Source organism: Quercus lobata, chromosome 5 (genome assembly GCF_001633185.2).
Source record: "Quercus lobata isolate SW786 chromosome 5, ValleyOak3.0 Primary Assembly, whole genome shotgun sequence".
Lineage (NCBI taxonomy): Eukaryota > Viridiplantae > Streptophyta > Magnoliopsida > Fagales > Fagaceae > Quercus > Quercus lobata.
Genome location: NC_044908.1, coordinates 9,231,277 through 9,350,397, shown reverse-complemented (window position 1 = coordinate 9,350,397; position 119,121 = coordinate 9,231,277). Strand labels below are relative to the sequence as shown.

Genomic DNA, 119,121 nt, shown 5'->3' with positions numbered 1-119,121 from the left:
AATGCTTATCTTATCTTGTTATTTGGGAAATTGATAGAAAATCTTTTTGACAAGAATGAAGTTGAAAACCTTACAAACTTTGAGGAAGTTAGATTTTTTGAGGTTTTTCTGAAATTACCTAGATATAAACTATGTATTTGAAAGTACATGCATATCTGTGAGTTTTATGTTGTTTTACCCTTATGTCATGTGTGATTTCCCAGTGATCACCCATTTTGGTTTCCATAATCTTTGTGATAATGAAATCAAATCTAGGTCAGTGCCCTCTCACTTTGGATGACGCGTTCTTCCTTGTTAATCGTTGGAGAGGGGGGCGGGGGGGAAGAAGTTTCTTGATTGTCTATGGATGAGGTTGCTGCCCATGGGGCCAAAAGATCACATGCAAAAGAGGTCCTATTGATGCTTTCTCCCTACTGCCCATGGGGGGAGGGAAATTCCTTAAGGGTATGAGTGAGGCTGCTACCTATAGGGCTAAGAGATTGCATACCAGAGAGGACAATATCATGCCAATTATGAATGGATGGATCTCTTGATCGGTCTATGTGGTAGTGTGGCATATTTGTGATAAATTATCTTATGTTAGATTTTATGGCTTTGAAAGTATATTAGTAATGCTTACAGATTATAGTATATAGCTTCATGGTATTTATTTTGAAAAACTTTGTGTTTCATTATTAAATCATTCTTGTTATATTATTATTGAAAATGATCTGGTAGTTTTCAACTAGAAATTTCCCAAATTAAAACATGCTTTGCAAACTGTTCATCATCATAAAACCTGCATTTTCCTCACCTCCATTAATTATGCTACTTACTGAGCTTTAGCTCATTCCAAACTCAATGTTAAGGTTCTTTATTCTTTGTAAGATTGTGACTTTGTATAATCCAATTGTAGTTTTGTAATATATTCATGTATTATGGGGAGGCACATGATTTTTAGTTATTGTTCATAAATGTGCTATAGAGTTCTAACTTGTAATGTGAAGATTTTAGTATGGCTATATATTCTTATCTTGTTGAAAATAAAGGAAAAGAAATATCTCATATAGTTTAATTTGTCAAAAAGGAAAAACTACAGGTACCTTTGGGATATATTGCTCATGCTTTAGACCGTTTTGGGTTTGGGGCATGACAAAGATTCTTTCTTATTTTCTCTTAATTATAATATGGTAAAATTAATGCTTCATCCTTCTGGTCTACTTTTCTTTCATTTAGAGTCTATTTTGGAACAATTTATTTAGTTGAAACTGAAAGCTTTTGCTGAAACTAAAAGCTTTTGCTGAAACTATTATAGATAAAGCTAGAAACTAGTTGAAATACTACAGTGAGACTCATGAATAGTACCAAAAAGTACAATAAGACCAATGAATATTAGCAAAAAAAAACTAAATAGTAAAAAAAATTGTCTTTTTTAACTAACGCCAAACACAACCTTAATATCTCATATTTTACAACTCTTCTAGGTATCAGAGTCAGGTTTTAGGTATTCACTTTAGGTGCACCAAGATAGTTCAGAGAAACTATAACTTGTTCCTTTAAACTTTACCAATCAATTGAAAGAAAAGGAGGACAGTTAAAAAAGAAATTCACTCTGTTCTTTGGAAGGTCAAACAAGAATTTACTGAAAAGTTGACCTTCCCTTGAGCATAACCATATACAAAACTCTATGTTCTGGCATATTGTCCCTCATTTCTTACTTGTGCGTACAATCATGTCATGGTGAATATTAATCTATGTACTGACAAGATTGAGGAACATAAAATTTAAAAACTCCTCACTAGCAAAATCTCATTATTAAGTTTCTATATAATAATAATAATAATAATAATAATAATAATACAATTACAAACACGAAAATAAGTCACTCATCCAGTTATTTTTGTTTGACTAAACTTTGCTTTTACCTAAATAAGTGACACTATAGAATACTTCTAATAAAACCATTAAGAGTTTTTTCTTTTCAAAAACTACAATTTTGCCTACCCAAAAGGATAAAAAAAATAAATAAAACATAATAAAGTCTCATAGTTTAACATCTAAATGAATCACTAAAAAAAGTCAAATTCGATCTTGCAAAACAACTAATTGTTAACCTAAATCAATTTAAACCAATAGGATAAAGAAAAAAAAAAAATGATCAGGAATTGGAATATCAAAATACCTAATAAATATGGACAAAAGTTGACACAAATTTGCCAAAAAAGGAAACAAATGTGACGTGACAATTAAACGAACAATAACAAAAAAAACCAGTGACCAAAAAAAAAAAAAAAAGTAGTTGAAACAATCAAAAAATTCACCCCCCAAAAAAAAAAATTTGGAGAGAGAGAGAGGGAGGGAGGGAGGGAGTATTGACCTTTTTACCATGAACAACTTGGAAAGAATATGAGAGAGGTGGGAATGAGGTAAAAAGAAATCTATAAGAAAATTAAGAAGAAAGAGTTAGGATAAAAGTATGTGAAAGGTTGAAAAAAGTGAAATAGTAGAATTTAAAAAGTTATAAAGGAGAAATTTAAAAATATATAAAGGAAATCAAATAAAAAATTTAAGAAGATAATGATTGGAGGAGATGATTAATTGAACTAAAAAGACAATGGTTAAAGAAGACGAAAGGTTGAACAAAGTAAAAATTGCAAAAACTAAAAAATAAGAAAGGATGCTAATGATGTGGCACAAAAAGAGCTATATATATACATATATATGTATGTATGTATGTATGTATAGATATTGTTTGTGGTTTTAGATTATTCATTGATTTTATTGTTTATGTATAAATATCTAAATTAATGTAGGCAAATATGTAAATGTAGGGTTTATTTGGGATCTCCTTATTTTGCTGAAATTGAAATTTTTTGTTGAAAGTACTGTAGATGAGACCCATAAATGGTACCAAAAAGTGCAGTAGGGTCCGTAAATAGTAAAAATAAACTGAATAGTAAAATAAGCTGACTTTTAAATCTGAAACCAAATGTACACGCAAAGTTATATATAAAGTTAAATGTGTAAAGTCAATAAATATATATATATATATATATATATATATATGTGTGTGTGTGTGTGTGTGTGTGTGTGTGTGTGTGTGTGTGTGTGTGTTGTCAACAAAATTTAGGAATAAAAAATAAATAAGAAAAAATGATTATGTAACTAATGACATGACGGATGAGGTGGTACAATATAAGCGTAGTAACAATCAATGTTATGCCTCAACTCTTATATATATATATATATATAAAAGCTTGATATTTTCACTGTGCTTTTCATAAGAAATTGGCGTATTAGACAATGCTGTCAACTCTAATGTCAAACTGGCACGTGTATTGGGATCTTAAAGTTAGCCGGTAAAGAATGCATTAGTAATGTCTGAGCAGTAAATTAAAACAAAAAAATGAAGTTGCAAGCAATGCAAGGTAAGTTAGACCGCATAAGAACAGTATTATTTAACTCTAAAAATCAGATATTTGTAGCCCCTTACACCTGTTTTACATTAACATTGACTAACCAAAACAAAAATACAAGCATATCCTGTTGCTTATTTGCTTCTTTTAAAGTTTTCACAAAATCAAATATGTAGTAATTGTTGATACCATATTTTGTCTGTCTTCGATTTGCGTGTCGGACCCTGAAAAATCCAAAAATGTTATTTTCTCTCCATGGGGCCGTGAGAACATCCAGAATGACGTGGCGCAACCCATTCGGACACTGGAGCACCCAAAGTGCATTTTTCAGCTAAATAACCAAAATGCCCTTAGTTAACCTAGGGTTGACCAAAGGTCAAACGAGGTCAAAATCCTCACAAAACAACATTTTTCATAGTTTTATACCAAACCCGAGCTTTTCGGAGATTTTTGACAACTTTGACCAAGTTTGACCTAGTTGACCTGGAATGGACTATTAGCGAGCCCTTGAAACCCTAATTTTGATCCGGCTATTAGAACGGGTTGAAACCAATGTCATTGCGAAGATTATCATATTCTCAGTTCAATGACTATTCATGGGTCGAAATCGGAGTTAGAACGGCCGAGATATCACAAAAACCGGGATAACACATCGATCAATGCACCGCTAACTTCCGAGAGTCATAACTTTTGATCCAATTGTTGGATTTTCATGTTCCATACCTTTTTAGAAAATAGAAGTCAAGATATTTCCAGAAGTTTCAAGGTCAAACCCATCCAAGGAAGTTTGAAGGTGGCGGCCCTTGAAGGGTTGCCGGCAGCCCTAAAAGGACCAACGCCTTGTAAAGCATGCTGGGGCTATAAAAGGCCCCAGGCACCCTCTAGACCCAAAAAAAGGAACTTTTTGGCTGCTTGCTCTTTGCTTGGACTCTTTCTACACATTTCTCCTCTCTTCCAAACACAAAAAACACATCAAAACCTCTTGATTCTTCTCTCTACACCAAAAAATACAAGGTTTTGTTCTTATACCCAATCTTTTTCTCCTTGGTTCTAGATCTTGGATTTGGGGTTTAGGGGTGTGGATGTAGCTTTCTAGCTACTATCCACACCCTTAACTTTCTAAATCTTTTTTCTATCATTTATCTTACTCTTTTTGCTTGGATAACATGATTTATTACTTTTTTAGCATGTTTATAGATTTATTTGTGTTTCTAGCCTAAATCTCTTTGCTTTTTATGCCTTATTCCATGTTTCATGCTTAGATCTACATCCTTACATGCTTATATGTTTAGATCTACATGCTTTATGCTATATGCCATGTTTTCCTATGCTTTGTTCCTCTTTTTGTTCTAGGTTGATGTTAGGGTTACATGCTCACATGCTTGTATGATGTTGTTGGCTATGCCTTGCTTGGATCTATGTGTCTGTGTTTATTTCCATGCTATATGGTTAGATCCTTGTCTTCACATGCTTATAAGCTTGGATCTATGTTCTTCCATGTCTATGTGCTAGGCTTCTACATGTTTACATGCAAGTTTCTATGCTTATATGTCTAAATTTATGTTTTCACGTGCCTATGTGCTTGGATCTATGTTCTCTACATGCTTTATGCCATCTCTCATGTGCTTGCGTGCTTTACGCCTTTTTTATGTGCTTGGGCCTAGACTTTGTTTGTCATGCCATGTGCTATTGTAGCCTTTTGTTCCTTTCATCATATTTTCTTGTGTTTTAGCCTATTGGTTCGGACCCGATCTAGACCTTATGGTCTTTGTCATCGTCCATGTACTATGGCCCATATCAAAAGGGTTTGGATCATTCCTATTTGCATGTCTATGCTTACTTGCTTCTATGCTTTATGCTTGTGTTAGCCTTTCTAGTTTTAGGCTTTGCCATGTCTGGCGCCTCCGCAAGCTTGACCTTGTGTAGTTACATCCGATACCCATGAGGCCTTGTTCGGATGTAACCGTTTGGGAGGCATCTCTAGATGCTGGGTTGCTCCATGCATACCCTTCCCTTTTCCGCTCCGCACAATGCTATGCTTCCCATGTTTGTTTATGCCACCCATCGGCTTTCCATGTATCTTTGCACGCTTGCTTACATGTCTATGCATGAGTCTTGCTTTCTAGTGTGTCGTCCATGCTTCAACACAATGAAGTTATGGACATCCGATCCAAATCTATATTTGTCCCTCGCGGAAACCACCTTTTGTTTGCTTTCTTGCTTGCTTGCTTGCTTCACTTGTACGCTTGTTTGCTTTATACCCATTGCGCATTATCTATGCATCTCTTTCTTTCCATTGCTTATCTACTGTTTTCTTGTCTTTGTCTTTGCATGTACATGCACAGGGCGAGGACGCATGGAGCTAGGGCACGGTCTCCCAGGCGCAAGCAAAAAGGGCAAAGATACAAGCATGTAAATATGAGCCAAGTGGCTATGTTCAGCAGGTTTAGGGGTCTAGCCTCTCCTGTTTGGTTATGTACTCTTTAAACCCCCCCCCCTTCCTCCCTCCCTCCTTTCTCTCTTAGATAGGTTGTATTAGGTATATCATGTTGTGTACTATTCGTCCTCATCTCTAGAGTATGGCGACCCCTGTTTATTTTCCTACACCTATATTTTGGGCCATGCTTTAGGGATGTAGGCATTTATTTTCTTACTCTATGTGCTTGCATTGTGCATGATGTATATATATATATATATATATATATATATACCAGCTCCCCCCTTTCGGTGTGATTTTCAAAGTCCATGTCACCTAAGGCAAAGTGATGCCTAATTTTCCACCACGAAAGTAAGGCGACACATCGCCGGATTTTCGCCGTGGAAATCTGGTACTTTACCCGAATGCCTTTGGAAAGTATAGATTAGGACCATACCCATTCAAAAAGCCAAGCCTCAAAGCCCCGTATGCATGCAAAGTCCCAAAAGCCAATGCCAAAATCATGTTTTTTACTGCCAATCTCCGAAAATTAAGGTTTTATCAAAACAAAGGATTGTCCTTGGGCAGGCATTGTAGGGTGCCTAACACCTTCCTCACATATAACCAAACTTCCAGACTCAAGAATCAAGATTTTTTTGCCATCCATGTTAGATTAAGAAAAATGCCATTTTTCTTATCCTAGGGTTGATAATAAAATCAACTAGAAACAAGTGACTAATCACCCCTTAGAAAAACACAATGATTGGTGGCGACTTCACTTACCTTTGGTAATCCCTTAAAATTTTCCCAAAATTCCTGCCACACCTCCAAAGGTAGACAAATACTTTCCTCCACCGAGAGAGAGAGCACCCGAAGTTTCACACGAACAACTACACTATGCGCAATTACCGAGAAAGGCCTCCAACGGGCCTTGTGTGCGTGGGAGTGTCGTCACAATGGGTGGTCGAATGAAGGCCCATGATGGCAGTTTTTCACCCTGTGTAAAAATGTGCTCCCCCCTAGATCGAGGGTTTTACATGGAGTCGCCACTTATTTAATTTAAAAGGAAAAACAAGAAAACCTTTAATGAAAAATACTTCTGTTGTATTAATGTATATGACAATTTATATCGAATTTTGTAACAAAAATTTACAATGCTTTTTGTCCTAGATACAATCTAAGAAAAGTAAATTACATTGCTTTATTTCCTAGTTACATTCTAAAAAAAAAAGTAAAATTGTAAATACAAGAGCATTGTCTAGAACCCTTAATCTTGGTTCGGAGGCTAATTTACGAGATGGGAAGGGATTAAGCACCCATCTCGCCCGGTAAAACCGGTCTCCTAGGTTAAGGTGGCCAATGTCATGTCATGTCAAACAAATACAAAGAATATGTCATATAAACATGTGATTTGCAGGAAGTGTAAATAAACATATGTTAGGGGAATTTGACATAAAGAGAAAAAATAAAAAATAAAATAAAACTTGTTAGATAACAAAAATGAAGGTAATGGCATGTTCATCCAAGAGATCAATATAAATAAAGAATTCCTAGCCTAGACATGTTCATCTAAGCATGTGAGGGAAAAACAAAATTGTCATGTTATTTGTCATCAACATAATTGCAAAGAGAAGCAAATAAAAATAAAACCTTTAAGCATATTTGATCATCCAAGCAATTATGAAGAGAAGTAAAAGAAAAACCCTAGACATGTTTATCTAGGCAAAATCAAAATACTTTGACATGTTTGTTCAAGCATTTAAAAATGTAAAACAATTACCTAGACATGTTCATCTAAGTATTAAAGAGAAAGTTGTGTTTTAGCCTAGAAGTGCTCATCTAAGCATTCAAAAGAAAATTGTGTATTGGCCTAGAAGTGTTCATCTAAGCATGTAAGAGAAAACCAATAAGACATAGGCATGTTCATCCAAGCATAGCATAAAAGAAGTGAATAATGATTTGTAAGCATTTATTCTAGCATGTATAAAGAATTAAAAAAAGTTAACTACTTACTAGCATAAATTAAAAGGGGAAATGATCACCTAAAGGGCTAGGGAGAAAGCAAGGAAGTACTCAACTACAACCAAAGTAAGAACAATGGTTGCTCAATAGCTTTTTTTTCTGCTTTCTCACTAGCTCTCTAGAGGGAATTCGGGGTCCAGAGAATGGAAGAGGTCTTCTCTATTTATAGGGGAAGGGATGGCTTAGCTTTAAAGCTAAGTTCTTAGCTTTCTTCTGAAGCTAAGGGAAGAGATAACCTGTTTAAATGAGCTGGGGACGGATTTGGGGCTGATCCCCATTCAAATTTTGAAATGATGCTGCACCTGCTTCGTATTTTGGCTCCAATTTTCCGCTCAAAATTCCAATTGATTCAAGATGGGTGTTTTTTGAAAGAAAATTCAATTATCTACAACTTTTTCAGAAATAGAGAAAGCCAAATTTCAACGTTATCCATGCCAAAAATGTGTTTCAAATTGCTGCTGAAAATAGTAACGTATTTTGAGCATTTTTGAATTTTTTCATAGGCTGTATCTGTTTCTTTACCCAATTTATTTTTCAAAAATATTTTTTCTGAAGCAAAGGGAAAGGATAAGTCTATTAGATAGGCTTGAACAGATTTGACGTTGAACTCATTTGGAATTTTGAGAGAAAATTGAAGATAATGCTGAATTTATGTTGTCTTCTGCACCTGTTTCGTATTTTGGCCATAACTTGCTGCTCAAAATTCCAATTGATTCGGGATTGATGTTTTTTGAAAGGAAATTTAATTCTCTACAACTTTTATAGAAATAGAGAAATCCAAATTTCAACGTTTTTCTGACCAAAAATGTGATTCAAGTTACAGCTGAAGATAATGACGTTTTTTTTAGAATTTTTTCTTTTCTTTTTTTTTTTTGAATTTTTCATGGATCATATCTCTGGAATTTTTTCAAAAGAGCAGATAAGATGCCATAAAGAAAAACATTTTTTTATTATTTTCTTTAAAAAAAATGAAATAAAAATGAAATCCAATCAAAAATCACACTTGATTAATTTTAAATTAATTCTTGTGAGAACCAATCAAAATTAAGTGTTTAGAATAGGACGCGATCAGGCCCATCGTGTAGGCAGGCCATGATCATTGAAAATTGCTTGTATGATAACTTTTGATCAGGTGGTCCGATCAAAACCCATGACATACCATTATGATGTTAGAACATCAAGATTTGTTTTGTATCACAAATCTGAAGATCTACCGGTTGGTTAAATGCAAGTTGTAAAATGGAGTGTCTACACCCTGATCGAGGCCGGGCGTCAACATTAATGTCTTTTATATTATGTTTACATGATTGGAAGTTCTATGCTACATTCTTACCTGTTGTTTCAAAGAAGCATGTAAAAGTCACTACTTTTGAACAAGAGGGTGGGACAGATAAGAAAAAAAAAAAAGATATATATATATATATATTTATATATATATATATATGATAAATGGAATTACCACCTTGACAAAGCAACGCCAGCACCTTTCCTTTATTGTTATTATTATTACTATTATATTTGTTTATTTGGTTGGTTGAGGTGTATAGGCGAAGTCAGTATGTCTGACATAAGTGATTTTTTTTTTTGAGAAGCTGACATAAGTGATTAAGTATATATATATTTGATGTATATCAACTCACGAATAGAAGGTTAGGTGATGTACTTTTGACCCTTTATGCCTATAGGTATGGTGTAACTACGGACTTGATTCCTCGGAACTATTAGTGGCAGAAAATAAAGAGAACAAAAATATTGTAATTATATGGGATTTTGGTGTGAGTTGATAGTGGGCAATTATTGGTTATTTTTAATAGGCTCTCTTGTGGTTAGGTACCATCATAAGTTTTTCTTAAATTATTTAATTATTGAGTATAGTATTTGAAAATTATTTAGGTGATATCTAAGGATTTTAGAAAAAGTATTTGGGAGAAGTTTTTTGTGGTGAGTTAGCTGAGGTAAGTAACCTTATTCTAATTGGATTTTATTTTGCTTATATTAATCTATTTTTAACTACTGAAAATTATTTATAATTGTTAGAATTTTTATTTCTATAGTATTACTGATTTTAAGTAAACGATTATTACAAATATATTTTAATACTCAACATATGATTTTTATATACATGCTTGAATAAGATATATTTTTTAGAAATTATGATTTCATATATATGATTATGGACAATCTGATTATGAATTGATTTTGATACCCAGCCAATGAGAGTTATTCATTGGTACTTTGATACTCAAACCAATGGGGGTTATTCATTGGTACTCTGATACCCAGCCAATGGGGGTTATTCATTGGTACTCTGATACCCAATCACGGGAATATAGCGTGACCATAGTCATAAGATTGTTAAGATTATGAATTACAATTGAATATTTGAACTATTTTTGAGTCCTTAAAACTACATATGTGATTTTGGAAATGTTTGAGTATTTGAACTATATATTTTGAGTCATTAAAACTGCTTATAAATTTTTGGAACTTATTGTAAGTTATAGTTTTGATATATGGAAAACTAACTACTTTCTAAACCATTTATGATATATTTGAAAGATTAAAGTATGTGATCTATTTGCAACTTATTATTTAAGACTATGAAACTTCTTTAGTTATTTTTGAAAACCCATAGCATATTATAACTTTTGAAGACTCATATTACATCTCATTACTTTACAAATCTATTGCTTGATAGAACTTATTAGGATTTTGGTTACTTATTGAGTTGTCAGCTCATCCCTTTTTTCCCCTCCAGTTTTAGGTTGTGAAGAATAGCAAGTTTTGGGAATTTTGATGTTATTTTGTGAGCAAGAAAAAAACCTTAGTGATTTTGGGATTGGATGGCCTTCTGATATTCTTATATCTTTTGGCTAATTGGCATTATGTACATGAGATTTGGATTTTGTTCCTTCTAAATTATTGGAGATCTATTCATAAAGAATAAAGAAATTGTTGAGGTATTTTGAATTTAATTGTTGTAAATTTTGAGGATAAATTTTAGTTGCTAAGAAGGCCTAACACACTTGTAGGGTGCTTACTTTATAAGCGTGCGGCGATTGTCACGTGCCTATCTTTATAGTTGGGTTCAGGGCGTGACATATACAATGCAATACATTTACCGATATGTTGTCTAGACACTTTGTAGGAATCGACAACACCAAATTTAAAGAGATGGGCCTTCAATATATATAGCATTGAGAAAATGGCCTTTAGCCAATACCCAAACCTTTGAACTTATAGTTATAGATGGGCGTAGTTTCCGTTGCTTTAATTTCTTATTTCTTTTTCTTTTCTTTTTTTCTCTTTTTTTTTTCTTTTTTTTTCTTTTTTCTTTTTAAAAAAAATATAACGATTAGTATTGTAAGAGAATTGTTACCAGTAACTACTATTTGGCTCTCTATAAGAATTGATCGTTTTACCTTTTTCCCAAGTCCCCCCATTCCAACATTTTATGTACACCTAAGATTGACAATAGAACAAACCACACAACTTAGTTACCAAAAATAAAAGAAAAATTCTCATGCTAAAAACCAAAAATAAATAATAATAAAAATCCGAATTCATTTCTACCATTTTGCTTAGACTTCCATTCCAAGTGATTAGGTTGTATGTGGATTGACTCCAAAAAAGGGATCAGTGGTTTAGGCGAACATAGTAATCATTTCAAGTGAAAAGAAAAATTGAAATGGATGTTGAGAAGTACAAAAACGGAATTTCGGATTTATAGGGTTTTCAAATGCCTTTCCATCCAAGATGGTGATCGGTGATAATTATGTGTTTATTCTCACTCAAAAGGGAAGGGTGAGAGATTTTTGGCTTTTATCACATTATTTTTGCATATATCGTGCCACAAGTTTTATCACAATGTTAATGTGGTTAAAGGTGAGTGGTTGCCTATTATTTTTAGGGCAAGATTTGGGTACAGTATTTAGGTGTTGTTCTTAGGTTCCCCTCTTAAGATTCTGCAATGTGGATTTTTTTCATAGAATGAAAGTGTATTTTTTAATTAAGTAGTCACATGGCTGAATCTTAAGAGAAAAACCTAAATAACAACACCTAAGGTATTGTACCTAAGTTTTGTCCTTATTTCTATATGGACCTAACTTTTTCTCCATCACTCACTTATAGTCAGCCATATTACAGTTCTAAAATTTATAGCACAAAAGTTGTGTTTCTCATTCATTAATATGAATTTGGATTGCACAATGAAATTCCCATCAGGTCGTAAAATGTAAAAATTAAGATTGTAAAAAAAAAAAAAAATTAATCTTTTACTTTTTTATTATTGTTTTTGGGTGCCTTTTCGCGTTATTGGGTTAAGGCTTTCTACAGAGGGTTATTTATGTATATGGTAACAATAGAATAACTATTAGTAGCAAAAATAAATAGTAATAAAAGCAAACATAATAACAAAAAGTAAAAGTGTTCTCCGCAGTATATATACTAAAAAGAGTCCAAATTCCAACTTACTTAACTTTATTACCCTACAAGACCATAAAGTTATGTAGTTTAGAATGGATCAAAATAGCTATCCTCTTAATTGAGATGACAGAGAGTATGGTTTTGTACGAGGAAGGGAAAAGGTTGCCTAGTGATGCATGTTAGGTCTGCCGTGTATACTGTACTTTCTCAACTCTCTATTCTCTTTTACATTTCTCTTTCTTTTCCTCTTTCTCTCTTCTTTCACTTTCAACTCCCTATTCTAATTCTCTTGGGTACTGTGTTCTTCACACCATTTTTTATGTTTCTCTCCATTGTCTAATGATTGATGTAGTGTCCTCTGATTCTTGTTTCTATTCCTCCCTTGCTCATGGGTACTATTCCTTTTATACCCAAGATCAATCCTAGGTGATTTCCCTTCTTTACCCTTGCTTTCCACCAAATATTTTGTTTGCTGCAGGCATTCGGCCAATACCCACAACATACCATTTTGGCCATGTGTAGGTGGGTTCAATTCCACTACCTTTTGATTGCCACAAGTGGGTTTAATCTCACTACTTGCTTAACAACAAACTTCTTTCCACTTTTGGGCAAAAGCCAATCTAGCCACAATACCATTGTCTCTATCTTTCTTCTAATGGCAAACCCTCATTAATCTCTGTTGTCCTCACTCCTTAACATGCATCAGATGGTTCCCACCAATTTCCTACTCGTTTTGGCAAGTATGCTTTCCCAGCAAAGCATCTCCCAAGAGGGGTCTTGCAGGATACCAAAACTAAGTTTTTATCCTCCACCACCAAACCACACCCTCTATTCCTCTCCAGCTATGGGCCTTGCCTCCCTTGCATTGGCTAGGTTGTAGGTCGACGGGGCTCCAGCTCCTCCACTTCTTGTTCTTTGGCTTCTTCTTCTTCATGAGTTTTCTGCAGCTTTTGATTTTGTCTTATTCCCTCTTCACGCGTTTTTTGTCACTTTTAATTTTGTCTTGTTTCTTCATGTGTTTCTTGCCGCTATGGCTTTGCATGGTTTCAACTTGCATTACTTTTTCAAAATCAGATTTCATCTTTATCGCCTTACATGAGGATGTTATGAGCTTTTTGCCATATATTGGGTTGGGCCTGCCGAACCCATTTGCTTTCTTTTCTCTTCATTTATTCACCACATTGGGTTGGGCTTGCTGACCCTTTTGCCTTCTTTTCTCTTTATTTTTTCACCACATTGGGTTGGGTCCGCTAACCCTTTTCCTTCTTTTTTTCTCTTCATTTATTCTGTTTTGCCTCACTTATTGGGCTAATACCCATTTTACTCATCAAGAAGGGCCTCCTATTACTCATCTTTATTCTCAACACTACTCTTCTCCCAAAAGGGACCTATGATCCTACTTTGGGCTTTATTTTTCATTCTCAAAATACTCTTCTTTTTTAGGCCATCACTTGGACCTTGTTTGTGCACTCTCTTCTCTTTGGGCCTTTAGAATATAGCCCAATTACTATTTCTTTGCTCATGCTCTAACTCATTTCTTGGGCATTTCTCCTCATGGGCTATTTGGATGCAAATTTACAAAAATAGGTATCAACATTGTTCTAGCCTTTTACTCATTTGTCATCTAAAACTTTTTGGCCTGATTTGGGAGCCAAGACAATATCTCATAGGACTGGCTTATTCAGCTCTATTATTTGTTGTTACAAATCAATGGATAGTTGACATGTTTGCAAATAGCGACATTAGTAGATTTTATCAATTTGAATCAAAAGCATTTTCTAACGAGCAATGCTACAATACAAAATTTTTTATAACATTTTTTATAATAGTTGTGATATCAAACATTTACCGGTCCTCATCTGGGCCATTACTACATTACTTTTTTTTATCTATAAATAACTTGCACCAAGGCAATTGTAAATTTTTGGGAAAGTATGTGCGTTTCATTTCCCTATTTAGAGTTGCTTATTAATACTGCATATTGTATTATGTTTGCAATTTGCTTTATGCAGATGGGTCAAATCCAAATATAGTAAAAGTAGAGTTAAGTTAACGGATGGAGAATCGGTTTTGGAATATTTTTAGAAACTTTTTATAAGAAAAAAAAATAACTAATTTTTTTCTACAATTTTTTATATTTCTCATAAAAATGAAAATAAATTTGTCTATTATCAAATGTTCTAAGAGAACCTATTACCAAGACTCATAAAAGTATTGGCTGTTAATTAATTTGGAATTGTGAATTTGAAAATGAATGGTAGGCTTTGATTAGGTTGAGCTTGCATGACTAAATGTGCTTGATGACCAAATTAAGAAGTTAATTATTTATTTGGTTTCTTTCACTTTTTTTTTTCTTTCTCTATAGGTTTTTTTTCTTGATTTTCATAAACACTTTCTTCCAATCTTCTTTGCTGTTTTTAATATACGCAATGTCTATACGCCTTTCATTTTGGTAAATTCTGGGTTTGATCTGATGCATCATGCAACTGGTGATTGCAAAGCAATTCAAAGGTGAATAATGGTCAGTGGACACAAAAACCTGTTGTATGCTCATTAATGTCAGATCTAGAATTAGAAATTCTGTTTAAAATAATGCTTTGGGCCTACCAAATTGCTTAATTCCCTTTTATATGAGAAATTTATGAAAATGTGATAATCTCTCTCTCTCTCTCTCTCTCTCTCTCTCTCTCTCTCTCTCTCTATATATATATATATATATATATATATAAGCAAAGACCACATGTGGATGAGTATGAGGTTCTACCATGTGACACGTTGTATGAGTAATATTATATTTAGCCTTTCACCTCACCCCATCTTCTTATCAATGACTAGTTTAAGCCATAAATGTAGAAGACTAAAAGATTTGATTCTACTCCATTTTCCAATTTCTTGAACTCTTTCACTTTAAATTTCATTAATTTGAAAATGAAAGGTTTTCTCCATTTAGTTTTTCATGTTATAACACCTGTAATTTTATATATTCCAATTTCGCAAGTATTGAAGGGCAGAGAGAGAGAGAGAGAGAGAGAGAGGGTATGAAATTGGCTTTGATTTACATGTATATGATCTAAACCTCTCAACAACACTGTTAAAGCTTGATACAATGCTTCGACGACATTTGGGGTTTCTAAAAGGTATGTTTAGGAAAGACATAGAGCCTTTATGTGTTATTTGTGTATATTTATATTTTTGGGAAGTGCTTAATCTTTGTAAGTGATTGAGGTACTCAGATGTATGTAAAATCAAGCTTAAGACATGAAATAGTATAATTTTGATTCTCAAAAAAAAAAAAAAAAGTATAATTTTATATTTCTCTATTCAATTGTTGTTATATTTTTAATCTCCATAGTTTTGCAAATTAAAAATTATAAACTTTAAATCTTAGATGTTCAGCCTTCAAAAGTTCATGTGTTTTCTTTATTAAAAAAAAATACTCCTAAAAAACTAATAGGAGTTTTTATATTGAAAATGTCAAATTTAAGAACCAAATACACATGTATACTTGATTAAAAAAGAAAAAAAACTTAATAGGTATGTAGTGGTATTTTTTAGGGTCTAATTAATTATGGTTACTTATATATGGATATATTGTATATACTACAATTTTTTCTTAATTATTTTAGTGACACAAACATTATAACACATATGAGTATTAAGAAATAACAAATAATGAATATGCGCATCTCGCGAGACATCTGCTAGTTTATATAATAAATTATGATGAAGAGTTAAATAAGGTTTCCTTTGTGTCTACTGTCTAACACTACTATTAATGCATTTTGTATGTGCCATATAGCAAGATATATCAGACAATTTTTTCAAATACTGTTGCCAATGTGCTAATTATTATTTATTAATGCACACGAATGTATAAATTGTCATATACACTCCAGTTGAAATTGTGTTTCAAAAATTTTAGTTATTATTGTCGCACACTGTAGGGGCTAGGGCCCAAAATAATGTATTGGGCCTTGGGCCTTGTCCGAGGATACTAACAAGTCCGAGGAGGAGGAAATAACTATCAAATGATCCCCAGTAAAGATCTGATAAGCGGGTGATGAAGGGAAGGAGATTCGAGGAGGAATTACTCCTCGGACACGGTGAATATAATCCAAGCATGCACTCTAGAAATTGAAGCGTGCCCCATGAACATGTGAGAGGGAAGAAGACACAAAATATCTAAAGAAAAGCTACAACTACCGCATTAAATACACTGCAGCTATTTTCCTGGCCGCATTAAATACACTGCAGCTATTTTCCTGGCCACATTAATGTGGAGAAGACCTTTGAACAGTGCTGCCTTGGCTATCATAACTCACAAAAGGCTGAAAGGGGTGTCTGATGGGACGGGTACTCAAGTGGGAATTCAGATGATCAACAAGTGTAGGGTCAAGATGACCAGAAAGGAGCTATATAACGTGCAAGAACCCCCATGAGAAGAAAACGAAAAAAGGAGAGAGAAAATACTGTAGCAATATAATCTATCTTTGTATTCAACCGCGATCAATACACAACAAATGTGATCTCCTCGGATTGAAAGTCCATTGACGTCAATATCTCTTATTCATGCTTGATTGTCCTATAATCCAATACTAGTCGTTGCCCAATTCATTAAGATCGCATTCTTTGACTCATTTTTTACAAATTCATTGTATAGGGTTAATTGGACTAAGACTCCATACAATTTGGGCTAGGGCCCCAAATTTTTAATCCCTACACACACGATTTCAATAGATTTTAGTTGTGTCCATACACAGTGATGGAGTTATACTTGGACAGCCCCCCACACCCCCCCCCCCCACCCCAAAAAAAAATTCAAATTTTTTTTAGTATATATGTGTTAATTTTAGCAATTTGTTTCAATAAATTTGCAATTTTCCCCCTCAACAATATTATTGATCTTTTTAAAAGTTATAAAAAAAAAATTATTGATCTAAAATCTGAAATAATTTAACAAGCTTAACAACAAAATTTACCAATAGCAAACTTAAGCCCAAACAACACCCCAAAGCAAACACACACAAGACAAAACAAAAACAAAATAAAATAAAAAACTCCTAAGTCGATTCTAACTAGTCTAAGTGAACACCCACACACATCTGACAACATGCTAGACACCCAAGAGAGAGAGAGAGAGAAATGGTCTAAGTGGCTAAAGAGCAAGACACTCAAAAATAAATTTTTTTTTTTTTAAAAAAAAGCGTAACTTTCTAAATGAATGCTTATTTGGAGTTTCAAAAAAAAAAAAAAAAAGACTATATTTTTACCCCCAATAACTCTAAGTCTTAGTTCCGTCCCTATCCGTACACCGTGTATGACTATCACCATTCTGACCCAATAAGTTGTTATAGACGCCTCTTTAATTCTTAGTTCCATCCCTATCCGTGCACCGTGTATGACTATCACCACTCTGACCCAATAAGTTGTTATAGACGCCTCTTTAATTTGTTAGGATAACTGAGAATCTATTAGGCAATGCCCATCATTCTTCTAGTTTCATCCCTATATCTGCGCCCCACATTCCATTTGTATAGCAAGCGTTCAAACCTCTTATCTACTCGTTCCTAGGGGCATTCATTTTGTTTTCTTTCTGTTTTGCTTCTACTTTTCTTCTCTTCTAGAAAAAGATGGATGAAGATTTCGTGAAGTTGGCATTTCACACTGTTCTGAGGATGAAATTTTGTTGAAGAAAAAAGGTGTGGCCTGTATATTAAACAAATATCACATCTAGGGATCCAGCTTTTTGTATCAAGTGTAATAAGACATGCAAGATTTGAAAATGTTAAACTAACATTTTTAGGAGCTTCCCCATCGGAAAACTCCTCCAAAAATTGGCGTATGCCACTATTTGCGGCGTGCACACGGTATTCTTTAGTAAAAGGCGAAAGAATAGTTCGCTCTGTGCTCACCGCGTGGCTGCGTGGATTGGAAATGAAATGACTTGCCATTTTAATAACAGCTATCTTACACAACTTTATTGTGTCTGTTCGATATGGGACGCATCTACACGGATTTGAAAGCACTTTTTCATACATGCGTAAAATAAGACTATGGCCGTGGAGAGAGAGACTTTGGTCTTCTTGAGACAAAAGTGGCAGGCTAATGGGAGCGGAGAATAACAATTTCTTCCTTTAGCTCATGTAACGTGATGATGTATAAAATCGAGTGGAAGGTTCTAACTAACTGGATGAAAACGAAGCTGAGATATGTCCAAGCATGACTCTAAAGCTGAATTCGAGTAAGGCTAATGATGAAGTGTGGAATGCGGAATTTACAAGCAATAATGCTAAAGATGGGCTACGTTAGACCGGGACAAGGAATTAGGCAAGGAAATCCTGTCTCCCTACCCGTTTCTAGCAAAATTGGTAAAATACTCTGTTGTAATCAGAGGTTTATGATATGGGAGTCTTATGCCTTACTCAAGTCTTATATGTGTGTATATATATATATGTAAGTTTGTGTAATAGACATTGCCCAAATAAAATAATCTGCTAAAATCTAGGAAGTTGTTCATGTGGCTAATTATAGTAATTTTTCCCACTTGTAACCTTATTGTTTTGGTTCTTTTTGGGAAACTGCTCACTATAGGAAATTGTAATAAATCTAGTACCATACATTTTTTACACATATTTTGTAACAATAGTCTTAAGTGATAAATTGCGAGTGATTGAGAAAATAACTAAGTTTTTGTGATAGTGATAAAGATAAGTGGATTGAGATGAAGGTATTGCACCTAATACAATTGCTCTCGATGGTTGAGATTGAGAGTTAAAAAAAAAACAACTTTCAATCTCAATTATTGAATAAAATAAGTTTAAAAAAAGAATAAAAAGTGATAATGGTAAAAAGAAAAAAAAAATTGTGAAAGAGATGCGGGGGTAATTCCCCGGATCCAAATCCAACATAAGTATGCATGAACTGATGAAAGTGAGTACTAAAGTAGTAAATCCTAAACCTAAACCAACCATGCCTATCACTCTTCCATTTTCTCAAATGAATACACAGACCACTTGTTGCCTCCCCACCTTAACGATGGTGTTGTTATATCTTTGTTCCTCATATCCATCTTCTTAATCTTGATGGTCATGCCTTCAACTATCTCTTTCACCTCACAATTATCTAGAAACTTGTAGCGGAGAAAGGCTTGCAAACCCTCAGTGTCCTTGCTCTTTTAATCAGTATATACTATGGTTTCATCAGCAAAGAGGACGTTGACAGTGACAACAACAACAATAATAATGAAAACACAAGCTCCTACTATAATGAATATTCAAGTACTCCTAGTAGCATTTCATACTTAGATTGATGTTGCAAAAGTCTGAAGAAAGCACACACAATACTCTCTTAATGGAACAGAAACTAAACTATTAGCTTCTGGTAGTAAACCTTGAATGCACGAGGGGTTTCCCTGAATCCACAAGGAGATAAACTAGAATCCATCAAAGAAATAATTTGAAAAAAGCCTGTATTTTTATGGATCATAATCTGATATGCCTTTGACAGTTACAAAACATATAAATACTGAGAAAGTAAAACCCTAAGGCTGCATTTTTTTTGCCTTCAAATAATTTTAGAAATCATTTTACACCGGCCTTTGTGTTTGGTAGCTGCCGAAAATTGGGTCAAATGGAATTCATTTTTCGCGTTGACTGTAAAATACCCTACCTCACCCGTAATTCATTTTCAGGTTTTATTTTACCTTCAAATGATTTCCACCTCAGGAAAATAGAAGAGAGAGAGAGAAACAGCAAGGAGATCGCACTAGAAGCACCGGTCTTGTCACACCCGCACCGACCCCAACCCTAAATTGCACCGGTCTCATCGCACCTCAACACCAGCGAGATTGCGCCGCCTGAATCATCGTCGAGATCACATCCCAGCACCGACAAGATCGCACCCATAGTCGCCGCTGGAAGCTCATCGGCGCCACCATATAGATCGTCACCACCCAAAACCAATCTCGTCCTCGACCCAAAGCTCATCGGCGCCACCGTTCTTGTTCTCACTCTTGCCATCGTTCTCATTCTCAACCGTCATCTAGATCCGCCCAAAGCTCATCGGTGCCGCCGTCCTCCATCCCCTCTAATCTCTCTCTTTCTCCCGATCTATCTCTCTTTCCCTCAATCTGTCACTCTTTCTCCCTCCGATCTCACCATTTCTTCCTCTTGCTCAATGTTTTTATTTTGATTTTTGGTTGTGTTAAGTGTATATATTGAAATTTTCTGTAATAAAATTTGTTTGGATGCTAAGAAAATGTGTGAGAAAATGTGAAAAATATGTAAGAAAAGTGCATTTTTAGAATGTTACCAAACATCGAAAATCATTTTCCAGACTATTTTCCATTGCACAACCAAACACCTGGATTTTATTTTCTTTACGAGAATTCACATTCCCCTACATTCATTTTACACTCAGAATTCGATTTACATTGAACCAAATGCACCCTAAGATGATTAGGAAATGTCTGAAATTCTAATTTGTACTAATTACGAGATTAGGTGGCAAAATACTGAATTTTACCAAATTAAAATAGTAAAATTGAGTTAAATGTAAAATCTTAAACTGTTGACCTCAAGGGTTGTCCCAAAACAGACAGACCCTTATTCTAACTTTTAAACTAAAAAATATTAAGGAAAAACAAATATTACTATAAATAACAAAAACACTATTTTCGGGACCTTAACAAAGGAATTGCCTAAATTTAGGCAACGCTTGAGATCTAGAGTTTGGATTAGAATACCATTTCCCTTCAACCTACCAAATTTCATGCAATTTCAACACTATTGCCCTAATGGCCTCTACTAGCACCCCCTTGATCTTGCGTTGTGACTTCCAGCACCATTACTGCTCCAGGAAGGCATATGATGTCTGTTCTATATCACAAATCTACCTAGATACTCTTCGTGTAGATTATTTAATGACCCCCATGATCGGGTTCAGGTCTCAAATCAACTTCAAGAAAAAAGAAAAGAAGATAACTTGCAGCCCATAAAGAACATGTCCAAGATAAGGTGAAGTTGGGTTAAGGGATTTGTTTTTTTTTTTTTAGTAATTGTATTTTAAACTTTATTGTTTTCCATTTGAACGTTTAGCTTTCTTTCTGTGTTATTCTACCTGTGAGAAAGAGTAGTCAAGGGGATGTGTCCTAATTGGCATGCTACAGAAAGTAGTCATGCAAAATGTTACTTTGGTATTTTGGGTCAATATTGTCATAACATGAGTAATTTGAGGGTGATTACGTTGCCTATGAGATTGTTAGAAACATAATTTGATATTCAGAGCAACTACTCTGACAACATAAAATTCAAAAAACTTAAGAACTATATATATTTTGGGTCTGGACAATATGTTAATGAAATGGATCCTTAGAGAAAAACTGAAGTTCAGATTTTTAGGGTTTTCAATTGCCTTCCATCCAAGATGGTGATTGGTGATCATTACTAGTGTTTCTTCTCACTCAAAAGGAAAGGGTGAGGAATTTTTTTGGCTTGTATCACATTAATTTTGCATACATTGTATCACAAGTTTTCCTGCCATTTTGATGTGCGATGTGCTAGATGGAGAGTGATTGTCTGTCATTTTTATATGGACCTAACTATTTCATCACACTCACTCAGAGTCTACACATTAAAATTTGTAAAATTTATAGCAAAAAGGTTGTTTTTCTCGTTCATTAATAATATAGGATTTGGATTCCACCATGCAATTCCCACTTGGTTGTGAAATGTACATACTAAGAAGAAAAAAAAACATTTCATTTTTATTATTAACGTTTTTAGCCTTTTACTTTTTTACCATCTTAACTTTTTTTGGCCTAGGTTTAATTAGGAGCCGAGACAATGTCTCATAGGATTGGCATTAATAATATAGGATTTGGATTCCACCATGCAATTCCTAGTTGGTTGTGAAATGTACATACTAAGAAGAAAAAAAAAAACCTTTCATTTTTATTATTATTGTTTTTAGCCTTTTACTTTTTTACCATCTTAACTTTTTTTGGCCTAGGTTTAATTAGGAGCCAAGACAATGTCTCATAGGATTGGCTTACCATGTCAGCTTTATTATCTGTTGTTACAAATCAATGGATAGTTGACATGTTTGCAAAATAGCCATATTAGCAGATTTTATCAATTTGAATCAAAACAATTTTCTAATGAGCAGTGCTACAAGACAAAATTTTTCATAACATTTTTCATAGTTGAGTTAACAAACTTTTAGTGGTTCTCATATAGGCAATTGTAAAATTCTTGGGAAATTCCTTGTGTTTCCTAGATTAGAGTCGCATATTACTACTGCCTATTGTATGCTGCTTGCAATCTGCATTATAAAACTATAATGCATATGGGTCAAATCCAATTTATATATATCTAAAAGTTCAAGCGTAGTATATACTCTTATTAAACTTTTGTTGCACCACCTCACTCTTCACGTCATTGGCCACATAATTATTATTTTTCTTATTTATTTTTTATTCCTAATTTCTTTTACAAAAAACATATATATATATATATATATATATATAGATTACTAACTTTACACATTTATCTTGGGCGGTTTTAACTTTACATATAATTTTGCATTTACATATTCATCTAATTTAATTTAGATGTTTATAACTAAACAATGAAATCAGTGAAGAATCAAAAACCAAAAAAAAAAAAAAAAAGTTTATACATATCTATACTATATAAATAATGAAAGCTTTATAATAAATTTTACAAAACTCTCTTTACACCACATCTTTAGCATCCTTTCTTATTTTTTATTTTTCAAAATTTTTACTTTGTTCAACTTAATTTTCATTTTCTTCAACCATTGTTTTCTTAGTTCAATATTTAATCTCCTCCAATCATTGTCTTTTAAAAATTTTCATTTGATTCTTTTTATATATTTTTAGATTTTCTCATTTATATCTTCTTAAATTCTATAGTTTCACTTTGTTCAACCTTTCATCTATTTCCACCTTTCCTCTTCCATCTTAATTTTTATATAAATTTCTTCTTACTTCATTTCCACCCCTCTCCACTATTCCTTCTAAATTGTCCACAACAAAAAAGGTCAATCTCTCTCTCTCTCTCTCTTTTGGTGGATTTTTTAATTATTTCAACCAATTTTTTTCCACTAATAGTTCTTTTTGTTATTATTGATTTAATTGTCACATCACATTTGTTTATCCTTTTGGTAAATTTGTATTAACTTTTATGCATATTTACATATTTGGCTATTCCAATTCCCAATCACAAGTTCTTTTTCTTTAGCCTATTGGTTTAATTTGATTTGGGTTAATAATTAGTTGTTTTGCAAGTTAGAATTTGATTTATTTTTAGTGATTCATTTAGATAACTATGATGCTTTACTAAGTTTTGCTTCTTCTTTTTTAATCCTTTTGGGTGGACAAATTTGTAGTTTTTGTAAAGAAAGTACTCTTAATAGTTATTAGAAGTACTCTATAATGTCACTTATTCAGAGAAAAGCAAGGTTAGTCAAATGAAAATAAAATCGGATGAATGACATATTTTAGATTTTGCAATTGTATTTTCAACTTTTTTTTTATTTTTTTTATTTTTATAATGATGCATATATAGAAACTTAATTTTGAGATTTTGCTAATAGTTGTTCATTTGATAATCTTTGTGGGTGGACAAATTTGTAATAATTTCTACAAAGAAAATAACCTCATTAGATTATCAACAACAAATTGTTTTCTTAAGTGATCCAATTAATCATTGTTAAGTTTTATTAAACTTTTAGATTAGTTATTTGTTGTTTTGGATTGTAGAGTAGAAAAAATAGGGATGGAGAATATTTGTTTAAAACTTTAGAATAATTTTCAAATTTTATATACTTTTTAATAGTACACAAAATGTTATAAATAATTTTTACTAAAAAATTAATATTTTCATTAAAAAATTAATATTTTCGCTAACTTGCCTTTTGAATTCCTTAAAAAAAATTGTATTGTTTCCATTTTTGTATGATATATATATATATATATATATATATATAACATTTGTGATTGTTCCTATAATAGGATGTATTGAGATGTTATTAGGTGTAGTAAGATGTATTGAGTTTTAAGTAAAAATATAATGTAATAATCTCTTATTGGATGGTGTAAACCATGATTTACACCTTATCTTTACCAAATTCAGACTCTAATTATTTTATAAATTTGTATCCAAAATTTATTGACATATATCACATATAAGTTTAGTATGATTAAGATAAGAATAAGCATAATAGAATTGCTTAATTCACTACTGACAAAATTGGCATAACATGAAACCCATAAGATTTTAATTTATTAAATAAGGAGAAAAACTGTAAGCATAATAAATAAACAAGCTATTAAAATTGACATTTCTTAGGAGGAATTTACAGTGAGTTATAGTCTCATAAAAATAACCTTTAATATTTCAAGGAAGAATGAGGACAACTTCTTTTTTAGAATTTGACTAGAGCTTTGTGCTCATAACACGTTGTAAAATAAAGAAAATATAAAGACAATAAATGAAATATGAGAATAAAATTATATCTAAATTCCCTTTGTACATTACAATAAAAGCTTACTGCTACATTATATAGAGGAAGAGGGAATACTGAAAGGGACAAAGCCAAATATGAAATGGCTGAATATTCAGACATTAATGTCTACCCCTAATGTGTAGGGTGGGTGGCTTGTCAATTCGCCAATGTGTACAAGCAGCCCATGTTAAATATATATTTAACATGGTCAAAATAGTGGGCTGTGGAAAAAGTATGAAACTTCATAAAAAATAAAATAAATAAATAAAAAAGTTTGAAATATTGTTGTATTCTCAATTTTTAATGAAAAACTGAAAACGCATACCGTCACAAGTCATATTACGTTTTGTCATTAAAGTCATTTTGTTTCTCATCTCATCGCATCTTTCTTCTCTCCATATTTGCTCAAGCTTTTACTCATAGATTCCTAGCTATGGCTCTCCAGATCAACGGAGCCTCCTCTTCTTTCACTCCCCAATTTGTCTATGATGTTTTCTTAAGTTTTAGAGGTAAAGATACCCGCTATAATTTTACAAGTCATTTATATCAAGCTTTATGTGATAAGGGTTTTAACACCTTTATCGATAATGACCTTCAGAGAGGAGAAGAAATTTCAATGGAACTTTTTAAAGCTATTGAATTATCAATGATTTCGATTGTTGTGTTCTTTGAAAATTATGCATCTTACAGTTGGTTCTTAAATGAACTTGTAAAGATTCTTGAGTGTAGGAATAATGGACAATTGGTCCTACTTGTATTTTACAAATTGGATCCATCAGAAATACGTAAACAAAAGGGAAAGTTTGGAATAGCGCTAACTCAACACGAAGAAAATTTAAATGATAATATGGAGAAGGTTCAGAGGTGGAGAATAGCTTTGACTAAAGCAACTAGCTTGTCTGTGTTTCATTACAAGGAGGGATATGTAACTATTCACTGTTCTTCTATGAGTTATAGAGTTCTGTAGTTTTGTTATGCTATTAAATGCTTTCACTAAATTAATCATGAAAGAATCGTGCTTTTTAGGAGAAATTATTAGGTCCACCAGGAGAATTGCTGACGTGGTCCTCCCTGACCTCTCAACCAATAAAATATAGTTATTTATGCAAATGTGACATCGCTTGGTATTTTTTATTTTTTATTCCTTATGCTGATTAGGAAGCTCACTCACGCATTTGTATAGATGGCATTGTCTCGTTGGTTGGGAGGACCACGTCAGTAGTCCTCTTAGTGAACCTAATAATTTCTCATTTTTCAGAGTCTTCTACTACTGAGGTAGTTAAGTTATAAAAGTCGATTGTAGAAATTTAATAAAAAATTAAAAAAAAATTAACGCCATATAATTTTACCAATTACGACTATTAATATTCTTTTGTGCTTTTGAGTTACGAAGAGTCAAAAAAGAGTTACGAACTTTAATTAGGATTCATCTTTGGCAAGCCCCAGTCATGAATAAAACAAGGGACAAAATTTAACTACAAACTTAGTTGTGGTCTAAAGCTACCACTTTTATTAAAAAAAAATTAATATGGCTCAGGGGCGGAGCTACATCTTTTGTGCTTTTAATATTTTAATAATTAGCCCCCCAAAAATGGCCCTTGCCCCCTCAAATATTTGAGTTAGTCTAACAATGTTCTTAAATAAATTATCAATTAGTCTAGTAGTTATAGAGAATGTGCTGTTACTCAAATTCTTTTTTTTTTTTTTTTTTATTGTAAAATGTGTACTTGTTTCTCTTAAAGTTTTGGATCATTCATGTCTTTGAAAACTTCATTAATTCAATTGAAATTTTTTTACTCGCAATAGTAGACAATTTGGTAACTTATATTGGAAATAAAAATTTTAAGGATTTCACTATAGAAGATTGTGAAATATGAATTTAATTCTATGAAACATTTTAACATTAAGGATTTCACTATATTAACTTATGTGTGTGTATAGATGTCTGTGTTTGCATATTTGTATAGACATTTGTATAGTAACACAAATGCCCCCCCCCCCCCCCCCCCCCCCCCAAACAAAAATGTATGGCTCCACCCCTGATATGGTTACATGTTTTCAAAATCTAATTATTGGATTGCATGATATTCATGCTCTTAACACACATATCAAATTTTGTGTCAATCAGATGTTATTTAATATATAATTCATAAACTTATTTTTATGCATAATTTTATATTAAAAAAACTTACAATTTAAACAATTAACTGATGAAATAGTTGTTGATCTTTAATCTTCTTGAAATTTTGTAAGCATGGAAGATATATGAAGAAAATGTAATCTAATGGTGGATTTGTCAAAATTCACATCCAATAAAATGATATTGTCTAAACTTGTCAAGGTACTTTCTTAAGTAAGAAACTTGAGAAGTGATATTTTTGGAAAGATAATCTTAATTTTTCATGTTACATTGAAGTCAAATTTTAAAGTTATCATAATACAATTTATAAGTTATCATAGGCAAAAATCCAAAACTGACCTTCTAAGTTTCAACTTTTGTCATTTCAGTCCTTTATATTTCAATTTTTGTCAATTCAGTATTCCGTTAGACTTCAATTAAGTGGTGCCGATAAGTGAACCAAAACGATGTTGTTTAGGCTCTTTTTTTTTCAATTTCATAATTAAAACGAAATAAAAATTTGTTATTAAAAAAAAGGAAAAAAGGGAACAATTAAGGGGAATGAAAAAAATTGGGGGAAAAAGAGAGGGGAAAGAGAGAGAGTTAGAGATCTGCAGGGGGAGAGACGAGATTATAAATTTCAAGTAAACCCCATCTTTTCTAAGCTCCCAGTCGATAAAATTATTCTGATACTGGCATAGCTTGTAACGCTTTGTTCCCTGTCATCCCTAGTAAAAAGGGTTTGTCTGAGGCCTTGAGGTATTTGCCATGGCAGCTTTTCAAACAAATAAGGTTGTTGTTTTCTTCTACATGCTTGATGGTCCAAAACACTCTATTTGAGGCATCGTTGTCCTTATATTGTACTTTTTCTTCGTCGTCTTCAGCTACTAGGTACTTGTTGAAGTGACTTCTCAGTCTTACGGTGGCGCTCTTGAAAAACTCCACGGTAATTGGGACTTTCTTGAAAGTTGAAAGACAAATGAAAGATGGTACAAGGAAGTGAAAGTGAATTTGATTGCTATTTTCAAAGGTTGAGGAAAGGTTTGAAAAAAAAAAAAAGTTTTACTTGGTGGTTAAGTCTGAAATTAGCACACGAAGCTTGAATTGGTCTCCATACATATGCATACATCTAATTTTTTTTTTTTTTTTTAATTTTTTGTTTATCCTTGTTAATCAATGTGAAATGAGAACAAAACTTCAATACTTTCCTCTTTTCCCTCTCTCTTTTTCCCCCAATTTTCTCAGTTAGGGCATACAAATTCATCATTCATCAAGGTTTTTTGTTTTATTTTCAAGGGAAAGGGAACAACATTGTTCCCCTTAATTGTTTTCTTTTGTATTTTCTTTTAATAATATTTTTTGATTTTGTTTTAATTACGAATTTTTTTTTTTTTTAAAAAGAGACCCTAAACAACATTGTTTTGGTTCACTTAATGGCACCACTTAACTAAAACCTAACGGAATACTAAATTGACAAAAATTGAAACTTAAGAGGACTGAAATGACAAAACTGAAACTTAGAAGAATTGAAATGACAAAAGTTGAAACTTAGAGGGTCAATTTTGGATTTTTGCATCATAATACAATTTATTCAAAAAACTGATGGTGATTTTGGTTTATGTATTGCCGATTAAATCAAGGTAAAGGAGGAAATTAAGTAACAAGGTGGCTGAGAACAAGTAAAAAGGTGGTTAACTATCAAGCTTGATATTTCAAGTTTAATGTATCCAAAGTACTATTTGGGGAGGCCAAACTACATTTATTGACAAATAATTGATGGAAATAACAAACTGGGTGGAGTTTCTTTTATCTAGCCTACCACTGTATCATAGCAACTGTATATTTGGGATAAAAGACTCAAGATACACACATGTAACATTTGCTATTTAAAAAGGCCGAATTGATTACCAGAGGGAGAATCTTAGTAATGCAATAGTAGGTTAACATCGCACCATATTTGGCAAAGATCAAGTCCCAATTCTCCTGCATTTATCACCGAATATATAAGTCTCCAAAAATTTTAATTCAAGAAGAAAACTTCAAAATAGATGAAAACATTCAAAGTAATTAATTGCTTCTTTATTCCCAATGATAATACTTTCTAGACTATATACACAATTAGACATAATCCCAATTATTTCCTGAATCCCAAAATGATGGTAATAGTCAAAAGTAAAACTCATCATGAAGATGTTGACGATGAACTGCATACCTTCAACCATCTCCATGCTACCTCACGGCCTTCTGAACTTATCATGAAAAGCACATAAATACTATCTTGATCTCGAACCTAAAAGGATATTTAGATGAGCAACAATTAGACCCGCAAGGAAGACAAGGCCGTTAGAAACCATGATTTAATTGGCACAACCAATACCTCATCAGACAACATAAAATTTAGAACCTCAAGCAATATATTTGGGTCTGGACAAGATGCAAGACAACCTGTGGATGAAAGAATGACATTAAATTTAAGTAGCTTTAACCCAAAAAGTGAAAACAGGATATTATTTCAAATGTTACTAAATCTTACGTAAAACCAATTCCTTCTCTTGCACAGTATCCGCTTCTCTATAGAGCTTCAGTAGGGACTCAATTCCATTCCTATCTGTGGTACTAGCATTTAACATTACAACAATGAAAGCAGCCTGAAAGCGCTGGATTGCTTCCTTGTGAGTTTTATTATGGCCAAAAGTGGCCAAAGCCAGAGAGAATTCTCCTCTCAACAGGGCATTTAAATGACTCTCTCCAGATATTGATTCCCAACCTGATTTTCTGCACAAAGAAAAAAAATGATATTGAAGTGTATGAAGAAGTTTACTTCACTCTATTAACTAAAACCAGTACTAATATAACAGTAATTTGAAGATAATGCCAAGGAGGCTGCAAACATTATAAAGATGAAGATATTCATTTAGAAAGATAGGTAACCATATGTTTGAAAAACAATGTAATGCACAATTGCTAGATACTAAAGGATATCCTTGTGTGTGTTTTTTTTTTTTTGTTTTTTTTTTTTTTTTTTTTGCCTATACCTCAGCCCCAACTGAGAAAACAACTGATCCAGCTCATCTCCAAAATTGTGAAGAAGAGGTTCCAATCAATATCCAGCAACCAGTGAGTTGGAATGCAGTCATTGACATAATAATATGCATGGTGATTGTTCTTACTCCGCAGAAAAGAGGAGAAGATCAATGAAAAATTGTTTCAGCTCATTCACTACAGCTGGGATGGCATCACTAGCTATCTCCATAACTTTATAACACACCTGTTGTGTATATCACTTAAAAAAGTCAAGTTCTAGTAAATATTTGGGGTTGATAGTAACATTATCAAGATATAGAAGTTTTCCTTACATTAATGAGTTTCAATAACACAATGAAATCAAGCTCTTTATTATGAGTGCGGAACTTATAATGGCAGAAATCAAGAAAAACCCCTAATGTAAGGAATTTATTATACAGAGAGGATAGGCTATTTGGTATTTATAAGGAACTAACATATAGAAACCAAATATGCAGTCTTAATTTTGCCAATTCATTTGCCAAACTCTAGTCACAACAATGCTTCCCTGCTGTGACACCTACCCTTGGAACTAAGCACCAAAGTCAGAAATCTAGCATACTTCACACCATGTGATCAGTTTCCTATGAATACAGCCAGCCTAATACAACAACATATGATCAGTTATTAATTTATTGTTGGATACGGCACACACCAAATTTATCCGGTGCTGACAAGCAATTACTCTCTATGGCTTTCTTAAGTCGAGCTGCAAGCTTATCTTCATAATTTGCCCTGTAGAAACCACTCTGCTCTGTATTAACTTTGACTCAGAAATGGTCATCACATTTCTCTTTATTCTTTTCATTAACTGAGCTTGAGTTTTCATGGGGAGAATGAACCAGTTCAGATATATCCACTTTTCCAGATTTAGTTTCCAAAAGGAAAGTCTTGCATTTGTTATATGAACCAATTGATAAGGTTATTGGAACAGTCCATAGTCCATCACCACCCAAACCAGATGATAGGAATTGTGACTGCAAATCTTAAAACTGTATCAGATTTCCACAATAACAAAGATGGTCATAGATAAAGATGAAAAACTTGACCTCTAAGATTTTAAGAAATGCCTATTTTCTTATTAATTAATAATAATACCTGTTCAAATTCCAAAATATTATCATTGGATTTTACAGAGATAACTGGAAATAATTTCTTCTTTGACCAAGCATCCATCATCGAATTGAGTTCAACACCAGAGTTCTCTGGAAGAACTCCCCATAAATCATCTGTCTTCGCATTTTTTCCAGCATATCTTTTTATGTACGAACTTAAGGATATCTGGTTCAAATAAGATGTCACAGAGTCATATATGCAATTTAGTCAAAGGTAATTTTCTATCCACTCATTACATAGTGAAATTTTGATCACGTTCAAGAAGTGCGAATTAAATGTCTACAGAAATATAATTCAGGCCTTTCCCTTCAGTCATTTTTGTTCATAAATTTGTGTACATAACATCTTTACAAAATAAAAAAAATAAAAAATAAAAAGATGTTCATGCTAAAATTTTTGTTACCAAGAACCTTATTTTCCGTGAGAATGTGATATTAAGGTCTACTGCACTGAGAAATGATACATTGTAGTGACCACGATTAGTGGAATAGGTGATCAAAGAAAGCTTCCAGTTTGACAAATGTAAGTGACACAGAAAATATGTAGATTCTAAAAGAAGAACAGACATTGGAGCAAGAATTTCTGCCTAAGAAAATACCTAGAAGGTGTTACTATGAAAATACACACTTAATTTTTGAGCCCATATGGTATCAATATATATTATTTTAGCCCATTGAATAATTGAAGACTATAATGGCATTGTTAACCTAGAATATTATCAGAAATGAACATAAATTACATAACAGCTTAATAAATAAGAGAGCCATAAGCCATTAAAGCTCTATAAACAAATGATATTAACTAGTAATTGCCAAGCATTAGTTCTGTAATGATTTTCCAAGAAATGGTTATGAAATATTGCATAGAATGTTTTACTATGAAAATACAGAATCAATATTTGGTGCTCCATATAAAAATAACTTAACTATTTTAAGTCAAGCACGAACTATCCCACCCGAAATGTGCCATCACCAAGATAACCCTGCAACATCTAATCTAATACTATATATAATAGCAGAAGCCTTTAACCAGGTGCTGCCACGTTAGGAAAAAAGACCCCTTAAAATGCTGCCATGTATAGATTAAAAAGCGATCAATTATGTTGGTTGGAAATCTACACGCCGTTTAAAACCTCTCATTACAAATAACAAAAAAATAACCGGTTAAAATTAAAGTACACATGGAAATAGATAGAAATAGAGATGCGATGAAAGAGAGGCAGAGAGGCAACGAAAGAGATAAAGAGAAGCAGAGAAAGAGAGAGAGAAATACGATATACACGGAGAGAGATACGATATACGATAGAAATAGAGGGGGGCAATGAGGCCTGGGACACGGAGAGAGAAACAGAGAAGAGAAAGAGGCAGAACGGTAAAGAGTACATCGATTGGGCATAAGAAATCAAAACAGGATTACTGTCAGTTTTTCCGCCGCCATCCGTTCCCTCGCCAGACTCAGAACACCGAAACCGTAGGCAAACACAGGAATTGATATTGAGGGAGAGAAATCTAAGTGCCATTAACTCCGTCGATCAGATCGCCGAAATTGCCACCGGTTATTTTTGTCCCCTTTCTTATATCTGGGTATTTAATATGACTTATTGTTTGGGTATTTTGGTTGGATAGGTATAGATTTAGATATTTGCTTTGATGTTTTGGGATTTTTCTGTTATGGTTTGTAGATATCAGATTTTGATGTTGTTTGTTTGGTTCTTTCCTTCTTGCCCTAACTCACTTTTTCTCTCTTGCTTTCCATCTCTGTTTCTTTCCCAAGAAAGTTGTGATTATATATGCTTTGTTATTTATTATTTTTCTTTAAAGAGTATGACTCAATGGATTATTCAGTTTGCGTAAATGAACATTTGCTGTCTCTCAAAACACAAATCTTTAATAATCAAAACCACACCAAAGTTTTAAATTATTCAAAGTTTTTAAATTCTTGCTAATTCATGTTGACAATGACACTTATTTTGGATTTTTTCTCAATTAATTAGATGTCTAATATGATCCTATCTTAGCAGCACGATTCATGATTCTTATGGTCTTAAAAATAGAAAAATGACTTATTTAATTCTGTTTATGCTCCCTAGACAGGGTCAAAACTTTTTAGAATTATGGTTAATGAATGGTGGTGTGTTGGTGATGAAGATGCCTATGTGAGTCAGTAAGGAGTTCAATAGGCCCATTTGATTGGCGAGACTATTTTGTTTTATGGCCATGACAGTGAAATCTAATACCGTAATTTATCTATACTGACTCAACTTTTAAGGTATCCTGCAATGAGTTATAGAATGAGCAATGGGTTATAGGGTTAATGAGATTTCATTCATTAGTATCTTTATGAGACAGTGTTTTGAGGAAGATCAAATTTAACAATTGTGGATGGTATTTGTTACTTTTTGAGGAAGTTAATAAGAATGCTTCATATCTTCCTTATTCTCCTGAAAGGATGACACCCTTGGTCATGGACATATATAGAGTTTGAAATTGTGAGACTAAGATTCAAGGCCAGATTGTTGGATGAACTGATCATCCTAATTTAAATGTACATGGTATTAGATAGAGAAATTTGCTCTAATGAATTCAATTTTCTCTATACTCTCAGACTTCTAAAGCTAAAGCTTGATGAATAATAAGAGGACAGTGAAGTTCTAAGATTGTAATTATTGTAATTCATTTTTTGCCATTGTGTTTGTTGTGGAAGACTTGAAGCCATCTGATACGATTATATATGTATGGTTAGGATAGTCCTTATCCATAAGGCACTACAATCCTATGGCTAATATACTCCAAATTAGGTTACAGACTATCACTAATGTACATTTGCAGAAATTGTTGTAATGTATAAACATGTTCCTTTTTTAATATTATTTTATTCATATTTATGCCTCAAAGTTGGATGCTGATATTACTTATATATAAAAAAATATGTTGTATGCTGATACTGATTTTGCTACTTCATACAGGTACTAGAAACAGAGTTAATTGTGTTGATGGCTCTATAGTTAAAGACATCGAATGCTCTAATTTAGCTGGTGTTACTCTTGAAAGGTCTTTTGATGGTTCACAAGATAATAAATCTTCTAAGTGCTTCAAATGTCCTTCAGAGAAGGCAATTCTTTCATTCCTTTGGCTTAGAGCGTCTATAAAGATGTGCATTGTTGTGGTTTCTAGCAACTCAAGTATGTAAATGATCTTAAAACTTTCAGTAGTATCAAGTTTTCAACATAGTGGTTCACCAAGTAATATTGCTACAATAATTTGATGCTTTTTAGCTATTAATTTTTAGATTCTAAAGGATACGACTAACCAAATTTTCTAAAAATATCATTATTACTCTTTCACATATTGGTTCTTTTTATTTTATTTTAGTAACTATGACAGCCAAAACCGGATCAGTATTTGACCTTGGCAAACATAGATCAAATGTTATTACTTTATTACCACTGAAAGGTCTAAATTGTTTGTTAATATACTTTCAGGTTTTTAATTTTGGCCTTCACAATGACTTCCACTCATGATTTGCATGTTCTAAAATCTAAATTGCAGGGGATGATGAAGTCTTTGATGTATACTGTGTTACTTTTGAAATGGTGTGCTTAATGGTGCTATGCATGCTTCTTACATGGAGTTTAATGTACAATCTCTGTTAGAGTCTAAAGTTGCACCACTACTATGTTCCTGTTATTGTATTTAGTTATAAAATATTCATTGACGTACTTTTAATTAATAAGCAGTTGTTAGCAAATATTAAGGTAGTTAGCATTGTACTGGGATTACTGTATGTGTAGTCTTAGGTTGTCTTAAGACGATTCGCGGTCACATTCTAATTAAATGAAATCATACTGAGTTCAAGCTTGAGGCTGAGCTGATATTGTATGAAATTGAGGAAGAAAAATAGAAGATTGTGTGTGACTGAAATAATCTTCTAACTCATAAATTCTCAATAAATACCATTATCGTTTTGTTAAAAAAAAAAAATGTTTTGCAAAAGACTAATGTTTAAAAATTTTAGGGGATGTTGGATACTATATGCTTAAATATACTAAATTATGTAGGTTTGAATGAATGTAGTATAAGTATGAGAACTAAGTTTATGTTGGATGCAAAGATCATTAATATATAAAATGATCCCGCGCATTGCGCGGGTTAAACACTAGTTTGAATAATAGCAGATCCCTTTTTGTAGCTGATAGAATCAAATATTTCCTCTATTGAACAAGCGTGGTGTACCTCCACCTGCAAATATGCCAAATATCATGTGATGGACAGTGTTCAATCTTTGGAGTTGGATTATAGGATCTTTCCCTGCACTGTCACCTCCCTCCTACTACGCAGTGCTCCACACACTCTGATAACAGATGCACATGCATGTGAACACACACACACACACTAAGTTGACTTTGTGTCAATACATTTACATTGATGATGTTCATTGCGGTCCTTGAAATCCCGAAAAACATGCCATTTTAGGAAGTAGTTTGCCAATTAAAAATATTGTTGATTTTATCACTTGAATCACTAACAAGATAAATAATATAACAATCGTAGGTGATGTGCTATTTGCAACTTTTAACACAAGCATTCACTTCCTTACCTCAATAAAATGCGATTGTTCCAATGCATCCATACGCGCAGGCCATCATTTGTTTTTAGAAGAAATTTGAGTCCATATTTTCCACTCAGGAAACATGATGTCAGTGGCCATACTTACCTGGAAATTTAAGATCAAATAGAGATTTAAAAAGAAATGAATGTATTGAAATATCCAGCATGTGGAAGCAGTAATGTAAGATGACTCAATTTTACCCATGTTACAACTCCTTCATTAAGCCATAAATGACTCCACCATTCCATTGTTACCAGATTGCCAAACCATTGATGGGCTACTTCTTGTGATACAGCAAATGTGAGCTGACACAACCAGAATATGATTTAAAGAATTATACAACTATTTAGGATAGAAGAATACTTATTTCAAAGTAATTATGATCTCCACTGAAATTGATCTGTTATTTACTTCCAGATTTTTCTTATTAATAGCACTATATCATAAACCATTTAATGAATTGACTGCATCAAGTAATTATCAATGGTTGTCAGTTATTCTATAATAAGGCTTTTTGCGGAAATAAAAAAGAATACTACACTTCCCTATTGCTTGTTTTGAATTATGAAAAGGGAATGTAAAAAGTAAAACAAGAAGTGTCTTGAAATTCCATTTCATGACAAGCAGGAGCTGCTAGGCCTCAAAGTAGATTGATTATTTTTGGGGAGCATCATGATGCAAAAGAGAAAAATGAAATGAAAATTCTGTTAGATATGTAACTTACAAACTGCTTCCTGTCTGCTGGAGAAAGCAAATCATAGTAAAGTAGCACATTTTCAGGGATGCGATCAAACCATAATTCTCCATAGCCGCATCAGAAAATTCAGGGACAGCAACCATATCAAGTTTTAGAAGTGGGTAAGGAGTTGAGAAGTACCTGGAGGAAGTTGTTGCAGTTACTTCCAGCTATTAGCATGTTATTTTTTTGATGAACAATTAGCATGTTATTTTATATTAGCGAAAAGGTATTCTTGTAATCATGGCATAAACTCTAACATAAATATGTGCTTAGACCTTCCCTCAATCCTCTCTCTCTCTCCATCCTTCTTTTCTCCTCTTCTCTCTTTTAACCCTGACTGTAGCATCCTAAGTTTTTCTTTAATTTATGTGTATGTTTTTTAGTGAGGGGATTTTTGTAAAATTAGCCAACAAGATATTTGTTGTGTCCATGAGTTCCCATCTATCACCACAACTAAACCCCCACCCCCCCCCCCCCCCCCCGCTTTCTCTTTTCATTCTCACCGCTACTCTCTCCTTCCTATCTGTTATTCATTCTTTTTCTTCCCCAATGATGACTCTAGTATAGCCAAAACTCCATGAGATTTTGAAGTACAAGAGATCCAAGGTAAAAATCTAATTTTTCTCTCAATTACTTCTATGAAATCCTTTGGGTTTTGTTAGTTTATGATGTTTATGATATATACTTGATGGGTTTGGTGAGTTATGGAAGATTAGAGGGTTATGAGGATTTGGGTAGCAAGTATTTTGTTTAAATCCAAAAATTTCAGTTCATTGGTGGGTTTTTGCTTTAATGGGATGATTTGGTTTTTACTATGGGTATTTATCCTATTTTGTTTGTATTGCTCTTTGATGTTGTGGGTTTTGTTTTGGGGGTTGTTTTATTGAGTTGTTGGGACATTTAAGACTTTATTTGGAGGCTATTAATTTAATAAGGTGAATTGGATGTTTTGTTTGACAACCATGTGAGTTGAGTTTTTTGAGAAATCATATAGTTTTTTATTTATGTTGAGAATTGGGATTTATTTTTAAAGTGAATTCCTTGCATTTTGGGAAAGATTTTGACATGTGATAGTTGATGGTATTGACTATGAAATTGTTTAATTGATATGTACATTATGCTTGTTGCGTGCCAAGTGTTTGATAAATTGTCTATATGAGTTATGAGATTGAAATTCTTGACTTGTGTTGTGATAATTGTTATATGAGGTCATGAGTTGTAATTCTAGTTGTTTATATGTGCTAACACATGTAGTTTTAAGGTTTAACCAAGTCTCGAAGCTTTTGGCATAGTGTTAAAATTATATTATTTTTCTTTTGGGACTCTAAATCTATCCTTGACAGATTTGAGTAAGCGGCACTACATGATTTTTTTTTTATAAATTATAGAAAAATTATTTTGAGCTGAATTTTTGGAGGTACATGCTAGACATATAAAGTCTTCTCCTTATTTAATTTCAAGCTTTTTGGATAAAACTAAGTGGACCAAACGAATTTTATAAAAATGGCTGACCTGTTGGAAGTTATCTGAAGTGTGATTAGGATGCTAAGACTTTAAGGAATTTACTCCAAGATTTTATTGTGTGGTTTAGCTTGTAAGTTCATATGTGCATTCTTTGACAAGTGTTTTACTTTGGCTAATTTTATCATGGTTTGGTAGCGATATACTTTGTATCAAGTTGGTAAACGCACGTTGTTTGCAGTAGGGAAATCAAAAGCTTTGGTTGTGTTATAGTCCTATGAGTTTCTTGTATGCTTGTTTGGTTCCCATTTGGGTAGGGGTACTTGTCTTGAGATGGTCAAGCTAGGCTTTAGGGCCTTAAGTTTGATTTTTGAGGGAATCCTTTCCGATTTATAGAGACAAATTTGATAGCGTAATTTTGTAGTCGGCCATGTTATTAATAGGCTTGAGACTTGTGTTTCTAGGTTCCAAGGTACTTGATGATGGACCTAGTGATGAGATTGGTTGATTTCATGGTGCTCGGTTGAAGTAAAATTGGTTGGCATCTAGAGGTAAGTAGCTTTTTAATGGGATTTTTTTGAAAAATAACCATGTTGAATAAACATTGTTTTTGGATTAAACACATTTTGGAAAATTATTTGTGGAATTATATATTTTTAAAAACTATTATATTGTAACCTTAATGTATATGACTATTTATGAAAAGTGCATCATGTTTAATATTGCATATGGGGAAATGCATGAATATTTGGCATAGGAAAGAAAAACATCTTTGATTAAATTTTTGAGAATGGATTTTATGGATTTATTGCATTATTCGCAAAATTTAAAGATGCTTTGATAATTGGGAGAGTTAATATAAAATCTTTTTAACAAGAAATGAGTTTAAAGGCTTTGAGAAGCTTGTGAATATCTTTGGATATTAAAAGGTTTTGTGAAACTACTTGGAAATTAATTGTGTTCTAAATTCATGTAATTTGTGAGCTCTTTATGTTTTACCCTTATGCCATGACGTGTGATTACCCGATGATTACCAAGCTAGATACTATAGTCTGTGTGACATTGGTATCTTAGCATCCGTCTTTGTGACGGATATGAGTTCCGTCTTTGTGACGGTGTTGAGTTCTGTCTTTATGACGACATATTAGTTTCGGTTGTGTGTCGACGATGAGTTCTGTCTTTGTGATGGCGTTGTCACGTGGCCTTAGGTTGGATTTTCAGGTTTTGGAATGGTGTTTTGATAGCTCACAATATGTAGTATGTAGTTTCATGATTGAGATATTTTAAGCAAGCTTTGTGCTACAGAGTTTTAAAGCATTATTGTCATTTTACCAATGAAAATGAATTTGCTGGATTTTCATTGAAATTCCCAAAGTATAATATGTTTTGTAGAATGCCCATTATCATGAGACTTGCATTTCCCCCACCTCCATTAATTATGCTACTTACTGTGCTTTAGCTCATTCCACTCTCCAACAGTTTCACAGATAAATTAGCTATACGTCAGGCACGAAGCTTAGTTATTGGTGGTGATTGGAGTACTATGCTAAGTGGGAGATTTGTGCTATAAATTGTTGGTGCTCAATTTACTAAATTATTCGAGGTCATAGCTAATTCTACTAGAAGTTGGGCTCTTGAGGTTTGTTAGCCTTGGGCATGATAGGCCTAGATTTTCTATTGAGGTTATGTATCTTAGAGAGGATCGTGATTTTGTGTTTATTTATTTGGAGTTTTAGATTTTCATGAATATTTTAAGACACATGATTTGTAGTTTGTATTGTTTGTAGGTGTGTCATAGAGCTCCGACTTATATTGTGGAGAGTTCACAATACATTTATTTACTTTATCAAGTGGAAAGGAAAAAAAAAAAAAATCACTTCAATACAAGGCTGTCTTTCATGCTTTGGACCCTTTTGGGTTTGGGCATGACACTGATACCTCACCTCCTATTTTACAACTCAACTAGGTTTTAGAGTCAGGTTTCGGGTATTCACTTTAGGTGTACTAATATATATTCTGGCTTAGTGTCCCTCATTTCTTTCTTGGGTATAAAATCATGTCATGGAGGATAAATTTAAATTTATTGATCCATGTATTGACAGGATTAAGGAACATGAAATTTAAAAACTCCCCATGACCAAGAAAAAAGAACGTGGAAATTACGTAGTAGATATGTCAAGCGCCTTAACAGCAACATTTCAACCAAACTTCCCTTTATCACACTTTCCAACAGGACAATAAGCATGAATCTTGATCAGTTGATCCCCGGATTTACATTGCAATAATCTGCATAAACCCGAAAAGGAAAAAGAGAAAGAAAGTAAATGAAGGAGCGTCTGCCTTAAATGCATACCATCAGCTGTGGTTTCTTCAATATGATCAAATACACCAACAACAACAGCCACCAAATAAGTCGGACATAATTGGAGATTCCTCAAAATAAATTAAACAGTCTAAATATTTTTATTGGGCTTTTCATTTGTAATTGGCATATTAGAAAATACTGTCAACTCTGATGGCACGTCTATTGTGATCTTGAAGGTGGCCTGTAAAGAATGTATAAGCAATGCCTGAGCAGTAAATTAAAGAGAACAAAGGAAGTTTCAAGGTAATTTAAACCACATATAGTATTATTTAACTCTAATCAGATATTTGCGGCCACTTACGCCTGATATTCATTAACAATGACTAAACAAAAACAAAAATACAAGTATATTCTGTTATTTACAAAAACAAATCTCTGGTAATGTCTTTTTTATCTGTTTACATGATTAACAGTTCTATCTTACCTGTTGTTTCAAATAAGCATGTAAAAGTCACTGCTTTAAAATAAAAAGGGGAGTGCAATTAAATGTCACTTAAGGTGAATTGATTCAAGGCTCTAATAAGTGAAAAAGTGATTTATTTAAGGGTAAAGGGAAATTCTCAGTTATGCATACCTTAAGAGCAGGTTCGTCCCAGCAAGAAAAGCACCGCCTTGCATCCACTGCTTGAAACTGAGTAACTGCCATGTTCTTCTCCACTCCTCCATCCACATAAGTACAGTTTAAACAAAAGGATTAATGCCCATGACAAATACTTGTCTGTTACATATTTGTTTCTAGTTCTGCCTAATTAGTGGGATTATTATGTACTTGTTCATTTTCAATGCTAGCTACTAGCTAGCAATACTAAAAGTGTACTATCCAAGTACTTTCCTAGATGCACAAGTGGAATCGTCTCCATCACCTACATGGAGAAGTGTCATGGAAGCTAAGAAGGTGATGGAAATGGGCAGCCTATGGAGATTGGAGGATGGGACTCTGATCAAGATTTGGAAAGACTTACATATGGCTTCCTACTCCAATAACCCACAAAGTCATTTTACCAAAGATTTATCCCTTGAACCTGAAGTGGAATAAAGGACTTCATTGAAGCTCAGTTTCTGCCTTTTGAAACTACTGTCATGCATACAGAACAACCCATTAAGCTCAACTCCTTGCCCAGACAAATCCAAAAGGCAGATTTTCAGTTAACAGTGCTTACAAGCTTATTAAATCACATGAAGACTTGGAGGAAGGATCCTGCTCAAGTGAAATTTCCAGCTCCTATAGTTGGAAGAAGTGGATGCAGCAAAGACAGAATTTTTAGCAAATGAACCTGATTTCCCTTGTGAAATTATGAGAAAAGACAGAGCAACTTGTACAAGTTGATTATCATTTATCAAATAAATAAACAAAAAAAGAGAGTAACTATAAATATTTAGGCCCGTTTGGTAGAGGAGTTTGAGTAATATTGTTTGGATGTTTTTGATATATCTGTGAGTGAAAAAGTTTGTAAAAATATGTGTAATATTGTTTAAAATGTGATAATGTGGGTTAAAACTTGCTTGCCAAACAGGCCTTAAACTTTTATTTCTTCTTTTTTTTCAGTGACTTTCTCCGAAACCAAACAGAGTGATGTGCTGTGTTCCACTTATTTTGATGCATTTTTGTATTTTATTATCAAGAAGCCTGGTGAAAATCACAAACCAGTAAAAAATAAAAAAATAAAAAACATTTTCCATGAAATCATAAACTAACAGACTAGTCTACCCAATATAACAAAAAACAAATCAGTGCACGATAACGTTTTATATATACTTTTTGTATTACACACTCAACGCAAATGACTTTTTTGATCAAATACATTTTTAGCAAAATTTTCGAATTTGGTGGGAACTGTCTTTTTTCTTCCATGTCAAAGACCTTAGAGTCCGTTTGGTTGGAGAAGTGAAAAAGTGGGAGGATAGAAAATTAGTGGGAAGATAGAAAAGATTTGGTTTTTTCTCATGTGTGTTTGGTTGGGGGTGGAAAAGTGGGAGGGTGGAAAACTTTTTTGTTTGGTTAGAGAAAAAAAATGAGAGGATGGAAAATGTAGTTTATATAAATTGACTATTATGTCCTTGTTATATAATGGTGGGAAAGTGAAAGGGGTATGTGAGTGTAATAAAATGAGGGTATTTTTGTAAAATGTATTTTTTTATCACTTTTCCCTCCTCATTTTTCTCTCAATTTGGGAGGATAAAAAAAGTGAGCTCAAGAGAGAAAACTTTTTCCCCTATTTTCTATCTCTCCTATTTTGTTTCATCAACCAAATAATGAAAAACAACATTTTTCACCTTATTTTCCTCTCCCTATTTTCCATTATTCCTGTTTTCACCCTAACCAAACATACCCTCAAGGTTGACTTGTAAAAAGTGCATGCCCGTGAGATCAGTTTGAGATAAACATTCTTATCAAGAAAAAAAAAAGTTTGAGATAAATATTATATTTATTAATTTTTCCTTAAATATTTAAAAAAAAAAAAAAAAGACAGTTGAAATAACTTTTTGTGCTGGGACGCTGAGTAACACTGAAACACACATGTTTTATTGAAGGAAAAAAAAAAAAAAAAAAACCTGTCGTACATGGGTAAGCTGTACGTGGGCCTGGCACCATCTCTTACTACAGCCCATGCAGCTAGAAAAACTTACCCCCCCCCCCCCTCACATATGAAGATTAGATCTCAGTACTCATAAGTCCTTATATGAGAGGAGGGAGTATTATTGCCGAAACATATGAGGACTGGGTCTGCAAGAATTACTCCATGCAGCTGGACCTACTAACAAAAGTGAGAGGTAAAAAAGAAAAAAAAAAAAAAATCCAGTCCACCGTCCAAATCCAAAACAAAACAAAACGAGAAAAAAACATTCTTCTATATACAATCCAGGAAGAAATTGTCAACGTGGCTAATTATGAACCATAACCTATGAATTTTTTCTACGCGCAGCCTTTAATTATGTTTTTTTTTTTGGTGAAAACCCGGCGCCTTTCTATTGCTTGAGAGGGAGGAGCACTATGAGTGTCACAACATCTTTATAATAAAAGCGGTTCTCAATTATAACTTGAACTCATTATTAAAATTACACTTTTTTATACACTAATAGAAATCGAGGACAATCCATCCTACAATCTATCCCTTAAAAACTTTTTTGCGTTATATGCTTAACATTTCTTGTGCAATAAACCCAGCACTTACCCACTAAGAATTCCAAAAAGTTCACACCACATGGCATAGGAAAGAAAAGCATCTTTGATTAAATTTTTGAGAATGGATTTTATGGATTTATTGCATTATTCACAAAATTTAAAGATGCTTTGATAATTGGGAGAGTTAATATAAAATCTTTTTAACAAGAAATGAGTTTGAAGGCTTTGAGAAGCTTGTGAATATCTTTGGATATTAAAAGGTTTTGTGAAACTACTTGGAAATGAATTGTGTTCTAAATTCATGTAATTTGTGAGCTCTTTATGTTTTACCCTTATGCTATGACGTGTGATTACCCGATAATTACCAAGCTAGATACTGTAGTCTGTGTGACATTGGTATCTTAGCACCCGTCTTTGTGACGGATATGAGTTCCGTCTTTGTGACGTTGTTGAGTTCTGTCTTTATGACGGCAAATTAGTTTCGGTTGTGTGTCAGCGATGAGTTCTGTCTTCTTGATGGCGTTGTCACGTGGCCTTAGGTTGGATTTTCAGGTTTTGGAATGGTGTTTTGATAGCTCACAATATATAGTATGTAGTTTCATGATTGAGATATTTTAAGCAAGCTTTGTGCTACAGAGTTTTAAAGCATTATTGTCATTTTACCAATGAAAATGAATTTGTTGGATTTTCATTGAAATTCCCAAAGTATAATATGTTTTGTAGAATGCCCATTATCATGAGACTTGTATTTCCCCCACCTTCATTAATTATGCTACTTACTGGGCTTTAGCTCATTCCACTCTCCAACAGTTTCACAAATTTTCATGAATATTTTAAGACACATGATTTGTAGTTTGTATTGTTTGTAAGTGTGTCATAGAGCTCAGACTTATATTGTGGAGAGTTCACAATACATTTATTTACTTTATCAAGTGGAAAGGAAAAAAAAAAAAAAAAAATCACTACAATACAAGGCTGTCTTTCATGCTTTGGACCTTTTTGGGTTTCGGGCATGACACTGATACCTCACCTCCTATTTTACAACTCAACTAGGTTTTAGAGTCAGGTTTCAGGTATTCACTTTAGGTGCACTAATATATATTCTGGCTTAGTGTCCCTCATTTCTTTCTTGGGTATAAAATCATGTCATGGAGGATAAATTTAAATTTATTGATCCATGTATTGACAGGATTAAGGAACATGAAATTTAAACTCCCCATGACGAAGAAAAAAGAACGTGGAAATTACGTAGTAGATATGTCAAGCGCCTTAACAGCAACATTTCAACCAAATTTCCCTTTATCACACTTTCCAACAGGACAATAAGCATGAACCTTGATCAGTTGATCCCTGGATTTACATTGCAATAATCTGCATAAACCCGAAAAGGAAAAAGAGAAAGAAAGTAAATGAAGGAGCGTCCAGGGACGGACCTACACTATGCAAGAGGGGGGCCATTGCCCCCCTCCCTCCCCCCCACCCACACACAATTAAAAAAAAAAAAAAAAACTAGTATAAAAAAAATTAAGATTTGCCCTTTTATATATATATATATATATATATATATTTGTCTCTCCTCCTCTAAAATATTTAGATATTGACCTACAAGAAAATAAATAAATAAATAAAATTTATGCCCCTTTAACTACAAAACCAAAATAAAATAAAAAAATATGGACTAAACAAAAATTGCACACAAAATAAGAAACACTTATTTTGTATGTTATACTTGTTGATGTGTTTTATAATATGAAATGTTTAAGAAATACTTATTTTGTAGGTAGTATTTTGTTGAATATAAAATAAATGTTAGTTTTTATTTTCATAATTTTTTTTTTGGTTTTAAGCTTTGGCCCCCCAGGTATGAATCCTGGTACCGTCCCTGGGAGCGTCTGCCTTAAATGCATACCATCAGCTGTGGTTTCTTCAATATGATCAAATACACCAACAACAACAGCCACCAAATAATTCGGACATAATTGGAGATTCCTCAAAATAAATTAAACAGTCTAAATATTTTTATTGGGCTTTTCATTTGTAATTGGCATATTAGAAAATACTGTCAACTCTGATGGCACGTCTATTGTGATCTTGAAGGTGGCATGTAAAGAATGTATAAGCAATGCCTGAGCAGTAAATTAAAGAGAACAAATGAAGTTTCAAGGTAATTTAAACCACATATAGTATTATTTAACTCTAATCAGATATTTGCGGCCACTTACGCCTGATATTCATTAACAATGACTAAACAAAACAAAAATACAGGTATATTCTGTTATTTACAAAAACAAATCTCTGGTAATGTCTTTTTTATCTGTTTACATGATTAACAGTTCTATCTTACCTGTTGTTTCAAATAAGCATGTAAAAGTCACTGCTTTAAAATAAAAAGGGGAGTGCAATTAAATGTCACTTAAGGTGAATTGATTCAAGGCTCTAATAAGTGAAAAAGTGATTTATTTAAGGGTAAAGGGAAATTCTCAGTTATGCATACCTTAAGAGCAGGTTCGTCCCAGCAAGAAAAGCACCGCCTTGCATCCACTGCTTGAAACTAAGTAACTGCCATGTTCTTCTCCACTCCTCCATCCACATAAGTACAGTTTAAACAAAAGGATTAATGCCCATGACAAATACTTGTCTGTTACATATTTGTTTCTAGTTCTGCCTAATTAGTGGGATTATTATGTACTTGTTCATTTTCAATGCTAGCTACTAGCTAGCAATACTAAAAGTGTACTATCCAAGTACTTTCCTAGATGCACAAGTGGAATCGTCTCCATCACCTACATGGAGAAGTGTCATGGAAGCTAAGAAGGTGATTGAAATGGGCAGCCTATGGAGATTGGAGGATGGGACTCTGATCAAGATTTGGAAAGACTTACAAATGGCTTCCTACTCCAATAACCCACAAAGTCATTTTACCAAAGATTTATCCCTTGAACCTGAAGTGGAATAGAGGACTCCATTGAAGCTCAGTTTCTGCCTTTTGAAACTACTGTCATGCATACAGAACAACCCATTAAGCTCAACTCCTTGCCCAGACAAATCCAAAAGGCAGATTTTCAGTTAACAGTTACAAGCTTATTAAATCACATGAAGACTTGGAGGAAGGATCCTGCTCAAGTGAAATTTCCAGCTCCTATAGTTGGAAGAAGTGGATGCAGCAAAGACAGAATTATTAGCAAATGAACCTGATTTCCCTTATGAAATTATGAGAAAAGACAGAGCAACTTGTACAAGTTGATTATCATTTATCAAATAAATAAACAAAAAAAGAGAGTAACTATAAATATTTAGGCCCATTTGGTAGAAGAGTTTGAGTAATATTGTTTGGATATTTTTGATATACATGTGAATGAAAAAGTTTGTAAAAATATGTGTAATGTTGTTTAAAATGTGATAATGTGGATTAGAACTTGCTTGCCAAACAGGCCTTAAACTTTTATTTTATTTTTTTTGTTTTCAGTGACTTTCTCCGAAACCAAACAGGGTGATGTGTTGTGTTCCACTTATTTTGATGCATTTTTGTATTTTATTATCAAGAAGCCTGGTGAAAATCACAAACCAATAAAATAAAAATAATAATAATCATAGGAAAAAAAAACATTTTCCATGAAATCATAAACTAACAGACTAGTCTACCCAATATAACAAAAAACAAATCAGTGCACGATATCGTTTTATATATACTTTTTGTATTACACACTCAACGCAAATGACTTTTTTGATCAAATACATTTTTAGCAAAATTTTCGAATTTGGTGGAAATTGTCTTTTTTCTTCCATGTTAAGGACTTTAGAGTCCGTTTGGTTAGAGGAGTGGAAAAGTGTGAGGATAGAAAATTAGTGGGAAGATAAAAAAGATTTGGTTTTTCCTCATGTGTGTTTGGTTGGGGGTGGAAAAGTGGGAGGGTGGAAAACTTTTTTGTTTGGTTAGAGAAAAAAATGAGAGGATGGAAAATGTAGTTTATATAAATTGACTATTATGTCCTTATTATATAATAGTGGGAAAGTGAGAGGGGTAGGTGAATGTAATAAAATGAGTATATTTTTGTAAAATGCATTTCTCTTCACTTTTTCCTTCTCATTTTCCTCTCAATTTGGGAGGATAAAAAAAGTGGGCTCAGGAGGGAAAACTTTTTCCCCTATTTTCTGTCTCTCCTATTTTGTTTCATCAACCAAATAATGAAAAACAACATTTTCCACCTTATTTTCCTCTCCCTATTTTCCATCATCCCTACTTTCACCCTAACCAAACATACCTTAAGGTTGACTTGTAAAAAGTGCATGCCCGTGAGATCAGTTTGAGATAACATTCTTATCAAGAAAAAAAAAAGTTTGAGATAAATATTATATTTATTAATTTTTCCTTAAAAAAAAAAAAAAAAAAGACGCCAGTTGAAATAACTTTTTGTGCTGGGACGCTGAGTAACACTGAAACACTCATGTTTTATTGAAAAAAAAAAAAAACCTGTCGTACATGGGTAAAGCTGTACGCGGGCCTGGCACCATCTCTCACTACAGCCCATACAGCTAGAAAAAATTTAAGAGTTTCGGGAATAATACTTCCTCCTCTGATATGAGGATTGGGTCTCAGTCCTCATAAGCCCTTATATGAGAGGAGAGAGTGTTATTGCCAAAACATATGAGGACTGGGTCTGCAAGAATTACTCCATGCAGCTGGACCTACTAACAAAAGTGAGAGGTAAAAAAAGAAAAAAAAAAAAATCCAGTCCACCGTCCAAATTCAAAACAAAACAAAACGAGAAAAAAACATTCTTCTACAATCCAGGAAGAAATTGTCAACGTGGCTAATTATGAACCATAACCTATGAATTTTTTTCTACGCGCAGCCTTTAATTATGTTTTTTTTTTTGGTGAAAACCCGGCGCCTTTCTATTGCTTGAGAGGGAGGAGCACAATGACTGTCACAACATCTTTATAATAAAAGCGGTTCTCAATTATAACTTGAACTCATTATTAAAATTACACTTTTTTATACACTAATAGAAATCGAGGACAATCCATCCTACAATCTATCCCTTAAAACTTTTTTGCGTTATATGCTTAACATTTCTTGTGCAATAAACCCAGTACTTACCCACTAAGAATTCCAAAAAGTTCACACCACATGGCCCCGCCGTTTCAGCAAACCACCGTCCACCGTCACAGCCACTCGTCGCCTCCCAGCCACAAAGCTTCTATTTATCTATCTTTGTTAGTCGTAGCCATGTTCTTGGCCTGCATAGGAATCCCTTGGATTTTCTCTTACATCTCACAAATGTTTTGGACACTTTTCCTGAAGAAACGCATGGAAATCTTCATTGCAGTGGTTACTGTTTTTCTCGTGTACTGTGCTTCCCTCAGCGGAGACGACGACAATAATAATGAAAACACAAAGTCATGCTATAATGAACTCCAGGCTAGCAATGATTGGGTTCCGATCTTATATCGGCTTCAAGAAGAAAGAGAAGAAGATAACTTGCAGCTCATATATAAACCTACAATAAAGAAGCCTAGAAGAATGATTTCACGAGTCAGGAATCTTCAACTTCCACACTCATCACCACCTCCTCAGCTGCCAGTGATCCAACAAAGAAACCAAGAAAGTGATGGCAACAAAGAGAAAAAGAAGAAAATACAAAAAAGAGTCAAAAATTTGGATACCATTCGAAACCCTCAAACGCCATCGACTCTAAAACCTCCGTTGCCCAATAAGGCAAACAGATCCAATAGAAGGTTTTACAACGTGAGCTTAGGTAGTCCAATATCTTCACCATCGCCACAACAAGCTACTGCCCAGAAACCTGTGTCGCCGGTTAATAGCAGCAGTTTCAGTAGTGAGTATGAGAAAATGAGCTCAAGTAGCACTAGCAACTCATCACCGTTTAATCTACCACCACCAATACCACCTTTCAAAATTTCTCAGTGGAAGTGGAAGATGCTGGGAGACGTGGCTATTCTGAGAAGTAATAGTAGTTCGAGTGGTGATTCACCAATTACAAAGTTATATTTCAGCTCTGATGTTGACGCCAAGGCTGAACGCTTCATTGAAAATTTTAATGCTGATTTGGAGAAGCAAAGGAGAGGGAGATCTAATCGAGCTAGGCTAAGAACTGAGCGCAAGAAAGAGAAGGGGCGTGTCCAAGATAAGCAGAAGTAGGGGGTTTTTTTGAACTCTATTGTTTTCCATTTGAACTTTAGCTATCTTTCTGTGTCCTTCTGCATGTATGTGTGTGTTAGTTGACATGATACAGAAAGTAGTAATGCAGAAATAATGTTGCTTTGGTATCAATATTGAGAAGGAATCAAGGAACCAGTAATGTATGTATCGGTCTTAACATAGTTATCACATTATGGTTTTGAAATAATAGTGAAGGCTATCACTGACAAAATTCAAGGAGTGAGCAATCTGTTCTTAGGATCACAAATGGATAGCTTTGCCAAATATTTTAATCTGCCATGCTATGATTGCTTTATATTAAGTGAAAGAGATTCATGATCTTATATAAATGTGTTCAAATATTCACACAAACATTGGTTTGGCAGTAAGTACTCAATTTCATTGTTCAATTGAGGACTACTGTCAAAATTCAACAGCCTAATTCACTTGTCATGCTAAATGTGCAAAAGCTATCAAAAATCAATGGACTGAACAAAGCCAATTCCAAAATATAAGTTTCTTGGGCATAACATAAGTAATAATTTGAGGGTGATTTCGTTGCCTATGATGAATTTTATTATACTAATACAATCCAACTTGTGAATTGGTCATTCCATTATTAAGGAACATGCCCTTGAGTAGTGAAATATTCACAAAAAATCATCTTAGTTTGCTTGCTATGTTGGAATCACCCTGTAAAGTTATTATAAAACAATTTTCTCAAAAAACTGACAGCAAATTTGGTCCATGCCATACTGATCAAGTGTATAGGTGGACGGTACGCAACAAGGTGGCTGTCCCCTAAGCTCGATATGTCCAACTGCTATGTATCTAAAGTACTATTTATGAGGCCAACTGCTATGTATCTAAAGTACTATTTATGAGGCCTAACTTTATTTATCAGTACATAACAGTTGTGACAAATCAAGTTGCATGGAGTTTCTACTGAAACACTCAACCAATGAATCATAGCAAACCACATATGCATCACATGTAACATTGCTTACTAGAATGAGAATGTTGGTAATGGAATGATGGAGTAGAATCACACTATATTTGCTAAAGATCGTACCCCAATTCTCCTGCATTCATCACCAAAAAAGGAAATTAAGCCTCCACAATTGAAAAATTCAAGAAGAAACTTTCATCATTGATAGATGACATTCAAAGTTAATAGTTTCTTCCTAACACCCAATCATAATAGTTTCTTGACTATATCCATATCTGAAGACGCTCCAAATTATTTTCTTATTACTAATATGATAGTAATAGTCAAAAGTAAAACTCATAATGAAGATGTTCACAATGAAATGCATACCTTCTAACATTTCCAAGGCCCTAGAGCTTATTTTGGAAAGCAACATAAATAAGATCTTGATCTCGAACCTAAAAGGATATATTGAGAAAAGGAAACGTTTAGATAGGCAAGGAAGATGAGGCTGTTAGAAACCATAATTTGATATGCAATGCCAATACCTAATTAGACAACATAAAATTTAGGAACTTGAGAACTATATTTGGGTCTGGACATTATGCAATACAACCTGTATAAGGATCAAAGGAATGGCATTAAATCTAAGTAGCATTCAACCACAAAAGAGACACGGGATATTAGTTCAAATATTACTAATTCTTACATAAAGATGGTTCCTTCTCTTGCATTATTTCTGCTTATCTATAGAGATTCAGTAGGGACTCAAACCCTTTCCTATTTAAGGTGCTAGTGTTCAGAATTACAGCAATGTAAGCAACATGCAAAGCATATAGCACATCTGTATATCAACCTTAAAAACGCCCCTAGGAATGCGGAAGTGATTCAGATATACAGGTAAAACTATTACTTTTCTAATGTCAACTGACAGGGGAGGAGTATTCTATCATTCAGTAACGCACTGAAAGCGCTAGATTGCTTCTTTGTGAGTTTTATCATGGTCAAAGTAGCCAAGGCCAGAAAGACTTCCCCTCTCAATAGTTCACTTAAATGACTCTCTCCAAATATTGATTCCCAACCAAATTTTCTGCACAAAGAAAAAAAAAAAATGATATTTAGGTGTATGAAGAAGGCTACATCACTCTATAACCAAAATCCAGTACTATACGACAGCAATTTGAACATGATGCCCAGGTGGCTGCAAAACATCTTACAGAGGAAGATATTCATTTTGATAGATGGGTACTCATATATTTGGAAAAAATTTGATATACGATAGTAAGATACCAAAGAATATTTAGGAAAATTACACTTTACCCCATCTAAATTATACTTCAATTTATACTTGCTCCCCTACACTATTACCCGCGTAACACTTTCCCACTAAACTATAAGAGTGCACACTTATCCCCCTAAACTATTATTTATGTAATACTTTGCACTCTATCCCATGGGTAATAGTTTAGGGATGTAAGTGTGGATTCTCATAGTCTAAGACGATAAATGTAAAATGGATATAATTTAAGGGGGTAAAGTTTATATCCTCATAGTTTAGGAAAGGTAAATGTAAAAGTGGTTGCTCACAAGCCTCACACAGAGCATGTGTCATCCAAAACACCTGAATAATTTAGACCGCCGTTTGATAGAGAGCACCAAGCTAAATCAAGAGAAATCATCAAAGAAGCTAATATGCAATCTTAAGTCAACTTGTTCCTTTGTTGAATTCTAGTCACTAGAATTCTGACTGCTGTGATACCCACCTAATGAACCAAGCACAAAAATCAGAAATTTATTATACATCCTTTTTGTTAGGGTCATATTTTTATGTAACTAGCATATCATTTGACAAACACATTTTACTTGTAATTTGATCTTAGTTCTAGTGTGTTCAGGAATATCATGAAGTACTTTTACAAGTGGTATTATTAAAGACAAGAAGAATACTAAAAAAAAAAAACAATGCAAGAAAACCTAGAACAGAAGATCTCGACACATATCTCAATCTATTGAAATTAAATGAACCTTGATAGATATCTCGATACATCTCAAACTATTAGGATTCATGCGCGGATTTTGAAATTCCAAACCTGTTTACAGCCTATGATGACAAGGCTTTTCAAGGGTTTCATGCACTGGGTTTCAAGAGCAAATAAAAGATGTATTTTACTTCCGTCATCATTGATATATAGAAACCTAGAAAGACTCATATTGAGATACACACTTTACAGGAGTTGCTGCGACTTCTTGTGCGCGTTAGGGTTATGTACAAAGCTGCTTCCAAATCTACAAATGTGGATTGAAGAACTCTACATCAAACAACAAAAATCAAGTTACTATGTTGTTAGTCACGTATTGGGATTCACGAAATGAAAAGTCTCTACAAGAATAAGTCAAATTGGTTATTGGAGCTAATACTGGTATAGGTCAGTAGGTTCAACTGTCTGTTGGTATTTTGAAATAGGCAAGTTGGGTAAGATTCCTTATACTTGTAACTTCTTGTTTCTTGATTAGTTGATTATTCGAAAGTGGTGACCTAAAAGTTATCGGAAGGGTTTTTGTCTGCAAAGATTTTCCCAATCATGATCAAATTGCCATGTGAAATTTAATTTTCACTACATCTAATTTAGTTTGATAATTTGATTGTGCCTCCACGATATTTGCATGTAATTTGAATAATTAATCAACTTTGGTAATTTAATTAACTAGTCGCTAACCCGTGCGATACATGGGAAAACTATTGATTATGAAAAAAATTCCAATAATGAATGAAGAATTTAAGCTATTACATAAATAATTAAAAAAAAAAAAAAAAAAAAAAAAAAAAAAACAACGAATGAAGTGTTTAAGCTATCACCTATCTATGCAAATTTTTTTTTTTGTGCATTTCAATTAGACTTTAGACAATAATAATATGGTTATTTACTGTTATTATTAAGCTAAAATATTTAAAAATGATTATCTGATTATTTATTTAAAAGAAATATTTTTATAAAATGTTGTAATGGCAGTTTTGTGAATAATAAGGCATGTGATGGTGTCATAAATGTCATCTCCCTCTCACTATTTCTCTTTCACTCTGTTCTGCGTTCTCTCTACCTTCTCTCTTCCTCTCACTTTAGACTCCTCTGACCTCTCTCTTCTATTTTCTTCTTTTTTCTCATCTCTTTCTCTCACCCTCTCTACTCTCTTCCTCTCACGGCTCACGGCTCACGGTGAAGCCTCTCTCTTTTTTTTTTTCTTTTTTTTTTTCTCATCTCTTTCTCTCACACTCTCTACTCTCTTCCGCTCATGACTCATGGTGAAGCCTCTCTCTTCTGAAGATCGGCTTTGGGTGGGTGGGATTCAAATCGACTTTAGGTGGGTGGGCTTCAGATCGGCGAGGGTGGCTCCAGATTGGCATGGGTGGCTTCAGATTGACGTGGGTGGCTTCAGACCGGCGTGGGGTTGTGGGTGGCCGTGGGTAGCCATGGGGTCGTGGGTAGCCATGGATTGCCATGGGTTTTGCTGTTAGTGGGCGTTTTTGGGTGGTTGGAATTTCAAAGGTGTTTTAATAGAGTTTTTGGGTCGTTGGAATTTCAGAGGTGTTTTAATGGAGTTTCTGGGTGGATGGAATAAGGAGGAAGATGACGAAGAGGGAGATGGGTTTATTTTGGGGTTTTTTTTTTTTTTTTTTGGAGAAACTTTTGGTTTGGGTCTGTGCTTACGTTTACTGTTTTGATTTGGTTTTGGACTGTGCTGCACTTGTGGGAGCTTCTACGGCTTCGGTTTTATATATATATATATATATATATAGATTAACCGGGGTCAATCTATAACTCAACACTTTTTTTTTAGCTGATGACATCAAATATTTCCTCAATTAAATGAGAATGGTGTACCTCCACCTGAAAATATGCCAAACAGAGGTGAATGCCTCTTTTTCTCCTAAAGTTGTTAGGACGTACGCTGACAGAAATAATCGATTAGTCCTTCTACTGTCTATTGTAAGCATTATTTTTTTTTTTCCAAAAAAAAAAAAATTAAGAAATACTCATGATAACCATTCTAGCGGATGAAATTAGTAATATTATTCAGGAACGTATTGAGCAGGTGAAGGACATAATTGAATTACATGTTGAAGTTGTGCCTTATATATCGAAGTGCCAAACAATTTTATCTCTTTTGAAGTTATAATTGAGACATAATTAAGAAATAATAAATATTGGAGCTGCAATCTTTGAAGTTGAGTTATAAAAACTTCCCTACACCATCACCTCCCTCCTACTGGGTAGAACCCCACACAAACAGGTAACAGATGCACATGTATGTGCATTGTTAGGTTCTAAATGTTTAAGAATAAATGTTTAGGATCTAATTTTATGTATGTTGGCAAACCAAGTACAAAAACATGTCTAGTATAAGATATTTAATTCTTAAGTCTTAGAACAGTTTTAGACATTGATCAAGTGGATTCAAGTCAAGATTTAAAAATAGTCAAGTTGCAGAAAGAAGAATTCAAAAACTGCAAGGCTCAACTGATCGAGAGAAAGGTTCGACTAATCGAAACTCGTTTTCTATAGATTTTAAATAAGGCTGCGAAATGTTTTGGGTTTGAGTCCAACACTACTAGGTACAAAAGGAAAACCCTAATTCACGTTTCAGAAGGCTTGTGAAGTCCTGTGATTTACTCCTGTGAGATCTAAGAGGTTCTGTAACCTTCTAACTCAACAAGCATCTACCAGAGATTTGATTGACATTACATGAATCAGTGGAGATAAGTTGCTGCAAACAAGATCAACTGCTATTGATGAACTAAAGTTTTGAGTGTGATCTCAAAGTCACAAACGGGGATGTTTGTGTTCAACAAATTTAGATAGAAGAGTCTGTACATTCAGAGTTGCGTGTGGTCATGTGAGTAAATACTATAGGAGGTAGCATTAGATTTAGGGAAAAATCTATTGTAAACATTTCCATTCTATTTAGTGAATTTGTTGCCTCGTGGATTGTTTAGGTTAAATCCTCCCCAGGTTTTTTACCTTAAAACTGGACAATTTCGTTGGTTTTCTTGGGTCATCACATCCCTTGTCTTCTTTACTTTTCCGCTTTTAGTGATATGATTGGTTGTGTTTAAGCTAGATCTGCATAATAAACCTAAGTAACAACTTTATTAATTAATTAGGTTAAAAAAATTGAGTGTTCAAGGGTCTAAATAAACAAACAAGTGGTATCAAAGTAAGTTAGCTATTGATTAGGTAGTTTTACCTAAAGTTGATCCTTGACCCCAACTGTCATGGAACGTGGTCACTCACTAGTGATCCCTCCCCACTTTGATGAGAATAACTATGCCTACTGGAAGGTAAGGATGAAAGCCTTCCTGAAATCTTTGGATGAGAGAGTTTGGATGTCTGTGGAAACTGGTTGGGAAAGACCTGCCACTCCTATGGCTCAATGGTTTGATGCTAAAAAAGAAGTAGCTAGCTTTAATAGTAAGGCTATGAATGCAATATTCAATGTTGTTTCAATCGAATAATTCAAAAGGATTTCTAATATAGAGATAGCACACACTATTTGGAATATCCTACAAACTGTGCATGCATGAACAAAAGCTATAAAAATTAATAAATTGCAATAGTTGACTTCTAGGTTTGAAAGCATTAGAATGGCAGAAGATGATACTCTTGATGAGTTTTATGCCAAACTCAATGACATAGTAAGCTCTACATTTAATTTGGGTGAAGTTTATGAGGAACGTAAGATAGTTAGGAAAATCTTAAGATTCTTGACTGAAGACCTTAGACCCAAAGTCACTGTCATAACTCAGAGTAAGGATGTGGACACTATTTTTGTAGATGAACTTGTAGGATCCCTTTAATCTTATGAGTTTGACCTACCTAAGACTAACAAGTCCAAATCTATGGCCTTGAAATCTATAGATGGTATTGATGAAAGTGTGTTTGATGATGAGATGACATCTACAGAGATTGCTAACCTTGTCAAATATTTTTGAAACTTTTTGAAAAACAATAATAGAAGGGTAAGAAATAGAAATGTTGTTGACCCTAAGAATGTGAAGAAGAATGAACAATCCAAAAATAATTCTTCAAAAAAATCTAAAGATAAGGTTGTTCAATCCTCTAACAATTCTTTTGTAACGTCTTAGTCACAAAATAATAAATAAATAAAGGAATTAAGATTTTTTAGGCCACACATGCTCCCACCTACCCCACTTAATCCCTACCACAGATCTTACAAATATCTCACTCTCTCCCTCTTGGCCGGCCATGTCACTTCTCTTTTCTTTTCCTCTTTTTCTTTTTCTCTCAAACACTCTTCTCACTCCCTCACACTCTCCCACCGGTGTCACTCCATACCACCATCACCACCATCATTTTTCCAACAAGATCACCTAAAAATCCTTAGGAACTTCTAAGCAACTTCATTGTTGGGTTCTAAGACTTTAGGTTTAAATGTATTAGAACTTCAATTTGTAATGTTGGCAAACCATGGTCAAAACATTTAGTCTTGTTTTAGACTTGCTCAAAGTAAGTTTAAGTGTAAAGTTGGAATCGAGTGTACTGCAGGATCTACCGTGTAAATCTGCCTAGCTCGATCGATCGAAAATTAGACTTGATTGATCAAAACTCATGTAGATTGTTTTTCTGCAGAATTTTCCAACTTAGCCCAAGCCTATTTGATGTGTAGAGTTTTATGTTTTGCCTTAAGTATAAAAGAAAAAACCCTAGCCACGTTTTGAGGTTGCTCTATATGCTGCGTGTGTCAATCTTTTGTGAGATTTAGAGGTGTTTACCTTCATACACACTTAGGGTTTCCAAACTCAAGATTGATGTTGAAAGCTTGGTGATCAATTCAGTTGCTGTTTCAAGAGCTGAAAGATACACAAGCGGGAGTGTTTGTACTTGCGATGAATCCAAGAAAGAAGTAGTCCATGGATTCGGAGCTGTCACGTGGTCATGGTAGTAAGTTTCCTACTCGAAGTAGCAATAGGATGTTAGTGGTCTAAGTCACTATTATGTAAACTTCAATTCTTTCATAGTGAATTTGTTTTACCTTGAGGATAGCTCAGTTAAATCCTCCCCAGGTTTTTTATCGGTTTGGTTTTCTTGGATTATCATATCGTTGTGTTTTTTATTTTCTGCACTTTACAATGATATGGTATATTTGTGTTAACCTAAATCTGATAATTTGACTAAATAATCACTTGGCTAATTAACTAGGTTAATCTGATTGTATTTTAAGAAGTCTAAAAACATACATTCACATATTTTATTTGAGGTAAAAATTTCTAATATTTTTGGTGGGTTTTATACTTTTGCTTGAGATTATTTTTATCTAAGCTTTGATAATGATACCCATGTGATTTGTGAGCTTTGGAAGTGATATTCATGTGTTTATATGTATGAGTTTTGTATTGGTGGAATTATTTGATGAGTGGGTTTATAGTTTTTTCAATGGTGGCTATCTAACTAATGAAGATTTGGGGGTTTGGGTTTTTTAATGTGAAATAGATGGTGAATATAATTTTTATTGATTATTTGGAGTTAGTTGAATTTCTAAATTGCTTGTCTTGTACAATATAATGATTTTGGTGTCATGGGTCTCTTGTTGATATTACATAAATCTTATGGTAACTACGTATAAATTGTTGAGGTTTTGATATTAGAGATAATACCTTAAATGATTCATAAGTATAATGGGAGTCTATGCCTTATAAATTAATTTGTTGAGAAATTTTGGAAGTGGAATCCATTATTGATGAGGTTAAATACTAGGATTGTCTAATCAATTGCTTATTTGGCAATTCTTAATTTGTAGCTAGATACAATTTCAAGCTTTATGCTTATTGTGATAGGTTTGTTTGATATTGTTTAGGTTCTAGTTAATCTCCTTTGGAGTTTAGAGAATTAGGCTTTTTGCGAGTTGCAATGTAAGTAGTTTTTTAATGGGATTTTTGGAAAATAACCATGCTGCATAAACGATGTTTTTTTTGGGTCAAACACACTTTGGAAAATTAATTATAGAACTATGTTTTCTTAAAAAATATTGTATTGTGACCCTACTATATATAATTATATATGAAAATGCATCATATTTGGTATTGCATTTGGGGAAATCCATATTTTGTTAGCGTGGAAGATACGAGCATCTTCGATTTAATCTTTGACAATGAATTCATGGATTTTATGGGTTACTAGCTTGTTATTTGGGAAATTGATAGAAAATATTTTTGGACAAAGAATGAAGTTGAAAACCTTACAAACTTTATGGAAGCTTTGATTGTTTAAGGTTTTTCTGAAACTACCTAGATATAAACTATGTATTTGAAAGTAAATGTAACCTGTGAGCTTTATGTGATTTTAATCCTATGCCATGTGTGATTTCTTGATGATCACCCGATCTGGTTTCCGTAATCTTTGTGACAACGGAATCAAATTCAAGTTAGTGCCCTTTCACTTTGGATGACGCGTTCTTCCCTGTTGCCTATGGGGGGAAAAGGTTCCTTGATTGTGTGTGGGTGAAATTGCTACCCATGGGGCCAAAAGACCACATGCAAAAGAGGTCCTATTTGACGCGTTCTCTTTGCTACCCATGGGGGAAGAGACAAAACCTTAAGGGTATAGGTGAGGCTGCTGCCCATGGGGCCAAGAGACTGCATACCAGAGAGGACAATATCATGCAAGTTGTGAATAAGTGGATCCCCTAACCGATCTATGTGATTATGTGGTATATTTGTGATAAATTATCTTATGTTAAATTTTATGGCTTTCGAATTATATTGTTAGTGCTCACAGATTATAGTATATAGTTACATAGTATTATTTTGAGAAACTTTTTGTTCATTATTTATCATTCTTGTCATATTATTATTGAAAAGAATCTTGCAGTATTTAGTTAGAAATTTCTCAAATTAAAACATGTTTTGTAAACTGTTTATCATCATAAAACTTGCATTTCCCCACCCCCATTAATTATGTTACTTACTGAGTTTTAGCTCATCCCACCCTCTAACAGTTTTTCAGATCAATTAGCTATACCTTGAGTATTGAGCTTACTTCTTTGGTGATGATTAGAGTACTATGTTAAATTTGGAGACTTATGCTGTAAATGGTTGGTGACTCAATCTTGCTATGTTCAACGAGGCCATGATTAATTCTATAATCCAGTAGGAGTTTTGTAATATATTCATGTATTATGTGGAGGCACATGATTTGGAATATATTTCTCATACTTTGGATAATTTTGGGTATGGGGCGTGACATCTTTAGGCCAACAATGTTTTGGATGTCAAGGGCATGGACATGTAAGGTCTAAATGTCCAACATACTTGAGGTCAAAGGGTAAAGCTATGGATGTTACTCTTAGTGATGATGAAGAATTTGGTCACAAGTCTAAAAGTGATCAAGAATGAAATTTCATAGCTTTCACTGCTACTATTGTAGTTGGTGAATCTGAAATTGTTGATGAGAACTCTTCTGATGGGGAACTCTCTGAGAATGCTAACTTGCAAGAGACTTACAACAAGCTATGCAAGATTGTAGCAAAAGATGCTATGAATGTTGACCTAGGTTTGAAAAAGAAACTCTTGAACATGAAAAGAAAAATCTTTTGGTCAAACTGTTTGATGCTAATGAACTCATTAATGCTATTAAGATTGAGAACATGTCTTTGGTTGAAAAGGTAAAAGTTTAGAAACTAAATTGCATGTTTCTAGAGAACAAATTGATAGGACTTCTAGTTCTAAACTTGATAACATGTTGAGTGCTCAAAAATCTTCATCTAATAAGATTGAGTTAGGTTATGTTGAGAATGGTTTGTCTTCTATGATGACTCCCACCAAGTTTGTTCCTCCTATATCTATGCTTAAACCAAAAGTTAGGATTCATAAAGAAGAAGTCCTAGCCATGAGGAGAATAAGAGTAGATCCAAGTGACACCAAACCCAAGCAGCCTACTCATCTTGTAGGTAAGAAACAACACAAACCTCAATGGTTTTGTCAATTCTGTGGTGGAGCTAGGCACACTTGCCCAAACTACTTTCAAGTTGCATGCTATCAAGCAAGAAATTAAAAGAAAAGTGTCTATGCCAAAAGCACAAGATGCCATGATAATTACTCATGAATTGGTAAAGGCTCTCAGCCTCTATGCCAATACTGGAGTAGATCAACAATCTCATGTGTCTAGAAACTCCAACTTCAGGTCTGCATTTAAGAAAGTGTGGATGCAAAAGACTCATCATAAATAAGTCTGTTTGACATGGTCCTCGTACTTAATCTCTTGATTCTTTAGACAAAATGTTTTGCTTAGGATTTTATTTTCTACATTTCATTCTAGGGTTGTTTAGGATGTTTTTATGTTTTTTTTTTTTTTTTTAAATAAAAATAAAAATCCAAAAAAAGTAAAAAGGGTTTTGTATTGTACACCATTGAGTGTGTACTTAAGGTTGGCCAATAAAATTTACATTTCATAACTATGTACCTTACTTAGCTTTGATGAGCTACTTTTTGCACTTTACTAGTTTGTGCTATTTAGTGCTTAATTGTGTGAATTTTTTATAATCTTTGAACAAACAATCTTGATTTTGATGTCACATTCTTTTGATCATTAGGACTAGAAAATCCTAGGAGAAAGGCTTAAATAACCATCTCACCACTATTACTCGTCAATCACGAACACCTGTGTGCAAATCATAAAGGCTGTAATTGGTAAGATGTAGCACTTATACAGCAAGATAAAACGAGGTGTTAAAAAATATGATGAATAAAAAAAATTTATATAACAAGTGTATTTTCTTTTCTATCTCCTATATGCCCATGCATGATATCTTTGACTGTGCTCAAAAAGAAAAAGAAAAAGAAAAGGCAAAAAGCAAAAGAGCCAAAATGGTTTTACATGATTGCAAGTGTGTTTTCTAGAAGATGTGAGAGTTATATAATGTAACTCTTTAGGTACTAGTCACTTTCAAACCTTTGTAATTGATAATATAAAAAATTTGTTTGATTACTATCTACATATCACCTTTTCTGCACTTTGTACACATACTAGTTGCACACACTACATGAAAATCAAGCTAAATTTTGTACATATGATTGTGTGTTGACAAATCTGGCCATCTTTGATTACTCATGAAGTGATGTTTGATACATTTTCTTGATTTGAGTTGAATTTAAAGAAAAGTGTTTAGAAGTTTTTAAATCGATAGATTTTTACTTCTAATTTGTGAAAAGTTGAAAATTTGAGAGCAAAATGTTTTTAAAATCTTCTAGAAGTGTGTTAAGGGTCATTTTTGAGAATCCAAGTAGAAAAAAGAAAGCCCAACGACAAGGGCAACAAAGAATTGGCAAACAGATGGCAAAACTATTAGGTCCAAGCGGTAGGAATAATGGATCACAGGCCCATGAAATAAATAGATGGGCCTTGAAGAGGCAAGTGGGTTTAAAGAAGCCCGGAACGAGAGAAATAGCATACCCATGGGCAGTATGTGATGTAGAAAAGTGAGAAAGGGTCACCATAGGCCCAAAGTAATGCAAACGAAGAAAGTAAGGGGTTAATGGTAGGCCCATGAACTCCAAGGATGAGAATAAGGTAATTGGGCCAGGAAAACCCAATGAAGTTAATAAAAGCCAATGAGAATGCAAAGTTAGTAAAAGGGCCAAGGAAGCCCAAAGAAAGCAAGTGGGCCAAGGATGCCCAAGAGGAAGACAAAAGGGACACAGGAGCCCATAAGTAGGAAAACCAATTGTCATACCAAGCCACTAGAGGAAAGAGTAAACTGCTGGCCTAAAGAGGTCCAGCAGGATTGAGTCATTGCAGCAGGAATGACAGAGTAATATGGCAAGAAATGAGGGTAATTAAGAAATGGGCCGAAAGAACGGTAAGGCCCAGTATCAAATAAGGCCCAGCACCTCAAGGGAGTGGGAAATCAAAAAACAGCTCAAATAAGAGGTCAAAAGGAATGGATGGCAGACTATGCAGGCAAGCCTCCAGACTACGGCAAGCAAACGACCAACAGGTAGATTTTGGACACACATGGAAGGGAGGCACGCGCAAGGTCCATGCACCACCAGCTTGTACCCAGTCAATACAGGGTATAGTGAGGTTGTGGGTCAGAGGTAAGAAGGCATGGTTTAGTGGTGGGAAGAGGGAAAAATTCTATTTTTGAGATTCTGGCTTAGGCTCTTTTAGGGGAAGTGTCCTGCTGGGATGACATACTACCCAAAAGAAGCAAGCTGAGTTGGAAACACTAGGTGCATGCCATGAGAGATAGGGAAAGAGAAAAAACCCAGATCGTAGCAGGAAAGGATGCCGGCAGACAAACAAACAAAATACCCTTCTTTGTCTGGTGATGGGGGGTGGCATACAAACGGACCAGTGGTGGTCGGTCAATACACCCAGACCAAACAAAGGAAGTTAAGGGCTAAAACAGTAAAATCCGATCACGACAGGCACTATAAAAAGAGAACCTTGCTGTGAACAAAAAACAGAGCAACAACGGGAACCATAACTAAGAAATAGGAATTCGAAAAGAGATACCAAGAAATAAAAAAAGAAACGAGTGGGAGGGAAAGAAAGAAAACAACCAGAAAGAAAATAGTGGGAGAGTTAGAACAGCGGGCATGCACCGGTAGATTGATTCTCTTTCTCCCTCACAAAATCCTGCTCTCTGTCAAAACCAAAAGGAGCCCTTGTGCATCAACCATTCAAATCCATTTCCCTCAAGGTAGTTAATCTCCACGGCAGGACTTTCCTGGGAGATTAATTGCGTTGAGAAGGAGCGTTCTTTCCTCTTTGGTTTTGCTCCTACAGACCAGATTTAAACTGATTTCTTTATCTCCTGATTAACTCATATATATTACTATTTGCTCCCTTTTTTTCTTTCTTTTTCGTAAAAGTGATTGTTATTACTGTGATTGTGCTTGGGATCATTTGGTTATTTCCTACTAAGTAGCCATATATATTTTTTTTTTTGTTATTATGTCTATCTGCCACAACTTATCTGAAACAGCTCTGCCTGCCACAAGCACGTTTCTAACAAACCAGGCATAGTTTGCGCACAATCCGAACTAAATTGAGTTGCAGTTGGACCGGTTTCAACTCCCTTATTTAGAAAACTTGGGCCTAGTGCAGTAGGAAGTAGCCCAACACTATTAGCACAGCCCACCACCTTACAAAGTGTTCATGTGGATTTCATATCATAAAAACAGCTTTTCAATTTTTTTTTTTTCTACAAAATTTCCAAGGTTTTTCAAAATTTCAAATTAATTTATTGGTTCTATTAATTGAAGCTAAATCTCAACCAATTGAAAATATCTAGCTCTTAGGCCAAAATTTTTTGTCTGGCTCAATTCCTGTTGAATTGATCTTTGATCGATCGAAATTTTAAAACTTTCACTCTCGATCACTGCTTGATTCCTCTCGACCGATCGAAATTCGAATTTTTCAATATTTTAAGGGTTTGATAGATCAATTTTTGTCCTTTTCTCACTTTTTCTTCGATTCCTCTCAATCCTTCTTTGAATACAAATTTTTTTGTCTTTTCTGAGTCAAAACTTCAAGGGTTTTCTTCTACACATTATTTATGACTATTTTACCCTCTCCTTTTGTTCAAATTACATACATTTCAAGCATTAATCATTCATTTTTCTGAAATTTTCAGACTTAAGAAATTTTGGGGATTTTGATGATTTTGGGTGTTTTGTGTTAAAATGATCAATGGGTTTTTGTGTATGCATGCTATTAACATGATTCCTCTATTTTAATTTCAAAGATATCATGGATTGTGAAAATTTTCGAAATTAGGGTTCATGTGTTCTGAGTAATTTGGAGATTTTGTTCAATTGAGTAAAATTAGGTAAAATTTATCTTTGTTATTGATTAGTTGATTGTTTCTAACATGTTTTACACCTTTTGTGATAGTCAATTACTCAATTTGTGTGTTTTTGAAAAATTAGGGTTTATGTTCAACATGAATTGGGGATTTTCATAAAACTTGATCTTCTTGGTCAATTTTTCAAAATTGTGAGGTTTTGAAAACCTCAATGCATTAGTCCATGCATCATTTGAGTCAATGCATCATGCATCATGTAGATTTTGAAGATTGCACATATATATATTTTGTTTATCTTTCTAATGTAGTTTGCCTTGGTTTTTGTGCTTCTTTTCTGTTTTCTCCCTTTTTGGATCTTAGAAATGGGTCTTAAGAAAACTAAAACCAATTTCAAAACCAAAGCCAAAAGAGTAGCTGAGTCCTCTTTTACCTCTACTGAGGATTTTGATCAAATTAGGTTTCATACTTTTCCAAATGCTCAAAAGTTTGATAATTTGGTTAAGTATAGGTCCATTTGGAGTGAAAGGCAGATTAATCTAAATAAGTTAGACCCTTTTGTCAAAAAAAATCTAGAGTCTAGGAGTTGGTTACCTATCTGTTCTAGTTTAAAGTCTCCTGCTGCTGCCTTGATTAGAGAATTCTACTCAAATCTCTTTATACACTCTGCTGCATTCGATGGTCACTTCTTGACTACTTGGATTCAAGGTGAAGAGTTTCAAATCACTAAGAAAATAGTGTCTGCTACTCTTTCTGTGCCTCTTATTCAATGTCCTACCTATCCATACACTGAGTCTCCTCCATTAGATGATGTTATGTCTCTTCTTTGTGGTAGACCTATCACATGGGGTTCTGAGCCTAGACTCCATTCTCATGAGTTAACTGAGTTTAACTACTTGATGTTTAGGACTGCATGCCATAACATATTTTCTAACACTCATGTGCATACAATTTCTATTGATAGGTGTACCTTTCTACATGCTCTTATCACTGATGTAACTACCTTGAGAGTTGATTTTAGTGAGTATAGGAGCTCTTTTCCACCACCTCCACCCTCGAATGATTGATGGTTGCCTTTGGCAATACGTAACAAAAAGGGGGAGTAGTTGTGAGAGCTTTTGTACTTAGGGGGAGCAATTTTTTTTGGAGATGTATGTATTTAGTTTGAGTTTGAGTTTTCGAGTTTTTATACTTTGATGGTTTAGTTTTTGCTTTTGTTTATTTTGTTTAGCATGTTCCTGTTTCAAAAACTTGATGATTATGGATACATTGATTATTCTCTTTGGAAATCTTGTTATAGTTTGACTATTTTGTGAAACTAAGCTATGCTTTATACTATATTTTCCACATATGCGTTTATGGTTTGTTTTAGTATTTCAGGAATTTACAGGTTAATTCTTTTATGATGCTACTATTTAATGTTGCAACTTGTAGATAGTAGATTATGACTGAATTGTAGTAGGGCAACAACTTGTATTGGGTTAGTTCTTGAATGTAAGCAATTGATATGTGTACATATGTTTTGTCACTTATTGCCAAATGGGGAGATTGCTAGGTTCTAAATATTTAGAAATAAATGTTTAGGTTTTAATTTTATGTATATTGGCAAACCAAGTATAAAAACATCTCTAGTATAAGATATTTAAGTCCTAGAATAATTTTAGACACTGCTCAAGTTGATTCAAGTCAAGATCTAAGAACAATCAAGCTGTAGATAGAAGAATTCAAAAACTACAAGACTCGACTGATCGACAGAAAGATTTGACCAATCGAAACTCGTTTTCTGCGGATTTTAAATAAGGCCCAAAAGCCCGCAAAATGTTTAGGGTTTAAGTCAAACTCTGCTAGGTATAAAAGGAAAATACCCTAATTCACGTTTTAGAAGGCTTGTGAAGTCTTGTGAGTTACTCCTGTGAGATTTGAGAGGTTTTGGAACTTTCTAACTCAACAAGAATCTACTAGAGATTTGATTGACATTGCATGAACCGATGGAGATAAGTTGCTACATACAAGATCAACTGCTACTGATGATCTAAAACTTTGAGTGGGATCTCAAAGTCACAAATAGAGGTGTTTGTGTGCAATAAGTTCAAATAGAAGAGTCCGTGGATTTGGAGCTACGTGTGGTCACATGAGTAAGTACTACAAGAGGTAGCATTAGATTTAGGGAAAAATCTATTGTAAACACTTACATTATATTTAGTGAATTTGTTGCTTTGTGGATTGTTTAGGTTAAATCTTCCTCAGGTTTTTTACCTTGAAATTTGACAATTTCATTAGTTTTTCTAAGTCATCATATCGTTTGTCTTATTTACTTTTCCACTTTTAGTGATATAATTGATTGTGTTTAACCTAGATCTACATAATAAACCTAAGTAACAACTTGGTTGATTAATTAAATTAAATAATCTAAGTGTTCGAGGGTCTAAATAAAAAAACATGCACAGGCATATTAAGTAAACTGCGTGTCAATACATTTACTTTGATGATGTTCATTGCATTGCTTGAAAATTCAGTACGCCAGGCCATTAATTTAAGGAAGCAGTTTGCTTTTCATTGCTATTTCTCATCATTGGTTATATCACTGCATTCGCTAACAAGCTAGATAATTTAACATGCATAAGTGATGTGTTGCCAATTACCAGAAAATTATAGCACAAGATTTCACTTACCTCAATAAAATGTGATTCCAGAGCATCCATACTTAGGCCATCAGCTGTTGTTGAAGAAACTGAGTCCATATTTTCCACTCAGGAAACATGCAGTTAGTGGCCATATAGCTTTCCTGGAAATTTAACATCAAGTTGAGATACCGGTATCAGAAATTGAATGCAGTGCACTGGCCAGGAAAGTAGAGGCAGAAATGTAAGACGACTCAATTTTACCCATGTTGCAAATCCCTCATTAGGCCATAAATGACTCCACCATTCCATTGTTACCAGATTGACAAACCATTGATGAGCTGACAAAACAAGAATATGGTTTAAAGATTACGTATAAGTATTTAGGAAATAAATGAAGTATCATATTTCGATGTTACTGTGATTTTTTAAAGAAAAAAATTGATCTGTTATTTGCTTCCAGATTTTTCTTATTGATATCAATATATAAACCCTTAATGGGTTGGTTGTAGTCATAGGCAATTATCAATAGTTGTCAGTTATTCTATAATAACCTTTTTTGGGGTTAAGAATAAATAATACTGTTCTTCCTCTTAATATGTCATGATTTATGAAAGGAGAAATAATGTAAAAGTAAAATAAAAAGTCTTGAAATTATAATTTTTGATAAGCAGGAGCTGCTAGGAGCCAACAAAAAAAAGCTAACAGGGCCATTAGATATGTAACTTACAATCTGCTTCTTGACAACTGGAGAAAGCAAACCATCATAATGTAGCCTGTTTTCAAGTATGTGATCGCCATGATCTCCATAGCCCCACCAGAAAAATCAGGGACTGCGACTATATCCAATTTTGAAAGTGGTAAGGAGTTGAGAAGTACCTAAATGATATCATAAGCAGGGATGACTAGCATTATCACCGCAAGGAACTTGAAACTGTCTTCAACCAAGAAAAAAAAAATGTGTTTAGTCACTTTTGATTACTTGTCACCTACGCTATACACTGGTTAAGTTTTGGGTAGGTGACTATGTTGACATCCATGGATAGAGGACGGCAGGTTATCCGAAGCAGTCTTTGTATTATTATGAAGTTTTTTGAGCAAGAGACTCAATAAGGGAAAAAGTCAAGTGTTTCAGGTATTGGCTGCGGAAATCATATAGTTCAGAGAAGGGGACAGTGCAAGTGATTGTCACTCAAGATAAATTGATTCAAGGCTCTAAATAATTAAGTGAAAGGTGAGTTATTTCAAGGGTAAAGAGAAATTCTCAATTATGCACATCATAAGAGCAGCTTCATCCTAGCAAGGAAAGCACTGCATTGCATCCACAGCTTCAAACTGAGTAACTGCAATATTCTTCTTCACTCCTCCATCCCCAAAAGTACTGTATACAGGAACAAACCAGGATTTCAACTTTAGGGCAGCCGAAGCATGAACTTTCACCATTCAAAAATGAGAAATATATTAAGTTTCAAGACTAAATTATTACATTAAAATTAAAACTAGCCACTACTGTAGTTAGTTTTCCCATAATCTACAAAACAAATAGAAGTCATATTTATTGTCTCATTGTATTTCTAATATTCTTTTAACTAAAAAACCAATTAGTGTTGCCAAGTCAAAAATGGAAAAAAAAAAATGTAATCATAGATTAACACAATCGTAGCTAAGAATGTAAGATAACAAAAAAAAATAGAAATGAATCATCAATAATAGAAGTACCATAGATGAAACATTGATTCAAACAAGTGTTAAAGTTTAAAATAATTTACTAGAGCACTAAAATTCATCCCAGAATGAAAGTCAGATGAATAGCAAATGATTGCGAATACTCAATGTAAATTTACACCATGTGAATCCCAAGATGGAATAACAAAGGGAAAAACAGTACCTTCATCCAAGTCAGCATCTTTAATTCTCAATGGGGAAGTTTTTTTTTTTTACCTTTTTTCGGCTGGACCAATGGAATTCTTGCCTTCATGGGATGTAATTTTTAAGGACCTAAGATTTTTAAACACATATAACCTATTAACGTTATATAATTCAAAATCGTTTCTTCCTGCTTTTCATTTATTTTCTCAGTAACCAAATAGATGAACATGCCCCATTTATATATATATATATATATATATATATAATAAAAGGAATTAGCCGTTGCCTTATCCTTGGTACAAACTATGGAGTACAATTCAACTTCTACCTACCGCTCCACAAACCTTGGCAACAGGTCAGCAACTTCATTTCTAACAATCTCACAAATCTTGGCAACAATAATAAGTAATAACTGACATTTTCTCCACACAAAATAATAATAATAATAATAATAATAACAGACCAAATATTGCTTCATATGCCAATACGACAGATTGTGTCCAAATTCAAATCATAGCTGACATTGTATTAATCAACTCCCTTGCAGACAGTCCTCTACCATGTAGAACAAATATCATGTATAAACACTTCGGCTCTCTCTCTCTCTCTCTCAAAAAGTGTGAGAGAATATTCTTTCATTAGTTCTATTTTCCTACCAACTCGGTTTTTATTAACTTAAACTTCTATTTTTATCAACAAGCTAGCTGAAAACTAACATTTTATTTCAAATCACTAACCAAGACAAAAAAAAAAAATATATATATATATATATATATATATACATGAAAACAGAAACAAACTCACTCTAACAGTGAGAACCCAAGAAATGAAAAGTACCATTTATAGAGCCAGGCAATCACTGGTTAAGGACCCAAAAACTCAATCCCCAAAACCCCATCACCAATACTAAGCACTCCATCAAACCCCAGCAACAGTATCTCATCTTCATCGTCCTAAACAAAATCACACAGCTTATATGTCTGCAAAAATCAACAAAATATCATTTTTTTTTTAACCATTAAAACTTAAACCACAATCAAACCAGTTGTTCAAGAGAGAGAGAGTTAGTTACCTGGTGATTGGAGTTGGTGAACCAGAGACTTAATGTACATCGAATTCGAGAACATTAGGACAAGGAAGCGTATTCGAGGATGTTAAGGTTGAATTTATCTACTGTGCCAGAAACATTATGAATTAAATATCATAACTTGTTGGAATTGCAAATTTTGGTAGCCTGGTGTTGGCCTTTCAATTGTTCTTTGTTTTGTTTTTGTCTCCACCTCTCTCTGAATTTCGTGAAGTGCATGCATTACTGAGGCTTCTTTCTATATCGTTAGTGTTTTGACCTTTTTTACATTTCTTGTTACATGAGCATTGCCTCAGCTGTGTCAAATGCTAAATTTTAGCATTTAGCATGCCAAACACCAAATACTTTAAGTTTATTTTCTCGCTACTTTTTCCATTTTTTTAAAGTTTTTTATAATCAACTTTCTCTCTCTCTCCTCAACTAAAAGTGGTAAAAAGAGAGAATATTTAATGTAAGGTGTATTTCTTTTTTTATACAAAATAGAAATTTCATTCTAACCTAATCTACAAGATAGAAATTATATTCTAACCTAATCTAAGTATACATGTGTGTAAAGCTTCTTCCTGGAAACTTAAACTCCGTCCCTTACCCCCTACACCCCACAAGTACTTATACTTGTAAAATTATTAAAAAGAATATTTAAATAAAGTGGTAAAATAATAGAATATGTAACATAGGATATATTGTAAAATAGTGTGTTAAAATAGAAAAAAATAGTTTTTTAATTGCACATGACTTATTGCATATCGTCTGTACACACCGTGACATGTGAACGCAGGTAAAAATCATATTTTTTTAAAAAAAAATTATAATTTCACAACTTTTAATTAAAACTGTATTTTTTTTTTTTTTAACATGATAGTGTGTGATAAATTGTGAGCAACAAGATTTACGAAGGTCCCACACTCCATGTACTATCTTTTTTGGGGGCGGGGTCACTAAAAATAATAGGCATAAATTCCATGATGTTGATATGGATACCGATGCTTCTCAGCTCCATGCTTGAGAGAGTTTTAGAGACTCAATCGACAAAGTATATAATGGAGACATTCATGTCGACTAAGACGGGCATGGACAGTTATTAGATGAACATATCACAAATGTAACTGCCTTGAACTTGATGGTTGCCTTTGGCATTGCATAACAAAAAGGAGAGTAGATGTGAGAGCTCTTGTAGTTAGGGGGAGAGTTGTCTTTGTTTTGTTTTTTTGTTACGTTTAGTTTGTACTTGTTTCACAAACTTGATTCTTATTGATTCTATGATTATTCTCTTGGATAATTTGTTTTAATTTGCTTTATGAAAAAAAGTTCAAGTTTTGTTTATACTGTATTTTCTACACATGCATTTATGATTTGTTTTTGGTGTTTCATCAATTTACAGGTTAATTCTTTCATGATGCTGCTGTTTACCGTTGCAACTTGTAGATAGTAGATTTTGATTAAATTGTAGCAGGGCAATAACTTGTATTGAGTTATTTCTTGAATTGAGCAATTAATATTTATGTACGTTTTGTCACAAATTGCCAAAGGGGGAGATTGTTAGATTCTAAATATTTAGGAATAAATGTTTAGGTTCTAATTTTATGTAGGTTGGCAAACCGAGTACAAAAATATGTCTAGTTTAAGTGTTAGACATTGCTCATGATGGTTCAAGTCAAAATTCAAGAATAGTCAAGCTGCGAAAAAAAGAATTCAAAATCTACAAGGCTTGACCGGTCGAGAGATAGACTTGATCGATCGAAAATCGTGTTCTACAGAATTTTAATCAGGCCCAAAGTCCACGAAAACATTTAGAGTTTGTATCCAAAACTACCTAATATAAAAGGAAAACCCTAAATACATTTCTAATTTTCTTAAAAGTCTTGTGAGTTACTCCTATGAGAATTGTGAGGTTTTGTAACCTTCTAATTCAACAAGCATCTACTGGAAAGAAGATCTATATTCAAGAACTAGTGGAATAAGTTGTTGCATACAAGATCAACAATTACCTATGATCAAAACCTTTAAGTGGTATCTCTAAGTCACAAACATGGGTGCCTGTGTGCAACAAATTTATATAGAAGAGTCTGTGGATTCAGAACTGCATGCAATCACGTAAGTAAGTACTATAAGAGGTAACTTTAGATTTAGGAGAAAATATATTGTAAAACTTCCATTCTATCGTATTGAATTTGTTGCCTTGAGGATAGTTTAGATTAAATCCTCCCCAAGTTTTTATTTTGAAACTAGAAGGTTTCATTGGTTTTCCTGGTCATCATACTGCTTATCTTCTTTACTTTTTTGCATTAAGTAATATGATTGTATGTGTTTACTTCATATGTAACTCTATACATATAGAACACAAGTTTCCAAGCCTGCAGTGTATGTAGTTCATTGTTCTTAACATAATTACATTTACGATATAGTTTTGGAATTTTTTTGGAATCAAAGTGAAAGAATAACATTTCTTGTGAGCTAAATGTTTGACTAGGTCATGTAAAGATTGCTCCCACCTTTACAGTGGTGGAGCCAGAAATTCATCTTTGAGGGGGCCAAATAAAAAATGTGGGAGTATTTTTTATTTTATTTTAGCTATATATGCCACATTAATAACATATACAAAGCTCTAAATTATTATTAGAACCAAAAATATATTATATTCTAAATTATCATATTCCTTTCTTTTGAAAAATGAATTAATAGTTTTTTAATTTATCTCTAGATTTTCAATTTAAATTATAATCCATCAAGTAACGACAGAGATTAAAAAAAATTACTAGTAGGTTAAAGATTGTTAATAAATAGACTAATGATCATTGAATAAAAAAAAATCTTATTTATTAATTTAATTAAAAAAATAAAGAAGAGAAGAAAAGTCATTCCAGGAGAGTAGAATTTTACTTTTGCTTTTGAAGACAATATATGTGGTACCTTGAGCAAACCATTACATGCAAAGAAACAACTATTTGACACACCATACTATCTTAAACTGTCCGTTTGAATTGAACTTATTGTTGCTGAAACTGAAAACTGAAAACACTGTAGCAAAATAATTTTTAAATGTGTAAATAGTATCGTGAGACCCATTTTTAATATTTTTTAATGTATAAACAATGCTGCTACAGTGATGAACAGTGTGTGAACAGTAAAAATTGTCTCCTGAACAGTAAAATCATTGTTCATGCGCAGAAAAAAAAAAAAAAAAAAGGGACTAAAAACGTGTTGCAAAACGTAGACATAGGATTAAGTTGAATCCAAATGCCCTCTAAGAAGTAAAGAAGAAAAGTCATGAGTGACTAGAGTGGGACGAAGAAGTAAAAAAGTGGGAAAAAAAAATAGAAGAAACTAACTAGTGAGTCTAACACCGGAATGAGAAATCAAAGATAGAGATTGAGAACAGAGAGAAAGATTCACTTGTGTGGGTGTTCTGCTCAGATTCAGATTAGTTGCGGCTTGCAGATTTTTGGGGGGGGGGGGGGAGTCTCATATCTTGTCTTTTGAACAGTAAAATTGCTTGGATTTAGGCCAAAATGGCCAAATATCACTGTTTTTGAAAATATTTTGCAATCTACCACTGTTTCTGAAATATGTAGAGATCTACCATTAATTGGAAATTCAAGTTTTTCATGGTACTCAAGTTCTATGGAAAAATTTTGAAAATTTTTTATGTAACTCAAGTTCCAAGAACTCGAGTTCCATAAAAAATAACATGGCAAATTTGAAGCCTATTTTTTCAAAGAACTCGAGTTTTTGGAACTCAAGTTACACAGCAATCTCTAGTTTCAAAACGGCGGTAGATTGCTAATTATTTCGCCAATAGTGGTAAATCTATACATATTTTCCCAAACAGTGGTATATGATGATTTTGGCCCTTGGATTTACTCATATTCATAGTCTATCTACTAAAATTTTTTAAAAGAAATTTGGGCGGCCCTAGCGCCCTTCAGTCTCAATATGGCTCCACCATTGCACTTATATGTTCTAAACCCACCTCTCTCTCTCTCTCTCTCTCTCTCTCTCTCTCTCTCTCTCTCTCTCTCTCTCTCTCTCTCTCTCTCTCTCTCTCTCTCTCTCTCTCTCTCCATATATATATATATATATATATATAGGCCTCATGTGGGCAGGGCTGACTCAAGGCCCCACTTGTACCCAAAAAAAAAAAAAAAAATTAAAGGTATTAAGGCCCCAATTGCATAAGCAAAACACCTCCAAAATTGTATAAAATGATAATTTTTTTCCCTCACCTCCAAGAAGGCCCCAAGTATTTAGCTAATAAAAATCAAACTCAATTGAAACTATAAACTATTTCACACAAAAAAAAAAAAAAAAATTATGACTATGCCAAATAACCATCAACAAAATTTTCCTAACAACTCGTGAAAGAAATGTAAATAAAACTTAATTACAGAAACTTAATTAGCAATTTTACATCTCAAAAAACAAGAACAGTTTTAATACAAAAAAAAAAAAATGTATATAAAATAATAAGTCAAATAAATGGAAAATCCCACTAAACTTTTTCTCCTTAGGCATCATAATGAATTGAGCGTCCTGTACGTGGGATAATATAAGGTTCTACTAGACACCCATTCTATGGCATTCTTTTCATATGCAAAAATACGATTTACACCCTATACGATGCATTCTTTAAAAAATAATAATAATAATAATAATAAACAAAATCCAACAACAAAAAAATTAGCACATAATCAATCATTTTTTATAAGAGCACATAATCAATAATATAAAAAGAATAATTATGTTCTTAATAAGTTAGAATGGTAATTAAATATTTGCCTATTTATGCATAAAAACAATATTACTCCCTCTGTCCCACTTTGTTTGTCCTATTTGAAAAGTCAATTTTTTTAAGGGAACATCATTTATTGTCTTGTCTACCTTTTAAAAATGTATAAGTTTCCAGAACTACCCTTAAATAAATTTATCAAAAAATTGAATTAGTAAATTAATAAGGGTATAATAGGAATATTAGTAAATTAATAACTTTTATTTTTAGAAATAGGACAATATTTTGGGACATCTCAAAATAGAATAGAGGACAAACAAAGTGGGATGGAAGGAGTACAATATTATTTTTTTGAGAGAATATTACAATATGTTAATCTTTAAATTTTACATTTTCTTTTTTTTCTAATGATATGTAAATAATTGAAACTTATTTTTCAAATATTATAATACTTAATGACTACTATAAATTATGGGTCATGCTAATGAGTGCCCTAAGGACACTTGTTAACAATCTATTTTACGAAAGTTTTGACATCACTTTTATGGGAAATGAAAAAAGCTATCAAAACATTAATTTTTTTTTTCTCATAAAAACATTTTTTAACTGGATTCTTAATCAGTACCGTAAGGACACTTATTAGCATTTCCCATAAATTATTTGTTAAAGTTTGTTATATAATTAATTTGATGCTTATAGTGTGCAGTGTACACGCAAATCGCGAAAGAAGGATAGTGCCAGCAACAAATGCTTCTATCTCATGAATATAAATAGACACATGAATCAAAAGATTCCATAAAATAATGAAAGAAGGAAACATCCCTATAATTTAGTCATACTATTATACTAACTTAGGCATTCCCCAATGTCTCGTTATTCAAGACATCTCAATTTCAAAGAGGTTTGGTATAGTGGAAAAGTTTCCACAATCCACAGACGAAGTGGAAAATAATGGTGGGAGGGCCCGTGGCAGTTAGCTCTTAAAGTGACCAAATGAGATGACCTTATCCTTTCACAATTGGCTTAGGGATTAAAGATCTATATATCTCCTTTTGTTTATATTAATTTTTATATTTAGGGAAAAGGGAAATAAAGATGGGGATGCCGCAATTAATGGAGAATAATTAACAGATCTAAATGGAAGAAGAGTTACATTGACAACAACAAAATCTTTTGTGACTAATAAATTGTAATGATCGTATTGACAATAACTCCAAACGTAGATAAATCAAAGAGCTCCATGGTAAGCTTGTAAGCTCAATTGAGCGTCTGTTTGGGATCTGTTTATTTTACTGAAATTGAAAATTTTTTGCTGAGAGTATTGTAGATAAAGGTAAATGCTAGTTGAAATAGTACAGTAAAACCCATGAATAGTACCAAAAAGTGTAGTGGGACCCATGAATAGTAGCAAAAATAAGCTGAATAGTAAAATAAGTTGGCAAAAAATAAGCTAGCCAAACAAACACTAATTAGGGTGTTTTTAATGAGTTTGGCTTTACCTCTAGGTCATGTTTGATAAACTGTAATAGACGCTGTAATGTAATAGCTATTCATATGGTTTAGTTATTCTTTAGTTTGGTTATATTTTTATTACAAGAAATAATCATTTCTTATGAATAGCTATTTTTCAAAATGAGAAATAACTATTCATCTTTAAAAGGTTGTATTAGCTATTCCTTAGGAAGAGCAATAATTTCAGAACTTAATATATTTCCAAATAAACAAATTTTCCATATACATCTAACAATTATAAAAATAAAAAATCATAAAAAATAACACATATCTCTCTTAAATTTAAAAATAACAATTTTTAAGGAGATATAATTGTATGAGTAAGAAATTTCCTAAAATAAATGTTAAGTTTCATTCTAATGTTATAACTCACAACCAAACTAATGAATAGATTTAGTTATTACATTACAATACATTTTATTCCTAGTAATAAATATTACAATTCCTATCGTAATCCTCATTCAGTGTACCAAACGTATCCCTAGTATTTTTTTGATTGAAGGCCTCTTTTTATTTTAAATACACAATGACAATTGGTAGTGGGTTCTAATCTCTACATTTTATTTAGTTTGGGGGTGATGTGACGGTTTCTCATTAAAACAAAAGGAGATTCCAGTTAAAAAAGTACTACAAGTAAATCATACCCATTTTTAATAAAGATGTCTAGGTCTTAATTCCCCTAATTATCGAATTATTAAAAATAAAATAAAATAAAAAATTTGTTGTAACTCAACTAACATCTCTTAGTGATTCTAAAAAAAAAAAAAACCTTCTAGATTCAGTATGTGTTTGGCTTCAGATTAAAAAGCCAACTTATTTTACTATTCAGTTTATTTTTGCTACTATTCATAGATACCACTATACTTTTTGGTACTATTCATGAGTCTCATTATACTATATTAGCTAACTTTTACCTTTATCTACAACACTTTTAGCAAAAAAAATTTCAGTTTCAACAAAATAAATAGATCCCAAATAGACCCAAAGTTCAAATTTCTCCTCGTCCTTGCGTAACTATGAAATTTAAATAAAGAAAAGGTTAATGAAAAATTATATCATGTACGCAACTATCAAATGAACTTCAAAAGATGTAGTCAATGGAGAGACTGGAGGGGCTGTTTGGTTGGTGAGTTTAAACAACAGTTTTCAGTATTTAAACAACTTTACATGTATTTTCACATATTTTCTCACTCACACATATTTTTAAAAAGGGAAATGCTAATGAGTGCCCTTAGAACACTAGTTAATAATCCATTTAAAGAAAGTTTTTATGGGAAATGAAAAAAAAAATGATTAATATTTTGACAACTTTTTTCATTTCTCATAAAAATGGCATCAAAACTTTCTTTAAATTGATTATTAATGAGTGCCCTAAGGGCACTCGTTAGGACACTCATTAACATAACCCTTTTAAAAAATACAAATAACATTACCAAAAAGATCTCAGATATCTACCACCATGTCACTTACCACTATAAGGAAAGTACCTACGTTGTAGGGTCAAGTGAAGAAGGACAACAGGAAGCATAGAAGATGCGGACACATTTTTAATGGCTTTAGACGTAGACCTTAAGTCTACGAACTTGGACCTGTACTAGTTGCAGCTGAACGGGGTAAAAAGACCATTTTGCAATAGTGTCGGGCTTGACTTTCCCCCGCAAGAAATTCAGCCCATAGAAATACGCCAGTATCAAAGTGACAAGAAAGGAGAAAAATACAGTCTTTCTAATCAATCAAATTAAAACTAGCACCGTCTTTCTAATTAATCATCTTTCTATTCCATCAAATAAAAACTAGTTATGGCACATGTATAATGTGATCCATTTGTTGGTCTGCCTTCAGGGCAATAATGACATGTTTGAACCTTTTTTTTTTTTTTTTGGTTTCCCAGTATTCTTAAAGCTCTCAACCAGAAATTAATCAATGTTTGTGATGGGTGGACCTTAGTGGGGTAAATCACTGGCAAAAGAGTTTTTTTTTAAAAGTGCAAGTACCTAGATTCGAACTAGGAAGCACACCCAGTCAAACCTGAGACAAGTATTTTGAGATCAAGTACCCAACCACTTGGCCAACCCACCTGGGATACGTTTGAACCTTTTAATGCTATATTAAATTGACTTGTTCATATTTGACACCACATGTAGAACACAATTTGTCAAATATGAACAAAGCGAAAATCATACGTATAGAACACAATTTGTCCAACATCCAATATATGTGAAAGCCACACACAAAGCCAAAGCCTAAATGAAACTCTCTACTGTACCCCTTGAAAACTGGTTTACAAGGGGTACCTAAGAATTTAGATACACATGTTTAAATTTGCACTTAATTCATATGGAACACTTGAATTACAAGTTCGTAACATACCACCATACTTTGCAATTGACATCCACGACAACTAACTCTATCGACACTAACCTAATGATAGCCATTTTTCTTTTTTGGTAGCTTAACTCACCTATTAGTTATTTAATGATTTAGCAAGACATTTTAATTTAGCCTCTAGGCTGCCCGCTTCAAGATTCAAGCACAAAACCGTAATTCATTTGATCTCATACTCAACGAATTACATTCGGTTACTCGATGTGGTGGTTAACTCTAAAACTAACCCAAGGTCTAGGACTAAGGCCCCCACCAAAAAAAAAAAAAATCCACATTGTAAAAGGCTTAAAATTTTATTAAATAATTGGGCTCTTTTTTATATTTTATAAGTGATGCTAAGGATGCCACAAATTTTATTATAGGCTTACAAATTGACATGTCACTAATCACAAATAAAAAAATAATTCAAACACTCATTAATTAGGTTATTGAAGTTCATCAATTACAATCATTATCACATCATATTATGACTATTTTGTAGTATCTTTAGTATTTTTTTTTTCTTTTGCATTTCTAACGAGGCTTCTAAAATAGGAGACCAATAGAAATTTAACCCAATTGAAACCCTAAAATGTTTCAAAAAATTATGTTGCAAATGTGTTAGATTATAACTAAATAATATTCATCTATCTTTTCTCTTAAAATGAAGATATAAAAGTAAAATTTAGATTATAACTTAGACAAAATTTAGTTACAAAATTAGTCCTAACCTAAGACTACAACTTTACTCAATATCATTAACATTACTAGATATTTTGAAAATCTAACAATTGGATTGTGTGTTCTTTACACTCTTAATACACATATCAAATATTATTTCAATGGAATATTATTTACTATATGATTTATAAAATTATATTTTATGCATAATTTTAAACTACAAAAACTTACAGTTTTAGCAATTTATTGATGACATATCTATTAATCTTTAATTTTTTAGAAATTTTGCAAGCATGGAGGATATAAAAAGAAAATGTAATTCATTGGTAGATTTGTCAAAATTCACCTCCAATAAAAAGATATAGAGTAAAGTGTGAGGAGACAAATTCATGAGTAGAACCAAAGGCAGAGCCAAGGAAGTGTGAGGAGACAAATTCCCTAAAAAGTCTTTAAGTAACTTGCCTTTGTCTCAAGGTCTGCAACTTACCGAAGGTCGTAGCCTCCTCTTGCATAAGAAAATAAACAAAGAAGCAATCCCCAAGTTCCACTTTAAACAAACCATAGAACCAGCCCGACATAAAAAGAAAAAAAAAAAATCCCGTTTTGAAAAAATTAATCTAACATCTAAAAAAAAACCCACTAAACTATAACAATTTAACCAAAAATATATATATATATATATATATATCCCATTTTAAATAACAAACTACTACTAGCCTAGCTTGCACTGGAAAGAGAGCACAACTTCACTTTTTTCTTAGCTAAATCAGTAAATTTATTACTCACTTCCACCACTGTTCACAACACTCTTTTTCCCTTCACTTGAATTTTTTACTTTTCTCGTGGCATCTAAAGCTGTGACTCCCATATTTTATAGTATTCAAGGCTAGGTGGAAGGGTCCAATTATGCTCCTACTTAGAGAACCATAAGTTATTTCATCAACTTCAAGAGATAGAGATGATAAAACTCTCAACAAAGGTTTTCTTTTCTTTTCTTTTCTTTTTGTATAAAATATTACAAGCAAGTGGTTTTCCTAATTATCTCCTTAAAGAGAATTTTATGTGGCCCACATTTGAGTGAAGATGAAACTCATGTCTTAAGTTTCCTATTTGTGAAAGTTACATGTTAGATGTAACATCCTTTAGTAACTCTCAAATGGTGTAACCCATTTGGTTAATAAACACCATAAAGTTACAACTTTTAAGCTCCTTGATGGAAGGAGAGTTATGGAAATCTTCATTTAAAAGGGTCCCTAGTCTAGCCTATGTAAATAGCCTCTCTCCATCAAAAGGATATATGTAAAGTAAAGGTCATAGACTAGAAGACACCTTTTATAAACACTATTATCATATAGTGAGTCTTCTTTTTCTCTAAACACTTAAACAACTATGGCTGAAGGTATGTCTATGTTATTTTGTTTCCGCTGCACTCTGAATTTTGTCTTACATTTGGTATCAGAGCCATCCTTCATGCTATGTTGTTTAGTGATTTTAGTTTGAGAAATTTCTATTATTTCCAATCATGGTATATTTTTGTACCATCTATGGTTAAAGTTTGTATGCACTAATTTAATTTTGGGATGAAATTTAAGTTGTGCTGGATGCAAATATAGAGCATGTATACTTTAAATCCTATAGAACAAGTTTTGTTTTGCATCTTTCTTGGTATTTTCGTAACGAATTACCATTGAGTTTTGAGATTGGAAGAATCAATTTGAAATCCATAAGATTATTAACTATATAGAACTACATAGGTTCAAAGGTAGATATGTTATATCAATTTGTTTTTTCATTACATTTGGACTCAAGGACATTGTTTTCTCTAAAATTGTCCACGTATTGTATATTACAAAATGCTAATGTGCACCAATGGTTAATTCAACTATTTGGAATGGTTAATATTAAAGTGTTCATAAATTTGATTTTGATTTTGATATTCATCAAGTGCTCATCCAAGTATTTAAGTTTGTTTCCTGGATATAAAATCTTAATTATTTGGAAAATAATTTGTGACAGTATAGTGGCTCATATGACAAACATGCCTCAATAATTTGTACAATTTTCAATTGTAAATTGCTTTAGAGACTATTTTTTGTGGATCAATATATTTGGCATGATAACACAAATGATCCTTATATTTTGGAAACCATAACTTTTTACAATAAATTATGGGGATAAATGTGTTGCATGTAAGTTTGAACTTATTTCATAAAGTTTATTGTTACACTTACATATGAGATTTGGATCATTCAAGTGAGTAATTTATTTAAGTGCATTTTAGGTTTCTTTGCACTTATCATGTATTTAAGTATTATTTCATGTCATTTTGGAGTGCATACTGTCATGATCAATATTAGGATTGGTTGATCTTTATGATGCTATTTGAAGTGGTGAATATCAAAATGACATGGGAGTGGCCATAGCATCCTAAGCCATGATGATAATCACATCAAGAAATTTTTACAAGACTTCATTAGGTACAAAGGCATCTAAGTGGCAATTAATTCATGAAGATAATGACTTGGCCCCATAGGGAGGTTATTATTTTTATGATTTAATTGGAATAAAATGGTGAATGTAGCATTAAGATGAGATTTTTCCTAGGCCCATAGGTATGGAAAATTTGATTCTTAGTGTTTATATTTACTAGTTTTATGAATAAAGTTTTATAGTAAATTCATGCATGATGCGCCTCTGCCCATAGGAAGGTCGAATTTACTACTAAATTGACATTGGTTAATTTAGAATTAAAGTTTAAGTTTCATAGCATTAAAGTTTATATTCTTTGGGTTTGTGGATCTATGTTTTGGTACTCACGTGGATGAATCACCCATCTTATTGAATAAAATATGTCAAATAAGAAACTAAGTACGAGGGTGGGAGTGATTTGATTGCTTGAGAGTAAGAACTTGGAAATTTATTCCTATAAGGTTAAAGGTTTTGTGAAAGCTATTTATATTAGTTTACAAGATCCATTAAGGTTTGACTCCTAATAAAAGTTTTATATTGCAAAATTTAGGCATATAGGCACCCTACTAATGGTATATAAAAGTACACCAACTTTGTTGTGCCATTTGGTTTTACTGGGTGCATTGTTAATCAGTGTGTATACCTTAAGATCAGTGGGAGTAAATGCATTGTTTTTACGCCTAAATATGTGACATACTACTTGGAAGTAGTGATTTTATTTTGTCATGTAAGACATCCTACATGCTATGAAGCTATAAGACAGGCATTATGGATAGGTCTTAAGGTTGTCGATTTTATGATGAGACCTTTAAAGATTTTTTCAAAAATAACTCGGCTATAATTTTCTTCTCTAAGGACAATGAATGTGAAAGCCGAAATAAACATATCGACATAAAGTAACTCAGACTAAGAGAGAGTTTTAAGAAATTGAAAGTGTCCATTGTGTTAAAATTATTGAGCTAATATATATTAATTCCATAACTAAAGGTTTGCCGGCAAAGCAGTATAAAAGTCTTTTGGACAGAAGGAACCTGTTAGCTCATTTAATGTTTAATTTCTCTCTAATTATTCTATGTTTTGGACACATATTTGGTTATTTTTGGAGAAGAAAATATATGATTTTTATTTTGTGCACATAAAGTATATATATATATATATATATATATAAAGTTTATTTAATCCATGGGGATAAATAAAGAACAGTATATCCGTGGGGATGTTTAGAGGAGGACCCGAATGGCTAATAGGTAGTCCATTCATAAAGAATTAATGGCCCATAAAGTACTCACGTAAGGATTACCATACATTGTAATACATGGAAGGAAGTATTCATTATAATTAAGGGTATTACTGCCATGATTCATGTATTGGATTCTTTATTTGAGTGGGAGCATTTCACAACTAGTGACATGGATAATATCATGGCTATAGCATAATGATAATCACTTATTGAGTTATTTAAATTTCATGTGGGCCAAGTGGGAGAATGTAGGATTATATCTCCTTAAAGAGAATTTTATGTGGCCCACATTTGAGTGAAGATGAAACTCATGTCTTAAGTTTCCTATTTGTGAAAGTTACATGTTAGATGTAACATCCTTTAGTAACTCTCAAATGGTGTAACCCATTTGGTTAATAAACACCATAAAGTTACAACTTTTAAGCTCCTTGATGGAAGGAGAGTTATGGAAATCTTCATTTAAAAGGGTCCCTAGTCTAGCCTATGTAAATAGCCTGTCTCCATCAAAAGGATATATGTAAAGTAAAGGTCATAGACTAGAAGACACCTTTTATAAACACTATTATCATATAGTGAGTCTTCTTTTTCTCTAAACACTTAAAAAACTATGGCTGAAGGTATGTCTATGTTTTTTTTTTCCGCTGCACTCTGAATTTTGTCTTACACTAATATGTATTTTTGTTGTGTACCAACTTTCTCTACATGGTATTAAATTTAACTTGAATAAAACCTTCAACAGGCAAATACAATCAAAGACAAATGCATAATAACTCAGTGGCAAAAACACCATTTTAATTTAGTCCCTATATTTTGGAGTCATAGTCAAATATTAATGCGATAACAAGTGGTGTAATATTAATGTGATAACAAATCCAATTGATGTTACTTCAACAACAAACCAATTCCATCATATCGAAATACATTAATTATCATAGATTATGGTTTTACATCACTTTATTATTATAGTTATTATTAATTTCTTAAGTTATGTTTACTAATTACGGTTTGGCATTCGGTCCAATCATTCCACTTCATGATCAGGCCAGTTCGGTCTATTTGTATCCCATTAGGTCCACTTTAGTCCATTTTAGTGTACTTACTAATTAAAAATTGAAAAAGACAGATTTGGGTTGAGAGTATTATCAATTATTTGAATAATATTAACTGTAATTATATAATAATTTTTATTATTTTGATAATAATTTCCTTAAGAGAATGAGAAATTTGACTAATAAATTTAAAACTTAAAAATTTTAGTTGTACTAAAATAAATTAGGAAAATATAATGTATAATAACAACAATTAGAAGAATATGGATCACTTCAAAAAAGACTAATCAACCGAAAATACTAAAAAATATAAAATTATATATTTATTAAAAAAAGAGATATAAATTGTTTAATTTTTAGGGAGAAAAAATTATTAACAATAAAACTTAGATAATAAATTATACATTATACTACATTTCAAAACAATTGTATATTTTCACGCATTGCGTAGGTCTATGACTAGCATTGTGTTTACTTTCAATCTTGTTTTTTGGCATTTTTGAAAGAAAGTGAACAGGATTAGTGTATTTCTATTTGGACTTATAGCAGTATTTTTCTGTGTTAGTTTTGACATGAAAGACAAAGCAGGAATGGAATGTGTCATAGCTGGAATGTGAGAGATATGTCACAATGGAGAAGTAATGTAGCTTTTGGAACTTTTAGATATTGTTAAGCCTTAACGGCAGAGAGATTAGGCTATGGAATGGCTCTTTATTGGCATCATAAGTAACTGTTAAAAGTAATAAAGAGGTGATGGTTTTGTATACCTGATTTTAATTATTCTTAGGTACCTATGTTTGGGTACACAGCGATAATAGTTCAAGTTGTGATTCAGCAGACTCAATGACTGGTAGCCCTGATGTTAACGTCAAGGCTGAACACTTCATTGGAAATTATTGGAGAAGTTAAAGCTGATTTTGAGAAGCCAGGGAGAGGGAAGTCTAATCCAGCAAGGCTGAGAAGTTCGAAAACCAGGCGCAAGAATGAGAAGTAGTATTTTAAACTCTATTGTTTTCTATTTGAACTTTAGCTGTCTTTCTGTGTTCTTCTGTATATGAGAGAGAGTAGTCTTGGTTGGCATGTTACAGAAAATAATGCATTGTCTACCATTGTATATATGTATGAGTCTTGACATTATCACATTATGGTTTTCAAATAATATTTGAGTTGGATTTGCTCAATGCTTTACTTCAAATCTATATCTATATATTACTAAAAGTTGAAACGTAGCGTTTAATATTGCTGCTCTCACGTTGCGCTACATCAGTTGCCACGTCATCCTTTTTTTTCTTTTTCTTTTTTAAATATAATTTGTCCTACAATTTTAAAATGGTTTTTACAATTTCCAGCCCTATAAATGCAGTCCACTACTTATTTATTTACTTTCACTATCACCCTATAATAAATCTAACCCAGTACTTATTTATTTACTTCCACTATCACCCTATAATAAATCTATATAATTAATCTAGCTCACCTCTTATTTATTTAGTTCCATTATCAAGCCCAACCCAAAACATTTTCAAAACAAAAAAAAAACGTAGAAACTTTTCAAGCTTTAGGGTTTTTTTTTTTCCAATTTTCCTATAATTGTTTTTAACATTTATTTTTTTAATATTTACACTTCTCTAACCTTTCTCTCTCCCTTACCATTTCATCTCCCTACTACTTCAATTTTTCTCCCTCCCCTACCTTTTCATCTCCCCACTCCCCTTTACATTAATATTATTCTTCTATTTTCCCTTCATTTTCTTTTATTTTTGTCTCTTCTTATTCACACCCTCTTACTATAAATTTGTCACTATCTCTTCTATGTTATTCATAGTTTTCCCTCAAAAAAAAAAAAAAAAAAATGTTTCCTCTCTCTCTCTCTCTCTCTCTCTCTCTAAATTTTTGGTGGATTTTTTTTTTTTTTTTTCTTGCATCTCTACTTTAGGTTGATAATTTTTTATATTCTTTAAAACTCTATTTTGGGTTAATGCGATTTAGTTTTGTTTTTTAAATTGTTGTTGTTTTTTTTTTTTGTTAAATGTTATCCTATTGCGTTCTAAAGAATTAAATATAGCATATAAAAATATAATATTATTCTGTTACATAGCATGATTTTTTATAGTGCTCAATTTAGATGTTAAACTATGAGACTTTACTAATTTTTGTTTATTTTCTAATCCTTTGTGGTGAACAAAGTACTCTTAATAGTTGTATTAGAAGTGCTCTATAATGTCATTTATTTAAAGAAAAGCAAAGGTTAGCCAAACGAAAATAATCGGATAGATGACAAATTTTAACTTTTGCAATTTTATTTTAATTATTATTATTTTATAGCAATGCATGTATAGAAATTTAATTCTTAGATTTTGCTAATAATTGTTTATTTGATAATATGTTTTGGGTGGCCGAAATTATAATTTCTACAAAGAACTTAATAGATTATCAAAAACTAAATTTTATCCTAATATTGGTTCAACTAATCATTGTTAAGTTTTATTAATTTTTTTAGTTTACGTTTTTTTGGTGTTTTGGATTGTTCCTATATCACATTTATGATTGTTCCTATAATAAATAAAAATATAATTACGAAATACATTACTCATTATTAGATTAGTTTAAATTGTAAAAAAAAAATAATTAATAAAACCACCATAAAAATAATTATCACACGCAACGTGCGAGTTCGCAGCTAGTTAGTGATGAAAAATTGAACCCCAGCCACGTGCCAATCATTCAGATTCTATTTCTTCACGGTCTTTATTAGTGGCATTTGCATAAGCATTGAAGTATCATTAGAATCACCATTGTGAGAAAGAGGATAGATAAAGTCTTGAAAAGGTAGGAGTGAAGAAAAAAAAAAAGACTTGGTTTGCGTATGACCACTAATTGAATTGACTTATATATGGAAAAACCTTCATGTAATTTTCAAATAGCAATGCTAGAAGCGCACAAATTTTCACAACTTGCCAGAGATGATATGTTGTTATTAAAACTTCATTATTATGTGGCCCACTTTTTAGCAGTTGTGAAAAACTGTCTCACTGGATTTATTGATTATCAATGGTAGATGTTTTGGGGCACGTATTTCACTTTTTTCTGTCCCTTAATATTCTTTGGTGTGTGATGCATAGTACCCCCTCGTGTATTGCATTTTTTTTGTTATTTGGTTTTGTTGATGAGTTTTGACTGATGATTTTGTTTGTATTATGATGCTTTGTGAAAGGTTCCCGGCACCTGGCATTTTAGGTGTACAATACTGCCCCAAGAGGACAAGATTCCTGCCGTTGTCTCCGGGCTAACAGACTTCCATAAACGATTCATGGATGAGTTTCGTGACTGAAAGATTTTGCAAAGCAATTCATTGCCTTTAAGATAATTCACAATAAGGTGTACTCATTGGATACACATGGACGGGTTTTTTCATACATGTCAATCCTTTTTTTTTTTGGGAGAGGATTTTTAATTTTAGTACTCTCTTGAGAAGGATAATATTTTTTTGGTTGGTTGATTTTGCTATTAAAAGTAGCATATTTGAGCACTACCTAAGGAGATGGCCTAATGGTAAGAAGCTCTTATAATCCATCACATCTACGAGTCTAATAGTTGTGCGTTCTAGTAGTGGCATGCCTTATTAGTGCCCAAGTGGCTCCATGCCATAGCGCAATGTGGGGGTTAAGTGATATGGGGGCAATGACCACACCTGTGAGCTCCTATTTTTTGGGACATTTTCCTTGAGGATCAGTGTATTGATTGTGAAGGATCAAGCTTGCAAATCACATGGTTGTGTATCAAAAATAGATAACTGAAGCCCCCCAAAATATTTTCTCCATCCAAGCAGAGGGTTGGAAGATAAAACCCCTTGGTCTGTGTGATCGGTGTGGGATTGTACAAGCATCTTCTTTTCAGAATCATTAGAGTAGGAGATGGAAGATACCTCTGCCAGCAATTCGCATATTTTTGCCATTTGTTAACATTTCTTTTTATCCTCTTATCACAAAAACCAGTTTTGCTAGCGCGGAACAAATTTTCTATTTCTAAACATGGTACTTGAGAAGGAAAAAGAGGAAGAGGGACTGAATTATTGGAGTCGGCACATGGATCATGTATGATCAATAAATACATTGTCAGTTTGGAAACAACTTATTTAATTTTTTAATAAAAAAATTTGCTAAAAGTGTGTGAAGTATACCTGTATTTTGAATATATATATATATAAAATGATGTTTTAAAAACATGTATATAAAGCTGTAAAAGTTAAAAACTAACAAATAAGCTAGTCATGCACAACACCTTCAAAGTCTCATTGGTCACGTGGGGAACATCTATTAGAACTGCACTATTGTCTTATTCTTATGTTGCCCCCATGTGTTGCCTTAAAAGCCAAGACGCAGGTGATTGTGTGGCTTGTGTTGCACTTGATATGAATGAGTGGTGGTGAGCTAGACACATCGGTGCCAGTTTTGATTTTGTTTTTAGTTTTATGATGATTACTTTCAAGGGAAATTAATTGTCTTCTCCAACAAACAAAAAAGAAGAAAGAGTTTCAACTTTCAAGGACATCTGTAAAATAAATGAGCAAGATGCTGGGCTATGTAATGGACCACCAGAGGACTAGAACATTTGTGATGCTATGCTCTTCTGCGTATGCGTCTGGCGTGACTGTTGGCATGCTGATTCTATACTATTAGAGCTGAGCTTTATCAGATCTCTCTCTTGTTTGAGAGTAACTTTTACTGTCAGCATCATTTAGATTCGTCTTTGTATGCTAGTGTTAACGAACATGTTGTTAAGCCACATGTGAATTTGGGGGAAGCTCGGTTTGGTCCTAACTCCAATGTCCTAACATACATACAAAATATTGATTTTTATGGTCTAAACTTTGGGTTGGATAGAAAATTTAAACACTCAAGGGTCATTATATATATACAAATAAAAAAAAAATTAAAAAAAAAAAACTACCTTCTCACAAAATCCTTTCCAATTTAAACTGAGAGTCGGCTTATTTTCAGTGCATTGAAACCGACATAATACAGACACATGTCTAAATTTTAAATTTTGCCATGTGTTCAAATTATGTCGGCAAAGCCTGCAAGGTATTGCTAGGTGTAGTAGTGTAGTACTCATTTGGATGATATGAAAGTTATTATTTAAGAGCATGGTCTTTGAGATATTAGTTAAATATTTGATTCAGTTAATTCTTTAGCCAAAGAGTAAGCATGGCCTTTGACGTAGCATTTTTTACTACTGCTAACATGGTCTGTTATGACTAGAGCAATATCACCCTCACTTGAGTTTACTACTGATATGAATTTCGTTATTCACCAATCACAACAAGCCAGATCAAACCATGTTAGTAGTTACCAAAAATGTTGTGTTTTGATACTTATTTGTTAGGGAACTTGGATGAAAGCAAAGAGAAATTCCACTCTTTAGCCTAGGATGACAAGCCTCACCTTACCCCACCTCACTTCTGCTATAAATAAAAAGGAAAACAAATGAAATCAATAGTAGCTTTCTTTTCATTGAGAGACTAGAAATGCACAATGGAAAAGTCGTCTTTTTTTCATTTCATTGTCAATAATGGTTATTGCAAGGGAAGCAACCACATGAGCTGTGGCCAGAAAAATATGAGTTATGCCGGCTTATTATCTTCCGTGCTTGTTCACTGGCCTTCTCTATTTGCTCAGAGTGTTGCTGCTGTGCTGCTGCTCTCCATTCTTCAGCTTTTCTATGAACAATTGCCATTCTCTTCATCAACTTCTCTTCCAAGTTTGATTTCATCCTTTGAATTTTTACCTAGATAGTCATTTCAAGCTAAAGTTGGATGACTAAAATTAAAATGTTCTAGTTCTTTCAAAAGTAAAATCCAGACAATAGAGGAGAAACTAGGAAATAGACATAATATATAAAGTCAAAACATGCATAATCTCAAAGCAAATGAGGGTAACTTTTGTTTGGTAGTGCCAATGGGGGCCACACTTTTTATCCAAAAGTATGATTTAAGGCTTCCTAATTGATCTGTAATATGATAAAGATATCAGATGTGTAACACTCGTACTTTGTTTTTTTATATTCTGGAAGTACAAGAAGCTATTAAAATAAAGGACCGAACAATGCCGCCATATTTGATTGTATTATTATATTAAACTTGACCAAAAAACTAAGCTCCAAGCATAAGATACCACACCCCAGCTCAAGTAATATTCTAATTCCCCACGAATTTCTAAGAGCTAGATGTTCACATGGGCTTACAAGTGTAAATGTGGACATGATGACTCCTAGCTTTCTACTTATTTCTTTAAGAGTGAAACATATATAAAACTATATTGAATTTGGGGAACACACTCAAACAGAGGCGGTCCAGTCAAGAAAATGGTGGAGTTGTGTCCAATAGCAGCGGGTGGCTCAAGGACTAAAGTAAAAAAATAAGTCTGACAACAAAGCCTTCCAACTATAATCAACATAGTTCAGCCACATGACAGAAATGCACGAGTGAATTGATAAACTAAGATCACATTTGATTCTAAAATACCAAACCACAGCCTCAACTATGTCAAATTCTTGAAGGAGAGTATAGTATCTATGGACATTATCCACAGAAGTCTGAGTTACTAGTTTATAGTAAAAGAAGGATGCATACAGGTGGCAAAAAAATGCTTCAATTTAATCAGGCCTTTTCATTGCTGCAAAAATGCGAGATGATAAAATTCAATGGATGCAATATCACTAATGGATAGCTTTGCCCCATATCATAATCCGCCATGCTATGATTGATATATATTAAGTAGTGTCATGTAACATATATAAATGTGTCCAAATATTCAGACATTGGTTTGGCGGTAAGTAATCAAGTTCATCATTCAATTGAGCACTAATGTCAAAACTCAAACAGCTTTACTTGTGATGATTAAATGCAAGCTATCAAAATCAAAGGACTGAACAAAACCAATTTCAAGATATGACTAGTTTCTTGGTAATAACATGAGTAATTTGAGGGTGATTAAACTGCCTATGATGAATTTCATAATTATACTAATGCAATCAAACTTGTCAAGGTCATTTCATAAGTGAGGAACATGCCCCTGAGTAGTGAAATATTCACAAAAAATAATATGAATTTTCTTGCTACGTTGAAATCGCCCACAGAATTAAAGTTATTACAATACAATTTATTCAAAAGATTGACGGCAAATTTGGTCCATGGATACCAATTAAGTGCATAGGTGGACAGTACGCAACAAGGCCTCTGTCCCCTGAGCTTGATATGTCCAACTGCTATGTATCTGAAGTACTATTTCTGAGTCCAAACTACACTTATCAATAAATAATAGTTGTGACATATCAAGCTGCATGGAGTTTATGCCGAACTAGTCAACCAGTGAATCATAGCAAACCACATATGCATCACATGTACCATTGCTATCTGGCATGTTTGAATTGCTTACCAGACTGAGGATGTTGATAATGAAACTATAAAGATCGAGTCCCAATTCTTCCGCATTTATTACAAAAAAATAAGCTTCCGAAAATTGTTAAATTCAAGAAGAAATCTTCGACATTGACAGATGACATTCAAAGCTAAGAGTTACCTCCTAACTCCTAATCATAATACTTTCCAAACTATATCCATATACGAACATACTCCAAATTATTTTCTTATATCAATATGATAATAACAGTCAAAATTAAAACTCATAATGAAGATGTTGAGCATGAAATGCATACCTTCAACCATCACCATGCTACCTCACGGCTTTCAGAGCTTATCCTGGAAAGCATGAAAATTATATCTTGATTTTGAACCTAAAAGGATATTGAGAAGAAGCAACAGTTAGATTGGAAAGGAAGATGAGGCTGTAAGAAACCATAATTTGATATGTATCAGAAAAATGAAGAATTTCTATATATTTCATTAATGACAAAATGAGGGTACAAGACTATATATAGATTGATCTAAGCTAGAAAACTGCTCTAACTAAATAACTGATACTAACAGACTCAAATAACTAACTCCTACACGTGACTGCATACAAAAACTAACTCTCCCACGTGTGGGCATTTATACAACTAAAACAGAGACTAAGCTACTTGTCGTTTGTACATAATACTCAAACATAAAAGCTGATGTCGTTTATACAGTACTTTGCTCTTTACTCAGATCAAGCTCTCCTGTCTCATGCTCTGCTCTTGCTTCCTTGTGATCATCTTTACTACCATTCTAATACTCCCCCTCAAGAGCAGTTGGTGTGTGTATATTCATCATTCCCATCTTGTCAACAAGATTAGAAAATTGATTGTACCCCAATGCTTTTGTAAGCATGTCTGCTAATTGACAATGAGACCTCACATCATTAAGCTTGATAACACCTTCCAAAACTTTATCTCTGACCACGTGACAGTCTATTTCAATGTGCTTGGTTCTCTCATGAAAAACAGGATTGAAACCAATGTGCAATGCTGCCTGACTATCACAGAACAACAATGCCTCTTTGTCATGTTTAACTCCAATATCCTTTAGAAAGTATAAAATCCACACAAGTTCGCATGTTGCAACTACCATAGCTCTATATTCAGCCTCTGCTGAGGACCTGGAAACTGTGGACTGCTTCTTTGATTTCCAAGACACCAAAGAATCTCCAATGAAAATGCTATAACCTGTTACTGACTTCCTTGTATCACAACATGAAGCCCAATCAACATCTGCAAAACCTTTCAAATGTAAATCTGTCTTGGAAAAGAATATGAGACCCTTCCCTGGTTCATTCTTCAAATATTGTAAGATTCTATAGGCTGCATCTAGATGTGGCTTTCTTGGTTTGGACATGTATTGGCTAAGCTTATGAACGGCAAAAGTGATGTCTGGCCTTGTGATGGTCAGATACAATAACCTCCCAATTAACCTTCTGTAGGTGCTGAGATCTTTGAGCTCTTCTCCTTCCAATTGACTTAACTTGAGACTTTGTTCCATAAGGGTCTTAGCTGGTTTACACCCTAACATACCAACTGAAAGTTCAAATATGTGTATAAACACCCTTGAACGTTTAGACCCCCAATTTACAAATTAACCAATTCAAGCATTATGTCAAATAACTAGTGTGCGGAAAATGAACATAAGCTATAATATAGAATTGGATAAACTATCTAAGCCAAATTAAAATCACAATCCACAGTAGATAATAAAAGGTAAAGATAAAAGGGAAGGAAGATGCAAACACAAAGACAACATGCGATGTGTTATCGAAGAGGAAACCGAAGCCTTCGGCGTAAAACCTCTCCGCCGCCCTCCAAGCGGTAAACAATCCACTAGAAAATATAGTTGGGATACATGGACAGCAATAGACCCTCCAAGCCTAATTTACCCAGTGCACCTAAGCCCTCCACGCTTCTTGCTCCAACGAGGTCGCGCCGAACCTTTTTCTTTTCTAGCTTCCCGGATTCCGTTACTAGACCGTAGCATCAACCAATAAAGATTAGTTCCTTCCTAACTGCTTCCCAGAAATCCAAACAGCCCTCTCACAGTGATGAATATGGTGAGAACAAGGTTTGGTAAAATGTCTCTCAAGGATTTGACAATGGAGAGGAAGAGAGTTGAGGAATTTGAAGAGACTCTAATGTATAGATTATGGGTGAATCAATCTTGTTTTTCTTTAGGGTTTCTCTCTCAAAATTCTCTCTGGAAGCTCACTTACATTTGTGGGTAAAAGGGTATTTATAATGGAGTGAGAGAGGAATGTGAAACGTCAGGATTTACAAAATAGAGGTGGCTCGCAGCTTAACCTCGCGACTTGACTAAGTCGCGAGATCCAGTCGCGAGATAACCGTATGGCCAGTTGTCCTGTTTTGTCCTGTAGTGCTCCAGCTAGCATGATTGTTCACCTTCCGGCATGCTTGGCACGTGTGCTGCGTCTGGCGGCTTGCAGCCGCGAGTCACCCGCAAGGCCAAGCCGCGAGTCTCTGTTTTCTTGCACACTCTTGAGCAAACTTCACTCTATCTCACTCACTACCCTTACAACAAACCCACCTAAATACAGGGTTACTAAATGCTGAAATACAAGCAAATTTGGCACGGAATAAAGCCAATAAAATGGTTGATTAAATTCAACCTTACACCAACATCATTAAGCACCTCAAGAGTGTATTTTCTTTGACAAAGGGCAATTCCCTTGGCTGATCTGGCAACCTCCAATCCAAGGAAGTACTTTAAGTCACCTAAGTCTTTGAGCTTGAACCTGTCATCCAACAGAACCTTGAATCTGTCTATCTCAGCCTTATCATTACAAGCTATTAAGACATCATCCACATACACCAAAAGCATCATGAAAACATCACCTTGCCTCCTAGTAAACAATGAATAGTCAGCTTTGGATTGAGTAAAACCAAGCTGAAGCAAAGTGCTAGAAAACTTGGCAAACCATTGCCTAGACGCTTGTTTTAGCCCATACAAGAACTTATTCAGCTTACAAACTACCTCCCCCTAGCTATGAAACCCTTGTGGAAGAGCCATATAAACTTCATCATCCAAATCACCATGCAAAAATGCATTGTTCACATCCAATTGACTAAGAAACCAACCCTTTATAGCGGCCACAGCAAGGAGTACTTTGACAGACACCATTTTGGCCACAGCGGAAAAAGTCTCAAAATAGTCCACACCCTCTTTCTGTGTAAAACCTTTAGCAACTAGTCTTGCCTTGTACCTTTCAACTGAACCATTAGCCTTATACTTGATTTTATACACTCATTTACACCCTATAGGCTTCTTACCAGCAGGCAAGGGGGTTAAAGTCCATGTTTGATTTGCTTCAAGGGCAACTATTTCAGCAATCATGGCCTCTTGCCATTTGGGATCAGAAGCAGCTTGATAATAATAGGTAGGCTCAACAAGGGAAGAAATGGAACAGCAGAAAGATTTGTAAGAAGAAGAGAGGTGTTGATAAGAAAGATGGGAAGATAGTGGATGAGAAGTACCTGATTGGAAAGGAGAGGCAGCAATGACAGAAGATACCGGGTTGCAGTGGTAAGCTTGTAAATAGGAGGGTTGTTTGATAGCTCTAGAAGACTTTCTAAGAGGGATAGGATCAACAATAGGATCAGGGGGCTCAGCTGGAACCTCATCAAGTAAACCATCATCAATAGAATGATGAATATGAGTGATGGAATCATGAGGTACAGCAAAAGTAGATTTAGAATGAATTAAAGGATCAAAGAGAGGATTAACAGCTAGAACACCAGACACAGGAATGGAACAAGGCTGCTAGACAGAATTATTTGAATTGGAAACAAATGGAAACACATTTTCATGAAATGTGACATCTCTAGAAACAAAAACAGTGTGAGAGTCAAAATCAAATACTTTGAAACCTTTAACATTGAAAGGAAAGCCAAGAAAAACACACTTCCTTGCCCTAGGAGAAAATTTGGATCTGGTTTGAGAAATGGTGGATGCAAAACATAGGCAACCAAAAGTTTTGAGATTAGAATAGTCTGGAATTTTGTGGAAAAGAAGTTCAAAAGGAGTTTTATCATGCAGCAAAGGAGATGAAGCCTATTGATGAGATAGGCAGCATGTAACACACAATCACCCCAAAACTAAAGAAGGAGTTGGGATTGAATTTGTAAGGCTCTAGCTATGCAAAGAAGATGCTGATGTTTCCTAATTCTGTTGTGGAGTGTAAACACAGCTGGTTTGATGTATAATTCCATGAGAATTGAAGAAATCAGACATGTTAAACTCCTTGGCATTATCAGTTCTAACAGCTTTGATTTTAAGGCAAAATTGAGTATGAAGCATAGTATAGAAAGAAGAGGATAACTTTCTAACTTCATATTTAGACTTCATTAAAAACAACCATGTTGCTCTTGTAGCATCATCAACAACAATTAAAAAATATTTGAAGCCATCTAAAGTAGGAGTTGAGTAGGGACCCCATACATCCATATGAATCAAGTCAAAAGCACAAGAACTGATATTATTATGAAAAGGAAAGGGCAATCTCTTAAGTTTTGCCATAGGATAGATTTGACAACCTTTATTACAAGAAGTTTAAAAAAGGAATTACATGACACAAACTCATTAATTCCTATATATTTCATTAATGACAAAATGAGGGTACAAGATTATATATAGATTGATCTAAGCTAGAAAACTGCTCTAACTAAATAGCTGATACTAACAGACTCAAATGACTAACTCCTACACGTGATTGCATACAAAAACTAACTCTCCCACGTGTGGGCATTTATATAACTAAAACAAAGACTAAGTCACTTGTCGTTTGTACATAATACTCAAACATAAAAGCTGATGTCGTTTATACAGTACTTTGCTCTTTACTGAGATCAAGCTCTACTGTCTCATGCTCTGCTCTTGCTTCCTTGTGATCATCTTTACTACCATTCTGATAATATGCACAGCAAATACCTCATCAGACAACATAAAATTTAGGAACTCAAGAACTATACTTGGGTCTGGACAATATGCAATACAACCTGGATAAGGATCAAAGGAATGGCATTAAATATAAGAAGCTTTCACCCACAAAAGAGTCACAGGATATTAGTTCAAATGTTACTAATTCTTAGATAATAAAGGTGGTTCCTTCTCTTGCACTATATCTGCTTCTCTGTAGAGCTTCAGTAGGGACTCAAACAAATTCCTATTCATGGTGCTAGTGTTCAAAATTACAGAAATGTAAGCAGCCTGTAGGGTATATAGCACTTCTGTATATCAACCTTGAACAGGCTCCTACGAATGAGGCAGTGATTCAGATATACAGGTGTCAGCTGACGGTAGGAGAATTTCTATCATTCGGTAATATCTGACAGAGCTAGATTATTCTTTGTGACTTTTATCATGGCCAAAAGTAACCAAATGCAGAGAGACTTCTCCTCTCAATAGTGCACTAAAATGAATCTCTCCATAAATTGATTCCCAGCCAGATTTTCTGCACAAAGAACCAAAAAAGAAAAATTGATATTTAAGAGTATGAAGAAGCTTACATCACTCTATAACCAAAAATCAGTATATATATTATATATGACAGTAATTTATACATAATCACAATTGGCTGGAAAACATCATAAAGATGAGGATATTCATTTTGAGAGATAGGTACTCCTATATTTGAAAAAAAAACATTGGTCATAGTTTTGCATACATCTCAGCCTTGACCAAGAAACTTGCACACCGATCAACAAACTTATTTCCACTCAAAGTAAGCAATCATGTAGAAGAGGTTCTAAATGATATCTAACAACCAGTGAGTTGGAATGCGGTCACTGGCATTTTAAAATTAAGGTATTTGTTCTTACACTGAAGAAGAGGAGGAATGTTGATGAAAATTCGTTTCAACTCCTTCACTGAATCTGGGATGGCATCACCAGAGATCTCCACAACTTTGTAACACACCTTTTACGTGTACCATTTAAGAAGTTCAAGTTCTGGTAAGGATTTAGTGAAAATGGTAACAATATCAAACAGAAGTTATCCTTACACTAATAGTTTTGATAACACAATCAAATCAAGCTCTTTTCTGTATACATCCATAAGGAAAGCAATGAACGCAGTGGTAGCTTGCAAGCCTCACACAGCGCATGTGTCATCCAAAACACCTAAGAAATTGAGACTCAAAAGAGTTATATACCATTTGACAGTGAGTGCCGAGCTTATAATGGCAAAAATTAAGAGAAACCACCAAAGAGTAGGAAATATGTCGCCTTAATAAGCTAATATGCAGTCTTAAGTCAGCCAGTTCCTTTGCTGAACTCTAGTCACTGGAATTCTGCCCTGCTGTGACACCCAACCAATGAACTAGGCACGAAAATCAGAAATCTAGTATACTTCACACTAGGTGATCATGCCAAATTGCCAATATATGCGGCATACCTACTACAACAACATACGAGACAGTTATTTATTCATTTTTGGACACGGTACATACCAAATTTATCTGTCTCTGCAATTAATCACTATGGCTTTCCTAAGTTGAGCTGCAAGATAATTAACCCTGTAGAAAGCACTCTGCTCAATATTAAATTTTACCCACAAATGTTCATCACAGTTCTCTTCATTATTTGTGTTGAATGTGCTTGAAATTTGGTCGGGAGAATGTACCAGCTCAGATACATCCAGTTTTCGAGGATTTGATTTAAAAAGGAATGTCTTGCATTTGTAGTATGAAAATAAATGGATGAGGTTATTGGAATAATACATAGTCCATCAGCACATAAATGAGTTAACAGGAATTACAACTGCAGATCCTAGATGAAATATGTGGCTCATGTTTGTTTATTAATCAATAAAAAGACACAATGCAGGTTTAGATTCTCAAATCATACCACACACTGGTGTTACATGGTACACGTATCATGAGGGCTAAGTCACACCCCAAGCAACATGAAATTTTTTAGCACACCAACCAATCAAAGATAATAACATCTTTTATTAACATAGAATGTGATCATAAAAAAGAATAGAAGTTACATTAAACGATAAGAGATCCAAGAAAAGATATGAATCACAAACCAATAACATGAAACAAAAAATTTTAAAAAGTAATCACATGTAAAGTTTACAGGAAATCTATATGAATTATAGTAATGACATCCACATAGAAGTTTTACCAAGAAAATATGGAGTCATTGCTTGGTGCTACATATAAAACAACCAACTCTAGAAGTTAAGAACATGAACAATCTCACCTGGAAAATGTCAGCTCCAAGATAACCCTGCAACATTTGAATAACAATAGATCCCTTTTTGTAGCTGATGGCATCATATTTCCTCATTTGAATAAGCATGGTGTTCCTCCACCTGAAAATATGCCAAACAGCTTGTGAAGGACATAGTTGAATTACATGTTGAAGTTATGCCTTATATGGCAAATTGCCTAACAATTTTCTCTCATTTAAAGTCATAAGTGGGACTTAATTAAGATATACTAATAAATAATGGTGATTCAATCTTTGAAGTCAGCTTATAAAAAATTTCCCTCCACTTTCACCTCTCTCCTACTGGGTAGAACTCCACACAAACAGATGACAGATCCACACATATTTGTACAAACACACAGACACATTAACTGTGTCAATACGTTTACTTTGATGATGTTCATTGCAGTGCTTGAAATTCAGCACAACAAACCATTTGGGGAAGCAGTTTGCATTTCATGGCTATTTCTCATCATTTATTTTATCACTGCATTCATTAACAAGCTACATAATTTTAACACTCATAGCCGATATGTGGCCACTTAGCAGAAAATTCTGGTACAAGTTTTCACTTACCTCACTAGAATGTGATTGCAGTGTATCCATACATAGGCCACCAGCTGTTGTCAAAGAAATTAGTTCAATATTTTCCACACAGGAAACATGCTGTCAGTGGCTGTATAGCTTACCTGGAAATTTAAGATCAACAGAGATACTAAATTCAGAAAATTGAATGCAGTGCAATGGCCAGAAAAGCAGTCACAGAAATGTAAGACGACTCAATCTTACCCATGTTGCAAATCCCTCATTAAGCCATAAATAACTCCATTCAATTGTTACTGGATTGCCAAACCACTGATGAGCTACTTCACATGATACAACAAATGTGAGCTGACAAAACAAGAAAATGATTTAAAGATTACATATAAGTATTTAGCAAATAAATGAAGAATCATATTTCGATGTTGTGATTTTTTTCTTAGGAAAAAAAACATGATCTATTATCTGCTTCCAGATTTTTCTTAATGGGCTGGTTGCCGTCACGCAATTCAATAGTAGTCAGTTATTCTATAATAACAATGTTCGGGTTTAAGAAAAAAGACTGTTGTTCTTCCCTTTTATATTGTCATGATTTATGAATGGAGAAATAACAAAAAAGTAAAACAAAAAGTCTTGAAATTACATTTTTTGATTATCAGGAGCTGCTAGGCTAGTATATTGTCATGATTTATCAAACCATAACTCTCCATAGCCCCACCAAAAAATTCAGGGACAGCAACTATATCCAGTTTTGAAGTGGATAAAGAGTCGAGAAGTACCTAAATGATTTCATAAGCAGGGATGACTAGCATTATCACCACAGAGAACTTGAAACAGTCTTCAACCAAAGAAAAAAAGAAGAAGACAATGTTTAGTAGCTTTTGAATACTTGTCACCTACACTATACACTGGTTTTGGGGTAGGTGGACGTCCATGGATAAAGGACGGCTGGTTATCCAAAGCAGTCTTTGTAGTGTTATGTAGCTTTTTGAGCAAGAGACCCAATGAGGGAAAAAAGCCAAGTGATTCAGGTATTCGCTGTGGGTGCAATCATATAGTTCAGAGAAGCTAAATTGCTCCTTTATGTTTAAGCCAATCAATTGAAAGAAAAGATGGAAAGAAAAAAAGAAATTCATTCTGTTCTTTGGGAGGTCAAAAAAGGAAGTATTGAAAAGTTCACCTTCCTTTAAACATTAGATTTTGATTTAAGTAATGACAAGATTGAAGAGCATAAAATTCAAAATCTCAACATGAAGAAGAAAAAAAGAAAGGGGAATGCATTGAGTAAATATGTCAAGTTCCTTGACAGAAACATTCAGAGCAAACTTCCCATTATCACTCTTTCCAACAGGAAAATATACACGAACCTTGATTCCTGCATGCACAGTGCAATAATCATTTCATACACCCCAAAAAAGGGTAATTGAATGAGCCTTTGCCATACATGCATACCATCAGCTGTTGTTTCTTCAAAATGATCAAATAAGTAAACAGTTTTAATATTTTGATTAAGCTTTTCATCAGTAATTGACATCTTAGATGAAACATTGATTCAAGCAAGTGTTAAAGTTTAATAATAGAAATGAATCGTCAATAATAATAGTACCATAGATGAAACATTGATTCAAGCAAGTGTTAAAGTTTAAATTAATTTACTTGACCACTAAATTTCACCCCAGAATGTAAGTCAGATAAATAGCAAACAATTGCAAATACTAAATATAATTTAACACCATGTGAATCCCAAGATGGAATATTAAAGGGAAATGCAGTACCTTCATCCAAGTCAGTATCTTTGATTCTCGAGGGGGAAGTGTTTTTTTTTTTTTTTTTCATCTTTTTTCTGCTGGATCAATGGAATTCTTGGGTGTGTAATTTTCAAGGACCCAAGCTTAAAACATATATAATTCAAAAAAAAAAATTTGAAATTTGGGGAGGGGTCAAAATACATTGTTAATTCATAACATGAAAAAACCCAAGAAAAACCCCTGCACAGACTTTGGCAAAAGTCAGCAACTTGATCTCTAACTATCCCACAAATCTTGGCAACAATAATAACAGACCAAATACTGATGCCAGATGCCAGATGCCAATACGAGTTTCATGCATGCAGACAAATTGTGTCCAAATTCGAATCGTAGTTGACCATGTATCATATAACTATACATATAAATAAACACACTCTCTCTCTCTCTCTCTCTCCCTCTCCCTTTAAAAGTGTGAGAAAAGATTCTTTCATATTTCTTTTGTGAATAAATTACAAATCATAAACCTCAAGTTTTGACTCTTTTGAGTCATTTCGATTCCGCCTCTAACCTTTCAAATTTTTTATTTTGATTAACAACCACTCTCACTTTTTGTCCATTGTTTTTATTGATGTATCAATTAAGTACTACGTCAACTTATTATCCATGCGAGTTGGCAGGGACCACATCAACTTGTTATCTATGCGAGTTGGTAGGGACGAACTCAAGATTTCGCGTTAGGGGGCAGAGTATAAGTAAAGAAAAATCATAAAATTTCAAATAAGCATCTATTTAGTATTAATAAACTATCAACAAAAATAAATACATAAAATTATTTTTTTGTAATACATTATAAAGAAATTATCTACTAACAAAGACAAAACGTAAAATACTATTATTTCTTACTACATTAGAGCATTTGCATCAGTTTATGCAAAAAAATTTGTCTATTTTACAATAATAACTTACTTTTTTATTTTATATACTCACTTTTCAAAATACTGCACATCAGATAATTTATTTTACAATACATTTCATAAGAATACTATTTTCTTATCAAAATTTTTTATTATTATCTAAAATCATCTCTCTCTTTCACAACCAAAAACCACTACATTCAATCTAAATCATTTCTAAAACATTCATTTGCATAGCTATAGAAATTGTGTTAATTTTCCTAATCAACCCTAAAATACACCTACATCAGTTTATGTATCATTGTACAAAAATACATTTGTGCTATAATAATTGTGTAAATTTGCAGAAATACACTTGTGCTACAGTAATTGTGTAAATTTACACAATTATTGTAGTAAAAATGTATTTTTTGCACAATAATACATAGACTGATGTGACTATATTTTGGAATTGATTAGACAAATTTAGGGTTTTATGCTATTTTACAACTAATTTAAATGCTATTACAATAAAATCAATGTAAAATTGTAGAGGAGGGGGTCCCAAATTTTTGAAAAAGGTGGCCAAATATAAAATTGCAAAAAATATACCTAATTCTGCCCCCTGTGAATTGGTCCAATAAAAATATGACATTTAATGCAATTATGTCATGTCAATTCAATAATTAACATAAAATTTTGCTAAAATTTAAAAATACATAATCATAAAAGAAAAAAAAAATTTACTGTTTTTTTTTCTTTACAATATTTTCTAGGTAACCAAACAGAAAATATATTCTTAAATAACAATAATAGTATTCTCAAACGCAGCACAATCACAATAATTTAAAAACAAAAGCATAACAAAAATCCTCAGTCTAACCTAACCAAGCAAAACACAAGTATACCCACAGGCAGCAACCATGAACGGTCCAAAACACTAACCCTGTGTACCAACCAGTAACCATCTATAGAAAGGGTCCCATACCCCATGTATTGTGTCTTTAGGAAGGGTTACTAAAAATAATAATTATCAACTAAAATCACAACATACAATGAATTATATAATTTGAATCAAGAATACCGTTTTGATGATTATTTTGGATTTTGGCCATTTAAATAAAATATTTTGGTACCAACAATGTAACGACCTAAGGAAAAGCGCTAACCACATCTGCACTATACCTCAAAAGGACTAGTCACAATTGAGGTTCCTTGTAGTTGTTAATAAAGGCCAGTTAAACCCAGTAAATATCCGATGTGGGACTCATCACACACCCACACACATCACACAATTAATCAAATTGGGGTATCACAATCTCCCTCACTTAAATCCCTAACGTCCTCACTAAGGCTCACTTTGTGGGGTAGTGTCTTTGAGCCCACATGGGATTACTAAACCGGATCTGATACCATATGTAACATCCCAAGGAAAAGCGCTAGCCACATCTGCGCTATACCTCAAAAGAACTAGTCACAATTAAGGTTCCTTGTAATTGTTAATAAAACCCAGTTCAACCGAGTAAATACCCGATGTGGGACTCATCACACACTCACACACATCACACAATCAATCAAATTGGGGTATCACAATCTTCCCCACTTAAATCCCTAATATCCTCGTTAGGGCCCACTTTGTGGGGTAGTGTCTCTAAACCCACATGGGATTACCTGGCCGGCTCTAATACCATATGTAACGACCCAAGGAAAAGCGCTAGCCACATCTGTGCTATACCTCAAAAGGACTAGTCACAATTGAGATTCCTTGTAGTTGTTAATAAAACCCAATTCAACCCAGTAAATATCCGATGTGGGACTCATCACACACCCACACACATCACACAATCAATCAAAATGGGGTATCACAATCTCCCCCACTTAAATCCCTAACGTCCTCGTTAGGGCCCATTTTGTAGGGTAGTGTCTTCGAGCCCACATGGGGTTACCAGACTGACTCTGATACCATCTGTAACGACCCTGTGATGCCCCAATTCAATTGATTGTGTGATGTGTGTGGGTGTGTGATAAGTCCCACATCGGGTATTTATTAGGTTGAACTGGGCTTTATTAACAACTGAAAGGAGCCTCAATTGTGACTAGTCTTTTTGAAGTGTAGCGCAGATGTGGCTAGCGCTTTTCCTTGGGTCGTTACATATGATATCAGAGCCGGCCTAGTAACCCCATGTGGGCTCGGAGACACTACTCCACAAAGTAGGCCCTAACGAGAACGTTAGAGATTTAAGTGGGGGAGATTGTGATGCCCCAATTTAATTGATTGTGTGATGAGTCCCACATCGGGTATTTATTGGATTGAACTGAGTTTTATTAACAACTGCAAGAAGTCTCAATTATGACTAGTCCTTTTGAGGTGTAGTTCAGATGTGACTAGCGCTTTTCCTCGGGTCATTACAAACAAATAACAATATACTGTCGGAGATTATCATTATAATATGTTGCTTCTATGAACATAAAATAATCTATAAATTTATGTTATAAATAACAATATTTCACAGAAATTAGATTTTATCATAAAATAGAGAGAAAATTAAGAGATATTACTTCATTGGTATTACAAAATCATCTCATAACATGAGAAATTAATTACCGTCAATTCCATGAGTTTGAGGTGCTGCAAAAATTGCTTCAATCTAATTGGCCTGGTCAATGCTTCAATCTTAGATTCAAATGCTACTGTTAGACAACTTAATTTGATAATTACAACTTCAATTTGATATATATGAAATAATAATGGAAACATTAAGAACATCAAAAGACCCAGACAATTCCAACTTGACTGAGGTACACTTTTACCCTCTAGAGCCTCTTAACATTTGAAGTTGTTTTAATTTTTTTTCACTTTGGTTTCAAATTTTCAATTTCAAAAGCAACCTGCCATTCAACTCTGTTACTTCTACCCTGTTAAGTGGCACATATTAATAATAAATTTGACACGTGACGGAAAATTAGACTCCAATTAAAATCTAATTTAGAATCTAATAAGATTTGGACTTTTCGATTTTTACACTTAATAATTCACTTGACACAAAATTAAAAATTAAACAGAACGCGTGGTGCAAAATTGAAAATCCAATTCAAATCTAATTGGATTTTTCTCTAAACTTTGACTATATATATATAGATTTGTCATCTCATTAATATAGTAAAAATTGTTTTTTCTCTACCACATACTACTACTTTTTTTTTCTTTTGTTTTTTATAAGCAACTCGTACTTCTTTTTTTATCAACAAGCTTGCTGAAAATAACATATTATATTTCAAATCACTAACCAAGAAAAAAAAAAACATTTTGTTTTACATGAAAACAGAAACAAACTCACTCTAACGCTCTCTCTATCTCTCTGTGAATTTCGTGTTAGTTTTTGTGTAGTGCATGCACTATGCAGTACTGTTGAGGCTCTTCTATGTACAGTTTTTGTGTACTACTACTAACTGGTAACCATATATGGGAAGGGTCCCACACCATTTAATGAAAATAATAATATATAACCAACAGAGAAATATTATATCCACAATATTTTCACAATACTTTTGTAACAAAATTTAGATAGCAAATTATTATTTTTTATTATTAGTGGACAAGAAAGCAATTTTAATAGTGGGCTCAAATTAAAACCAGTAATAACTTGACTCCTAGGATTTGTTATAAAAATGTTGTAAATATATCATTTCTTAATAAAAATTAAGAAAAAATGTAAAAACAACTAATTAAGTTTCACGAGAATTCATTTTAGACCTCTAACTTTGCTTTTGTTCAATTAAGGCCTCTAAATTTCAGAATTGTTCAATCAAAGCCTTCTACTAGCCTCCATTAAATTGGTTTAGACCCACTCAAAACAATGATGTTGGTAATTTCAGAATATTTAATAAATAAAATTATTGTTTTATTATTATTTTTATATAAATACCGTAACTTTATTAAGAAAACGATAAAAATATTACATCATGACTTAAAGTTGACTCAATGAAAATATTATTTTCTTCTATCCGTGTTACATAACCATCAATTCCCTTGGCATGATGAGCCAATAGGTGTGTTGGATGATTGCCTTACCTCTTGATATGTGTAATCTGAAATTGTCGGAAGTCTTGAAGCTTGTGACGAATCCCCTCAGTTATAGCCCTTATAGCCATAGGTGGTTCACCGTGATCCAATAAAGCCTCTGCAACAATCATGGAATCGCATTCAAAGATAACCTCATGTACGCCCACATCCCAAGCAAACTGCACCTCCTCCTCCATAGCATTTGCTTCGATCTCCAATGACCCCAGTGGGTATGTAATCTTCTTACTTAAAGCTGCCATGAGACTACAAGAACTCTTCTAAGAGTTTGGGTCTTTAGAGTGGTGGAAACAGCCACATTTTCTATCTCAAACCGTACATATACTGTAATAGCCGGAAAAAAAAAATTTTAAAAATAAAAGGAAAGTTATTTAAGTAAATTTGTTTATGGGGTTAATTTTATAATTAATATTTTTAAGGGTTTTTTTTTAGAAAATAAGGTTGAAACTCTAGCTATATATAATCTAGGGATAATTACACTTTACCTACTTGTGGTTTGCCTCTAATTTGATATGCCTACCTGTGGTTTAAATTTTGACACTTTACCCACCTGTGATTCCCACCGTTACTGTGCCATAACCCACCTCTCCCTCAACGATTACTCTAACACAGAATATGTAAAAAACAAAAGTCCAAATAGATCAAATCACTCCTCACTCAAATCTTGAACATGAAGAATATGAATAACATACCCAAAAATCTGACGAACATAATATGACTTGCACTTTATCTTTATAATACGAAGACTTCGGAGTAGGTGGTGGTGGAGGTTGATAAGGGTACTACTGATGAGGAGGGGGTGGTGGAGGTTGAGTCCTTGGTGGACCATAATGTTGTTGTTGTTGCTGTTGTTGTTGTTGATGGGGGTGGTGGTGGTAATTGGAAGTGGGATGTAATTGAGGATTGTTGAAGTTTTGAGGATATGAAGAAGAAGCAGCAGAAGAGGAAGATGGTGGTGGAGGAGGAGGAGGAGCTAAGGCAATAGAGGCATCAGAAGCACTATATCCAACCCAGGTCTGATTGTATTGAGCTCTCTGTTGAGGTAGGTGTGGTTGTGGTGGTGGTTGAGGTGGTGGTGCAAGTGGGTTTTGATTTGGTGGTGGTGCAAATGAGGTTTGTGGAGGGAATGGCCTGTACGAGGCCAAGGCCAATTTTGAGAGAAATCCCAGAGTGAAAATTCAAATTCCCAATTCTGGGTTCTCTTGGATTAGCTTCAAAAATCAATCAAAACCCTAAATCCAAATCTTTATAATTTCAAATAAGCAACCACAATATGAGACAAAGAGAGAATTCAATTCCCAACCTTGGGTTTTCTTGGTTCAGTCGTGAAAACTAATCAAAACCCTAGAACAGAGAGAGATAGAGAGCTCCAAAGCTCCAAAATTTTCTTCAATTTCAAAATGAACACACAGCAAGAACCCTAGGAGATTTTCAAAATTGGATTTACGATTCTGGCTTCCAATCTCTAATTATTGAAAAGTCTTAGAGGAAAAAAAAATCGAAAATTTTAAAGATTTGGGAACGAACAGAACTTAATCAAAGCCCTAAAACCGAATTGCAGATTCTAGAATCACAAATAAAAGGGAAAAACCCCAAAAAAAAAAATTAAAAAAGAAGAGCTTTGATAATTTTAACCCTAGGATGAGAACAAAATTTGAAAAATTAGAGGTATAAATTTCTCTAATTCGAAGTCAGAACTGAGTGAAAAAGCAAAACCCAAGCTAAAAATCACAGCTATAGAGTGACCGGAGAGAGTGTCTGAAACAAAAAATCATAGCTAAAAAAATAAGGTTAATACAATGAGAAAGAAAGACACCCAAGCACACACTGCCTTACTCTATAATATTCCTTTTACGTCATGCTTGTTTTTATTTTTCTGTTTTTCTTTTCTTTTCATTTTTGTTTTTCATAAAGCACCAAAGAGCAACGGTTGAGGTATGTTCTTCATGTTCAAGATTTGAGTGAGGAGTGTTTTGATCCATTTGGACTTTTGTTTTTGACACATTATGTGTTAGAGTAACAGCTAAAAGAGAGGTGGGTTACGGCACAGTAACGGTGGGAATCTCAGGTGGGTAAAGTGTCAAAATTTAAACCACGGGTAGGTACATCAAATTAGAGACAAACCACATGTGGGTAAAGTGTAATTATCCCTATAATCTAATTTAAGTCAGCGTATAGTGACAGATGTTTTGAGAGAGAAGACTACCCCAAATACTCAAGTAGAGAAAGTTTAACTGCACAATTGAGGTAAGAGTATTTTTTATGTGAGTATTTTGACTAGTAGTGAAACTATTTAATTATTCAAGAGTTTTAATGATGCAAACTAAGAAAAGTTTGGATTTATTTTCAGTAATCTAGATGCTGTTACTGCATTTTTTTTTTTTTTTTTATGTTCAGTAACTTAATCTTATCTATGCCTTTTGTTGCGTTGAGCGGAGATAGAATCCGCAGAATTTCAGGCTTGGTGGGACAGATAAGAAAAAAAAAAAAAATATATATATATATATATATATATTTATATGTGTATATATGATAAATGGAATTACCACCTTGACAAAGCAACGCCAGCACCTTTCCTTTATTGTTATTATTATTATTATTATTATATTTGTTTATTTGGTTGGTTGAGGCGTATAGGGGAAGTCAGTAGGTCCGACATAAGTGATTAAATATATATATATATATATATATATATATATATATATATATATATATATATATCTCAACTCACGAATAGAAGGTTAGGTGATGTACTTTTGACCCTTTATGCCTGTAGGTATGGCGTAACTACAGACTTGATTCCTCGGAACTATTAGTGGCAGAAAATAAAGAGAAAAAAAAATATTGTAATTATACGGGATTTTGGTGTGAGTTGATAGTGGGTAGGTATTGGTTTTTTTTAATGGGCTCTCTTTTGGTCGGGTACCGTTATAAATTTTTCTTAAATTATTTGATTATTGAGTATAGTACTTGAAAATTGTTTAGGTGATATCTAAGGATTTTAGAAAAGTGTTTGGGAGAAGTTCCTTGTGGTGAGTTAGCTGAGGTAAGTAACCTTATTCTAATTGAATTTTATTTTGCTTATATTAATCTATTTTTAAGTACTGAAAATTGTTTATAATTGTTAGAATTTTTATTTCTATAGTATTACTGATTTCAAGTAAAGGATTATTACAAATATATTTTAATACTCAGCATATGATTTTTATACACATGCTTGAATAAGATATATTTTTTAGAAACTATGATTTCATATATATGATTATGGACAATCTAATTATGAATTGATTTTGATACCCAACCAATGGGGATTATTCATTGGTACTTTGATACCCAAACCAATGGAGGTTATTCATTGGTACTCTGATACCCAGCCAATGGGAGTTATTCATTGGTACTCTAATGCCCAATCACGGGGATATAGCATGACCATAGTCATAAGATTGTTAAGATTATGAATTACAATTGAATATTTGAACTATTTTTGAGTCCTTAAAACTACATATGTGATTTTGGAAATGTTTGAGTATTTGAACTATTTTGTGTCATTAAAACTACTTATATATATTTGGAACTTATTGTAAGTTATAGCTTTGATATATGAAAAACTGACTACTTTCTAAACCATCTATGATATATTTGAAAGATTAAAGTATGTGATCTATTTGCAACTTATTATTTAAGATTATGAAACTTCTTTAGTTATTTTTGAAAACCCATAGCATATTATAACTTATGAATACTCATATTACATCTTATTACTTTACAGATCTATTACTTGATAGAATTTATTAGGATTTTGGTTACTTATTGAGTTGTCAGCTCATCCTTTTTTTCCCCTCTAGTTTCAGATTGTGAAGAATAGCAAGTTTTGGGAGTTTTGATATTGTTTTGTGAGAAGGAAAGGAAGCTTAGTGATTTTGGGATTGGTTGGCCTTCTGATATTCTTATATCTTTTGGCCGATTGGCATTATGTACATGAGATTTGGATTTTGTTCATTCTAAATTATTGGAGATCTATTCATAAAGAATAACGAAATTGTTGAGGTATTTTGAATTTAATTGTTGTAAATTTTGAGAATAAATTTTAGTTGCCAAGAAGGCCTTGCACACTTATAGGGTGCTTACTTTATAAGCGTGCGACGGTTGTCACGTACCTATCTTTATAGTTGGGTTCGGGGCATGACATATACAATGCAATACATTTACCGATATGTTGTCAAGACACTTTGTAGGAATTGACAACACCAAATTTAAAGAGATGGGCCTTCAATATAGCATTGAGAAAATGGCCTTTAACCCATACCTAAACCTTTGAACTCATAGTTATAGATGGGTGTTGTTTCCGTTGCTTTAATTTCTTTTTTTTTTCTTTTAAATATAACGATTAGTATTGTAAGAGAAGTAATTGTTACCAACAACTACTATTTGACTCTCTATAAGAATTGATCGTTTTACCTTTTTCCCAAGTCCCCCCATTCCAACATTTGATGCGCACCTAAGATTGACAATAGAACAAACAACACAACTTAGTTACCAAAAATAAAAGAAAAATTCTCATGCTAAAAAACCAAAAATAAATAATAATAAAATCCGAATTCATTTCTACCATTTTGCTTAGACTTCCATTCCAAGAAGTGATCAGGTTGTATGTGGATTGACTCCAAAAAAGGGATCAGTGGTTTAGGCGAACATGGTAATCACTTCAAGCGAAAAGAAAAATTGAAATGGATCTTGAGAAGTACAAAAACGGAATTTCAGATTTATAGGGTTTTCAAATGCCTTTCCATCCAAGTTGGTGATCGGTGATCATTATGTGTTTATTCTCACTCAAAAGGGAAGGGTGAGAGATTTTTGGCTTTTATCACATTATTTTTGCATATATCGTGTCACAAGTTTTATCACAATGCTAATGTGGTTAATGGTGAGTGGTTGCCTATTATTTTTAGGGCAAGATTTGGATACAGTATTTAGGTGTTGTTCCTTAGGTTCCCCTCTTAAGATTCTGCAATGTGGGTTTTTTTCATGGAATGAAAGTGTATTTTTTAATTAAGTAGTCACATGGCTAAATCTTAAGAGATGAACCTAAATACCAGCACCTAAGGTACTGTACCTAAGTTTTGTCCTTATTTATATATGGACCTAACTTTTTCTCCATCACTCACTTATAGTCCGCCACATTAAAGTTCTAAAATTTATAGCACAAAAGTTGTGTTTCTCGTTCATTAATATGAATTTGGATTGCACCATGAAATTCCCATCAGGTCATAAAATGTAAAAATTAAGATTGTAAAAAAAATAAATTAATCTTTTACTTTTTTTATTATTGTTTGTGGGTGCCTTTTCGCATTATTGGGTTAAGGCTTTCTACAGAGGGTTATTTATGTAAATAGCAACAATAGAATAACTATTAGTAGCAAAAATAAATAGTAATAAAAGCAAACATAATAACAAAAATTAAAAGTGTTCTCCGCAGGATATGTACTAAAAAGAGTCCAAACTCCAACTTACTTAACTTTATTACCCTACAAGACCATAAAGTTATGTAGTTTAGAATGGATCAAAATAACTATCCTCTTAATTGAGATGACAGAGAGTATGGTTTTGCATGAGGAAGGGAAAAGGTTGCCTAGTGATGCATGTTAGGTATGTCGTGTGTACACTACTTTCTCAACTCTCTATTCTCTTTTACATTTCTCTTTCTTTTCCTCTTTCTCTCTTCTTTCACTTTCAACTCCCTATTCTAATTCTCTTGGGTACTGTGTTCTTCACATCATTTTTTATGTTTCTCTCCATTGTCTAATGATTGATGTAGTGTCCTCTCATTCTTGTTTTTGTTCCTCCCTTGGTCATGGGTACTATTCCTTCTATACCCAAGATCAATCCTAGGTGATTTCCCTTCTTTACCCTTGCTTTCCACCAAACATTTTGTTTGCTGCAGGCATTTGGCCAATACCCACAACATACCGTTTTGGCCATGTGTAGGTGGGTTCAATTCCACTACCTCTTGACCACTACAAGTGGGTTTAATCTCACTACTTGCTTAACAACAAACTTCTTTCCACTTTTGGGCAAAAGCCAATCCGACCACAATACCTATGTCTCTATCTTTCTTCTAATGGCAAACCCTCATTAATCTCTCTTGTCCTCACTCCTTAACATGCATCAGATGGTTCCCACCAATTTCCTACTCGTTTTGGCAAGTATGCTTTCCCAGCAAAGCATCTCCCAAAAGGGGTCTTGCAGGATACCAAAACTAAGTCTTTTTCCTCCACCACCAAACCACACCCTCTATTCCTCTCCGCTGTGGGCCTTGCCTCCCTTGCATTGGCTAGGTTGTAGGTCGACAGGGCTCCAGCTCCTCCACTTCTTGTTCTTTGGCTTCTTCCTCTTCATGTGTTTTCTGCAGCTTTTGATTTTGTCTTATTCCCTTTTCACCCATTTTTTGTTGCTTTTAATTTTGTCTTGTTTCTTCATGTGTTTCTTGCCACTGTAGCTTTGCATGGTTTCAACCTGCATTACTTTTGCAAAATTAGAATTCATCTTTATCCCCGTACATGAGGACGTTATAAGCTTTCTGCCATATATTGGGTTGGGCCTGCCGAACCCATTTGCTTTCTTTTCTCTTCATTTATTCACCACATTGGGTTGGGCCTGGTGACCCTTTTGCTTTCTTTTCTCTTTATTTTTTCACCACATTGGGTTGGGCCTACTGACCCTTTTACTTCTTTTTTTTTTTTTTTTTCTCTTCATTTATTCTATTGTGCCTCACTTATTGGGCTAATACCCATTTTACTCATCAAGAAGGGCCTCCTATTACTCATCTTTATTCTCAACACTACTCTTCTCCCAAAAGGGACCTATGAGCCTACCTTTGGGCTTTATTTTTCATTCTCAAAATACTCTTCTTTTTTAGGCTATCACTTGGACCTTATTTGTGCACTCTCTTCTCTTTGGGCCTTTAGAATATAGCCCAATTACTGTTTCTTTGCTCATGCTCTAACTCATTTCTTGGGCATTTCTCCTCATGGGCTATTTGGATGCAAATTTACAAAAATAGGTATCAACATTGTTTTAGCCTTTTACTCTTTTGTCATCTAAACTTTTTTGGCCTGATTTGGGAGCCAAGACAATATCTCATAGGACTGGCTTATTCAGCTCTATTATTTGTTGTTACAAATCAATGGATAGTTGACATGTTTGCAAAATAGTGACATTACTAGATTTTATCAATTTGAATCAAAAGCATTTTCTAACGAGCAATGCTACAACACAAAAAATTTTATAACATTTTTTATAATAGTTGTGATATCAAACATTTACAAGTCCTCATCTGGGCCATTACTACATTACTTTTTTTTATCTATAGATAACTTGCACCAAGGCAATTGTAAATTTTTGGGAAATTATGTGCGTTTCGTTTCCCTATTTAGAGTTGCTTATTACTACTACATGTTGTATTATGTTTGCAATTTGCTTTATGCAGATGGGTCAAATCCAAATATAGTAAAAGTAGCGTTAAGTTAACGGATGGAGATCGGTTTAGGAAATATTTTTAGAAACTTTTTATAAGAAAAAAAAAACTAATTTTTTTCTATAATTTTTTATATTTCTCATAAAAATGAAAATAAATTTGTCTATTATCAAATGTTCTAAGAGAACCTATTACCCAGACTCATAAAAGTATTGGCTGTTAATTAAGTTGGAATTGTGAATTTGAAAATGAATGTTAGGCTTTGATTAGGTTGAACTTGCATGACTAAATGTGCTTGATGACCAAATTAAGAAGTTAATTATTTATTTGGTTTCTTTCTTTTTTTTTTTTCTTTCTCTACTGTTTTTTTTTTTCCTGATTTTCATAAACACTTTCTTCCAATCTTCCTTGCTGTTTTTAATATACGCAATGTCTATACGCCTTTTATTTTGCTGAAACTGAAAACTGAAAACACTATAGCAAAATAATTTTTAAATATGTGAATAGTATCGTGGGACCCATTTTTAATGAAAAAGTTGCTGAAAAGTGTAATTTGTGGGACCCGTGAACAGTACACGGGTGCATTGTTCACTGTTGACTTAGTCAAAAGGTACGGCTGAAGCAAAAAAAAAAAAAAAAAAAAAAATGAAAACGCGTGAAAACATAAAACGCAGCCGTGGACGCAGATCCAAACCGCACCTCAAAGGTGAATAATAGTTAGTGGACACAAAAACCTGTTGCAAAGGTGTGCTCATTAATGTCAAATCTAGAATTAGAAATTATGTTTAAAATAATGCTTTGGGCCTACCAAATTGCTTAATACCCTTTTATATGAGAAATTTATGAAAATGTGATATAAAAAATCTCTCTCTCTCTCTCTCTCTCTCTCTCTCTCTCTCTCTCTCTCTCTCTCTATATATATATATATATATATATAAGCAAAGACCACATGTGGACGAGTATGAGGTCTACCATGTGACACATTGTATGAGTAAAAGATTTGATTCTACTCCATTTTCCAACTTCTTGAACTCTTTCACTTTAAATTTCATTAATTTGAAAATGAAGGGTTTCTCCATTTAGTTTTTCATGTTATAACACCTGTAATTTTATATATTCCAATTTCACAAATATTGAAGGGCATAGAGAGATTGGCTTTGGTTTACGTGTATGTGATCTAAACCTCTTTACAACACTGTTAAAGCTTGATACAATGCTTCGACGACATTTGGGGTTTCTAAAAGGTATGTTTAGGAAAGACATAGAGCCTTTATATGTGTTATTTGTGTTTATTTATATTTTTGGGAAGTGCTTAATCTTTGTAAGTGATTGAGGTACTCAGATGTATGTAAAATCAAACTTAAGACATGAAATAGTATAATTTTGATTCTCAAAAAAAAAAAGTATAATTTTATATTTCTATATTCAATTGTTGTTATATTTTTAATCTCTATAGTTTTGCAAATTAAAAATTATAAACTTTAAATCTTAGATGTTCAGCCTTCAAAAGTTCATGTGTTTTCTTTATTAAAAAAAAAAAGAAAAAGAAAAGAAATACTCCTAAGAAACTAATAGGAGTTTTTATATTGAAAATGTCAAATATAAGAACCAAATACACATGTATACTTGATTAAAAAAGAAAAAAACTTAATAGGTATGTAGTGGTATATTTTAGGGTCCAATTAATTATGGTTACTTATATATGGATATATTGTATATACTACAATTTTTTCTTAATTATTTTAGTGACACAAACATTATAACACATATGAGTATTAAGAAATAACCAATAATGAATATGCGCATCTCGCGGGACATCTACTAGTTTATATAATAAATTATGATGAAGAGTTAAATAAGGTTTCCCTTGTGTCTACTGTCTAGCACTACTATTAATGCATTTTGTATGTGCCATATAGCAAGAAAGATCAGACAATTTTTTCAAATACTGTTGCCAATGTGCTAATTATTATTATTTATTAATGCACATGAATGTATACACTATCATATACACTCTAGTTGAAATCGTGTTTTGAAAATTTTAGTTATTATTGTCGCACACGATTTCAATAGATTTTAGTTGTGTCCATACATAGTGACGGAGTTATACTTGGACATGGGGGGGAGTCCCCCCCCCCCCCCCCCCCCCAAAAAAATTTTCAAATTTTTTTTTAGTATATATGTGTTAATTTTAGCAATTTGTTTCAATAAATTTGCACTTTTCCCACTCAACAATATTATTGATCTTTTTAAAAGTTATAAAAAAAAATTATTGATCTGAAATCTGAAATAAATTTAACAAGCTTAACAACAAAATTTATCAATAGCAAACTTAAGCCCAAACAACACCCCAAAGCAAACACACACAAGACACAAACAAAAAACAAAAAAAAATAAAAAACTCCTAAGTCGATTCTAACTAGTCTAAGTGAACACCCACACACATTTGACAACATGCTAGACACCCGAGAGAGAGAGAGAGAGAGAGAGAGAGAGAAATGGTCTAAGTGGCTAAAGAGCAAGACACTCAAAAATAAACTTTTTTTAAAAAAAAAAAAAACGTAACTTTCTAAATGAATGCTTATTTGGAGTTTCAAAACAAAAAAAAAATGATTATATTTTTATCCCTCGATAACTCTAAGCCTTGGCTCTGCCCCTGTCTGTACACCGTGTATGACTATCACCACTCTGACCAAATAAGTTGTTATAGACGCCTCTTTAATTTGTTAGGATAACTAAGAATCCGTTATTTAATTTGTTAGGATTACTGAGAATCTATTAGGCAATGCCCATCATTCTTCTAGTTTCATCTCTATATCTGCGCCCCACATTCCATTTGCATAGCAAGCGTTCAAACCTTTCATCTACTCGTTCCTAGGGGCATTCATTTTGTTTTCTTTCTCTTTTGCTTCTACTTTTCTTCTCTTCTAGAAAAAAATGGATGAAGATTTCGTGAAGTTGGCATTTCACCCTCTTTTGAGGCTGAAGTGGATGAAATTTTGTTGAAGAAAAAAGGTGTGGCCTGTATATTAAACAAATATCACATCTAGGGATCGTTTCTTGTATTAAGTGTTATAAGACATGCAAGATTTGAAAATGTTAATTTGAAAATGTTAAACTAGCATTTTTAGGAGCTTCCCCATCGGAAAAACTCCTCCAAAAATAGGCGTATGCCACTATTTGCGGCGTGCACACGGTATTCTTTAGTAAAAGGCGAAAGAATAGTTCGCTTTGTGCTCACCGCGTGGCTGCGTGAATTGGAAATGAAATGACTTGTCATTTTAATAACAGCTATCTTACACAACTTTCTTGTGTCTGTTCGATATGGGACGCATCTACATGGATTTGAAAGCACTTCTTCATACATGCGTAAAATAAGTCTATGGCCGTGGAGAGAGAGACTTTGGTCTTCTTGAGACAAAAGTGGCAGGCTAATGGGAGCAGAGAATAACAATTTCTTCCTTTAGCTCATGTAACGTGATGGTGTATAAAATCGAGTGGAAGGTTCTAACTAACTGGATGAAAACGAAGCTGAGATATGTCCAAGCATGACTCTAAAGCTGAATTCGAGTAAGGCTAATGATGAAGTGTGGAATGCGGAATTTACAAGCAGTAATGCTAAAGATGGGCTACGTTAGACCGGGACAAGGAATTAGGCAAGGAAATCCTGTCTCCCTACCCGTTTCTAGCAAAATTGGTAAAATACTCTGTTGTAATCAGAGGTTTATGATATGGGAGTCTTATGCCTTACTCAAGTCTTATATATATATATATGGATTGGGTTCAAATTACACCTGGTATAAATTTAAGTAATGTTACACCACTCAATATTTTTTAATTGGATGCGAATGTTGACAAATCCACCGTTAGATTACATTATTTTGTATATTCTTTATGCTTGAAAATTTTCTAAGTGATCAAAAATTAATATCCATGTCATCAATCAATTGTTAAAATTCAAATTTTTGTAGTTTAAAATAATGCATAAAATATAAGTTTATGGATCAAATGGTAAATATCATTCGATTGATATGAAAATTGGCATATACGTTAAGAACATATAGAACATGTAATTCAACGGTTGGATTTTCAAAATATTAATTCAATAACAAGTTATTGGGTGGTGTAACATTGCTTAGAGTTACACCAGGTGTAACTTGAACCTAACTCTATATATATATATATATATAAGTTTTTGTAATAGACATTGCCCAAATAAAATAATCTGCTAAAATCTAGGAAGTTGTTCATGTGGTTAATTATAGTAATTTTTCCCACTTGTAACCTTATTGTTTTGGTTCTTTTTGGGAAACGGCTCACTATAGGAAATTGTAATAAATCTAGTACCATACATTTTTTACACATATTTTGTCAAAATAGTCTTAAGTGATAAATTGCGAGTGATTGAGAAAATAACTAAGTTTTTTGTGATAAGTGATAAAGATAAGTGGATTGAGACGAAGGTATTGCACCTAATACAATTACTCTCGATGGTTAAGATTGAGAGTTATAAAAAAAAATAAAAAATAAAAATAAAAATAAAAAAACTTTCAATCTCAATTATTGAATAAAATAAGTTTAAAAAAAGAATAAAAAGTGATAATGGTAAAAAATATATATATTGTGAAAGAGATGCGGGGGTAATTCCCCGGATCCAAATCCAACATAAGTATGCATGAACTGATGAAAGTGAGTACTAAAGTAGTAAATCCTGAACCTAAACCACCCATACCTATCACTCTTCCATTTTCTCAAACGAATACACAGACCACTTGTCGCCTCCCCACCTCAACGATGGTGTAGTTATATCTTTGTTCCTCATATCCATCTTCTTAATCTTCATAGTCATGCCTTTAACTATCTCTTTCACCTCACAATTATCTGGAAACTTGTAGCGGAGAAAGGCTTGCAAACTATCAGTGTCCTTGCTCTTTTAACCAATATATACTATGGTTTCATTAGCAGAGAGGACGTTAACAATGACAACAACAATAATAATGAAAACACAAGCTCCTGCTATAATGAATATTCAAGTATTCCTAGTAGCATTTCATACTTAGATTGATGTCACGGAAGTCTGAAGAAAGCACACACGATGCTCTCTTGATGGAACAGAAACTAAACTATAAGCTTCTGGTAGTAAACCTTGAATGCACGAGGGGTTTTCCTAAATCCACAAAGAGATAAACTAGAATCCATCAGAGAAATAATTTGAAACAAACCTGTATTTTTATTGATCATAATTTGATCTGCCTTTGACAATTACAAAACATATAAATACTAAGAAAGTAAAACCCTAAGATGATTAGAAAATGTCTGAAACCCTAATTTGTACTAATTACGAGATTAGGTGGCAAAATACTGAATTTTACCAAAAATAGTAAAATTGAGTTAAATGCAAAATCATAAACTGCTAACCTTAAGGGTCGTCCCAAAACAGACGGGCCCTTATTTTGACTTTTAAACTAAAAAATATTAAGGAAAGACAAATGTTACTATAAATAGCAAAAACACTATTTTCAGGACCTTAACGAAGGAATTTGCCTAAATTTAGGCAACGCTTGTGATCTAGAGTTTGGATTAGAATGTCATTTATCTTTAACCTGCCAAATTTCATGCAATTTCAACACTATCGCCCTAATGGCCTCTACTAGCACCCCCCCTTAATCTTGCGTTGTGACTTCCAGCGCCATTACTACCCCAAGAAGGCATATGATGTCTGTTCTATATCACAGATCTACTTGGATACTCTTCGTATAGATTATTTAATGACC

At 33.4% G+C, this 119,121-nt stretch overlaps 1 long non-coding RNA gene, 2 other non-coding genes and 1 pseudogene across 4 annotated transcripts; 1 reads left to right on the top strand and 3 right to left on the bottom strand.

Annotated features, from left to right (window-relative positions):
* Positions 1 to 18,062: 18,062 nt before the first annotated feature.
* Positions 18,063 to 18,179, bottom strand: LOC115993383. The gene has a single exon (XR_004092927.1). It is a non-coding gene; the product is annotated as a U5 spliceosomal RNA (small nuclear RNA).
* Positions 18,180 to 28,615: 10,436 nt separating this feature from the next.
* Positions 28,616 to 89,683, bottom strand: LOC115989903 (annotated as a pseudogene).
* Positions 32,260 to 34,967, top strand: LOC115989575. Of its 2 annotated transcripts, XR_004092002.1 has the most exons (3): positions 32,261 to 32,638; positions 34,050 to 34,265; positions 34,566 to 34,967. It is a non-coding gene; the product is annotated as an uncharacterized LOC115989575 (long non-coding RNA). The 2 variants fall into 2 exon arrangements; XR_004092001.1 differs by lacking the exon at positions 34,566 to 34,967 and having other exon boundaries at positions 32,260 to 32,638; positions 34,050 to 34,370.
* Positions 89,684 to 116,480: 26,797 nt separating the features above from the next.
* LOC115993385 lies at positions 116,481 to 116,597 on the bottom strand. The gene has a single exon (XR_004092929.1). It is a non-coding gene; the product is annotated as a U5 spliceosomal RNA (small nuclear RNA).
* Between the last annotated feature and the right edge of the window lie 2,524 nt (positions 116,598 to 119,121).